Genomic DNA, 144,179 nt, shown 5'->3' with positions numbered 1-144,179 from the left:
TAAAAACAATAACACATCTTATTCCATGTTTGACCTTAGCATTGCCATGTGTTCTCTATAATAGTTTTGTAATATAATTGGTTCCACCTTCTATCTCACATCTTCAACTTTAAAACTTCGAAGACATTCATTCCATCTACGAAACCTACCAAAAGATCATGCAGTTACTGTCTCTCGTATTCAATTATACTTCATTCTCATCCTCAGAAAAATTAAACTTGCAAATCTATGCAAGTCAAACTATCGTAAAATAAAAACCTTAACCCCTATTCCTCCATAACCAAGACATTGCACTATCACAGTCTACAACCTTTTTCGTCTTAAAAACCAAGACATCCAACTTATAAATCGCAATTTAACACCAAATTCAAACTAATAATCGGGACAGATAACTACAAGCTAAATGAAATATACTCCATCATATATATCCAATCTCACTTTGAAACCCTATATTCACACACACACTATATTTAAAATTTCTTTATATCATACTAAATAGATTAAGCCCTGATCCTACATACCGAGTACATTGACTTATCACAGTCTCCTATCTTGTTCTGTCTCGAGAACCTCAGAATTTCAACTCGTAAACGGCATTTAGAACCTATATATTCAACTACTCCTATACAGATCTAGCTACAAGGCAAATGTAACATACATATATATATATATATATATAGTTTCAAAATTCTATCTAAAGTCAACTAACACCAAGCATAAATATAAACTAAAATTACAACATTTGAGAAACAAGATCTCGAAATCGACAACGAAAATTGATTTAGGGCTATAAAACGCAAACTAACCGCATCGGAAGTCGAATTATCAGCATCCATTTCATGACGGAGCTTATTATAAAGTTCAGGACTTCTATAAACCGATCCCGGAGCTCTTCTAGCTGCTCTAATTACATCAGGAACAACATCAAACGACACCGTTCCCATATAAAACAACATACCTGATATATATAGCAACGGAGCGAATAAAACACTCCTTGCCGCCTTAAAAGTACAGATAATACGATCCACGCAACACGTTGTGCAACTGAACGGTTAGATACGCTGCCGAGAGCGAATTTTCCGGTGGAACCTGATTTTCCGGCGCGGTTATGACGGAGACGTGTGATCGGAGTGGTGATGAAGGCGGTGACGGTGTGTTGTGTCCGCTGTTAGGGAGGCGTTTTTAGCGTGCATTGTTTGTGTACTATACGGTTTACTACATTCTATGATGGACGGAGATATAGATACAGATTTTTATGTATGTATAGGTCTTGTGTTAGTGAAAAAAAATGTGTGTGTTTGTTAGAGTGTGAAATGTAATGTGTGTGAAGTTGAAGGTGAGAGAGAGAGATTCGAAGAGTGAGTGTTTTGAATGGGATGAAAGCACGTGCACGGCGGAGGACGGTGGTGAATTTAGACGGCGTGGGGGACAAGCGTTGTTTGCTGGCTCCCGTGTTTTACTGCTTTATTTTTGATATAAAAATGAAACTAATAATGGAAGAGATTTTTTTTTAATGACTCAATTTAGTAAGTTATTGACATGATTTGAGGTCGTGTGTATTATTTTTGTTATGGATTTTGGATAAAAAGGTTAATGATAACATCTCCTTTAATTCCAGATCTTACTATTAGTTTATGAAATTTCAAATGCTACAAAATAGGCAAAAATCCCTAAGGCGAATTAATTAGTTATATACGATTAAGTTAGAGAGTAGATTTTTGATATGAAAAGTATAACCTTTTTATACACGTTAAGTTTCATTTAACATTTTCCCAAACTTTAAGACCATGAGTATTTGAGTACGAGTTTAGGAGGCAGGTACGGTTTATGGAGGGATCGACACCCCAGATTCAGAAGGCGTTCTACATCGACTTTGGGATGCTGTCTTGACGTTTAACAAATCTTTTACTCTTTGGCTTTCTTTAATTAATGTAAGTTCATTAAAATATATATAAAATGTTGTTAATTGTCTTATATGATACGAGTATATAGACACGCAAGTAATGAAGATGAAGTAATATAGACACGCAAATGATGAAGATGAAATTAGAAAATTGATACTAATATGACATGATTGATAAGGCAAAAGATATAAAATGCTAAAAGGTCTTTCTAACCATTTTTATGATTTTAGCACGAACAAACAGATTCTAATGGAATTAGGTGCTTAGATTGTTTTAAAGTAAAACCAACATCAATATAATATGTCTATTTTAGTCTATTGTATTTATCAAATTTCAAGTAGTATTATTGTATCATGTTATATGTGGTATACATATATATAAGTTGATATAGTCCTTGTCTATTTTGAAATTTTTGATTGGTTTATACATATTTATGATATGATGTCTTTACTTCTATGTAAAATAAACACTTTTTTCTTTTTCAGTTTTCTACCTTTAAAAGATCTAAAATCTCCTTAATTATTAAGGAATTAATTTACAAAGTTTATCCCTTAATTCATAAAATAGTTACATTCGCCTTTTATATCAATAACCAATACTATTTGCCACCACCACCATCACTATGTCACTACCACCATCGGCATTACATCACACAGATATTCGTCTAGTAGCCATAAACATATTTAAAGTTAGGTGTTAATTATTAGAAAGTGATATCCATACCACTATAACTGATACATCTACCACACATAAGCAATACTGACTTATACTATATGCTAAAAACTTATATTATATGGTAAGTTAATAAAGTTGCTGTTACTATTATCATTTCCCTTAATTATTACTGTATATAGTATAAATTTCATAATAGACTTACACAACGACCCCTTTGAAAAACAGGAAGAATCAGATGGGCCACTAAAAATTCAATTACTATGGGCCAAACAAATAAATACATGTTATAAAGGGTTGTCCAGATGGGCCCAAGTTTGCTCTTATTTCATTATTTGATAATACTTGCATTACAAGTAGAAATTTACACAAACACATATATACATCTACTTACATAGTGAGAAAAAAAGAAGATTTCGAAGAAGTACATGTAATTATGGCTTATAACAAATTAACTAGATTTTAGACCCGTGTCTAACACTGGACACGGGTTTTACGATATTATCAATATTAATCTTCGTACATTTAACTCATAAACACTTATAATTTTGAAGATATACGGTTCTAAGTGTTATACTTTGCAAGTTGTAGTACAATAATCACAGATTCGTCATTGTCATTATTAGCTGAGACATATTGATGGAATTGTTTGTCGTAATCATTTCACAAGGCACATGCTACAATTAAGAATTAATGTGATATTATTATGAAATATAATTAAGAATTAAATATAAACATATTGTGATCCCATACTTGACATTCAAGTATATGTATTTAATCATGATGCAGACCCATAACATGAATAAGTTAATTATCAATCACTTGTCCTATGATAATTAAATAACAATTATGATTGTTTTCATATTCTTTGATAACAATTAAAATTTTTGATTTGAGTGACAATTGTAACTTTAAAAGGTTAAATATAAATACTTCTTGTAACTTTTTATAAATAAAATAAAAAATTCTTCTCAAGTTGATGGCTAATAAATATAATTAAGTATAAATTGAACGATTTGATTGGTTAATAAGTCATTAATTCAACTGCCTTATAGTATATATTAAGATTAAGATAAAATTAAAATTAAGATAATAATATAATAATAAGATATATATTTGTATAGTTGATCGGTTGTAGCATGTCATTGTACAAATCTCATTTGTTCTTGGTTTATGTAGGTTTCTTTTTTTTCTTAGGAACACAAGTCTTGTTAAAGTCTTAATAGATTGAGGGGATATACATTATAAATACAGAATAAAGTTACCCAAAGTGGAAAACAAAAGCACGATTCATGCCAATGATGACTAGTCGAACTAGTCATAGGATGACAAGTTACTCAAGGTCTTGAGTTCGATCCTTAGGGATGACAAGTCTTGGGGTTTTACCTCCAAATACTTGTAACGCCCCATGGTCAACATCTCGTTGTTTAGGGTACGTGTAAGGCTTCACCATTATACGGTGAGGTTTTCCTGATATCGCAATACCGACTGAATGTTCAGGAAAAAAAACCCCATTCGGTTGCCGCATAGGTTCCTTTTAATCCATTAGGGTAGGGGAGAGCTTCCCCACTCCTACCCGATTTTTCTTCTCCTCCCCTCCCCTAATGCTAGGAGCACTTCGCCACCCTTCCACTCCTCTCCCCACCCTTTTCTATTTTATGGATTGAATGAAAAATAAAAGAAAAGAGAAAAAAGAAAGTCGAACAATGGCAGAGAAAGAAAGAAAAAAGAAGAAGAAAAGAAAAGAAGAGAAAGAGAAAGAGAGAGAAGAAGTCGTTTGTGGTGTGCCCCTGTGACTTTTTTTCTTTATTATTTTAACCTCGTAACGGTCGGATGGATAGGCATAGGAATAGGCACGGCGCTCCCCACTTTCCTCCCCACCCCACCGGTACCGGAAGGTCGGCGCGGTGTGCTAACCGGTACCGGTTCCCTCCCTACCCACTCTGTCCACCCTTATTAGGTTTTGTTAGGAGTATAATTAGTTGGTAATTTTGGTCGTCAAATATATTAAATTAACTTGTAGTTATCAAGAAAACATTGTTTTCAAATTCTTCAATCATTTATCAAGACAAAATTATTAGACCATATTAACTTTATAATTAGTTTATTTATCAAGTTCTAGTAGTACACATTTCGAACTTTTTTTTACGGTCCAAACACTTATAAAAGTTTTGATACATAATATTTTGTGATGATATTCGAGTATCTAACATGTCAAGATACTGTTAGGCCACCAAAGTCCATTGCGTAGTTTATATGATCGTAGCCATAGCCATAGCCGTTAAAGTTGAAGTCTACTTATAAAACCTAATCCAACCCTAATGTTTATTGTTTTAATTAAAGATCTTTATATGAAGGACAGTAATATGGTGATTTTATGACTGACATATACAAAACACATCCAAGAACAAAAAGTAAAGAACGATAAAAACTAATCTAAATAAAAATTTATATAAGAGAATGTTTGGGTATGGGTCACTTGAGGATTAACACATTACACATATGTTAGAAGACCAATATTAGGATTTGAAAATCAAAAGGGAGACTAGAAATTGAAATGTTCACCGTTTTCTACTTTTGAAATCCCATTGACATTCTTAGGTCCACTTCACCTTCAATCATCATCCTTTTTTTTTAATCACATGCATGAGGATCACTTAATAGAATTTTCATCCAGTGTCAAAAAGTGCTTCAAAGAAGATAACAAGAAAAGCTTAGAGATATGTCTTGCTAGCTAGTTGCTACAATGGGATCTTGAGTCTATAATTTGAATGTATATTAACTTATTAAGACAGACAAACCAAGTGAAAAGGTGTGTAACTTTCATTTTCTTAAAATTCTATTTGTTATAGTCAGGGGCATTCAATAAATAAAAAATAAATCATTGAAATTTTAAATTTTCCATTCAATTTGTTGAGGAATCTTGAATTCTTTCGGATGATGGTGTTTTAAGAACTTCAATTAACGGAATTTAATTTCACTATGAAGAAAACATAATATAAAATGAAATTCATATTTCAATTTTGTTTCCGAAAACATATAAGAATCAAATGACTTTTCTTGTACAAAATCTTGATGTGTGCATAACTAACAAGTTAAATGTGCACTTACAATAAGAAAGCTCTATAAAATAAGAACAGAAAATATTGATTTGAATGTAAGATAGTTAGGCTGGACGGAGCGCCCTGAGGACCGAACCGATACCCATCCGGTACCAGATTGAACACCGTTCCGACCCTTCGATACCAGTAGGGTGGGGAGGGATTTGGGGACAGTGGTGTCGATTTCCTTACCTATCTCTTTTGTCTTTTCTTCCTTCTTCTTTCTTTATTACTTTTTTTCTTATTTTATATATGTTTAAATTAAATAGAAAATGGGGGAGAGGAGGGGAGGGGAGGGTGGTGAGACATTCCTAGCATTAAACAACAGGCGAGCAGGAGGAGAAAAACCTGGGAGGGGAGGGGTGTTGAGGCGCTTCCCCCACCCTTATGTATACGCTAGCTAATGAGATTGTTGACTCATTGATAAGGTATTTGACATTGTGGTATTCTATCAAAGTACAAATCTCATTTTTTGCATTTGTTAGGGTGGATTATTGAAAATTTTAAAGAAAAAAAAAAAGTTATTCAGAATAAAACCTTTACATAAAAAAAATAAATTTATGTACACGTTATTACGATTTTTAATGATTAAAAAATATATATAATGCAGTCTTACATCACACATGAAATATTTAATAAATTAATATTAGTCAAAATTCATTAACCACGTTATTTAGGAATCAGGAGTCCCAACAAAGCAATAACTATGCCAATGACAACCAGTTAGAAATGGTAACTTTTTGGACCATATTTGGGTATGCTAAGAAATGAATGGTGTAGACGAGATTTGGTATATTCTAAAGGGATGGCCATTTCTAATTTGTGGGCCTAAATATTGATTCTTTCTTCATCCCACTTAAGCCTCATAAGTTGGATGACAAAGTGTGGTCTGTATTAAACTGTTAAACACAGCCATAAAAGCTTAGTGTGAGAAACCTTTTGCAGAATTAAATTTTCAAAGAGAACATTATTAGATAGATTCATAATTATCTGCATATCATTAATAGATGGGTAATCTATTCAGCATTTAATTCGTTAGACTTGTTAAAAGAGTAGATGTGTATTATAACTAATCTTCCTCGGGATTTAGCGTGGGCATTCCTGTAAGGGATTTAGCGTGGGCGTTCCTGGGGATTTATATGGGATTGCAGCCGTTGGGTGCGGGTTTTTCTTGTGTCTAGTTTTTGTAATTGGCACGAGTTTTTTGATCCTTTTTGTAATTCTCGCAGTTCAAGTCTCGGGAAGTATCTAAAATTGTGTTGATTGTTTAGTTCTAGATATGTTTTTTCTAATCGTATTCGTATTCTAATTGTCTCTTTTCGGGCATCTGGTACTTTGATAGTCGCCTTTATTTTTAATATAAAATGTTAGTTTTAAAAAATGAAAAACATATACTAATCTTCCAACTTAGGTAACTTTTTTTTTCCTAACATTAAAACTAGAACCTCTTTGATAAATTTTTTTTTAAGAGTTCAGTCATGAAATGTTGAAAATAAATGTTGAGTGAGTAACTCAATCGAAAAATGAGTATATGTTTGATGCTTTTTATACCATTTACATTGTCTTGACTCTTAAACCTATGTATTCATGTTTAGATTATGGAAAACCTGATCTAATGCACACAATTTATCTAGTATTCTGGTGCTATTGTATTTTATATTCTTTTTCTTCCCCTTCCGGGTCATCTTAATTAAAATCGAGACACTACTCAAAACGAAATTGCACCCTGGTCCCTCTTAAATCAGACGCTGTGGGAGTTTGGAAAGCTATCGCTAAGCTAAACTCCCACTTAATCTCTTTTGATGTTTCCTTGGAGAATTTTATTACAAGGCAACTTGGGAATGGAGCTTCAATCTGCTTCTGGATCGATACTTGGCTAGGCTCTAGAGCACTCTGCTATGAATTCCCTGATTTGTTCAAGCTCGAGAAGAATAAATGTTGCCTCATTAAGGAAAGATGTACGGGTGATGGCCTTTTCTCTCAATGGACATGGGACTGGACTCGACCTCCATCATCCCTAAGTGAATTATACCAACTCCAATTGTTGTTGTCCATGGTCGCTCATCTCAACCTCACTCACTCACCTGACTTATGGCGATGGACTAGGGACCCTTCTGGTCACTACACAGTTAAGTCGATGAGATCCACACTAGAACAAGCTCCTCTTGGCCCTAAAAACTGGGTCTTTCCCTGGAACAAACTCGCACCCACCAAAGTTAATGTTATGTGTTGGCGCCTGGAATTAAACAGACTTCCCACATCCGACATGTTGATCAGGTCTCCTCCCCTTCATGTCCCCTATGCAATGACCACGACGAGTGAACCCTTCATTTGTTCCTAAATTGCTCTCTTGCTGATCAACTGTGACTTTCTTCTTGTCGTGGACCAAACTCCCGGTGATGAAACCATCCACCATTCATGAACTGTTCGAACTCCACAATGACCTGAGCATCAACCACTACTTGAGGAAACCCATCAGCTTAATCATCCTCACATATGTATGGCTAATTTGGAAATCCAGAAATGATCGCATTTTCTCAAACAAATCACCATCTTTGTGTTTTTTGGTAAAGGAACTCAAGTCACTTAGGGCACGTTTGGTTGTAGAAAATGTTTTCTAGTTTTTCATTTTTAATTTTCTAGAAAATAAAAGGGGTTTTTGTTTTCTAGAAAACAAATAAAAATTTTGAAAACGCGTTCTAATTAGAAAACTAGAAAACATGTTAGAGTTGTGAGGGGAGGGGGTGGAATAAATTGAAAAATGAAAATGGAAAATAGAAAACAAGTAAAAGGTGTTTTCAAGTTTTCTATGGAAAAATAGAAAACCTTGTTTTTTGTTTTCTTAGAAACATTCTTAGAAATCTATGATTAGAACACGTTTTCTGTTTTCCATGTTTTCTTGGAAAACAAAAATAAAAAACAAGGGGTGTTTTCTATAACCAAACGCCCCCTTAGCTTCCTATGGTTATCGCATAGAGGCTCAAAACCTGGAATTGATTGGCAAAAATGGTGCAGCTTTAACTTTTGATCCTATATTTTTCCTAAGTGTATGCTTTTATTTCAATCTCTTGTATCCTAACTTCTCGCTAGTTTTTATCTTAATAAAGTTTTTGAGTGTTAAAAAAAAAATGTTTAACTAATGATATTGGAATTCGAGCTTTTTTATGAGACCTTAAACGTGTTACCAGTTACCACTATAGGCCACTTTATAGATTCTCAAACATATATGGAGTATTTTTTTTTTTTGATAAATGATTCTCAAACATAATTAATTTGAACTTAGATTACATACCATACAAAAAGAGCATCTTGTGCTATGCAAAAACTCACATTTTTTTTGATTGTGTGCTGCTAAACTTAACACTCTTTATCCTATTATTGCGTTTGGTGGATTTACATTCAAACACAAAAATAATTCGTGTAGGGTAATTCTTCTTAGAGAATACTTACAAAGATCGTACAACGTTCAATGTTGATAATACAAAGAAGACGAGTATGTCAAAAGAAGAAACCACTATAAAACGTACGCATGTTTGAAGAAAACTTTCATTTAGAAGTCGAATGCTATAAAGCCATTACACAATGATGACTATACATTCCATGGACGGCCACCACACCTTGTGTGGCTGCAAATAATCTTTTTGCCACATTCGTAAAATGTCTCCCTTCACCGGACCACCCTATCCAACATCGTCTTTAATTATTTCTTTTAAATAAACTTCAATTTGTACACGTTTCTAGATAAAAAAGGAAATAGAAAGCAAGTGCATAAAGCATCTAATAGACATGTTAGAAAACGGATTAGAAAACATTATGCATCCCGTATAATATTGGTTGTTTTTTAGTCTTTATATATATCTTGTAGGAAAAAACAAAAGAACCCAAATTAAGCCTAGTATAATTCAAGAATGGACATGTTTGGCACCCCCCATTAATTAAGTGGCGTGGGCTCAATGTTTTACAAAGTCAACTCGGATAGAATGTTTTATACTAATATCATGGTAGCGTGTTGGTGCATTTGGAAGGCAAAAAATGATAGAATGTTCTCGAACACCCAAATCAAGATTGAGAAAGTTGTATAAGATATTAAATCTTTGGCCTTTCTTTGGTATAGATATAGAAAGAAAAATGTAAATATTAGCTGGAATAGTTAGAGTAGATTTAGCTTGATGTAATTTTGTTTACTTGATGTATTGTTTGGTATCGTCACTTTGGTTGATACTTGGTTAATGAAGTTTACTTTTAAAAAAAAGATAAACTTGTAATCTTAATCACATGTCGTGCTAAAAACAATTGTGGAAATATATTTCTTGGTTATGTACGTAGTATGTGTTAAAAAGTCAACTTCAGGGCTATTTACTCCACATGATATTGCAATATTGCCTAATGATGGATTTTCAAGTCAACATGACATTTGTGATTTAACAATGAAAGCGATCCGAAGAAATGACTACAGGCTTAGAGCACGAAACGCAATGAATTTTTATATTTATTTTATTTTTTGCTACAAAATGTAGACTATCTAGCTAAATTCTAAACAATCCCTAAGGCGTATTTGGTAGAATGAATGAATTAATAATTTTTTTTTTCTTTTTGGTTTTTGTTGTAAAACCGAGACATGGAAGAATAATGAGTAAAGGAAGGTGATTTTTTTAAAGTGAATTTCGCTAGAAGCTTCGTGTCGCGATTTGATGGCGGGAGGTCTAACATACGTTGTCTTAACCGGGTTCGCGTTAGAGACTTCCCTCGAAGTAGAAATGCCTATTTCAATTTCAAATACCTGACGGGGATAAAACCCCTACTAATCTGCCCAAAGGCACGACGACTAATAGGGATAAACTCTGCCCCTCAGACTTGAAGCTAGGTATACCCAATCCAAACCCTAATAAGGGGACTTAATTCTTATGTCCTTCCCAAAGCTTGAATATAAGACATCATGTAAAAAAAATGATTTTTCAACCATTAAGCTAATGCTCAAGCACTAAAGAAAAGCGAATAATACATTATCTATTTTAGCTGTATTATCAAACATGTTTAAAGTACATTTAGTGATGTACCCATGTACCACAAGTAAAAAAAAAAAAATGTATGAAACTATGGTTCATCAACCAAAAAAAGAAAGATAAAAGAGGCACCAAGTCCTAAAAATTACTCGTACATTGGATCCCCATCTTCAAATAGTTAGTTTTCATTTTCTCATCTACAACGTTGATCACTTGAGATTTTGACTAATGTCCTTGAACAACATATGCTACACCAGTTTGAGTTTATTTTACTATGTAAAGTTTAATTCGTGTATATTATCGAGACTACTTCTATATAGTAAATATTGTGTAGTTAATGTGATTGATATTTACATTAAATACTAGGACAATTAGTATAGTTTCCAATTGTATCTCCTAATTCCTCTCCGTTAATTGAGGATTCCTCTTGTATATATATCATACACTTTATGTGAACATATAATACAAGTTTCAATCAACCTTTTATATATCAACCTTACAATTTCTAAGTATACTAGCTAGATATCAGGGTATTAAAGTATATTGATAGGGTCATGTACTTATACAAACACAAAACACATTCTTAATAAACGTTTATATTAGATAAAACATTAAACGTGTAAGAAACAAAATTATAATTATAGAATTATTTTCTATATTATAAATCTTTCATATATTTAAATACATAATAGACATGAATCATAGTTGTTAAACATCGATTTCAAATTAATCTTAGAGATGTCTACAGAGGTAACTAAACTACGGGAAAGGTTTTAGAATCGAAAAGTTAAAAGGAGAATTTAGCAACATAAACCAATTGGGCCAATTATGATTTGATTAAGTTAGGTAAGACTTAAGAGTTAATAATCGAAAAACCTCTTGAAAATATCTAAGTGGGTCTTGATCATTTGTATATCAAACAATAAAGTAGAAATGGGGTGGATTGCAAATAATCGGCATTTTTGTTATTGGCGATTGGTTATTATTCTATTACGCTAACAATCCATTAAAATTGAGAATCCATTTCTTTTTAGCTTTTTGCCAACTTTAGAAATAAAAATCTATTACGTGTCGATAGAACGAGACCTTTTATATCTTAGACGCATGATTTTCTTCCCATAAAATAGGCATATGCATATCATGAAATTAATTTATCAAACCTAAAGTACATTGATATTCTTTAAGTAGAAAAATCTTTACGATATGATCGAGCCACATTTCAACAATGTAATTTGAGGTGTATATAAACACAACGTCTAGATGATTTACTTCTTGTAACTTTTTTTTTTTTTGTCTTACATTTATTTTTTGAATGACAATTTCACCCTAATAGGCTACTATTAAACTATCTCAAATAATTCTAAATTCATCAATCCACCGAACTTCATACTGACAAAACCAATATTGGTTGTAGCTGCTTATATGAGATTAGAATGTACTATGTATCTTCATGAAACCTAGAACATGACCTATTTGATCTTTAATGTCGTATAATAGAAGCTCACATTACTATATATTCTTATTGACTTTCTTCTGACAATTTAATCCATGAGAACTTTCTCACAGATTACCAATAAAGTATCGGATTCAAAGTAATTACTCCCTCCGTCCCATTAAAGTTGTCCACTTTTAAATTTTCAAAGTCAAACTCTACGAACTTTGACCATATATATTTTTAGTTGTGTTATATAATAGTTGATGAAAGTTATACCAATGAAACACACATCTAAAACACAATCAATCCATATAATTTTCATCAAATATTACATAACACAAACAAAAATATTTATAGTCAAAGTTCGTAAAGTTTGACCTTGAAAATAATAAATTGGACAAGTTTAGTAGAACGGGGGAGTATAATTTTGTCATAATTTAACCGAAATCTTTTTCAAAATAAAAACTATTTGGTAATTAAAAATTAAAAAACAACATATTTATCATACATCTATTAGTAACCGTGTGATCATTTTTTGTTTTGAGACATAGAAATTTGCTACCCTAATATGAATACTCGTAGAACAATTGAATATGATTTATATAAACTATATATTCATACACTATCTACATTTAATATTCACATATATTGAATTTAATTCATGATGATGTATTGGACAGAGTGAATGTGCATCTCGTGGGATTTAGTGTATTACAATTACGAATAAAGATCCTCTAAAGTTTAAATAATTTTATAAGTAAATTTAAAAGAATCTTGACCATTATATTAAAATAAAGGGTTAAGAGTCAATGATGATTTTTTAATCTTAACCATTAATATTAATTCAATGTTTAAATTTTTATAACTTTACCTATAAGGTTTATTTCATCTTTAAAATATATATCCTACATTTACTGTGTTTCAATGTGTACAACAATGTCATTAAATTTTAACAAATTAAAATACTAAAGATAGTCAAATATTGGAAGCAACATGTCATGTACATATGTCATTGTAATGCGTCTTCAGTTCCATTACATACATGTATAGTATAATATAATTAAAGCCTAGTAAGTACAAATTATAAAAGTGGGATACAAATTTGAAATGACAGAAAGTTGTCATGCCAGAATGGTTATCGCATATATAGTTTTGATTTCCCAATCCTTTTTACAAACATATATATCTAATTTTTTTATTTTAGGTTTAATTATAGAAGGACGGTACTGTCTTGAAAATGAATTAGGTATCAATTACTCTATAAGTTTATAAATTACTTATATTCGAAACAAGATTACAAACGAACCTTGTTTGAACATTTTTTTTCTACTTTTATCTGGATTTCTCTATTTTTGTAGGATACTTCATAAGGGTAGGGTAGTCTTGGGGTCTAAACTCTAATGACATCATTCACCCATAGAAAATAATTATACTGTAGTACACTAATTTGTAATAAATGTAGTGAGTACGTTCAAATCTTGCAACATTGTAGTTTGCTATTGAGTTAGATCTAACTCCATAGAATGATATCCAATGATAAGAAACATTGTCTAGAACGAGTCCTTAGAAATGATGGTATAAAGGGTATATGAAGTCAACGGTTTCTCAACTGATTTAAACACTTTTGGAATAATTGTAGGAAATTATTTCCATTGAAGACGAATTTGGCATTACGTTAGTGTCGACCCATTGCTAATTATGCTCTAGTTTAAACAGTTAACCAACCGCCATCGCAACTAAAAGAGGGGAATAAGAATGATTGAAATGTGTAAAAGCAGTTAGACCCCAGTTTATTCAAACAAATTATATAACTCATACATGACATATATATTGTGTGGTGTTACAAGAATCTCATTATAATCAAGTACTTATTGTTTTAATTGATGACATATCTAATTAATCGTATGAAAATGATAGTTATACCAATACCAATCAACTTACATATCTATATAGTTTGATTGGGTATCTTTGTCCATTATCACACACTTATATACAATTAACATTTTAATCCTTATGTTGATTTCAAAGCATCTAATCCTCTTGTTTTTTCTATATAAGTTAGTATCGATAGTGTAAATCAGATCCCCATTACCCCTTAACCATGATTTGATTTAAGGGATAATAAGAGGCCCCTCCAACAACGATTTAAAGTAAGATACCAAATGAATATGATACCCTTCGAAAAGGTTTTAGAGATGCGGCAATATATTTATGAAAAATGAGAGGAAGTGAATCCACCAAATGTTACAACAGACAATCATATACATAGCTTATCCTTACATAGATTTTAAATAAACATTCGTGCTGATTAATAATATAGACACACATGATATGATAGAATGTTAACATATAAATGGAGCTTATTCGCCTTTGACCAATAACAATGATTATATTGTGATTGTAAGACTGGTAGAAGTGTTTTGATAAGAAAAATATTAATTTTCCTGATTTTTTTTTTTAAATCCTTTTAAAATCATCAAGATATAACATGTGTGTTGCTTTCCTAATTTCATACTGAGTATTTTTTTTTAACATGTCATGATCTTGTATTTATGATGATTTTTAGAAGGGTGAGTTAGAAAAATATATCATTATCTGACAATATATAAATAATAATTGGCTCGTTAATTCCTTTTAAACTCATGTGTATAGATGATAGAATTAGACTTTTGTACGTACGTAATGCACGGTGGTTAAGGAGTTTTTGATATTTTTATCGAGTATCAATTTAAATTGAATTAAAAATAAAAAATTTGTAAACTTCGATTAATACATGGGACAAAAAGTAATGAAAGCCGGCCAGCGGCTTCGAATCATGTAACGTATACCAAGATATGAAATTTTTTACTTTGTTAGTTTCAAACTTTCAACACAAAACGTTATTGTGTATAGCAAATTTGGAGTGGAAGGTAAAAGATTTCATCTTTTTACATTTTTGTAAAAAAGAAAACAAGAGACAAGACTTACTATAGTGACTTACTATATAGCATAGTCAAAGAGAAGACATGACCAACTATATATGCCTACTTCCCACATAGTGATACTTTCCGTCCTTTCGAATCCAGCCTATATAAATTCATTCAAAAGCACAACTTGCCCATAAAATCTCTACCTTTTTGCCAAAAATTTATATTTTGGTTAATTTTCTAGATAAAGGTCGGATTCTAATAGTGGGAATCCAAACCCATACGGTGGATGTAGATATTATAGACAACAATCTTAGCAGCACTTGAAATGGATAGCTTAATATACATACTTGAATTACTAAAGAAGTAAATGATATTAGAACCCATTGCAAAAGCATTCAAGATATAATTGGCACAAGCGATGATTTAATAAATTTATTGCTTGAATTGGCTCGAGTTTTTTCAACTTTTTTGCAAGCTTAGAAGTTATAAATCCGGGATGAATCTACATTGTGTAATTGTCGTATTTCTAAATTTTCTTTATTTTATCTATAAATTTCTTGTACATTCCAGAAATAAAAAAAAACACTATACCCTCTCAAATAGTCACTATCCCTACAATTTTTTCCAACAATTTTGTATTAAAATCAATTATTGTAATTTCAATTTCCATTTTAACGATTATAGTTGCAACTTGCAAGTATACACGCGCGTTTTTTTGTTTTGCAATAAAATAGATTGATATATTGACAATTGATACCATATACTCAGTTCTGTGTATCCATTTTTTTTTATGTACAAGATATGCTAGCTAGTTAATACTAGCATTAATATTATCCAAAACTCTAACAAGGACTAGTAGAAAAGAGACCAAAGAATAATAATGTACTCAAATCGCAAAAAGTTAAAAGAAACGATATTATAGGATATACGATTTAATTTAGCTAGTCCTTACGACAGTCTAACCGACTTAACTAGTAAGGTGAAGTCGAACGAAAAAGAATATACGATTGTTCGAATAGAATGTACCATTCTATGTTATATATAGACAACGTCATATATATACCGACCCAATGTAATGATCGAGAGACAATCAATATAGAGAGTATCTTTCTAGTATCTGTGCATACATCAGAAATGCATTTAAACCTTGTTCAACTGTCCACTATTGAAGTCATAACCAGCTTAGACAAGTGCACCATATATATAGCCATGGATAAATAGCATTAATCAAAAAATACCTAAATCCATAGTGTACGTCTTGCAATTGCCACCGGGAACAGAAATAAAGTCGATCGATTTGTGAATAAAGTTGTCCCAATTACTAATAAAGTCTTCGTGTTCCACCTGAAATCGACCCAATTAAGGAATGGCAATATAGGAACCCAAAACATTTTTTTATAAGAAGTGATATTAGTACCACTCACTTTGATACATTTAACACAATTATGCATTACTGGTTTATACAGTCATCTGTAAAACTTATACGTTATGATACATATATCAAAAATCGTGGTACGAATATCATTTCCTTTTTTTATTAATACTATAGCTAACTAGGTAGCCACTTTTACCAATATTGATCAAACTCCCTATGCAATTATTGATTCACTCATTAAACTTAACCACCTAAAGACCTTTTGTTTTATGTTCCTTTTGAGCTTACCATAGAATCCTAAAAAGTTGTTTACCCTCTCATCCATACACTATTTATAATTCATTACCACCTTTTCTTTATTGTAAAAAAGAAGAAGAAAATTCACTCATCTATATCCTTCTCTTACTTCCATATGAAAAGTTGATGGATGTGTGGGGATGCATGTCTCATAAGATGACATAAATAACACCAACCCATGATTCTTTATATAAGTGCACACTCTCCCTTATGTTGATTCCATCTTTTCCTTCTACTTCTTCTTCATCTTGTACACTCCTTTAGTTATCTATCAAAAAAGATTCAAAAACTTTCTAAAAAGCAAAAATAATGGAAGGAAAGTATGAAGAGAACTTGAATTCTCATCATCATAATCCATGTGTAGAGATAGCCATGGAAATTCATAAGGTTGAGACACCACCTAAGAGAAGTAGCTTACAAAAGCTAGGAAATAAGCTCAAAGAAACCTTCTTTCCTGATGACCCTCTTAGGCAGTTCAAAGGACAATCCACTAAGCAAAAATGGATTCTTGCTTTTCAATACATTTTTCCTATACTTCAATGGGGTCCTCATTACAACCTTAATCTACTCAAATCTGATATTGTGTCTGGTCTCACAATTGCTAGTTTAGCCATTCCTCAGGTAAATCTTTGTCTTTTGTTTTGGATTATATATGTTTTTTTCTCCCCAAAGATATATAAACACACGTGACAACTTTGACTCTTGGGCTATTATTAATTTGGTCAATAACCTCAATAAGGTGGTCACTAGCTAGTATTTATGCTATGCAAAAATTTAGACTAGTATTTCTTCTAGTTATGTGACATGAACTTTCTGTTGATTTTAATTATGGTTTTTTGTTTTTTAGGGAATAAGCTATGCAAAGCTTGCCAATCTCCCTCCTATTGTTGGTTTATGTAAGTATTTTTTTCTCTGATCATGATTAAAAGTTACCAATTTTGAAGGAGCAAATTATCTTAAAAGGCATAAGTGATCGACTTTTTGTACCATATTTTTTCATAAAAATGCCAAAAGACACTATACTTTACAAGGAAACAAATAGTATCTTACTATTGAAAAAAAAGAAATAAGTGCATCAAGAATCTTTTCACGATGATATTTTGTTTCAAAATTTGTCCAATGGATGATTCATGATGGAGTGTTCATTTTGCATTTCTATATGAATGAACCGTAAATCAAATTAAATCATGAACTAAACATGTACAACATCAAATTACTGTTAGGACTAGAGAAATAAAAAGTATCAAACATCTAAAATGAGCAATGTATAACATGAACCTAAAAATTTTTACCTATTTTTTTTTATGTTTAACACATGACATACTCTCACTACTCTTGTATTTTTTTTTTTTCGTTTTAGAGGGTGTTTGAGATTGCGTTATAAAATGATTCTGATTATTGAGTTTGTAAACGCAAATAATCTAAAAAAGTGTTTGTATGAAAAATTGATTATTTGCTATGAAAACGCAGTTTTGGAAAAACATGTGTACCAACATGCTTTTTTCAAAACGCAGATTTTGTTTTGTAATTGCAATACCAAAAACCCCCTTAATCTTTAACTTTGTTACATGTAACAATCATATTATTAGGTCTATTTCGAGGTCTATCTTTGAATCTTATCAATCATATATTCTTCATCTTAACTTCATGTATTTTTTTAACGCCATATTTGGGCTCAACGGCAGTAAAATGACATGTTTAAAACACTATTTAACTTATTGCAAATATTTATACATAACTTTGGATGTTAATTAATGTAGATTCAAGTTTTGTGCCACCACTAGTATATGCTGTACTAGGGAGCTCAAGAGATCTAGCAGTTGGACCAGTGTCAATAGCATCATTACTGATGGGGTCAATGCTAAGACAAGAAGTGTCACCAACCCAAGAACCTCTTTTGTATCTCCAATTGGCTTTCACTTCAACCTTCTTTGCTGGTCTCTTTCAAGCCTCTCTTGGATTTCTAAGGTCCATTCTCTTTCTCAAACCATTTACTAAAAAAAATACTCTAAAATCAAATGTGTTGTAATCCGACGGTTAATAGATAATAATCATCAAAAACTATCATCCAACGGCAGAAAATTTATCAAACTTGTGTTAATTTTAAGTTAAGTGGTCAAATGAAAGTCCACAGGTGTGTGATGTTGACCGCCAAAACATTCATTCAATGGGCCATGCTCAAAAAGGGACCCACTCTTTTTTTCATTATGCACAAAATAATTTGTGAGATTTAAATGCATATAGTGTCCAAAATCATTATAACATTATGGTTTTGGATTTTTTTTTTTTTTCTATATAGGCTTGGATTCATAATTGACTTCTTGTCAAAGGCAACGCTAATTGGATTCATGGCTGGAGCAGCAATTATCGTATCACTTCAACAATTAAAAGCCCTTCTTGGCATTACACATTTCACTAAAGAAATGGGCTTGGTTCCTGTTATGTCCTCTGTTTTTCACAATACTAAAGAGGTACCTAATACTACTTTCTTTTATTTTAGTTAACTATGGTAAAGTTTTTTTTTGTTATAAACTAGTAATTAAATCAATGCTTAGGATGTAATAAAAGACTTCCAAAAATACCAGCCCTTTAGTCCACTCAAAATAATATAAAATAATGTAAAAAATGAACTCAAACATTGTTAAAAATAATATAAAAAAAACCTTGTCAATGAATCACCAACTCATTGGTTATGACTTATGATATAATCTTGCAATTTTAAAAGAAATCTACATAAGACAAATGCAAAATGAATATTGCCATGATGATTTTTGGACCAATTACCTTGAAAAATTAAAATTATACGAAACGAGACAAAGAATAGTTATACGACATCGTATTTTGGATATGCATACTCCGTTCTTGTGTGTTTTCTTGATTCATATATCGAGTTACTTATTGTATATTAATTTCTGAATGCAGTGGTCATGGCAAACGATCTTGATGGGGTTTTGTTTTCTTGTATTCCTGCTTGTGGCAAGACACATTGTAAGTAACATTGCATGTATATATATATACACGTATACATGTTGATTGGTATAACATATTTTTTGAAAAGATTGGTATGACATATGAATAAAGAAAAGCTTGCAAATGATTTTTTACAAACTCGAAAAATAATGGGATTTTTTTTTTTTATCATAAATCAAGTACTTTTCAAGTGCTGAAATAATTTTCTCATTTCAAAAATATATAGCCGCAAACCAAAGGGGGCACATGTCACGAAGGTCCAAAAAACATGTCACGAGAAAGGGCGGTTCAAAAAAGTAAGGGGCATCCCTTACTACAGGACATATTTATCCTCATTATTTGTTTTGCCAAACAAAAATTCTTTTTCCCCCCTTTATTATATTATTTTCTATTTTATTCTTTGTAGTACTCGTTTATTTATTATATTTTGCGACTTTATGAGAAATTAGAAAGATGATATTGTAAGTTTGTAGCAATAATGTTTCAAGCAAATGTATCTCCACATATGAATCACAAGCATGAATTACGTTGGGAAGGAATCATAAGAAAAGTGTACCTTATCATAGAAATTGTATGATTATCAATAATCATTGGGGTAACAAGATATAAAAAAAATAAATTGTAATGACCCATCGACTTATAGATTATCGCCTTATCATTTTAAGTTCTATATGATTGATACTTTATAATAAGTAAGAATTATTGAGCTCTATTTCTACATAAACAAATGTGCAATAAGATTATAGTAATTAAAAGTGCATTAAGAAGTAAAAGATGCATAAAACCGAGACATTTACTTATTTGTAATACATGTTTAATTTTATGATAAAATAAAATTGCAGAGCATAAAGAAACCAAAGCTATTCTGGGTATCAGCAGGAGCACCTCTACTTTCAGTTATTGTGTCTACACTCTTTGTTTTTGGCTTCAAAGCTCAAAAACATGGCATTTTAGTGGTAAGTTTTACTAACCATCATTTTTTAACTATGAAGGTATTCTAGAAATATTGAAAGGATGTTCACATAGAAGTTCTTAAATTTCATTAAAAACCAAAAAAACTACTTTTTATAATTTTCAAGTATTTTTCATTTTAGAAGTAGAATAATTAACCCATTGGAGTGAATCATAACTAATATATGCTAACTGTTATAATATATTACTAGATTGGAAAGTTGGAACAAGGACTAAATCCACCTTCATGGAACATGTTACATTTTACTGGAAGTCACATAGCCTTAGTCATGAAAACTGGCCTTATCACTGGCATTATCTCACTCACTGTAAGTTACAACAAAGAATTTTTTATTGTACTATAATTTAACAATTTACAACTTATATAACTTATATATATATAGCCCATAATAATTCTCTTTAAGGACTTTTCTTTATGTATGTGTGTTTTGATAAAAACAGGAAGGGATAGCTGTAGGAAGAACATTTGCAGCCCTTAAGAATTACCAAGTTGATGGTAACAAAGAAATGATAGCCATTGGAGTCATGAATGTTGTTGGTTCCACCACTTCTTGCTATATTACTACAGGTATATATATAATAGGCGGTTTCAATATAATTTTTGTGAATATGTCAATATATGCTATGATTTCTTTCTAACTCAAACTAATTGACCATCTCATCGGTCCAGGTGCATTTTCACGTTCTGCTGTTAACCACAATGCTGGAGCCAAAACAGCCGTATCCAACATAATCATGGCGGTGACAGTTATGGTGACGCTTCTATTCCTGATGCCGTTGTTCCATTACACACCAAACCTTGTATTGGGCGCGATTATCATCACAGCAGTCATTGGCCTCATTGACGTCCCAGCCGCATACCAAATATGGAAAGTTGATAAATTTGACTTTGTGGTGATGTTATGTGCTTTCTTTGGTGTCATCTTTATATCGGTCCAAGAAGGACTTGCATTGGCTGTAAGTGATATCCACAAACAAAAAAAAAAAAAACCAGAAACCTTAAGAGACAGATGATTGAGGTTTTAAAGATTTGATTGGAATTTTGTAGGTTGGGATTTCGATATTTAGGATGGTGTTACAAATGACAAGACCGAAAACAGTGGTATTGGGTAACATACCTGGGACTGATATATTTAGGAATAAACATCAGTACAAGGATGCTGTTTCAATCCCCGGTTTCTTGATTTTGAGCATTCAGTCTCCAATCAACTTTGCCAACTCCAACTATCTCAATGACAGGTAATTCATTCCTTCATTCTTATATATATGTATGATTGCTTTGTGTACTATTGGAGAACAATGGTTTGAGAATTCATCTATTGTTGTTATTTATCGTTTTCTTGAAGGATTTTGAGATGGATACAAGATTATGAGGAAGAAGAACCCAAAGGACATTCAGACCTTAGATTCGTGCTGCTAGATCTCGCAGGTAACTTCTATATTTCACTAGTCTAATTAATGACATTGGAGGTGTCATTTTCAGATAGCTTTGTGGGTAAATGGGTTAATTTGCGCAATACCAGATAACGGTTCAAGTTGGATAAACAGGTCAAACTGAGTGAATCCTGAAAGTTACCCATAGTCTATACAATTAAACAGAAACTCCTAAATAGTTTGCACCAAAAACGGTAGCTTGTTATCAATATAGTTTGGTAAACATGATTTATAGAACTACAAGCTTTACCTGTTGCGACCATTTTGCCACCTCTAAAGACGTTAATATGATATAAATTCAGGCCATCATGGAAGCATTTGGGTTGATTTAATATGTTAATGTCTGATGAATTTGTTTCGATTTTGTCTGATTTTCAGCTGTAAGTGCCATTGATACAAATGGAGTGACATTTGTCCAAGAACTCAGAAGGGTATTGGAAAAGAGGAATGTTGAGGTAAGTTCTTATTACAACATTTTAATTACTTTCATACTAAACTAAGTTGTTTAGTCTTGAACAATTTCTAGTTTGTTATCATAAGTATAATGCTATGTTCATGCTTAAGGTTTTCAACAGTATAGAAATCTCATCTAATTGCAATGTCACAAAACAAAGATTTGTCCCTTTCATTCCACCAATTATATATTCCATTTTCTACAGCAATGAGTTGACATGTTGAATTGTTTGCAGCTTGTATTAGTGAATCCGGTGGGAGAAGTGATGGACAAGTTGCAAAAAGCAAACGCAGACGATGTCTTACAACCGAATACACTTTACTTGACGATAGGAGAAGCTGTTTCAACACTATTTTCATCAATGAAGAATGTTTCATCAAATCATGTGTGAAGGAACAAATGTGGGGTGTTGCAAGTATCAAAATAGCATGATGGGGAAGAAAGAAAATATGTAAGTATTGCAATCTAATCCAAGGATTTAGATCTTGTTTTCCAGGTTATAGGATTTTTAAATTACGCTTGGAAACAAATATTGTTAAGGTTCTTAGAAGGGGCTGGGGCACCCCTTGATATATGTTATGGAACACCCATGTAATGTTTTGACCATTAAAATTTCAATTGTTTTGCAAATTATTTGCATCTACAGTCTCTCCTTAGCATTAAAAACTCCTTTACATCGATTATCTATAATAATCGCATTATACACAAGTTATAGAAAGCAACAGACATAAAGATGACACAAACGCATTTACAAAAGCATTGAACATTTAGGGAATCATTGAAAAGCATGTAACACACATTAACCTTAACCAGTCTTCCAGTTATACAAGTGGCTTTTAAAACAAGGTTCAAACAAAGCCATGGTCTTATTATCACAAAAGGGTCGGTCGAAATTCTTCCCGTAATTCAAAAAGAATTACACCCCACTCCCCTTAAGACCCAAGTTCCAAATCACATCAAAATGACCTGCAGCTGCTGCTGGTGGAGCCACAGCAGTTCTTCTCCTTGGATTATAACGCACCTTTTTCAGCATACGTTTTTCCATATGCATCCTTACAACTTCGATAAGTTCATCCGTCTCTGTCTTTTGCCTTTCAGCCTCTGCATTTAAAATCCAAACAAAGCAGAAAATACAGTCAGCAAAATGGTTTACCCACACAACAAAGTGGCGACTTGGACAAATTTATTCATGAGAGTAACAGATACATCAAACTGTCAAAACAAAAAATAGTTTCCAAAAGAACTTAATTTATAGTCTACAAACACAGCTCATGTTAAATAATTTTTTTTTAACATGAGATGAAAATTATGACCTTCCCGCATATTACGCAACTTGTTGAGCATTTCTTCCTCCTCGTACGCTTTGTCCTTTCCCATCTGGAAACCATTTACATAACAGGAGTATACCATAAATTGACCTCATATAAGTTTTAAAGAAATCTGTAAATCCAGCTAGATATATTGACTTCATTTACCACCCTAAATAGTGCCCTATTTCACGAGTAATGATCAAAAATAAAACCAAGTGATTACACAAATAGGTTACTTGGGCAACTCTTAGCGTGCATGTGGTTATGTGTGTCACAGCCTAAAATCCAAGGCTCATGACTACTAGCAAAAAGAACTTCAAAAATATCTTAATGCTCTTGAGTAAATTCAAACTCAAATGCGATAGTCTTACAAATTCTTGAAACGTCATAAACAAACTAAAACATTGTCTAAAATAAATCAACCAAACTAAAATGATTTAAAATAAAATAAAGTATTGATCCCCTGTCTTTCCCTATACCATCTCTTTTACTTGCTACACCACATATATATACAAACCTACAAACTCACGATTACTTACAGGGTTACAGCATTAATTACCCCTCCGTCTCAATTTAAATGTCATAGTTTGACATTTTGGGTCTTTCTTGTTTAACTTTGACCGTCAAGATTTTTATTTGTGCTATGTAATATTTGATGTAATATATATGAATCAATTAAGTTTTAAATGTATTTAATAATGATATAACTTTCACCGAGTATTATAAAACACAAACAATAATATTAATGGTCAAAGTTGTGAATGATTGACTTAAACAGTCAAACGTGGACATTTAAATTGAGACTGAAGGGAGTAACTTTTTTTAAAGACATTTATATTGAATCTATCGATACTTTATAACATAAAACTTCTACATCGCATTACTGACCCATTGGTTTTGATTTTTTTTTTATAAAAAAACAACAACGTACATATTTTTTTTGAAAGGCGCAACTACGTACATATAGTTAAGTTACGAAACCTCATTAACTGTGTAGTATTAAGAACATATGCTACGGTATACAGCTCCACATAAAAACTTAGCTCAACCAAATCGACTGTAAGGTGTCCTAGCTAAACATTAACAGGACAAAAATTCTAGCTAGAAACCAGAAGGTGTTACATACCTTAACAAACCGGCCCGCAATCTAAGCGCTTATTTGTTTTCTTAAACTTACTGGATAAATAATATCTATATATATATTAAGTTAATATAATATTAAATAAAAAAAATTATGACTTAATGGATTAAGTATTTTAGATTAAGTCACAACTTTTTGTTAAAATTTTGACAGCCACATACTCACTTTTTTTTCTCTCTATATAAATACAAAGAGAGTGTGTCGTCTGAGGGAAGAAGTTGAAGAAATTTGTGTATTTGTTTTGTAAATGTTGATGAACAGTTAATGTGCTTATTTAAAACAAGACGCAACTTTATTTTTATGTTTAGATTTTTATTTCTATGTGACATAACTTTATTTTTATGTTTAGATTTTTATTTCTATATTTGTGGATGTATCAATTTTATTTATATCTATGTAACTTAAACTTGTGTATTTTGAAAGAAGATGAAAAAGGCAAAAGGAAATAAAAAACAATTTAGATAAAAATGACGAAAATGCTCTCATATGTGATGAAGATAAGGGGTCTAATGGAACTCAATTAACATATAAAGGGGTATATAATGATATAAAAGTCTCTATATGATAATGAAAAAAAATAAAAAATAAGAAGGGTAAAGTTTGAAAAAATGGCATACAGCATGCCCCAAAATATGTAATAAAATTAACCTTTATATTTTTAGCTCTTCTAACTTTTCATTGTATGTACATGGTTAAATGGAAATTTAAGATATAAAGTCATCTATAATATTTTTTTTTCCTCAACAACACAATTGTAATTTATAGACTTGTTATATTATAACAAACAAATCCACATATACGTTTCCTGTAACTTGTGAGCCATATTGGTACAAAACAATAGATTTAAGTTTTTCTTTTTCTTCTTACTGTGTATTACTTTCCATATTTTATAGAAATTAGTGCTCACTTTAAAGATATGTTTGACAAAACTAGCAAAAGAGTTAAGAGTGAGGTTAGAATTAGGGGTTAGAGTTTGTAAAACTGAAGCCTTTAGCTAGTTGTATAAAATTGTTTGACAAATAAGTTGCGAGATGTAGCTAAAAAATGTATAGTTACATTGCACCTTTGGTCTCTGTGAGTGTTTTCGGATTCTAACCTATAGCATTTTATCCGTTTAGGTATCACTTTTAGGGTTCGAATCACTAACCAATTAACACAAAGTTAAAAAAAAAGCCATATAATTTATATCTATAAAAAAAACATAGAAAATAAATAAAACTTAACCACTTGAATTGAAATAACCTCAAAATTATAAGTATAAGTATATGTGGGAGAGAGATCAAATAAGAAGGTGTGTTAAGGAGAGAAGGGAAAAAATGTTATATTAACCAATCAAAGTGTGACACGTCGTTTTTTTTAAAAATTGCGCGGTGACATTTTTGTAAATAAATCAAACTTTTGGTCAGCCTGAGTTCAAGGTCGGTTTGGGTTCTAGGTCAGCTTGGGTCAGTTTGGTCAGCCCAGGTTCTGGGTCAGCTTGTTCAACCCCAAGCTAACCCAACCCAACCCCAAGCTGATCTAACCCAACCCCAATCTGACCCAGAACCCAAGCTGATTCAACCTGACACAAACCCGAAGCTGACCCAACGTGTAGATTATGTGTAAATTGTGTCAATCTAACCCAACCCCAAGCTGACCCAACCTGACCAGACCCCAAGGTGACCCAACCTGACACAGACCCGAAGCTGACCCAACATGACCCAAGCTGACCCAAAACCCATAATCTACATTTGTGTAGATTATGTGTAAATTGTGCCAAGCTAACCCAACCCCAAGCTGATCCAACCTGACCCAACCCAAAACCTAAGTTGACCCAAAACCCATAATCTACATTTGTGTAGATTATGTATGAATTGTGTCAAGCTAACCCAACCCCAAGCTGACCCAACCTGACCAGACCCCAAGCTAACCGAACCTGACCCAAGCTATTCCAACCCAGAACCCAAGCTGACCCAACCCATAACCCAAGCTGACCCAAAACCCATAATCTACATTTGTGTAAATTGTGTGTCAAGCTGACCCAACCCTGACCCAGACCCTAAACTGACCCAACCCGAAGCTAACCTAACCTAACCTAACCTAACCCCAAGCTGACCCAAACTGACCTGGACCCAACCCCAAGCTGACCTAACCTCACCAGACCCCAAGCTGACCCAAACTCACCTAGACCATAAGCTGACCCAACCTGATCATGCTAACCCAAACTAAGCTGATCCAACTCAGGCTGACCCAACCCAAGCTGACCCAACCTACTGAGAGTTGAAGCTGACCAAGCTTCACAAAACTTTAAATTATTTACGAAATTGCCACTGCGCTTTTTTTTTAATTTAGACACATGTCGCATTCTGATTGGTCAATAGGACCTTCTCTCCCTTCTCTCCTTAACACCCATTCTTCTAGGATCCTCATCCAGTATATGTGAACATATTAACATACAAACATACGAACATGTACTTAATAATACCTATTACATGTGAATTGTTCATATGTGAATGCCTCATATGAAAAAACTTATATATGATCTATCTAAGTGGAAAAAAATCTCAAAACTCCCGCCCCCTCCCTCTAAATATTCAGAATCGGTCTGTGGGTTTAACCGTTTTTCACCCTCAAAATCCCTCCTTATCAGGCAAGCTCGTTTTAATCTTTATTATCCTTTTTAGATTTATATCTTCCATATATGACAAAGTTATGAATTTTAACATTTTTCCAACATTCTTGAAGGAAATATGTAGTTATTATGTATCTATAAGTTGCCCGAGGTCTTTTTGTAAGCAGTCTTAGTCTCTCTACATGTCGGGTCTGGGTATGGTTGTTTACGTCCCATTTCCCCGGCTATTACGGGATTGGGTATTGTCAGTTGTTGTATCTATAAAAAACCTTTTTGTAGTAGGAAGAAAAAGTATGAGTATTGCAATCGAATTTAAAGATGTGTATCTTGTTTTTTGGGTTATGAGATTTTTAAGTTATGCTTGAAACCAGATATCGTTGAGGTTCTTAAAAGGGAATGGGACACCCCTTAAAACATATTTATGAAACACCCATGTAATGTTTTGACCATTAAAGTTTCAATTGGTTTTGTAACTTATTCATCTTTGAGAATGTATCAATGTTATCTTACGGGCAAATGTAAACTATCAACGGAATAACGGATATGGGAAGATAGATAACATTCCTTTGCAGCGTTTGGTTGGACAAAACATGGAATATCAAAGTTGCAAGTAGGTTTAACTAGTTTAGCCGTTAGACTATAGAAGCAACATCAACATCAACATCAATAGTAGTACTCGATCTCGCCATGAGCAACATGAAATGTAGAGTCTTAACTTTCTCCGGTGGTGGTAGAGATGCTACTTCTAGAACATCAGTCTAATTAATACCCTGGATTTCCTATCCACTAACCAAATAATCTGGATTACTACAAATTTCCGAGCTGTCAATAGATTCTAATAAGCTTGATGCCAAGATAATCTTTGAATTGTTGAAAGCGTTTACTTGCGACTCATGCAACCTGTCATCTTAAAATGCATCTTTTTTCTGAACAACCTTGTGTACTTAAAAAATGAACTGTAGGATGAACTTGAAGCGTGAGAATGAGCAAAGATGTATCAAATTAATATATAATATTAGTTTGTATGCTTGTTTAAATACAGATAAAATAAAAAAGATTTTTTTCCAGAAGAATTGACCAAATGCAAAGTAATATACAGCTTTCAACAACCAGGATACAAGTCATCAATATGACCATTTTGTTAGAAAAAAGTTGCTGCTATGTGGTTAGTTGACGCTTCTAGGGGCTAACTTTAAATATCATTCTATGAGGTGAACAGAAATGTGTCTAAACTTCATATGTTCATGAAGAATAAGTGCCTGACCAGAAAACTAGTAACTACTGGTGCTTCCTCTGATAGAGTGAATATCCAACAAAAGCAGACATCAGAAACGTCCATAGCACCTGCAAAGAATGGTAACAAATTCTTCAGTTCTCACAGTAGACCCATAATATAAAAATGTCAAATGTCTGAAAAGAATAGAAGTGGTGAGAATTACTTACAGTATTAATTGCTTGCCACCGTTCAAGTCTCTTGATTCTTGATTGCATATCTTCAATCACACCTTCCACGGGTAAAACAGCCTCCCTACTTGGTGATGACTCTGAGGATGCACTACTACCCTATTTTCCCACAAACATATTACATAAAATTTTCAGCATTAACGAAATTTATCCAAATTGTAACTTTTAATTGAAGATTTGTAGACATTGATGAGGCGGAGATCCAAGAGTTGGCCAACTCTTTGGATAAGCAGGAAATGGGTAAACAGAGGGAATAAGAGGGCCTACTTATGAATCAAAAGCTCGTGACAGCCCAGACGTGTCTACAACCCCGGAGTCATCTTTCTTCATCCGGGTGCCCAATTGTAGGGTTAACATTTGTCCCCCAAAATGCGTCAGTTGTAAAATACAATCGGGAAGGTTGTTCGATTATGCATTTGAGCTGTCTAATGGCAATGTTATCATTTTTTAGAGGTTTTGTGATAACTGATAACTGCTAAAACTAGAAGCACCCCTCCTAATGGTATTGGATAATACATAACTTATCACGTGTTTGAACACTTAGGCGTTTTCATTTTGCGTCACATACTTTTAATGAAACTGTAAAAGATCCCGTGCGATGCAGAGGTTAAGGGTGGTGGCGAGAGTGCCAACGGGGTACTACCGGCTGCTTTTTGGTGGTGGTGGGTGGGGAAAGAGAGAAAGGGGGAGGGGGGGGGGGGGGGGATGTGTCACGTTATTATCAGGAACAAAAGGGGATGGTGTGGCACTTTTTGTAGGATTGAGAAAAAGAGTGATGTGGTGCTTTCCTACTGGTATTAGTCTTCAGATGGGGGTGGTCTTTGCTTAATATAAATAACGAAGAAGTGAAGCTATAATGCTATATAGAAGGCAGTTTGCACACCTAGGAATAGAAATGCTTTTATGAATGTAACAAGAGTAAGAACCTGAGATTGGATATTGTCTACAAGTTCTTGCAACCGAGCAGCTTGTTGAGCATACATCCCACTTGAACTTCTATCAGATGCTGGTAATTTCTCCAGCACTATTTCAAGGTAACTCTAAAATATTCGACCAAAAACACATGAACCGAAATAAAATAAAAAGAAAAAAATGGGTAAATGACTTGAAAACGCAGGAATATAAAGCTTAAGCACAAGATCAAACCTTTGTGGTGTATGAACCATCCAACTCAAGTCTTGAACCAGCAGCAACCACGACCGCTTTGTTTGCCCCTTTAATTTGTACATAGGGGCCAGGGACATCATTTAGATGATCAACCTCTATAAGAACCTAAAAATAGCAAAATTTATAATAAAATCACCACTTTGAAAGATGAATATGAAGATTAAAATATTAATAATCCGAATAATAATGACTTATGCAATTTTATGATATAACTATAGATAAATAAAAAAAAAATACACCATTTTACAACAAACATGAATACCTTTCCATCTTGGTAGATATATGCAGATGCTTCGATGTAAGCTACAGCTTGATACCTGAAAATCATTTGTTTTGAACAAATATAGAAGATTCATAAGCAATTACACATATCTTCCCACAAAGAATCTATATGGACATCTAAAGTCTAAAGCAATAAAATATGTTACATACCCAAGATTAAGAAGACCAGATACGGTACTGCTGCTGATGTCAAAGTCAACCTTGGGTTGAATTATGAAATCCCCTTCTTTGATAGGCTAACAAAAACAAACAAAAAAATAGTTCTCAACAGGTAAGGATAAAAGCACCAAAAATGATGCATGATTAAATATATTAATAAAAACAAATTTTGTAAAAGAAAAAAGACAACATAAAATTGTTACCACAGACCTCCCTTATCAGCAACGCAAACCTCCCCTCGCATATTCTCACCCTCATACAGTCGCTCTCAGTTAGCTGCCCATTAGGTGGCATTCCCGAAAGCCGTAAATATATATCAATAAAATTCTGAGCCGAGCTGCAGAGCTTTGCAGGATCAAGTAACTTCAAGATATCTTGATAAGCCACCTGTAATTAACTAGAATTTTAATAGAAAAGCACATCGAATATTAGTGTACTACATGATATCATGATGAGCTTACTTGCTTGTTGCTTTTTAGCACAAATAATGAGCTCTCGGGGGAAAACACTGGATCAAAATCGTTACGTATTTTCAACTGAAAGATAAAACATGATCAAAAATAAAGTATATGTATGATGTAACTGTAAGTTAGATAAAAATGCGTAAAAGAAAACCAACATGCGCATGGACAAGGTGTGGTTCAATGTGCAACTGAAACATAGGAAACACGGTTGTCATGATCTCGTTTTGGGACATAAAGCACCCTGCTTTACTTTTGTCTCTTTGCACTCGAGAAATGAGGTGCGAATGAACACCTCCAACCTGCAATTTTTACAATAATGGTTTAGTTGATATCTAGTAGTACCATACAAAGCCAAGAGAACATGTTAGTAAATAGAGTCAAAGTTAATCTTACTACGGCAACCCAGAGGTCAAGTGACTTCCTGATATCTGGGTGTAAAGCATAGACACCTTCAATTATCACCTACAGAAATAATGATAATTGTTATATATGCTTAAATATGTGATATATGACTAAATGATACATTAGTTGTGAAGAAAGATATACCACTCCACAATCCTCAGAAACTTCAAGTTCTTTAAAGCCACTACGAATACCACTCTCTAGATCAAATACAGGTACTTTCACTTTCCGACCTCTTCTCATATCACTAATATTCTACGGAAAGAAAGATTGTGATGGACGAAAAGTATTATTTTAATTATTTTAATGCAATTGATAAGCAGTGAGATTCTTATGCGTAATAAAAATAATCTACCTTTGTGAGTAGAGTTAGATCAAGTGATCTGAAATCGTCATACTTGAAGTCCTTTAATTGTTCAGGCTTATAATAGCTTTCAAGAGAAATTACTTCACAGCCAACGATATTTGCCATTTTATGAGCCAAACTAGTTTTTCCCGACCCACTTGGACCTCCTATAGGAATACAATATCAGATTAAATTCTGAATTTAAGTGTAGTGTGTAATTTTGGTGCAACAAACCTTGTATTACTTGAATTATTTTTCTATTTTGTCTCTTAACTTGTACTATGTTACTGCTAGCTTCTTGCTAGTTGGGTTTTTATTAATAATATTTCGCCTTTGCCGTTCAAAAAAAAAAGTGTAGTATGTAGAGAGAGAGAGAGAGAGAGAGTGAGGGAGGGAGAGACCAATGCCAACTATAACTGGTAGTCCTTTGTGCTCCAACAAAGCCTGTAAAATAGATATTATATGTCATAATTCATAAGAAAGTAAAGATAAGTGCTAAAGTTCCTAGAACCAACTGAAAAAAAATTATTACAGGTTTGGAAAAACTAGTTTCACCCCCAGTCTCACTACTGGAAGTGGGAATTCAGACATAATTACTAGTCATTGGGTTAATTCTGGTTATGTTTTATCTCTAACGGGTCACATGGGCTAATTTTAAAATATTAATAATAAGGAACAGATCAAATGCACAAAAGTTGCCAAAGTGGATATTTAATGTATAAAACCTCCTACATCTCTTTTATTCAAAAAATTAAAGCATTACCAATACTATAGTTTTTGTAACTATATTCTACACACTATTTACTTACATTCAGAAGAGTATTCAATGTCAGTCCAACACTACAACATGACTTGATTTGACCCATACAAGAATACCTGTTTTTAACCGTCATCCAATCCTCCCTCCCCGCCTTTTGCCACCATTATTCATAATGCTAACCTGGATTGCTTGTACAGCAAGAAGCAGTCCGCGGTCAAGATCAAAAGAATCAGGCATTGGGGCAAGCTGCAGTGTATCCCTGAAAGAGGAAGGATCTGTATATGCATGATGAGAGGAACCAAGATAGATGTCGTAACATATTAAGATAAAAATCATTTCATTTATTCTTTTAATAACATACACATACCAATGGATGTCCCATCTACAACTGAACCATCGGAAGAGATGAACCGCCATGGAGCTAAGACGGGATCCACTTTGGACTTGGTAGGCGATCGAGTCCATGGCTGAGATATATCATCATCCCGGTTGACCAACTCGGGACGAATACGAAGTGGCTTTGGAGCAATAATTGGTGGTTCTCTTTGTATGCCCGAAGAGAAGCTGGGCATAGGAGGTGGCGTATTGAGCCGTGGAACACCTGCAGGTAAAATAATTTAAAAAGCAGCAGCTTACATTTACTAATTAAAATATATATTGAGCAGAAGAAGTTACCTTGGCTGTCAAGAATCATTTCAAGATAAGACCTAGTGATCCATGGCCCAGTAATTCCCAGCCTTGATGCCTCTGCTTCAACCATCTACGTGAAAGGAAATATATATTGCATGAAATCAGTGTAAAAGGACATAAATTTTCTTCAACGGAAAAGCATGTGAATAATGAACATACTTTCCTATCTCTGCCCCTGAGAACTATGTATGTTTCTGAAAGAGTATCTATAGTCTCGAGGGAAATTGAAAGATTTTCATGAACGATTGATTTGGATGCCCGTTTATAACTGACAACAACTTTGTACCCCAAAGCCAGCAAACCACCAAGGGTCATTCTTCCAACCTGTTGGAATTTAATATAGGAAGTGTATGAAAAAGGAATAGATATTATAACAATGAAGCCCCATTTAAGTTGTTTATGCACCTCAAACTCAGCTTTTGGTCGGATAATGAAATGTTTGTCAACGATTCTTTGGTCACCAAGTGAAAGATAGTATCTGATGCCACTTTGGCGCACCTTAATCCATTCATTAACGTGTGCTTCTTCCCTTGCAGATGGAGGCCTTAAGTACATCTCAATGAAACTGACAGAATTATCAAGAAAGAGAAAAGATAAAGTTATTTCCTTATGTTTGTTTGACATAACATCATATAAAACTACCAAGAAAAATAGATACATATAATATAGATGACTCACTTATCAATATGTGCTTCCTTCTTGGAAAAGGAGTGAACTGATTGTTCACTTTCTGACTGATACAGCAGTTTGAGTTATTAATAAGATCAAGCAATAAAATTAACAAAATGAAGGTCAAATAAGAAACCAGACCTCAGTTTTACATTTTAATTTGTAGATTGAATCTCTAAAAGATGCACCAAAACTGTTATTAATTCTGATCTGTAGAAAGGCCAATGTTTATCAGGAAAAACGAGAACATGAAATGCGGTTGGAACCTTAAATGTTCTACCTGTGCATGGTGGAGGTCTGGCTCAATATGCATCCTAAATAAGGGAAAGATGCTATCAATTAGATTGTCTAACGAACAAGAATCTCCGATATCATATTGCACTTTAGAAAGTAGACTAAAATGAACACCGCCAACCTGAATTTCATATGAGAACGTCTTATGATCAATAAAAGCTAAACTCAAATTGTTTAAAGATATGCTACACCTACAAAAAATTTTCAAACTTGATTTTACCAACATATGTGACATCAATTATACTAACTTCTTTAACTGCTCTCTTCTTTCTCTCTTTCCTTTAATTGGATCATCTTACATGCCAATATGTTTGTAGAATTTAGGTTCTAAAATTTTTTTTAGGTGTAACCTTCCTCTTTTAGTTATTGAATAATGAAAATTCATATCAAAGGTGATTACCACTGCCACACGAATATCTAGCAGAGAGCGCAGTCTTGCATGAAGAGCATATGTACCATCAACTATCACCTGAAACAATTCAGGGCATATAAAAGCTATTGAATGTAAATTAATGTAAAACGTAACATGGAAAATATGTATGTTCTCACCACTCCATAAGAGGTACTCTTAATTTCTTGAGTCCCAATGCGTCTTTTTTGTTTGAAATCAAACAACGGTATCAATATATCTTTTCCCTTTAACAAATCCTATGTCAACAAAATAGTTTTTAGTAATGATAAGGTCACCTAAATGTTTTCAGAAGTCAGAATATTCTAGAAAAAGTTCTATATAAGAAAGACTTCCTCCATACCTGAAGATTCTGAACTAGAAGATCAAAATCTATTGAACTCAAATCATTCCCTTCATCGGCTCCGGTGCGGTAGTTTTCCATTGATATAACGATGCAGCCAATAACTGATGCCACCTTTTCTGCCAGACTGTAAACACCATTCAATATACATAATTATGTCCATTCAAATAGTTGACAACAGATTTAATAAGAAAAAAAAAAGTGGGTACATTGCACCTATAGGCATATCACAATTACCTTGATTTACCAGAACCACTAGGACCACCAATGCCAACAGCTACAATACCCTCTTTTTTTGATCGAAGTTCTTGAATCGATTTTACTAATAAGTAATACCCACGATCAAAAGACTACAAAAAGGTCGTAGAAACAAATTAATCACTAAAAAGTTATTAAGTTTCAAATTTCATAAATTTTCACAGATGTAAGACCTTCCATTTCCGAATAATATTAAAGTGAATCACATACCACACATTAAACAAAACATATGGATCCAATTTTACAATTAAACACAACCAGAACTTTAAATAATGAGAATCACTTGTTTTTAATTCCAGGAGGTAACGTTAACTAGCACCGCATGGTCGAGTAGCTAGCATTAACTCATCAATTATAACTCATAGTGTTGTAAACTTGTAACAATGTTTTCCATGGTCATCAACTACTATTGTTTCGGTGGTTTTTATAACAATCCCAAACAATATTCTGGAAACTGCTTGTCTGCCTAATTTGGAAAGGAATAATCACTTTCAATTAAGAAATCCAAAACACCACCTTAAAGCAACATTTTTCCTCATTAGGTACAACAACAATACAACTTCATTTTGACATTTCCTTCTTTGTAATCACAAAATCATGTCAGTTTTGCGAATCATATAACAAACGTCAATTACTAAAAACACAACATAGCACAACACAATGCAAGTGTCAAACTATCTTTAAAATACAAGAAACTTCACATTGATGACGATACGACTAAAAAACTAACCCTTTTTACATCAAGTGTTTTTCTAACTTGTGCCCTTGGGTTACATCTTAGTATACACCGGGTATTTAATTAACTTCGACTTTCCAAAAAGATGAAAATATGAATTAATAATTCATAACATAAATTCTAAATTGAATTAACGAGTAATATATATGCATTTCAAAATATTTCATGAAAACAACGACTTCATTGATTGCATACTAACATAAGCACAAAAATAAAATAAAGATTCAATCTTTCTCTTGAACAACCATTATTATGAAAACCCCATTAACTTAAACAACAATCTGATCAGTTAATGAACAAAACATACCAAAAAAAAGCAAAAAATTTCATTGGGGAATTTCGTCGAACACTTGGCATGCACAATATAACATCAAAAAAGGATGAAAATTTAACATACCGCATGAAGGGGAAGAGATTGAAGAATAGAAGGGGATGAAGAAGAAGTAGAAGGAGTGGTTTGTTGATAATAATCACGGCCACCTTCTTGTAAAACCCGATGAACAACATCATCATCCATGGCGGTTTTGTTGTATCTATACAATTGTATCTATATATTCCTTAGAAGTTCCCGGAAAATTGAAAGAAAAAGAAAGAGAGAAAAGGAATATTTAGAGTGTTTTAAACCAAAAAAAAAGGAAAAATTTAGTAAAGGTTTTGTTGTGTATACGCATACACAACCATGGTTTTTGATACACCCAACTGCCTTTTTTTTTTTTCCTGTTCTTAATAGTATTTTTTTCAGGCTTTTAACAGTTATCTTTTCCTTTCTAAAAATCGAGTATTTTATGTGCGATATAAAGTTTGAATTGAATTATACTAGACTTGTACCCGCAAGTTGCGACGATAAAACGATGATGACAATATAAAACTCGCAACACGCAAGGTGACCTAACGATGACTCAAGCCAAACACTTGTGTTAAAAAGTCTATATATATACTTTACTACATTGTATAATATGTATATACGGGTAAGCATATTTCCAAGTCCTGATCTCATCTCAGTACAGTCTCAATCTCGTTATCGAAAAGCGGTACCTAATGACACTTGAGATCGGGACTGGTACCCATTATTCTTGGTTCGTGGAGATTGAGACCGCGGTATCAAAAAATGGTACTAAAAGGGAAATAAAACTGACATCGATACTAAATTTTAAAAAAAATTGAGATCGGTAGTGTCGGTATCGAGACCGATATGGAACGGGACCGGTCTCATGCCCAATCTTATATGCATTCATAAACCTTTTATCCAATAAAATCTTAATCGTGAAGATAACAAGTCATGTGTTCTACACATATAATATGAAAAGTTTAATTATAATTGTAAGTTCCTTTGCCACCGGATCTAACAAGATTAAGTATCTAATGTATAAGTGCGGAAAATCTTATACAAAAGCAATCAACAACAATATATCAACACGAACACAAATATGAATAAACTGGAACCGTATATTACTTCAGTAAATGCAATTACAAGTAAATACCAAGTTCCTAAGTGCAAGAATATGAATGAAAACAAAAGCTAGAAGATTAATGAGTTGCAACTCAAACTCTCCCCCTCTCTCTCTCACTTGAAACCTAAACCTTACATCTATATATATAGGCTTAAACATGGACCGGGCCAAAGCCCTGACTTGACCTTGACCACGACCTGGTCAAAGGTCAAGCTCGACCTGGTCAAAGGTCGAGCTTGACTTGCTCAACAGTCAAGGTTGACTTTATTATACACGAAAACTTAACGTTTATTACAAGTACATATTCAATAGACTCAAGACAAACTTCTATAATGATGTTGTCACCCGGAAATGCACCAGCAGACTCCCCCTTGACATCAGCATTTAGAAGTTTTCATCGATCTTCAAAGTCTTCACTTGTAATGCATGGAAATAGTAACAGAAATGCCCAATCAAGCACTCATTGACTATTGCTATCACTTATGACAATCATTAGTTAAAAAATTTGCAATCAACAAATTTTCGTTAACTAATAATATTATGTCTTCTTTCGGTAAGACTTGATCTTTATGCGCTGCACACTTATCTTCAAACTGCAAAATCTCTGTATCCTTATGACAATTAACAAATCCAATACTCAGATTGTAATTCTCCCCCTGAACAATAACATCCAAATTAAGCTCCAAGCAATATTATCATGCCAAACATCATCACTTCAAAGTAATACAGACATCATTGTCTCCTCATGCAACTCGGATATCATCACTCCAGACATTATGCAAAATAACATCACTCAATCTATTTTGATCTTCAAGCTTAACCGGCATATGATAAAGAAGTTGAATCTTCAACAATCAGCATCGAATTTAATCAGCTCTCACAACAATAAGAAATTCCGTAACTTGAAATTCGAATATGCAGCACTCACAAGATCTATGTCTTCAACCAATAGTGTCTGACTTTGTCTTGTATCTTCATGAATCCACCAATCACCTGAAGTCTTTCAAATCAAATCTCCCCATCAAGGTAAGCATCTCCAAAATACATAGAGAACCACTTAATCTGCAACCTCTTCACTAGTCACCAGATTAATCATCTCTACATCATTGGCATTAAATAAAGGTTTGATTTTTAGTTACTCGGCTACAAATGATTAACTTTATCACCAAAGCTTTTCGACAAAATCCCAAACACATGTTAAGCAAAGATCATGAACAGTTTACTCGGATTTTCAATCACGGTATTCAATCTTCATCTGATTCATTTGAATCACCTAATCTTAAATCAGGCGCCTTTGATCCAAAAACTAGGTCGGACACATGTCACACAGATTCAAAACCAAAAAGATACCATGACTAAACCCTGTCGAAACACCATGATCTTCATTGCTACGAACATCCAAGAAATTTGCATAGAAAACATGGAAGCTTTAAATTTTTATTCCCCCTTTTCTCTACAAAATTCTTAAAACAGCCTATATGTTTGTTTTTGGTTTCAACACATCTCCCAATCTCATCTTCATCCCACGGTTGTTCACATATGCAATCCAGAGATAACATAATAGCTCATTGCCAAAACAACATCATGACACAATTGTTCACATATACAATCAAGAGATAACCAAGTAGCTCCTTGCCAAAACAACCTTTTTGGCCTGGTCTTGAATTCCTTCTAAGATTTCTCATAATCTTCTATAAAGGATCGAACTCTAGCCACTATTGATTCGAGTTGTCTAAATTTAGAACCTAAAGTTGATCAAGTTTTTAAGTCTAATGCTTTATTACATAAATTAAACCAAAACTCAAAGAGTTTACAAGTTCAATATTTCAACAAGCTTAGGCCAAACTAAATCAAGATTACCAGTTCTTAACAATTCAAAAAGTGATTAAATAGAATCCAAAGTTGATCAAGTTTACAAGTCCAAAACTGTCGATTAACAAATATCGAACCTAAACTCAAAAGAGTTTACAAGTTCAATATTTAGACAAGTTCAGAACCTAAACATAATCAAGATTGCAAATTGTAAAACACGTACTTTACTCGAACAAAAGATACGTATCTATATAGTGCACGAACCTTCGAACACAAAATACCAGAAGGTTGGTCGAGCTAGTAGGAGGTCGAGGTCGAGCTTGAGGTCGAGCTCGACATGGTCGAGGTCAAGTGATGTTCCCATAACCATTGGAAATTAGCTTCATTTACGAATTCGTGGCCGCTTGAATCGTTAAAAACGGAGTTACGGTTTGAAAGTTATGGTCAAAACAAAATCAGGTCGAGTTTGACTAGTATTGGTCGAGCTTGAGGTTGAGCTTGAGGTCGAGGTCGAGCTAGGAGGTCGAGTCTGCTGGAAGGAGCGTGGTCAAGCTAGGAGAATGGTCGTCGAGCTAGGAGGCCGAGCTCGAGCTAGGAGGGTGGTCGAGCTCGAGCTAGAAAAAAGGTCGAGGTCGAGCTTAGGAGGTCGAGGTCGAGCTTGGGAGGTCTAGGTCGAGCTTGGGAGGTCTAGCTAGTGTTTGGACGAGTTAGGGTTAGGTCGAGGTTGAGCTTGGAGAGAGGTCGAGCTCGACCTGGTCGAGCTTGGCTTGTTCTTGATCGAATGGAGCGTGTGAAGCTTTTCTTCACCAACAACCTTGAAGAATCGAATCTAAACACCTTAATAGTTGTTGAAACCTTAATCCTGAACCAACAGAATATCTCCGTTGGCTCTGATACCAATTGAAAGTCCCTCAGCCACCGGATCAACGAGATTAAGTGACTAATATATAAGCGCGGAAAATCTTATACAAAAGCAATCAACAACAATATATCAATACGAACACAAATATGAATAAACTGGAACCGTATATTACTTCAGTAAATGCAATTACAAGTAAATACCAAGTTCCTAAGTGCAAGAATATGAATGAAAACAAAAGCTAGAAGATTAATGAGTTGCAACTCAAACTCTCTCCCTCACTTGAAACCTAAACCTTACATCTATATATATAGGCTTAAACATGGACCGGGCCAAAGCCCTGACTTGACCTTGACCTCGACCTGGTCAAAGGTTGAGCTTGACTTGGTCAACAGTCAAGGTTGACTTTATTATACACGAAAACTTAACGTTTATTACAAGTACATATTCAATAGACTCAAGACAAACTTCTATAATGATGTTGTCACCCAGAAATGCACCAACAATAATCATATTGATAACCAGACATGGTCATACAAGGTAATTAGCATTCTTCTTATCTTATATCCTTTACCACGGCATTCTCAAATTCATAATGAGGCAAACGTTCATTTCATAATTCATATTAATGCATCTCTCCCATGAATGTGTTTAACTTGTTCATCTATCAATTTGTTGTCATGGCTTGTTGTTGTTAGAGTTTTTTTAATAATACAATTGAAGAAACTTCTTTTAGATTTTGTTGTGTATTTGTTTTTTATAAAAGTTTTGGATTATGTAAGGATATATTATTTTTCTTTATATAAAATAACTGATAATTGATAAGTTATCTTTATAGTTAGATGAAGACTAATTGTAAACAAAGTTATCTTGTTATTTGATAAGTTATAATTATAGTTGACAACGTATGTAACGCATGTTTTGTGGTTAGTGTTATATATAGAAGTTCTTGATATTTTTTTAATTATTTAATTAGTTAGATATTTGGGATAAACATGAGTTTTATGACTTATCTATTTTATTTTAATAAAATTATTATTTTAAGAAAAAGGTTTTGAAAGTGTAAAAATACCAAAAAGTATAAATTAATTCAGACATGTATATATTTAATTAATTTTGAAAAAATTGGGAACTGTGATTTTAAGTTTAAATTATAGTAACTTTTTAGATAACAAAATGTTTAAATTATAGTAATTTTTAGATATCAAAGTTTATTTGTTATAAACTAAAATTTTAGTTGATCAACAAAATAATTTAAATTATTAATTTATACCTAATAAAAAATTCTATCACCCTTTCCGTTTTGCAAATATTTTTTTTTTAAAAATGAAGCATTGGAAATGTCTTAATTTCCTTTAATTAATTCTCATTTTAATAAACTAGTCTTGTACCCGCGTGATGCGGCGGGGCATAGGAAAAAAACGTTGGTTAAGTAGCGGTATCGTGTTATTATATGAATGTATGATTCAACTTAATTGTTTCTTAGTCCGGTTGAAAGTGCAAACCGCCGTTGTTGTTTTAGAGTGAACGTTTTTTTCATGTTGATTGATTATTCAGTAACGCATGACCGCATGTGGGTTTTTTGGGTATACTATGTGAGCAACTTCAGAGAAGAGAAGGGACACGCATAAGGTTTTTCTTTTAAGGGTATTTTTGGAGTTTTAGTAATAAAGTATAGATTGATGGGGGTATATATTAAAAGGGTAAATTAGAAATTTTAAAGGTAGAGTGTTAAATTTTGGAGGGGTAGTTTGTTTATATAGATAGTATAGATACTTATACAAAGTTATCTAAGTTATCTTAATTTATAAATTAAACCCTTATTTTATGAATTTACATCTTAAATCCTTATTCTTTTAAAAGTATTTTTCATTGTCACCTTTACATTGGTTATATTTATATAAACCTACACCACTCGATGATGTCATCACCACCAATAATCGCTGGCTACCACTGCATTGCGCTGATAATCGAATTTTATTAAAATCGATTAATAATAAACTTATCACCGTACGTGAACTAGTGGGCCGGTAATGGACTAATGGAGCATTAGCAAAACCCATCTAGCAAATGCAAAGTACACATATTCGGAAGGAACGAGATTTAATAATTTATTCCAAATGTTAATTTTTATATTCTTAGGAAAAAGTTTGTTCCAAATTTCTCATTTATTCTATTAATAGTTATAATAATATATAAACTAAATTATTACCCGCGTATTACGCGGGTATATATTATTACGTTGTTACGACTATTGATATTTACTAATGTAGTGTTTGACACTAGTCTACTTTTTCTCATTTATTCTATTAATAGTTATAATAATGTAGTGTTTGACACTAGTCTACTTTTTCTTTGATATGGGTTGATAATATAATTTAATATAATAAGAATATAAACTAAAATTAGTAACTCATATTTTGGAGTGAGATATGACACTAAAAATTCCATTTAGTCTGAAACTCTGAATATCGTAAGGGGAAATCTTGTGCCTACTGGGGATTTCAAACTTGCAAACTTGCTTATCATGATGCGAAGTTGGTTTCGCATATATGATCATACATCAAAGTGATTCAATCATGACACACGATTTTCATCCATTCTATCCGTTTAATAAACATAAACATTTGTTTGTTTGGTTTATCTAGGTATTCAATCCGTTTTGTGAGACGATTAATTATAGAATGACTACATGTTTTGTGCATAATCCCAATTCGTCCAATGTCAACCTCAATGAACAAAAGTCTACTATATTATATAAATTTTATATCAAATCGAATATGATATGAATCATATGGTTACACAATTGGATATTTTATACTTTGTGCTTCTATAACCAACGGAGATCTAACCAAAAGTTTGTTCATGTTTCTTTCCAATAGATTATGTTTAAAATGGATAATATATAGTTAGTTAAAGTGGTAGAATTACAACCACAAAATATCATACAACTACTATTAAAAAATGATTAAAAGAAAACAAAAATAATAAAAACAGGTGCTTCCACTTATTAATGACTAAAAAAGTCAACGCTATTTCTTAGTCCCACTACCTTTTGTCCTTATCGCACTTTCTCCCCAACCTGTTTTGACCTCATTCTGCATCACGCTATCGTACGCCAACCCCCCACCACTTATTGGCTTCTTCACGTTACTTATCATGGACCTCCACCAAGTTCAGAGGCCAAAAACTTCGAATACGGTTTTAATAATCTTTTAATATTGAATCCGTAAGTATCATAAATTCTTTTTCGTGTATATATTACTCCGTACATTATTATAAATATTTGATAAAGCTAGAATATATGACATATGTTATTCCGTACTAAATAGATATCATGTGAGTTATATTATCGAGTTTCAAAGGATTAGAATATTTAATGAATGAAATCGATCATAAGTATTCGCAATGAGTTATAACATATAAGTCGAAAATGAGGCAGTGGTTTTCGATAGGGAGAGATTCCTTCAAGTTGTTTCCAACTTGATTGATCAAGTTGAAAACATCTCTCGTAAATACATGTCTATTATCATAATAATGAAGCATAAAAAAATCGTAATGTATAAATGCTATATTTGTAATGACAAGTTATCAATGTTGCTCTAATGAAAAGATAAGTTTCAACCTAAACTATATCATTAAAAAAAAAAAGAAAGTTAGTTATTATACATTATATTATTTTTATATTAGGATTGATAGTTTAAAATTTTTGAATAAAAGGATTAAAAATGAAGATTCAAAAGATGATGTTATAAATAAATTAGATAAAAATGAATAAATAAATAATAAGAAAAGTGTACTAATGCCAAATTAGATTTTTTCTTATAAAATATTGATGTCATCATAATTTTATTTTATTTATATAAAAAATATTTCCGATTTAAATTCCTTTTAAAATTGTAATAACTTACATGTAATTGTGCATTATTTCCCTTTCCATATTAGAGCATCTTTAATGGTTAAGTTTTTTGTTATAAGTTTTTTTAAAAAAAGCTTTTGATCAAATTGGTGCTCCAATGGTAAAAGTTATAAAAGTCTTTTAAGTATTATCTAATTGCAAAACAAAGAAGAAAGAGAGTGTTATATTCTTTCAAAAACTTGAGGATTCTCAAGCTATTAGTAAAAAGCCTTTAACTCCAATGGAAAAAAAAAAGTCATACAAAAGCTTTTTTGAATAGTAAAAAACTTTACAAAAAGCTTTAAAAAAAGCTTCATTGGATATGCTCTTAGAATCTCTATATATTGATATCTATATCTAATGGCTATCACAGCTTGTCGCATAGATCATATTAGATCATATGTGTTATCTTCATAAATTTTTTGTGTCACGTTTCTTTTTCATTACAATATTAAGTTAATTAAATATCAATTTAATTAAATACGCATATATTATAATTAAAATAATTAACTTTTTTTTTCTAAATAATAAATGTTATCAATTTTTATTTTTTATCTTCGTTAACTAAAACTTACTTATTATTTTCAATTTATTAAATTAATGTTTTCTATAATCTTTGTCAAACAAAACAAACATTTATTTTTTGCCATTTAACAATTTAAGCATACATAAAAGTAATGTTTTAAATTAACCATTCAAGTAATTAGGCATTAAGTTTTTGTTATGTCATTCGTTAAAATTTTAAGTGATTTCGTATAACCCATAATAAAAAAATCTAGCGTATAATAAAGTAATAAAAGTATTTCCAATACAAACACCTATATGCTACAACATGTTGTGTGGATCTAACATAAGTCTTTCCTCTTGTGGAGTTAAAGTGCAGACAGTCTGTTATGCTGCTTTTAAAGTTGTTTCATGTAAAGTAGTCAAACACGAGAACACGTGTTTATATAATTTGCATTTGAAACAATTGGTTTTATGCACTCAAGGTCGTTGAGTTACTTGGAACAATCCAACGGGTCATGTACGCGCAATAATGTTATAACTTCACGATTCATGAATTTAATTTTTAAGCGTATAAATTTTACTTACAAAAAGCAATAGCAACACATTTTATTGGTCACTTACCTTCTATATCTATGTATTGACTTAAAATCAAGATTTGACAAAACAAATTGAAACAAGAAATCCTTAAAATAAATTAACAAAAGAAAAATAAAAAAAAAATCAGCCAATCTTGAATCATACTGTAGCTCAAATCTAATGTCGTAACTCGTAAGTGAAGAAAACTTCTCTACCTGTTGACATTGACAAAAATGTATACGTATAGATGACGTGTAAATATCATCATTATAATTATTTAATTAATAAAAATAAATTTGTCAAAGTGGGATGATTTATCATTTTTCTTAACTTAGAGGTCGATCGAGGGTTGGTTTATACTGTAATAAAGAGAGTAGGGAAGCAAAGCATATACGATCCCCGTATTTTTTTTTATCAAATAATTACAAATGTACTTTCAACGGGGGTGCGCACGATAAGCTATACATATACAACATATTTTCCTTTATATAGATAGATATATCACTTTCTAGTATTTTACTCACTAGATGTCTATGCGTATATATATATATGCATACACACACGCTTACTGACATTACATTGACTTTCTGAAGGTGTTTTTTCACCAATCTTTTTTCTCTCTGTCTCTGTCTTCCTCTCTTACTTTATATTTCTCTCACTCTATTATATATCAAAAACAAACATCATGGATGATCTGCCGTCCGGTTACCGTCCTAACGTCGGTGTCTGCCTCATCAATTCCGATAATCTGGTATATATATATATATACATATAATTTTCATCTTCATATATTTTGCACTACTACTGTTCTGTTCTGTTTCTGTTTTTACTTTTTTTTTGTACGTTTTGACTTCTTATATCTTACGGAGTACATAAAAAAAAAAAAAAAAAAAAAAAAAAAAAAAAAAAAAAAAACTATTTAATTTACACATGTATACTTCTAACTTTAGATTTCTAGTATTTAAAAGCTATGAATATCACACGGTAAAATGTTGTGGTATATAAGAATAAGTGCAGCTTTAAATTAAAATTAAAATTAATTCCACTGCGTTACGTACAGTGATCAAAATTTACAAAATCGCATTTTAATTCACAGTTAAGTCAGTTCACATGTCAAAGTATGTAAGGTCAACAAAATTTAGCTCAATTGAAAATCACAAATACTGAAAAAAGTCTTTAAGTTCACAAGTGAAAGGTCAGCATGTGATATTGTGACGATGTGATGTTCGTATGTACGTGTCAACACATCAAATCACATTTGAATTAATAAAAAGGTAACTTTGTCTCTATTTTTGTTTTTTAACTTTATTTTTGTTTTCATATTAACGTCAGTGACTTTTTACATGTGAATAAACTTAATCGCATATGAATAACCACGTAGTTAATTTGGCTAGTTAAATTTGTGTATGATTCATTCAACATGATGTAAGTAGGAAGATAAAGAAAACTTGTAGCATTGGATATATGTTAATGGAAAGGAAATCGTTTATTATTAGGTGTATGATGCGTTGAAAATTTTTTTAAAATAATATTTGGTGAGAAATTTTATAATTTGTTGAAAAAGGTGTATGGCAGATGAGGCTTAAATTTTAAATTTGGCTAATTTGCCAGTCTTACTATTTATTAAATTATTCGAAATTCAACGATTATAAAAGTATCTTTATAATTGTGAGCATGTGAAAGCCTTTGTGGTTTTGTATTGGATCTGGAGAAAATTGTTAATTAGTACATGGAAATTTTGTCTGATTTCATTCATTGAATATTTTTTGTATGCTCTGACTTTTCAATGATTCAAACTTAGTTGGATATGGGCCAGATAAAACCGGTTCGGATATTTGGAAAATAAAAATAATAAATCAGGATCAACTTTTGATGCCCATGGCCGAAAATTTGTACGTTCCCCCTGGTGGGACAGACAGACGGTTAAAGAGTTAGGTTATTATTCTTTACTTGACAAATTATAATGACTTCATGACTAAATGATATGAACGTTGCATGAGAACATTTTTATTCGTGTTTGGAGGTAGATCGGCAGTTGTGACGACTTTAAAACATAGTTGAAGGTAACATGAATATGTTATGAAAGTAATGTTTACCGGTATGCAACTTATGTGGCTATATGCACTTGTGGTACACTCTCAAATAGGCTTCCTGACAAATATCTTTGTATGTTTCATTATTGATATGGTTAGGGTTATTATAATGATCATTTTGAAATTAGTATGTAATTATGTAAAGTTTCTCACTCTAGATGAGCATAGTAGGAGAATTTGCTAATTTCAGCTTCTAAATTTATTCCATTCACTTTTTCAAATTATATATTCTTTGGAACATTAAGGTTAGGACATTTTGCATAGTTAGTTTGGAATATAAGGAAGGAACATTCTAACCGGATTTGATTGCCTGCAGGTGTTTGTGGCTTCCAGATTAAATGTACCAGGAGCATGGCAAATGCCTCAGGTGAGGGTTCATAATTTTTTCTTTCGAGTAGTCAAAGATAAATAAATAAATTGCATACGCCCCGTATCTTGAGTCTTGAACTTACAACCATTAGGCCTACAAAATGATAATGATGCCCTTTCCTTTATTCAGAACATGCTCTTTTTATTACACCCAAGTCAGAGTTTTCACAGCTTTTCTTTTTTATGCAACGTACATGCAAAAGTGCTATAGCCAGCTAACCGAACTTGTAAAATGACCAAATGTGTGCAAAAAAAGAGTGTTGCATAATATTTTGACATTTGCAAAAGTATGTTGTGCTTATATATCGTTACCCCCATAGAAAGTTAGGCCAAAGCTAATTGTATCAACTCGAATTTACTATTGTTCATAGATTTGGACGATAATCTTGGTTGTCTTTTAAGTAAATGGTTTTCCTTTGATTTCCAAACTCGAAAATCATATGCCCTACTTTCTCATGACCAGGTCCTGTTAATAGCTTTTGTTTGTTCGACTTTATTTCATTTTGCGTCAAAATTTCATCTCATGATAATAGTTAATATTAATCTACAAGCTTTGTTGTTAGGGAGGGATAGAAGAGGGAGAAGAGCCTATTTCTGCTGCAGTTAGGGAGCTTCGAGAAGAAACTGGAGTGGTTTCTGCAGAAATAATTGCAGAGGTTAGTTTCAAATGAGAATACATCCATTATGCCTAATGTTTCTTGCATAAATATCATGATCTCATAAAATCTTAAACTGGTACCCACCAATTTGTCAAATACGTTTTCCAATTTGAGCGGTCTGCACAAGGTTTGACTTGTCAGTTTTTCTTCAACAAAATTTACATAGACTCCTGTAACAAACTTGAAGTTGAAACATAAGATAAATGACTACTGAAAATTCATCCTTTCCAATGGAATAGTATAAGTGTATCGGTATTTATTTAGTGAAATACTCTTTATTGTACAATTTTTTAATCTTTTCTTATTTGTGAAATATGATTGTTTTTCTTTGTTACTCGATGCATCCCTCAGTTAGTTATATAGCCATCCATGGATAGACCTGGCATGCATACTTGTTACTTTTTTACTCCAGGCTATTACTTGTTGAAACTTGTCGTCTAAGGCTATTTGAATATTCAATTACAAAAGGTGGCATTTGGGTGGGGCAGAGTCATTGGGTGCGAAGCTGAAATGAATGATCGTTTAAATGGGCAGTCCAAAAGAAAGCTCTGTTTAAAATAGTTGATGGGTTAAATTGGTCGGGTAGGTCTGGTTGACTCATTGATCCCTACGAGTCTAAGACCCTCTTCTCATTTCTTAATTGCAAAAGATGATTATAACCCGAATATCTAAATGATAAGAACAAGGCAACTAGAATATATCAATATGAAAGACAAAATCATCAAAATCTTGAATTCCTTTGTACGAAGGAACAATTAGAATTTCAAGCATCATAAAGATGATGTAGAGTAATTTTAAAAACTTTTAAACGCTTGAGTTTTGTTTTCTGATTTAGCCAGATAATTTAATTTCCAATTTCAAAGTACATTTTGCAGGGAGAGGTTCACAAAAACTTATTAATAAATGCATACCAGAAGAAAGTCAGTTCGTTATTTAAACTTTCTAACCACTTTATATTTCAATTTTGAAATGTACAAGTGTTATTTATTTACCATTATCTTTGTCAACGGGATGCTCAGGCTGGGTTGAAGCAGCTACACCATGACCTGTTTGGCATTTAATATTTTAAAGCGTTATCTAATATATCTTTTTACCTTATATTTTAAAAACATGATTGAATAAACTGAATTTGCCAGTATTAAACAATGCTAATGATACTTGTACTGCAAGAGAATTATTGCAGACAAGTTACCCCAAGCGTTTCATTTGTTCCTTCTGAAACTAATCACGATTTTTTTTTATTAGTATGAATCGCTTCTCGTTTTATTAACCAACTCTTATGGTTTGCCTGCACAGGTACCTAAATGGTTGACTTATGACTTCCCACCTGCCGTTAAGGCTAAAGTGAACCGTTTGTGGGGAGGTGGTGAATGGCATGGGCAAGCACAAAAATGGTAAAGAACATATTATCGCCATTTTCTTTTCCGTGTTCTCGATCTCCTTTCTTCATACACTGTAAAAACATCATATATTGCTCGAGGACCCGTGACCCTAAAGTATCCTTGTATAAATGAAGTGACTTAATAACCCTGAATTTCTAAGTTTTAAACTCAAACTCTTTTTATCAGCGAATAAATGGCATTAATAATCCTCATTAGAATCCGTATTCACAATCACTAGGTTCCTCATGAAACTGACAAAAGATGAAAGCGAAATCAATTTGGCGAGTGGTGAAGCTGACCCTGAATTTTCAGAGTGGAAATGGGCAAACCCTGAAGAGGTTATTGAACAGGTTAACCTTCTCTTAATCTCTTTCGTTTCTTCATGTTTTCCTTGTGAGTCCTATATGACATCTAGAGTAACAACAGGCAGTGGACTACAAAAGGCCGACATATGAGGAGGTTATAAGAACGTTCAGGTCTCACTTAAATGATGGTGGAAAAGCAGCTGCCAAGTGTAGGTCGACGAAATGGTAAACATGTCAAGTCAGGTTGGTGTATCTAACAAAAAACTATTAAAGTGTAAGCTTTAGAACCCAGAATGATTGCACTTGCTCTTTGTACATGATGTGACGATTAAAACCTTCTCATATAGGTTTCCATTTATTCGTAATAATAAGCTACTGCCTAGTTTACAGTTCATTGCTTTCAATCTTCAGATGCTATGTCATGCATTAATTTTGTAGATGAATATGATGTACAGTCAAGTCTAGTTATTCTTCATTTGTTATTCCTTTTTATCGGAGATGATATGTACACCCTGGAAATTTCTTGGCACACCACTAAGGGGCACAATATCGACATACCTATGGTGTGTGAAGTAATTCTTGTGGTGTCTAAATCAGCTTGATCTTGTAACCATGGTATTTGATACCGCTGGATATCTTTTTGTACCATATGATGTAATGACTAGTTTTTGAAATGGCGAGAAAACGATGAATTTAGCATCCTCTTTTACTATGTTCACACAATATGAAGCAATTGAGTCATACAGTTACTGATTGTATATACAACTAAGAAATTAGACAATGCTGATGAAGAAATTTTTTTATAATACGTGATGTAAAAGATTGGTTACACGAATCTAAAAAACTTTTTGGTTATACATAGACCTGGCAATTCATACCCAAATCAATTACATTGGGCTATATTGGGTAAATATATTAACTTAATGGGTATATATGGGCTTTTAAAACTGAACACGGGCGGGTATTTATTTAACCCTCTAAATTATTCATCAGCTTTAACAGGTCCAAGCGGGTAAGTGTGCCGGTCTGAACGGGTCTATATTTGCAACTCCTCCAAAAAGCGATGTCCACTGAATTTAGTAATTCTGTAAATGTGTTATTCACTTTGTCATCATTTAGACCTTAAATATCGCCATCTTCATCCTTAAAAACCTTCAATCTCGCCATCTTTTCTGGCTATTAAGAAACGATCTCATCAGAAGTCAACATCTCTGAGTTTGATTTTCTTGTATTTGAACGTCAGCTGTGGTTGATGGGTAGTGGTCACGGTGGTGGTTGGACCGTCGATCCACAGTAATGATGGTGGCTGGATCGTTGAAGCTTTTGCTTCAGAGGTCATCCGTGAAGTGGTTGGAGATGTCGATTCATGGTGAATGAGTGAATCAGGGAAGATGAAATCTATATATGCATATGTATTATATATATATATATATATATATATATTTATTATATAACTACAGACAATGCTACTAAGTTCCTATATACTTGTAATCTGCACTAATCAGAGGTGATTTGTACTTACCATAGACTTATTGACCCTCAGTAATCTTTTCGTTATAAACAAATAGCTCTTTTTGGATAACCCAATCGTCTTCAATTATTGCTTGAAATTTACCAACTGATCATCTGGTACAATATGTCCAGCCAAGAGGGCTAGTTATATACAATTTAAAGTACTATTGTCCGATTTTAAGAGCTCAACACATGCTTGAATATTAGATACAATCTTGAAGATTGCTTGGGAAAAGTTCAAAATCTGTCATGGTCCATACCCAGGTTAGGTTGATACATCTATCTGAGAGATATATACGTGTCTTTCCGAGTAAGCTGTATAGGGAAAACATGTTGAAGTTGGTGGTTATATAAGAGCAGCCCGGACCGCTTTGAAGAGTATTGAGAAGTGGGGTTTGGGATAGGAATAAGAGGTGTTGTGTGTTCCTAGTTTCGTAAAAGTCATAAAAAATGGCAAAACTGGTTGAGAAGTTGATCGGAAGATAGCCAGATTTTATAGGTCGGGCTCTTTTTTACACAAAAGTGGTTGTTTTGGAGGGAATGGCGGTTGGTTGCGGGTGAAGGTGGTTAAGAGTGGTCAAGAAGAAAAAAGATTAGGTTAACTATTAGTATGACAGTTTGGATCATGATAACATCTACTAGATGTTGCATTGTGATCTTATTTTAAAAAAAGTTATATAGTTCTCAGAATTATATTTAGTATAGCTAGACACGCAAATACATTAAAAATGGATGTAGTTCTAATGGTATTGTTGGAATATGATCATGTAAAATGAATGTATGTCCGAAAAGTATTTAAGCCTACGGGGTCACATCTCAACGTGAATATTAATATAAATTAATTAATATATTAAATGTAATTTATTGATTAATTTGATCACGAAAATTTAACGGGGATTCGTTAAAAGAGTTAAAAGTTAACGGTACTTAATTAACGGACTTAACGGAGAAGAGTTGGAATTAGGAAACAATTAGGAAACTCCTCTAGATTGTTCTAAAGGGGGCCGGTCGAAATAGGGCTTCAAAACCCTCCAAGACTTGGTCATTAAGTTTCCTAAACCTATAAATATAAACCTATGTTATTTGGTTTTTAACATAACTAAATCCATAGGGTTTTCTTCTCTCTTTTCCTCCCCTCTCTCTCGACCGAAACCAAGAACCCCAAGGGTTTTTGGTTTTCGGTTTTCATAGCTAGGAAAAGGAGTTTTCGGGTTAGCTAGGTTTTCGGGTTTAAGCAAAGGGTTGTTCGTGATCAAGTACTAGCATACATACTTTCCACCGTTGAGTGTGCAATCGTAGAGAGGTTAAGTTAAACCTTATTTTGTCTTCAATCTCTCCATATTAAGGTACAAATTCTATTCCTTGGTTAATTATTTAAACTACATAGATCTTGTCTTCCGTTGCGTACTTTGTGATTTGTTGTGATAATTAGTTATATAACCCAACAGATATTTCATTATCTCATCCTCAAAGACCTTAGACACCTCTTAGTTTTTTAATTGTGTGTAAAAATATGATGACTTTTGCTTTCACCCCGAACAGAGATTGTAAACCAAGACGATACCAAGCCCCATGTGGTACACTGTTTGACGCAGCCATGTCAAATGCTGACGGCAAGTCGGCAACGCTGCGTGTGACTCATATATACCCATACCACGAGCTAAACTAGATATACTAACAACCAACTATATGACCTTACATAATCAAATGTGTTCAAAGCAGCCAAGCAGGTGTGTTCTCTATACTTTTCTAACCCACTGACCTTTATAATATTGAAACTTTTGGTATTGATTGATATATGACAAGAAGATAGGATTATAGGAAAGACAGGGGCCAATGGGGTCGACTGATTCCTTAGAATTTTTCATGCTAGCGTATTGTTTTTTAAGGATAATTTTGATACTTTTACATGATATGACCCCTTTAATTTATGTTCTTTAAACATTATGTTTATGTTAATATATGGTATTTTCAAGAAAAAATTTCATATGGTTATTATTTTTAAGTTAGCCCTTTATACAAAATTGTTTTGGTACTCGCAGTCTCGCCTCATACATGTATTTATCTACTATCTACTTACCAATTTTCTCTTAATTTATATATGAGTATTAGACCACGAGTATATTTGGCAAAAATGATTGGAGTTGAGGATGTCGTTAGGGGCTGGTCTGTTAAGGCTTGGAGCTAGGGATGAGACTTTCTTTCTTATGAAATAAAATTAAGTAAAACTCTATATTGAATTGCGGACAATCTTTCTGGAGGAAAGAACCCAATGCGTCCAATCATCACATTAATTAAAAAAAAAAATGTCTAAGTCCAAGATGCAATACTAATTAATCATCATATAAATTAGCATAAGCTACCACCATACACATGAAGTTAAGAAAGGTATAATCAAAAAACAAATCATGTAACTAATTTATTGTTTTTGCCCAATTGTTTTAACTGCTTTATATAAAGTTTATGAAAATAGAGAATATTAGAAACCATACTTCTCGACATCCATCATGTCCCCAATCATCCAAAGTAGAATAATTGAGTCATACCAAGGAAAACAAGTCTTTGAGTTACATGTATGCGGCCTAACCAGAATATATCCACGACTGTTTTCAAATCTCTTCCTTGGTCACTCCTAAAGTCCTAAGATGATTATCTTTTTCTTTTCTTTTTTTCTTTTCTTTTTTTTAATGATTATCTAATGAGATGTTAACCTACGGCCTCCTGTGAGGAACTCAGAACAACTTAGGACTAGAGCACCTTATTGGTGGTTAATCGAGTCATGTAAGATTACCAAAGAATTTTACATGTTAATGAGTTTTTAATACTTGGCATAATAGTCTAAGTCGATTAAAACTAAAACGTATTATGTATTGTTTTTTGGAAAGAAAAAAACTTATGTTCTTTCTGTCCAATTAAAGATCTGAAGTTGTACACTACGACATGTAGGTATATACACACATATAGACATATATTATCATTTTTGACTGTTGTTATACCACTCTTCAAATATACCTAAAAATCATCTTATATACATATAAAATATATCTAAAAAAATCCTACTACTCATAGTGACATATGTGAATATGAGTATTATTAGAAATAACATGTTATGTTCTCTTATTTTATACAAAACTATATATATATATATATATCATATGAAAGAAACATTGGGAAAGTAATAAGTACTAATAGTTAAAACTAAAGTTTGATGTAACATGTGTAGCTAAAGGTATAGGGGACCAATAGCAAACATACAAATTTGTTGATGGGTGGTATGGAGGGTAGGTTCGATAATGGTCCGGGGAAAGTTGGCTTGGTATGGTTAGATGGGTTGAGTGACTGGACGTGGAAGTGGGAGAGCATGGCCATTAGGCCGACAACTCGCACCTCATTGGGCTCACTTGCCCCCCTACCCTAACTTCCATAAAAACTCACTTTAAACCACTAAATTTGGACCATTCTATCTTGACTTTTTTTGACTCATAATTTAATTCGTTTATATCTTTTCGCTCTTTTCTTTTGATCAAAAGTTGAACTGAAATGGTCATATTATTAAAGGCATTGTGTTTCGTTTGTATCATCTATTTTGTAATTCAGGATTTAAGTTTTAGTGATGTTATAATTTGATTTTATTTTCCCTGAAAAGCTAATTATTATTACAATAATAATATTCGGGATTTTTTTTTTATATGAATGCCATTATCAATACCCACTTGAACCCAAACTCATATCGAATAGACGTTATTACTTTATAATTATTGACTATGGGTCCGTTTTTTTGTTATTAAGTGTTGAATGTATTAAGTGACTAAATATATAAATAATGTCTGTATGTATTAAGTAACAAAATAAATAAATTGACGGTTGTTTTTGTTTATTAGGTAAAATAACATAAAATTTGAATGAATGCAATAAGTTTTTAATTATTAAGTATACTAAATAAAAAAAATCAAAATGAATATCTATCGTTCTACATTCTACCTTAGCTTATCCCAACATAAGTGTTTGCATCTAAACAAAATATATATTTACTTTATCATTCCATCCTCAATAGTCAATATAGTTTCCCAATATAGTTACCTTTTCTTACAAACTGATTATTAAAAGTTTGCAGGGATAAAAAATAACACAATGATTAAATATATATGTTTTTCTTTTTTTTTTTTGGTAATGGATGCATTATCCGGCAAAACACAATATGATATTCATGACCTAGTTTTACCAAATACATTACGGGGGAGGGAGTAGTCACCCCTCTCTCAAACTTTACCACCAATAAAAACCTTCCACTTCAATTTTCCCTAATTTTTCACAATATTCCCAAAATCATTAACGTCATTTTTCCCAAACTTCCTCCAATCTCCACCTTATCAATTATTTTTTCATTTATTTTTAATACTAAAAATAATAAAAGCCACTCTCTCCATCATCCAATCAAAAGTTAGAAAAATAATAATAATAATAAAAAAAATTTATAAATTCCGAACGATCATAGGACCACTAGTGGAGCCCCCCACATTCTCCACCATCCAATCAGAACAACTCTCTCTCCTCTCTCTTCTTTTCACCCCGCTGTAGTGACCTTTCCCGATTATTACTTTCTCTCTCCCTCGACAAATGTGGGGCCGCTACCGGCAAACCTTTTCCTCGATTCCACTCCCCCCTCTAAGAATCAAATATTATATATAGACCGCCAAACTGATGAAAAATATAGTTGCGAGCATGATCACTTATCGTAAAGTTCGTCTCTTTGCCAATGTTTGAAATCAGACAAACACCGGATTGGCCTCTCAATTTTCTTATTGGTTAAGCTGGAGATCAATACAAATATACATTTAATAAAATAATCCAAAAGAAATTATAAGTTGAACATAACATAAGTTTAATAAGTTTAAGTTTTAGCATCTATTATCCAAATTAACCAAATTTTACCATAATATTCCACAAGCTAAACAAGTTCTTACACCAAATCAAAAATTTAGCGCATTCAAATACTATCCAATATCAATACATAACATGCAAATCGTAATTATATATTTTGTTCACTACACACATTTGGTCTTATAATAAAATGAAATAAACACATTTAGCATAAAAACCTTACATCAATAGCAAGCCAAGTAACAGAAATCACAATGATAAGAAAGACTAGAAGTGCAAGAAAAAACCGATTAACCTAATCGAACCGATTTGTAACCAGTAACCGTAACCGGTTAGTAACTGGTAACCGAAACCGGTTGATAACCGGAATAGTAAAAATCGATTATAGGTTACCAGAAACCGTCGGCTACTAACCAATTATTCTTTTGCAAAACCAAAACCGATTATCCTATAACCGGTTAATCACATAGTATATACATATTATATACATATACACTGATATATAACCGAAAGATCGCACCATCAGATGATTTCGTAAGTTTTCAATATATTTATACTATATACAGATTAATGCTTCTTTCATCAGATCCAACATCAATTTTTGGTTGTTTTTGAGATTTTGTTTTGTGTTTAGAAAATAATGTTTATTTGGAATATGAGGTTTTTTGGAATATGGGTTTGTCACTCAAACTTGTCGGAAATGATTGTTTTTCCCCATTGTTCACCATTTTCTCAATATTATAATGAACGGTTAAAAAAAACCAAATAGGTTAACCGATATCGGTTAACCGGTTATTATTAATTGCAATCGCTTAGATAAGTTCCAGTTTTAATACCTAGAAGCCGGTTATTAACCAGTACAAATTAAACGTAACCGGTTATTACTGTTTCAAAAAATAACCGAAACCGATTATTAAAATTAATAACCGAAATTGATTAACCGCTTTTTCACCTCTAACAAAGACCCACATAAAAACCTTACATGACCTGTGAATACAAAAACACAAATATTTGCATGTGCAATAGTCACATCTCATTATATTCGTATTGGATTTTGGTTCATGTAAACCACAGTCCACATAAGTATCCAACGGGGGTATTAGGCCCGTATTTTGTTGTACTTGTAGGTTTAATATAAAACAAACATGTCGTAGCTTTATTACTTCCCTTAATGTAAAAGAAAGAGGAAAAAAATAAGTTATATAACAAATTTGTAAAGCATAAAATTGGAAGAATTTTTAATAATTTAAACTTGGAATGAAATAAAAATTTCAATTAAAAAAAGTTTATTATAATACGATGCATCATAGCGTGCAATAATAATATTACCACTTTATATAGTTTTATTTTTTGAACACTACCACCTTAATTATATACGATAAGAATTATGTAATCTTCAAGTTGCGAAATAAAAGTTATAATTAAAAATGATTCACTATAATACGATACACTATATATATCGGATGTTATAGTAATTGAATTAAACTCTCGTGATCATCAGAGGCGGTACCAGGAAAAAATTCTGAAGGGAGCAAACTTACAAAACTTATGAAAAATAAATCTAAAAGGGGGCAAAATGTTAAAAACCTATAGAAATTTTTTTTAAAATTTATGAAAAATTTAAAAATACATGACAAAATTTAAATTTGGAGGGGGAAATTGGACCCCCTTGCCCCCCTTTAGTACCGCCCCTGATGATCATTATATTTATCATTTTCCTTTCTATAGTTCTATGCTACGAGTACAACAAAAATATTCTAGTCCTTATCAATAAGTTAGAATTTTGGAATATATAAAATGATACTTTACCGTTAACGAATTAGTTTATATCGTCAGTCAATTGTCTTTTAAAAATATATTCATTATTTATTTTAAAGCAACCTTTACGTTAATTATCTATATCATTTAGCGCCGACAACACCACCACAACCCACTGCCGCCGCCACCACACTACCGCCACCACTTCATACCCGGGTGTACCCATAATAATAATTATAATATATATTAAGGCAAAACAGGAATAACGCTCTTTTGCTTGGAGTTCAGTTACTCTAGCAACACCTTTTGTAAGCGACTACGGCTTCGAGGACGCTATTCGATCTATCTTAGTTACGATCACAAACAGATCGGTACGAGCTGCATTAAGATTTAGATGTGGGCGGAAAGCTATCTCTTCTGTCCTTATCGTCTATATCGTAAAATAGATTTTTGACGGAGTGAAAAAGACATATGGTAGAATCGTAACCATAGAATATGATCCGAATCGAAATGCATACATTTGTCTTTATTCTCATGATTACGTATGAATCATCAGACCAAATCCATTCCTGCATTTCTAACCATTTGATCATGGCCATAATGCCATCATTGATCATACAAATGGTCAAAAATAACTTTAATACTCTTAAATAGTCAACATCTTATTGATACAAATTAAATATTATTTAATGACTCTAACTTGTAGATATCCAAAATGACATAGTTGAAAATTTATTTGTCAATGTGATGTTAATATAAAATATTTATACATGATGTATATTTAGGGCCAAGAGTGCAGTCGGCACCTTGTAGGCTTGTATCGACTCCTTCCATTGGCAAGAATCGGCTTGTCGGTTCCATTGTTCCACATCCTTTGGCTCCAATCTGCAACTTGCATCGGCTATAATATATATTGGCTCTAATCGGTCGATCCTTGTGAACACTAGAAGCGTGCTATGTGAGTATGTAACCCTTTTTTATTTTTGTTGTAGTGTCAATTTTGTCATTCTGCCGAAAACCTAATTTCTTAATTGATGGTTTTCGATTTTGAGGCTAATATTATCGATTTTTGGCTTCTATTGCCGGAATCGATGTTGGAACCGACTTGTCGATGCTCCTAACGTACTAAACCCTTTCCCCATGAGATATGAAACCCATTTTTGGGGTTTCTTTTCATCACCGACCATGGTTGTTCACTTTTTCGGCGTCCCCTTTTTTGGGGTTTCTGGTTACTATTGTTGTTGCTTACTTTTCCGGTGACTCCTTTTTGGTGTTTCTAGTTACCATTGCTGCTACTTACTTCCGGAGAGCCCTTTTTGGGGTTTCTGGTTTCAGTGGAGTTCCATGTTATTTCGGCGACCTCTTTTTGGGGTTTCTGGTTTGACTAGTGGTGTTGCTTATTCCAGCGACCCTTTTGGGGTTTTTTGGTTACTGTGGCACTTGTTTCCGGCAAGCCCTTTTTGGGTTTTTTGGTTAGTTGCTGCTTTTATGCTTAGGTGTTTATATATTTTTAATATTGTCGTTAATTGCATGTTTGTGATTAACTTGGTGGTATTAATTTAGCAGTAGCATTGCATAGAGTCTTTTCCCATGGTGGTGTTGTCGTGGTTTGTTCCATTAAAGCAACTAATGGCCGGAAATGTAGTATTATGTCGGTGATGATATCGTTGAATAATTTGGTTGCCGGTGTTACGTTAAATGGGCTATGATGATAAAAAAAAAGTTCGTAAAATGAGACTCGGATGATTCGGGACGAATCTTGGCAGGGTAAACCTTTGGGTTGGCAGTCAAAGTATCTTCGACTTCCGAATTCCCAATTTCTGAGCCCAAGTAGTTTACTTTTTTTTAATATATATAAAAAGGCCACTTTTACAAGTTCCGGCAACTGATTATTTTTTCGGTCATTGGCATTTTGATTAGTTAATTGGCTACTACACCCTTTGTTTTGGCATCTTTTGGCTAGACAACCAACAGGCCACGTGGGGTCTTCTTATTGGACGTTGAACTTTTCAAAACTTGTCAATTTGTCAAAATTTGACACCGCATCATTGACCCTCAGAAGCGAAACATTATAGGATTCTTCTTTTTAACAAGTAGATTATTTTAAACTTTATATGTTATTAATTATTTTTTTGAAAACAGGTGATGATAAATCCACAGATAATTTTTGTGGCATACAACAAGTACATGTTTAACACATAATACAATTATATATCTAAAACAATAATTGTTTTATATAACAAAAATTGTTGTAAATTTGTGCATCATATAGTTTTTCCCCCATATTTGTTCCATTCATTATTGTAAACTTGTATATACGTACAAACAAGATGCGACAAGATTTTACACAATATCAACATATTGTCATTCTATACTACACTTCTCGTTAAATCATAGTTGAGTTTTCACCCTACATTTTATATTTTATGTGACTATGAGTGCCAGCGACAATTAAGAAAACCCCAAAATCCCTAAATGAATGAAACCAAACAATGGCCCTCAAAGCACATGTAACATGTTCTTAGCAAAAAAGCTTCCTTCCTTCCATAGGAGTACACTTAACTTTATAAAAAATGGGCCTTCCCTTTCGATCCCCACTTTACTTTTCTTCTAGTGCAATATTCAATAGTTAGGAAGTCATAAAATGTCATAAAGAATATTGGTCCAAAAGTATTTCCAAATCAATATGATCATACGAATCAAGACATATATACACGTACATTTTGAACTTAGCTAGTTGCATTTATTCACTACTGTTTGTTGATCCGATTATCGACTTTTTGCTATTGTTCCGGGCTTGAAAGAATCTCATCAATTAAAAGGTATCAAAATTTCAACTCTAGGGTCTTAAAAGAAGCATGCCTTGAAAAGAATCAATATAGATGGGAATACTGGAATAGAAGGTTATTTAGACCAAATTTTGAAAAAGTGAGTAACGATATATTGAAAGAGTACGACACATAAACAATTGCATTACGTAATTGAAATTAATTTACTGTAGTAGAGTTGACCCAATGAATGAAGTAGGACATTCAAAGACGTATCAAGATTAATATAAATTTTGTTACATTTAACGATAAATATAAATATTTCAAAAGATCGAATATATGTGAAAATTTTGGTCATAGGTTAGTTTGACAGTTGTTTTTTAAGAGCTTAAATTAAGCTATTTGTTTTAATCTTATACATCATCCAATATATAATTAGCATTAATTGTCAAATTTTCAGATATCATTATCTATATTAGAATTTATTCTACTCTTCAAAACTTTGGTTAACCATGCAATGCCAAATAAAACTACTTAATATGTTAGGTGGTTGATGGTGACTTTAGTTTGTAGATGTCATTTAACAATTTCTATTTTCTATTGCACAATTGAATTTACATACTTATAACAGGGTAAGGATTGACAAAATGATCTCATCAAGTGAGTTTGGATTTCTTTTTTAAATTTTATTTACATAATCCAAATAAAACTGCCCCAATTGGGTCCTATCAACTCGAAGATAAGAGAATAAACATCAAGGTTATTTTTATTTTTATTTTTTGAACGACAAAAATAAACACCAAGGTTAATTATGTTGTATGATACTAGCTTGTACGATTATTAGTAACTTATTTATAATTACTATGTTATAAAAAGAATAGCCATGTTGAAAGTTACGTAGGAAAATATCCAATATCTCTTAATGATTGAATTACATTATCAGTTTTTTATCTTTTAAAATATCTCCATTAACCCTTTACATAAATTATTTTTGCATCAATTATCTACACCACTCGACGCCACCTCTATCACCAACAGTCGTCACCACCCGCCGTACCGTTACCGTCACGAACACCACCGCATTGCGCAGTTACAGTTTTTGTATCTCATTTATACTTTTGAAAGAATCTTAATTTTTTAGTTTTACAAGGGCCTTTGGTATATATTTGACATAGTTTTGCAACAAAAGACTTGCCATATTAAGTTTAAGATTTCGGTGATAACGGTTCAAATCATGTTGCCCAACTTTTAGCCAGTTGCGTCAATTCTAATAATTTTGCCAACCAAGAGGCCTATATCCGTTTATTAAAATCAAGTAAAAACTCTCATTGTCTTGAATAAGGCAAGTAATTTTTACTCCTAAAATCAAATAGTACAACAAGCTGCTAGGGTCTGTTTGGTTTATATATTTTTCAAAAATATACGATCGATGGGAAGGAATTCGAAATTTCACATGCTAACTTAACATGACAAAAAACAAAATTCCGATTCATTTAATTTCCACAAAAATTTTTTAAATTCGGTGAACCAAACAGCCCTAAAGGCATATTTGGTTTATGAGAATGAAAACGGAGGTCTTTCATTCACTCCATATTTAATTGGTCCATTGCTTTGGAACTAAAAAATATCAAACTCATCAATATATATATAATACCGATTCCAAAAAACGAAACAGCCTCTAAAAGATTTCATGTTAACCCGTATAACCATATGTGTATATGTTGATAAAAGTTCTCATTTCAAATTTGTAAAGCTATTTGCATTTTATAATCGAGAAGAGATATATATGTACTTGTGCTCTCTACTTAGTAATTAACGGAAAGGGGACGTCAGCCATAATGGTGACTACTGGTCACTAGATTGTTAGGTAGTTCAGTGACAACGATGCATGGCTTGTCGACATTGGGGATGGTCGTGGTCCGAGATGGTCACACGGTGGCGCGGCTACAATGGTCATCGGGATTGTACGGAGAGGGGAGTGTCAAGTGTGCGTGTGCTTGTATTCTAAGCAAGAATGATGCATGCATGGTATGTGTGTAGCATCGTGTGATGAAAAAAAACAAAAAGGAGTTACATACTATCTCGTGGCATATTGATTAGCAAAAGAATATTATTAATGAAATGGTCAACCTTAAATGTTATGTTTTATCAAATTGCGAGACCATTATATATATATATATACTCGTTAGATTCTAAATTCTAGCTAGTAATAAAAAAACAGATTTTGGTATTAAGTTTTTCTTTATGATTGATTGATCATTATTCAATACCAAATACATTGTGGGGTTTTTCCGACCACTATGACATCAATTGCCATGCAACTCCAGTCAAAAGACAACTAGAAATGAAAGCAACATTTTAATTTGATTAATATAGATTTGTGCCACTTAATGACGATTATGGGCTTATGTCTTCCCACTAGTTTTTCACTTGCATGATAATAAATGTGAAAGGGACTCTTCTTTAATCTTTATCTAGTTACACGACTTACATCACAATTAACAAAAAGGAATGCTACTTTTTTTTTTAATGTAGAAATCGAATATCACAACAAAACGTTTAAACTATGTTATTTTAATCGGGTCCATACTAGATAGTTCCTCACCCAATACTTAATAAGAAGAAAAACTCATATTCCACCCAAAGATACGACAACATATTAGAGGGAAACCTTGCTTTCTAAAGACTTGAACATGAATCTCCGGAAATTCAAACTCTTATAGAAAGACTTTCTTACCATTTAAATATTAACTAACAACTTACAAACAATCTTCACAAATGATGTGTTATTAATGAAATGAAAAGAGGGAATGAAGAAATAGAAAAATGTTTTACATATAGTAGGTACATTTAAGCTCTCATATCATTTTGTAAAATTGTGTTTGTAATTTGTTTGTGAATCTAGTATTTGCTTTTGACTAGGTTGTCCAACGAGATTAAATATATATATATATATATATATATTTAAGAGAACAATCTTAGATGTGTGCATTAAACCGAATTTTATGAAATGGAGCTGTGGTCGTTATGAACTTAAAAAACGTTGATTCATATACCTCGGCCTGGCACTTGTATATTTCTCGAGTAATTGGAACACAAAGTTAACCGAAAATCCAATACCGGCCTTTATAAGGTTCTCAAGTACAAAACACTAGATAAATAAGAGTTAAAGTTGAATAAGGTTTAGACTACATATATATACATTGGAACATGTGTAATGTATTACGAGTAAAACGGAATAAAGACGAAGGTAAAAAGGAAACATATATTCTTGATTCTTTACGTATACTTTTATTACTTTTTTTGACCAGAAGAAACACATCTGGCCCTATCGATGTACGATAGATGTGTTTAATTATGGAACGAGTATTTTGTAAGCTTTAAGTTTGACAAAGTTATCTTGTATTTGGATCTATCTTCAAAGATATTCGTCAATCAATGTTGAATTTTATCACTGCATAAAAAAATTTATTTTTTAAGTGCAATGTCAATTTGCTTAGTGTAAGAATTTCACATATTCTAAGAAAAACTAACCTTGATTAAGATAATTCAAAACAATGACATAAGGATAAAAATTTGTTTCTTACTCGAATTTCTGTAATTGGCATGAGCAACCACATGGGGAAAAGGGGCCAATGTCCCTCTTAGATTTTCTATATATTCTTAACATTTTGTTCTCTTTTAAATTTATTTATTTTTTTATTAATTTCTTAATTTTGCTCTCTCTATGAAATTTTTTCTAATACTGTATTTGGACATAAGTTCTTTTTGATCATTTTGCAATCTTTATAATTAAAGCCTCTAGACGAATCTAGTGTGCATAGATTGTTTGTAATTTTAGATTTTATATTTTAGGCCTCTAATATCTTGTTTGACGGTATCTATGTTAATATTGAATAAAACTTTTTGTGGTATGTTTGAAAAAGTATTCTAATATGTTGCTTATTTTCGCTACAAATATAATTTACTACTTTATGTAATCTTTATTTCAATTTCTATTTTATGTAAACTTTATTTTCAAGTAGTTCTCTAGATTAAATAATTCAACCCCATGAATAATGCCTTCTCTACTCAGATAGATTTTCGAGTTACCGAAGTCGATTTTTAGAAATACGATGATTCTAGCTAGATCACTTGGGTGTCTTGAGACTTTCACCTGCTAGATGTAAATTTGAGTTTCGGCTGATACGTTTAAGGGGTTTTTCTTGCAGATGTCATTCTGCGATAAGAAAGCTTGATTAAACTAACCAATTTAATAATTTCTTTAATCGTTTTGTTTAATTTCCTACAATATCGATACTAAATTCAACCCGACTTAGCCCGATCCAACTCGACCCAAGTTGTAGTCAAACAAAGTCAATTAATGTCTCAACCCACACTACACGTGCACTCAACACATCCTATCTTTCACATTTTTCACCTATATAAATATATATTCATTTCCTCCACATAACACTATCTTTCAATCACACCACTCACTCAATCTTTCTATCTCTATCTTTGTATCTCTAACTTCAAGACCATATATCCAATAATATATACTTTTCTTTCTTTCTTTTCTGTAGCCAAACAGTACCTTTCCGTTAACTAGTTCAATCACTCACTCATCAAATTCATAAAAACACTTAAAATTAAATTTCCACACCAATTAATATAACTAGTTCCATCCAATCCATATATAACAACTCTTAACCCACAATGATTAGTGGGCATGATTTCTACACTGTCATGGCAGCCATGGTCCCTTTATACGTTGCCATGATTCTTGCTTACGGTAGTGTAAGGTGGTGGAAAATCTTTTCACCCGATCAATGCTCCGGTATAAACCGTTTTGTCGCTATTTTCGCGGTCCCGTTACTCTCGTTTCACTTCATTTCATTAAACAATCCTTACGAAATGAACTTTCGGTTCATCGCGGCCGATACACTTCAAAAAATAATCATGTTAGTCGTACTCGGCTTTTGGGCAAAATTCGCGAAAAATGGTAGTCTTGAATGGATGATTACCATTTTTTCGCTTTCTACGCTACCCAATACTTTAGTTATGGGTATTCCTTTACTTATTGCTATGTACGGGGAATACTCCGGATCTTTGATGGTTCAGGTACGACAAATGTTGTAAATTAATTTATTTAAAAAGAAAAAAAGATTTACTCTGGTAAAATTAATGTAACAAATTATTTTGTGATTAGTATAAAAAATTTATATGATATGATGCTAAATATATGTTTGTAATTATATTATATTGTAGGTTGTGGTGCTTCAATGTATCATATGGTACACATTACTATTATTTTTGTTTGAGTTTCGTGGGGCGAAAATACTAATAATGGAACAATTCCCGGAAACAGCGGGGTCGATTGTGTCGTTTAAAGTAGAGTCGGATGTGGTGTCATTAGATGGACATGATTTTTTGGAAACGGATGCGGAAATTGGGGATGATGGGAAGCTTCATGTGAGGGTGAGGAAATCGAATGTTTCGAGAAGGTCGGTCGGGCTAAACGGAATGACTCCACGGCCGTCGAATTTAACCGGGGCGGAAATTTATAGTTTGAGTTCGTCTAGAAATCAGACTCCAAGAGGGTCGAATTTTAATCATTCGGATTTTTATTCTATGATGGGGTTTCCGGGTGGGAGGTTATCGAATTTTGGTCCAGCTGATATGTACTCTGTTCAGTCGTCGAGGGGTCCAACCCCTCGACCATCTAATTTCGAAGAGAGTACGGCTCCTGGACCGTTAAACTCTCCAAAATTTGGATCTTATCCTGCTCCAAATCCGGAGATAACTTCAATGGTTCCAAAGACCACAAAAGGAATGCAGATGCAACAAAATGGGCCACAAAATAAGGCCAAAAATGACGACAAAGAGCTTCATATGTTCGTGTGGAGCTCAAGTACTTCACCCGTTTCTGATGTGGGCGGGCTTCATGTTTTTGGTGGTACGGAACAATCGGGTCAACCCGATCACGATGATGCTAAAGAAATCCGAATGGTTGTCTCTTCCGATCAACATGAAACTAAAGGTATAAAACACAAATCATAATGTGTAATTAGTACACTTACTATGTCACACTAGCTACTTATTTTTCAATCGTATTGATTAATATAAGATATGTTACTAGACTTTCTTTACATTCATTCAAGTTGTATATAATATCGGGCTTTTTAGACTCGTGCATTTTGGTTGTTTGACCATTTGACAAACAATTTTTTTTCCCCTTTATTTCAAAACTTAACATCATTAATCTTGTTATGTTTTAATTAGGGCCCCGGGAATTCAAGCGAGATGAATTCAGTTTCGGCGGTGGAGATGACGATGAAGAGAGGGAAAAAGAGGGTTCGGTTGGGCTAACAAAACTCGGTTCAAGCTCAACCGCGGAGCTCGGTCCAAAAGAGGTTACGGTTCTTGGAGGGAATGCCGGAAAACAAATGCCACCAGCAAGTGTTATGACCCGATTGATACTAATCATGGTTTGGAGGAAACTTATTCGAAACCCGAATACATATTCTAGTCTCATTGGTCTAATTTGGTCACTTGTTTCATTCAGGTACCTAAATATATATTTTCTACACTTTGACTAGTTTATATAAAATATTTTATTTTATAATTTTTTTAACTTTTAAGTATAGTAGTGAATAAAGGAACATTTTTAAAGTCTGTTTCTGTAGTTATTATTGAAAGACGGCCGACATATTGTATTCTTTGACATGTGCTTTTCAATAGCAAGATAATGTTTTTAATTATTAATATAAATATAATAGTTTTTCTCAAAACTACGAATAAAATTAGTTGGTTAATAGGACAATACATATATGTTTTTTATTTTATGAGTTGAATTTAATGATGACAGGTGGCATGTGGCTATGCCAAAAATAATAGAGAAATCTATTTCTATACTTTCGGATGCTGGTCTTGGAATGGCTATGTTTAGTTTAGGTAACTTTTTTCTTATTGAATTATCTACATTTCTTATTTCGGAATTTTGCGTCGTACGGTTGATAATGAATTATAAAGATCATATCATCGTGAGTTGTTTAGTTAGCTCTATTTATCGATAATCTTTAGTTAACTTATTCAATGAGTATTTAATCATTCCCGGGTCACAGGTTGGTCCGGCCGTGTGATGCCTAAAACCAAGAAATTGTTAAGGAAACACTTGACCACCGGACCCTTCACGACCGGGTCATAGTTATGTTTTTCATGTTCTCATGGGTAACGGGTCAACCTAATTCGGACCGGGTTTCGACCCATTTACATCCCTAACTTGCAGTATTTGACTTATTAAAATGTTTATTGTTCAAAAGAAAATAATTTTATTTTGAGGGGAAAAAAATTATTGTTATGTTTTGGGGACCATAATGATTGAAAAATAGACATGTTCATGGTCCCTGTAGTGGGTCGTACGTCTTTAAATTCAATCTTTCAACATCAGTCTAATCAATTAGTTAATGACATTGAAGGATTATTCGATTTTTCTTCTACATTATTATATATATGTCCATTTTTATATAAATGTATTAAGAAAATATAGTAAGTTTTGGGTGTTATCTCTTAATGGTAGCAATATATCTGGTTAACTCGACGTCTTATATAGGTTTATAGTTTCTTGACATTAACAGGATCCCATTAGGGACATTTGTGTATTCTATTTAATTATTAAAATCATGATTTATTTGGTCTTGATGTTTACTCTATGAAGGTTTGTTTATGGCACTTCAACCAAAGATAATAGCGTGTGGAAATTCCGTTGCTGCCTTTTCAATGGCTATTAGATTTTTAACGGGACCAGCCGTGATGGCGGCTGCTTCCCTTATCGTTGGCCTCCGTGGTACCCTCCTCCATGTCGCCATCGTACAGGTAAACTTCAAATCATCACCTTATCATCGATCATATATTAATTCATGTTTTATACTTTTTGATAGAGTGTGTTAATTAGTTTTTTTACTACCAATAATTAATACATAACGTAAAGAGACGAGTATAACATTTTCTTTGCCTTGTGTATGAATTATGATAGGCCGCACTTCCACAAGGAATTGTACCATTTGTTTTCGCTAAGGAATACAATGTTCATCCAGCAATTCTCAGCACTGCGTAAGTACTAGCTAACGTACATTAATCACCTATTATGATTCTCATCTGATTTAAATCAAATGCCATAGGTAATTTAGATATATGAGAAGACACCAAAGTGTTATATCTGACCTAATTAAACAAGAAAGATTTAAAAAAATTGTATCTAGTTGCATGATACACAGATATGGATTTTTTCTACAGGGTGATATTTGGAATGTTGATTGCATTGCCCATAACTCTAGTGTACTACATTCTTCTTGGCTTGTGAGACATATATAGGATTTAACAAAGCATGGGGAAGCGAAAAAAAATCTTAAAAATCTAATGTCAAGACAAAAGTACATTGTTCAAGAAAATCGATAATCGCAAGTTCATTGAATGAGTTTGAGGTCCTATGAAGACTCCAAAACATTTGGAAGATGGAATTTTTGACTTGATTTGAAGCACATATCCTTGATATAAGGATCTTGCTCCCCAAACACTACAACTCACAAATTAGAGTGCTAAATTTCCAAGAAGGAATCAAGTGATATAATAGATTTTCTAAGAGGATAACAAGGAAAGATGACAAATTTGATGGACTAAAAAAAAGGTTATCTCAGTTGTATATTGGCTTGTTAGTATAATATAGACAATGTTGTTTGTTGTATCTGCATGTTTAATTGTATAGATTAGGGTCATTATGATTAATTAAGTAAATGTAGCATGATATGTTTATAGAAATATTCTTGTCTTCTTTGCGAGGAATTGACAAGCGATTCTTGTTTTGTATCTGAAACCACATCTGACTATGATATATTGATATTTATATTATTATTTAATAAAACAAATCACCCCTTTTTATTTTGTAAACTTTCTGTTTTGAAAAATCAAAAATATTTTTTTTTCTTTATTCACTAATTTAAACATCTCCATCTAATATCGTTATAATTTCCTTAATTAAATAATTTACAGTATAGATCCCTCAACACTAAAAATAACTACAATATCACATTTAACATCAATTACTTTCACATTCACCATCATCGTCACCCACATCACCGTCCCCACTGTCTTCCCCACTGCCGCCCCCGCCACCACCTCCGTCATCACTAACCCCCCCCCCCCCGGGCGCATTGCGTGAGCATAAATCTAGCATAATATAATAGGGATAAGTGCCCCGGAATGTAGTCAACTAATGCTCAAAAATTATTGTGTGCACGAACTCTAGGTCAGCTTTATTGTGTTCAAGAAACTTGAAATTATATTTATTGTGAACATAAAACGGGATTATGGCTATGTGAGACCGGTTACTTCACATTAAACTGTTTATTTTTAATTTGATATACATATATTTGTTTTTTCACTTCCCTTTGTGACAGCTCCTCCACTCCAACCAAAAATCACCCCATCGAACAAACCACCACCCCCATCGAACAACACCTCCGGCCATCACCAGTTCACCACTACCTTTCCTTCACCGGCCAACTCCTCCACCTTCACTCCCTGCCTCTTGCAGCCTTACTCAACCCGCCAGGAACACCATCACCACCACCAAACAAAGCATCTCACCCACTGTCCACACCATCTGCCATGAAGATGTGTTGTTGAGATCTGATCGAGATTGTTTTGAGTTACGATTTATGCGGACGTCAATTTTGAGCAGTTTAGTGTTGGTTTCAAGTCGAAACTCGAAGAAACAACAAAGTTATGATGATTTTATTTTTTTCGGCGAGATGGTGAATTTTCTGGCGAGTCTCAATCGGTTTAACTTTTGGTGAGAATTTCGTGGTCTAATTCGAAGAAACAAATGTTTAATTGGATTTTTAAGTTTTCCGGCAAGTATTTGCAGTTTCCGGCGAGTTTGAAAAAAAATAATATGTTTTTTTTTAATTATGTGCATAAATTAATCCCAAAAAGTTATTGTGTGCATGTCACGTAAGCAGTCAACGGGTCAATGTGAAAGTGGTGACCGACAAACTTTTGACCCGGTCACTTTTGCATACTGTAGGACTATTGAACAAGTTTCTTGAATACAATAAAGCTGACCTAAAGTTCATGTATACAATAACTTTTGAGCATTAGTTGACTGCATTTCGGGGCATTTATCCCTAATATAATATGGTATGGTTTTTTTTTTCTTAATTGTATTTCCGTGTCCAAGTTACAACACATAAAAGAAACGTTTATTTCAAACTGAACTTGATTAACAATTATATAAATAAGTATAAATTTTTTTTAGGATTATTCTAATGAAATCTATAAAAAAAAACTTATATATTGTATATCAAAAACTCACTTATTAAATTTTATGGTAAAAGTATAACTAATTCATTCATGTTAGCAAAACCCAAAATTAATATATATATATATATATGACATTTTCAAGTTTCTAGAATAGATCATACATGAAAATTGATAAGTTAATTTTGAAGCTCACAATCCATGTGCGAATTCATCATGTGTTTTGATATATATGTCATAAGTTGTACTTCCGATTGATGTTGTATGATGTTTCCTTTCTATAAAGGAATGAAGCAGTCAGAATTGTTTTGTGTATTTTTGGCAAAATTATTAAGAGTCGTGGGCTTTGATTTAAGTTTATATATGATTGGAGATTTTATAAGTAATTTGTAAAATAAATTGGCTGAAGTTGTGTCTTATAATTTGTATAAAAAAAACCGAGTATCAAAAAAAGTTACAAAAAAGAATTTTACATTGCAACCACTGTAAATTTGAAGTAAATTAACTTTGGCCATCTCCAATTGTTGTGGGGACCCCATTCAAAAATTTGTTGGATGGAATGGAACCAAAACAGATCCAGTCAAATTTTAATATGAAAGGTAAATACTCGTTTTAAAAATAAAATAAAAATATATATATATATATATATATATATAATTAGAAAAAGTGATATAATCACCTTTTTCGTAGCTTTTGATTCATATTCATGCATATGCTCAAAACTAAAGAATTGAATATATACCTTGTGGCAACCCTCATAAAAATAAATTCTACAAAGCATTTGAGTTGGCTTTGAAAGCACATTATCTTTACTTTTGTGGCACAACAAAAAGTACTTTTTTGTGGACTTTTGTAAGCAAGTGTGAGACCAAAAGCAAATTTATCACTTTATTTCATTGTTCATTGTCAATTGGGGCCGTCGTATCGATCGACGATCATATACTGATCATTCATCTGATAATCAATAACGCTTTTTCCCTTAACAAATACAATACTTAAATTGGCATGCCAAGTAATAATGCTAACAATAATTTGAATAATGAAAACTGAAATAATCATACACATAAAAAAGTAGTCCAACATTGTTTCAAAGTGGTTAAGGTTTTTGTATGTGAATAAGTATAATGTATGCAACACATGTTTCGAATTTATGATATATAACTTACGTACTTTCAAAAGAAAAAAGTATTGATAATATTACTTGGTCTATCATTCTTCATTTTTGCATAAATTTTCTTTTTTTCCTTGCTACCTATAATCTTTGGTAGTTCAAAATACTTCTTTATAAAGATATACTATACTATATGAAAATTAATAAGTGTTAATGTATATCTGAAAATTGGAAAAACATTAAAGTTAGATGTGAAAAGAATCAAGCACAAAATCATTATAAAGTTTCGAAGCATGGGGATTGAGTGATGGGTTGAAAGCCACATCAATCAATTTTCACTCATGAAGGCTTTACTTTTGAAAATGGAAATTATGGCTGCAATATGTCCAAGTATCTTTCGCGACGTGCTTTTTTCATATTCAAACATTCGAGCCTTTCCTCTCCACACTCATGGAGAGCTAATAATTAGAGAGTCATATGTTAGTATTAGGATGTATCTAAGATTACGAAGAGTGGAGGCAATGCCCCTTCTCCCAAACTAATTAATTAGTTGACAAGTGAATTTTTAGAAGGAAATGCCCTTGCCAAATGGAAGGGGCAAGGAAAGTTTATGGTCGGGCACTTCCTCGGGGATGTTCAGGGCCATTTTGGGGGCGTTTCCGTACACTTTTGGGCGTGAAAATGCCTGATAACGAGCTACTCGATCTGTATAGTTGTGTAGTTTAAGAATAATCATAGGGTAGATATTATTAGAATTTAAATAAATAAATAATTAAAAATAAAGATATATGTTTCTAAATATAAAAATACATATATCCTTTTTTTTTAATTTAGGTTTACTATGAAACTTTAAAAATATACTAGCTAATCAACCCGCATATTATGCGGGTAGCTAAATAGAATTTGGTGTTAAAATTACAGTTTGTTTAAAAGTCATAATATATAAATCACATTTGTTATATTAAAAATCCGTTGATAAATTGATTATGCAATTTTCATACTTCTAACTTTGAAATAATGTTAAAATAATAAAATTTTAATCTACAAATTTGTTTTATATTTCAATATCAACCCTTTGGATAACACTTAACATTTCACTTAAGTTACAATGAAATCGAAAAAAAAAATAATTATATAATTTAAAAAAGATACTATGAAAAATTTAATTATTTATACGAGTTTTGACTTTTAGTTTCTATTCCTCCTAAATAATTAAGTAAAACAAAAATTTTCCGTATACTAAAATTAAGTTAAAATCATTATATCTTGAAATAAGTTTGAAATTGTTTTATTTTATTTATTTTTTTGGATGATGTTATAAAAACGTTAAGTTAACATATTATGGAAAATTATTTTAAAAGAAAATGACATCATCACAATGTCGTTGTAGTGGGGGGTCGAGTGTTGGTGGTGGAGACGGCGTTGAGTGATGTGGATAATTGATGTAAATGGTTAATGAAAATATATTAAAGAATAAAGGATTAGTAATGTAAATTAATCATTAATGTTATGGGATGGTATATGTTGAAATATTTTAAGGGGTGCTAAGTGAAATATTATATATTTTTAACATTTTCATAAATAAAAGGTGCTATTTCTTTTATAATATATTATAGATAAGAGATAAGAGATGTAGCTACGGGGTGATAGTAATTGGTGGGTAGCCTCAACAATGTCGTGTTCAGGGTATTTAAATTTAGTTTTTTATTTATTGTTTTCGAAATAAATCTAATTTGTAATAGTACTAACTAGCATCTGGAAGATGTAAAGTCGGTCGCATTATATATCGTAATCAAGTTATCGCAATATAACAGTTAGTATTTGATGGCACGGAGAAATGACAACAACACCAACAACAAGGTACTCAATCCCGACACAAGTCGGGCTACGAGGGAGGTATGATGTAAACAGACCTTACCCCTACACAAAGGTAGGGAGGCTACTTCCAGATCCACGAGGTGGAAGGGACCTCCGGCCCAAGGATGAAAAAAATAGGGTTGAATCCACCGGAGTGGAAGATATTCTCGATCTCAAGCTCTCGATCTCAAAACTCAATCTGGATCTTAAAACCATATGCTGACATCTCTGATTTAAAAATCAAGAGAAATAGCCGTTTGGAGACAGAGAGTAGAGAGAAAGAGAGAGAGAGAGAATCCATCATTTTCCCAATTGATTATGTTTTGCATAGATATCGATTTGAAGCCGGAAACTAATCGTATACTAATATGGTTTGGGAAGATTCGAAAATGACATATAGTTGCCTGATATGAGAAAAGACATATCAAAATTGACATGAATCGTTGGGTTCGCGAGGATTAAACTTATATTTATAATAATCAATCAATATTTGAATCTCATAAGTTAAAATAGACATCATAATTTTTAATTAGCTCTATACAATTTTATTACTTATTCAAATTTTCATTTTCATATATATAACTTAAAAATAAATTAATTAATTAAAAATACACAGATCAAAAAGATTTGTAGCAAATGTAATAAAATCCGTGCTGCATACGTGTTGGGCCAATCAAAGTGGCCTGAGAAAACTTATGTACTATTGTTGGCCCATTTCACAGAAAAAGCGGTACTATTCTTGTTGGCCCATTTCAATGCCATTGACAATTGACAAGTAAACAAACCATACGAGTGCTTACGAACCAACTCATAATAATATAATATGAAGTAATAATAATATATATACGGTATGTTTGGGAGGAAGCTTTTTAGAGCGTTTAAGAGCTTCAAGCTTTAAGTTTTTAATAAAAAAACTCATATTTGATTAAAAGTTTTGTTTGGTTAAAAGAACTTGAAACAGTTAGGATTTGGTAGAAAGCTCCAACACTAAACGGTGCTTTTGCTAGCGTTTCATGAAAAGCCCCTAGCTTTTGGCATTATTTTTACTAAAATAGCCTTTACTTTATTATTGGTGAGTAAGCATGGGTAACAGGCTATGACACTCTGCAATTATGCATATCTATATATGTTCTTATCACTTATAAAATATGTCTAACACACTGCACTATATGTTTGTCTACTGTACGTTTTCTATATGTAAGTTAAAATGGGTTACTCTTATAAATTGGAAATACATTCTTTTTTAATGTATTTAATTGATAAATAACTATGTTAAAAAAGAAATTGATAAATAACTTATCTATCAATAAACTAAAACAAGTCCAAGACTTTCTTTATCGACATGTGACACTTTATTTAAGTGATACGTGTCATTTAAAATCTAAATTTATCCTATTTTTCAGAATAATTAAAATTTTAATTAATTATATATAGATAAGTTTATTTAAATGACACGTGTCTTTTTAAATTTATTTATACATATATACATAAGTTTAATATTAAATAATTTTTATGTTTGTCCATTTTTGTCATTTTACACATTTTATCAAAAGCTTCAGCTACCCAACCAAACACCCAAATATATTTCAAAAGCTCCCGCTAACAACCTTCAGCAACAACTAATAGTTACCAGCTATTTTTACCAAACATACCCATAATGTAGAGAATTATATTGTAAGAAATGAAGGGTTCTTTTCCATTTCTTTCCTATATTTGTTGATACAAATATTAATTATAATCATATATCTGGTAAAAATCACACAAAAAAATATGAGTTACTTTGAGGAAGTTTCAATTTGTGATTCATTTTTCAATTAAATTTTTAAACATGTACAAGAGTAATCCTATAACTCTATAAGCACATTGAATACATGCATATGGGCAAAGCGTGTATTCTTTCGTGCAATTTGGTATTATATAAGATCTTGTATCCGGCTAGTTTAACACTATTAACAGTTTAACATTATTAGTTTAACACTTTAACACTACTCGAAGGAGGGCATAACTTTTTCTTTTACTGTTTGTTATGGTCATCATAATTACTTTTGCTTATGCCGCAGTTAAAGGGGCAATTTAACATAATTTGCCCCAATTGCCCAAAAGTGTAGTCCCATTTGTTCAATTACATCATTCATTTATTTGAATTATGTGATGTTTGGCAAAATGGGTGACATTTTTTGATCTAATGGCAATAACAAAATTCCCGTTGGCAATAAAATGGGGCTTTGTTAAATACTTTTTGCAAATGTATACGAGGTTTTACTTACTATATATATACGGAAACCCAATATATTATCCGCAAAAATCTCAAAATTAGCCAAACCACCATTTTTTCTAGCAAATTTTTATGCAATCATGATCAATGTTTTCAATTATTTTTTGTTCTGTTTTTAATTTTATCACTCACATATTGTGAACATGTTCATGATTTAAACCTCTAATTACATTAATCATAAATGTCAACTAAAGAAAACCGAGGTCTTGAAGAAGGAAGAAATCCTAAAGGTCAATATTCACCAAGGCGACATGAAGGTTCAGGCCTTTGTTCTTCGCCGGAGGTGGTTGTACTCACCCAAAAAGTCTTTGCAGAAACCGTGGGAACGTATTTTTTAATATTCATAGGTTGTGGTACATTTGTTGTGGACAAAAGATATGGTTCGATAATAACATTTCCTGGAATGTGTGTGGCTTGGGGTTTGATTATCATGGTCATGGTGTACTCCGTTGGACATATATCCGGGGCGCATCTTAATCCTTCTGTCACCATTACTTTTGCCATTTTTAGACAATTTCCATATAAACAGGCATGATGATTATTGTTAATGAGTAATGACTACTTCATAAGTTTTCAAACTAATTATGAAAAATATGTATAGGTACCTTTATACATAGCAGCGCAATTGCTAGGATCAATTCTGGCAAGCGTGACATTATACATGTTATTTGAAGTCGAACAAGATAATTTTTTTGGGACGGTACCTAAGGGATCAAATGTTCGTTCGCTTGTTCTTGAGATGATAATATCCTTCCTCTTGATGTTTGTGATATCCGGTGTTGCCACAGATAATCGATCAGTTTAGTAAATTTATTTATTTCTCAATATAACTTTATATGTTTTCGTTTTATGACCTAGATTCACCGTTCTCATGTTTTCATAGACAGGAGAATTGGCTGGAATCGCTATTGGAATGACCATACTTATAAATGTACTTCTCGCCGGGTAAGTATTCTCTCCTTAAAAAACAAACATGTTACTTGTTTTGATAGTTTGAGACATATGTGACCCCTATAATATTTAAGTTAAATATTTTTGTAGGCCGGTATCAGGGGCTTCAATGAACCCGGCAAGGAGCCTTGGTCCAGCGATAGTAATGAACCAATACAAAGGAATATGGATTTACTTGGTTGGCCCAACGGTAGGCACAATTCTAGGAGGTTTTGCTTACAACTTAATTAGGTTCACCGATAAACCGCTTCTTGAGTTGACACAATCATCAATGCTTTTAAGAAGTCTTACAAGACAACGTTAGCATAGTACTAAGTGCTTGATTTCTAGTCACTAATTCAAATATTTCGAATCTTGGATTTGCTCTCGCACTCTTGATTATTTTGTTGGGTTGATCGATGATCATTAGGAGCCCATAACGATAAATGGTTCAAACATATTTCATTGGAGCTTAATTTAGGGTCCGTGTAGGATAAAGTCATATACATAGGTGGCAGTTTCAACAACATGATATGATACTAGCGGAGTGAATTAGTTCTTTTTGTATGACTATTTTGTAAGTATTATATATACATACTCATAAATGTGTATAGATCAACGAGAGATATATATGATATGAGCTAGCTAGGGTGAAGAGTAACATGATGTGAACTAGTTTAGTATTTTACTTTTGAAACTTACTCCCAAGTTTTGGTTATAAACATATTTATCTTATATTAACCCCACTTCTGTCTTCTATGGTTATGAGAATCATTACCGTCGAGCAGTGTATGTGGCGTGACATCCTTGTTCGGTTTTTATATTTGCTTATTTTCGTTAGTAAAATAAAGGAAGATCGACATCATATCCTTGTTCGGTTTACTAATTTGTGAAGGTCGAGTATTTAATCAAAATAACCCAGTTTAACTAGGTTATTTGTACGTACATGTGACTATTTCCAAATCATTTAATTTCTTACAACTAACCTTAAAATATGGGGAAAGGTTAGTTAAAATATGCAGTACCTATCTTAGATAAAGCAGGAGGGGATTATGTAAAATTCAGGGAGAGATTATGTAAAATTCAGGGGGACTATGTATGTTTATCAAATTCAAAGGTTTAATTTATAAGTTTTTTTAAAGTGACAGTACCTAATCTTAGGTAAAGTCTTCAGTACGGATCATTTTTCCTTCAAATATTTACTAACAAAAGTAAAATTTTATAAGTTACAGTACTAAATTAACACCAGCACGCCAACGTTGGTCACTTACTGTATATTCAGTTCACTGCTAGAAAACTCTGTGTTCACTGACGGTCAAATCCGTTCCTAACGACTATCCGTCGCTAATTCGCGCTTATTTGCTACTATATATTTATGCATATATATTTCAATTAAAGTAGTTAATTTATTTGAAAGAGATCTATCTCTATTCTATGATGGCATTAATTGCTCCATATGTACTTCTTGGATCTTGTTCACATTTGATCGATCCAAGGAACTTCAATCCTTACACAACATTAATTATTTTTTGGGTTCACATGCATACAATGCGAGCACAAATTAATCGTAAATAGGTTTATATATATAATTATATAAAGTTATAAAACCATATTTGTAGCTGCTAATTGTAACAGCTACATAGATATCACACGTATAAACGTTGCTTTGAAGAAAAGAAAGAAACATAAAATGAACAAAAGCATCACTAAATTTTGGGTATCCTTCATTTAACTTATTTTCAATTAAGTACACATAAACAAAAATAACAAGATCATTATTAATTAGAGTTAAAACATATCTTAATTAACTCTATCAAACTTACAATTAACGTAAACTAAAAATTGATACAACACTAACTAATAATCCAAATATCATCAGAAGCGGTGGCCCAGCCCATAAGTTACGGTGGGCACCGGAGAAATACGGATTAGTAGGATAAACATTTCCCGGTGGACCAGTGGTGTAGATATATTCCGGAGGTGAGAATGCATATCCACCTCCGGTGGTGGTTGTTGGTGGGGGTGGACAGTTTAGTCCGGGGGTTGGAGTCGGCAATTTGGGTGCTGGTGGTGGCGACGGTGGTGGTGGTGATGGTGGCGGTGGGCTAGCAGTAGTAGGGTAACATGGATTGTTACATGGACAACCACCACATTTTATTTGGTCGTCTTTGGTGACAGTAGTGGTGGCGTCGTTGAGTTTTCGATTGATCATTCCTTCGATAGGAGTTGTAGTTAATAATGCTAGTATGACCAAGACAAAAACCCGTGAATCCATTATTGGCAATATATCAAGGCTAATTTGATTGACGGTGGACTCAGAACTCGCGGATTAATTAGTTGGATACAATTCGAGAAATTATATGTACCGAAAATTAAATGAAAAGTAAAAAAAAAAAAAAGATTTTTTTGGGGGTATTTCAAAGAGAAAATGTACAAATAGGAGATGGATTTATGAGGTGGTGGTGCATGAAGGAGTACACTATATGATATGTACATATAGCATGATATATTGCTGGCCTATTTAAAGGGGTGCACCTAGTGAAGGCCAGGTTGCTATTGTTGCTTTTGTATAATAAAGTCCAAATTTACATATACGGAGGACGGAGGATGTAATATAGTTTTTCTTTTGAATGTTTTTCTTTTTTTGAAAACTAAATTACACATATATACGGAGTCTCAATTTTAATGAATTGAGTTTATTAAATACCTATTAATCAATGTCTTTGGGTATAGTTGTTAACAAAAGAGAGTACAACATAAATTAGTTATCTACAACAATTTATATTTTATAAAACTAAAATATGTGTGAAAATTAGAAAATATCACTACCAAAGTATAAGTTAACAAATCCCTTATTTGAAACAAACATAAATAGTTAGGTGAACAATTAAAATAAAATAGAAGAAGTATATATAGTTTATAAGATGTTGCATTTCTTCTTAAAAGAAGACATACTGAGACTGGTATAGATTAAGAAATCATATTACAGGTGAAACATTTTTATCTCAAAAATTAGAGTATACCATATCTTTCTGGGCCTAAACATGTAAAAAGAAGTCTATAATTTCTACTATCAATCATGGTTTTTTGTTATATTTAATGTGGACACTCTATTTACTTATTAAGATTATTATTTACAAATTTATTCTTCTATTAATTAATTAATTATGTAAAGTACAATTATAAAGTGTACCTAGTGAAGGGCATGTGCCCAAGGTTGGCACAAACGTAAAGTTAGGCCTTGAAAGAAAAGGGTGTTGGCCTTATAGTAACATATGATCATATGAAATGTCCTATATGTCTAATCATAGTTGAATCAGCAAATGATTTGTTTTAAAAGATCAATAATGAGCACAATGTAAGATCTTATATATTTGGAATTCATGTAGCAGATAAGATAAGTCCAAAATTCTCAGTTGTCATAACTTTCACCGTTTAATCTATGTTTCCATCTGTTTTGTTATGTTGGAAATTAAAAAATGGACATAAAAAAGATGTGCAAAATAGGTTCAAAAATACATTTTTTATTTCTTTTCCAAAGATATACTAGTGAAGGTGGTAGCTAAATTCATTCAAAATGATAAATGGATAATCTCTTTATTATTGGATTTTTATTGATTGATTCCACAAACAATATATTCAAGATTAAAATAGCTGAGTATATTAATGAACATGTAAAAGAAACTGAACGGATGATTAAAGGAAAAGGAAGAAGTAATAACGAACATACAATGAAAAATGAAAGGAAAATAAAGGGCTGAGATTTAGTTAATATGAGATAATAAATAAATAAATTTAATAATGAAAAAGTCATCCAATAAAGGATAGGTTTTAGTCTTTTGTTAGATCGTGTAAATTAGTAAATATATCTATCCTATACTAATAACAATAATACTAATTATATATCTATCTAACTATAACTCTTATATAAAAGTAGTTAACCAAGCTTTTTAAAGCCCTCTTGCAATCTAAAACTATATTAAAAAAATGCCACATAGGATTTTATCCTATGTGTCAACTCCATATTTTTTTCAAAAATAAACTATATATTCAAAAAAAAAATGAACTTATATATATATATTAGTTAATTAATAAATAAATAAATATATTGTAGAAATCTAAGATCTTCTCATTAAATAAAATGATATCTTCTCTTTAACTAAAAAATCACGTCTATACCTAATGATATTTAATTATCTTTTTTATTCAACATTACATAAAGTTCTTTTCCTTTTTTTTTATGATGATTATATGAAAATTTTCAAAACTATATGAAAATACAAAAATAAAACAAATAAATAAAACAAATTAAGTGTAAAAAATAGATTTAATTAGTTAAAAGATAACATCGAAACTCATAAATCTTAACATTATATTAACTACACCTTGAATATATATTCCAAATTTAAATCTTTTATTTTAATAAACAATATCCTCTTTTAAGTATAAAAACTACCTTGGTGTATACGTTCTTCTTTGTCAATAGCCGGTAAGTACAAATAAGATGGGTTTTATGGTAAACGTACAACTAATTAATACACTTTAACAAAAACCCTTAGGGTTTCGTCTAACAAAACCCAAAAAAAAATTGAGTCATAAATTCAAGTAATTGTAAATCACCCGGAGTCCGAGACCTACCCCACCCTTAAACCAAATTCTACATCCTAATTTTCTTTTTCTTTCTCTTTTGGAACGGCACATTCTACCTCTTCTGGATTAGTCAATTAGATTAAACAAAAATTAAAACTACCATGGTGTTGATAATCCATTTCTAAAAATCACAGCAACACCTTCAAATGAATATAACTGTTTTACTTTTTGGATGTTAAGAAGAACATTCAACACATAAGGCATAGTCAAATTATCCTCTTTGAATTATATATCCAGCCAATTGTAATTTTTCATGTAACTTTTAACTTTTTTGGAGAGAAATGTAATGGAATTGTCACTTTACATTAAGGATCAAATTGTATGTCTTTGAGTTCTGTTGTAACAAGACGACTACATGATACATGTTCTAGATGTAGATCATTTAGTGGCAATAAAAAACAAATTACTAAAATTACTAGAAGAAAAACATATATATAAATTCTTAATGATAATTTAAAGTATAGCTTAATAGCTTAAGTCCTTCTATCTCTTTAAGTTCATATTTTGTCAAGCTTTCGGTTGAATCTATTTCTGTTCAACCATATGTTTATATGTTACTAAACTATTTATATAGTTCACATCACGTAATTCTAATGAAATATTATGTTCGCTATCGTTTCTTCATATATAAAGTGTATTATATAGTTTTTTATACAGCTCGCGCATCGCGCGGGTCAAAAACCTAGTATAAATATATATATATATAATAAAAACAAATCTCGTAAGTCGTGCAAAGAATAATAACTTTGTTTTTTTTTCTCATTTTATTTTGGTGGGGTCTACATGTTCATTATTTTTTATACTATTATTTTTTACTTTTTTCTATTAAAACGGTAAATTTTTATCACCACAAATTTATGTAACTTTATTCATTGGTTTTTATACTATTATTTTTTACCTTTTTCTATTAAAACAGTAAATTTTTATCACCACAAATTTATGTAACTTTATTCATTGGTTTTTATACTATTATTTTTTACCTTTTTCTATTAAAACGGTTAAATTTTTATCACCACAAATTTATGTAACTTTTTCAAAGCTTTTTATTTTATTTTATTTCTTTTAAAATTATTTTACACCAAAAGCTTTGATCTCTTACAATTTTACACTAAAGATTTCATTTAAACTGTATGGGTTTTATTTTCACACAAAAGTAATTTTTACCTTTTTTTTTAAAAAATGGTTAAGTTTTTTTCGCTATAAATTTATTTAACTTTTTTTAACGTTTTTTATTTTTATTTTCTTTTAAAATCATTTTATACGAAAAGATTTAATCTATTACAATTATATAGTAAGGATTTCATTTTAAACTGTACAGGTTTTACTTTCACACAGAAGTTTTAATATTCCTTTTTTCACATGGGCATGCCACCTTCATTTATTTTTACCATTTGTTTTTTTTTTAACCACCAGATAATAACTACATGTTCCCCTTAAAAAATTTGTGTCTTTTAACTCCCGGCTCATGAACCCATAATTATTTGTAAAACATAAACTCATCGTATAATATTAAATATATTTTTGTTGTCATTTTTTTCTATTATTGTTTTTAATATTATACCAATCTTTAAAGAACGTCGTTATCGGTATTAATATAGTTATCGTTAATGGGCTTTGCTATTCTATATTCAAACTTTTGGGCTACTTATTTATATTTAATTTTGGGCCTTGTGCTGACATTTTAGTATGTTAGGTTAATTCAAAACTTTGGATTCATATGTAAAAAATGTCATATTTTTCTATTATTGTTTGTATTATGTTCGTAACACATTTTGCTATTTTTTTAAGAGCGTCGTCTCGGTATTAATATAAGTATTTATAGACGTATTTCGTTATTTCGCCTAATACCAGTATTTTAATAAATTTAAGTAATTTTTTTTTTAAAACATCCACATACGTAATGTCTTCCGTGCCAACGCCCGGGAGTATTGGGATTTGTGCAAAGAATAATAACTTTTTTCTTTTATTTTTTTGTAGGCCCCACATGTCCATTATTTTTTAATTATTACTTTTAACATACATTTTTTACATGCTTAACTTTTTTTTCATTATACATTTATTATCTTTGTAAAATTTTTTAATTTTATTTCTTTAAAATACATTTACACCAAAAACTTTGATCTCTTACATTTTGTACTAAGGATTTCATTTTAAATTGTAGGCATCCATTAAACCCTTTTTATTTCCACACAAACTTTTTAAGGGAATATGTAATACTTTGGTTAGAAAATGGTATAAAGAAATTAATATATCAAAGTCATCTTTTTTCTATTATTATTTGTATTATGATCGCAACACATTTTGTCATTCTTATAAAAGCGTCGTTTATGTATTATATTTCGTCATTTCTCCTAATACCATTTTCTTAATAAATTTAGATAGTTTTTCTTAAAACGAAAGACATCCACAAACGTCATGTCTTCTGGACAACAACCGGATGACATATCTTGTTTAAATTATATCCAAAGGTTGTAGCTGCAAGCCTGAATATTTGATACCGTGTGTCATCTCTAGCATAGTCCCATGTGTCTCTCCACTTCAACATTCATTAATTCGCCTTTCCAGAAGAAGAAAACTTTAAATTAAAACAAATTTGGGACAACGAAAGAGAAATATGTCGGTGTATATTATAATTTATCGTTAGAATTATCTACAGAAAAGGTACTTTAAGACTATTGTATATCTATTTCGACTGACGTTAGTGATGTGTGTGGATGGCTATTTGATACGTACAAAGGAATTCAAAAATGTTTCCACGTATATTAACTTGAAACTTTCTCACTGAAGTCGATTGGTTTTCGATATTTAAGTCTCTTTAGATTGATTGAAACTTGGGTGTGTCATTTATCTTGTAATTATAATAAGTTTAAAACTTGTCACATGTACTGATTTTAAGATAATTATATAGAAATTTTATGAAGAAAAAAAAAAGAATGAGCATGCCAAACCAGAATCGGTAATTAGGTCCAAACTAATTCAACAGAAACAAAGAAGGCCCAAGAAGCCAGACTTGGGCCTACCCAGCCGGCCAGCCCAACCATGTAACAGTACAAAGATTTATTCAAACCCTGGCTCAAAAGTCTTGGCCCTGCTAAACGGGCTTTAGCCCAGTAGAGCCCGAAATGGCCTGGTCAATAGAATGCCCCATTTAACGTTGGCCTTAAGTCCTATGTACATGCCGAATATAAATGATATTGTTATGTAGAAATTGTGAAAGTAGCAGGCAATGACGATTGTCCCCAAATTTCTGATAAAGACCCATTAACCCATTTCGAGTAATGAAGTATTTTCGTTGTATTCACCTTAACCAAGCCCGTTTATATAATATTTTTCTCACTTGCCATCCTCTAAGCACCCCGAAACCAAAATTACCATATTAGTACATAATAATTGTTGTACAGCTTAAAGCCCTGGATATCATAATTAATGAGAACATGACATCTATATGCGAAACACGGAATCCACATACATCTTATTCCATAAAAAGAAATTTCCTAAAATGGTAAAGTATCAAAATTACAATCTACGCAACCAAAACCCTTTCTATTTTTAGCTAGAAACTAACCCCCATCAAATTACAAACAACCCACGTTTATAACCATTCACAATCACCATTTGGGTGATTGGGTCATCTCATCACCACATCAAGCAAAATTTTCATGTCGTTTATTAAGCAATTTTCAAGCTTAATGGCAAACCAACATGACATTCCTTCAGTTGTCATAATGTCATCAGCTACAGGTCGCAAGTTCATACGGCAACGACTTTTCAAATTATCTATACACATTTTGTCTCTCGCCTGCTCATGCCTGGATCATGAAACTGCGGCAATGGACACGTGTTGGCTCGAGCTCTCTTTGAACTTCTAGAATAATCATCCCAACCAAACATTCCTTGTGACCAAAGTGGCTCTTCATACGAACCAACATTGTCATCAAAACCAAAAGTATCGGAACAATTAAAACTCCGCGCCATGTCCCAAAACATATCTTGAATCTCCCCAAAGCTATACTTTTTCTCCTATCAAACACAAATTTTGACTCGATTATTTTAGCTAGTCCAATATGGTACCTTCAATAGGTAATATCTTGAAATAAGGACTAAATATTTTTATTTACCTCTTTCTTTACATTTTCCATTAAAGATGACATCTCTTGTAGAAAATCAGCAAAGCCCTGTTACAAAAACAAAATAATTATAACACGTATGTAATAATTACCAAAAACTTAATTGGAAGAAATCAAGAATAATGTAATCAACAAGTGATGAACAGAGAATAAATATTATAGAAGACAATTATCGAACAGAGGAAATTAATTACTTACCTCATCAACCTCATCTTGAGGATCATACAATCCAACATCATATATTGACCTCTTCTTTTTATCCGATAACACTGTTTCATTATTCCCAAATTAAGATTAAAACATCAATAATTATCAATGTCAGGAGATATTCATATACATACGATAGAATCATAACAAAAAAAAAAATTAATTTTATTAATGAAAAATTACCTGAATAAGCTTCTTGAATTTGTTGAAATTTATGTTTAGCTTTTCCTAAATGTGACGGATTCTTTGTCCATTTATCAGGATGCCATTGCTACACATAACCATACCAAATTTCATAATCAGAAATCCGTCCGTCAAAATAGTTAACAATACATTTAAATATAACATCAAATAGTAAAGCTACCATTTTAGATATAAATAATTAATCATCAAAAATCATAGTTTTCCTCATATATACTTGTAGTAAAAACCAAATGCAAAATATATATATATATATAGGTTGTTAATTACACATATATTTACTAATTATTATTATGAATCAAGCAAGCAATTAATTAAGGAGGTAACATTATTATGTACGTACCATAGCAAGTTTACGGTAAGCACGCCGAATTTGGTCGTCGGAGGAATCCATAGACACGCCGAGGATATTGTAGTACGACAGATTATTAGATCCTTGACTCGAATCCATTTCCATAATATCTTTACTACTGGTTTCAACAAAATATATATATATAACAATGTAGTAGTACGTTTTACAGAAAACACATGTGTTGTGGCCGCCGATTATGTTGTGTTAATTAATTTGTTGAAGTTTATGTATAGAGAAAATGCGGAAGTTATGTACGGTAAGTTATAAAGGCGGTTGGAGGATGTGGACCCATGCCTTTATGCGATATAAAAATATCGCGCATCAACATCCTTTACAAAAAGAAAATAATATATCGTTCTGTTAGATATTTTTGTGTATATGTGGTTATGGAATGTGTAGAAAGTTCATGAAGACGGAGAAATATCTTTACTTTGGTATTGAAGGGCACGTGTTTGTGCGTTGGTTTTTGGATTTTTTTGGATATGGTGATATGTAGAATAGAAGAAGTTTCCAGAATTCATGAGACGTTCTTCTTTTCTTCGGTGAACAAGTTTGTGAGATATTTTAATTTATTGGCTAGCTAGGGAATAATTTCAATCCAATATGACATGGACTCGACACCTAAAGAAAGTGATGGTTGGAAAAGCATGTTATAGGTAAAGTGAAATAAGTAAAAATAACAAATAAAACAAAAGTTTTTTTTTTTTTTTATTGAAATTCACTATGCATCAGAATAATTATCGTGTATCAATTGCTTCGTGAATTTACATGCATCAATTTAACCATGATTTAAAGGTCAAGATCTTGTCTTATTTGTTTTATTTTAATACTTGTTTTACAATACCCAACCCTTATAATAAAGTTATTGGGTAACAATATTTTACTAGTAAATGGCCGGTAATATTGTTAGCGTGGATGTACGCTAAAGTTCAGAAGAAGATAAAGCTTCAAATAATATAACAATCAGAAATATCATGGCGTCAAGAAAAATATATTTTTAATAATTGTTTCAGATTGCGTTTTGAACCGTTTCAAACGTTTACAACTTCAAATTAATAATATAACAATCAAACATGGCGATGACGATGTCGTTACCACTGTAAAAGTCATTGAAGTAAAAAGAGGTGGTATTAGACATATATTTAGGTTCATAGTTTAGGTTTATCATAGTTAGAGCAGGTTCAGGCTTTTTTTTAATCCGTATCTTTGGATTTTCAAGTACATGATTATTATTTTTCTAGATAATGATTAATACGCCTAATTGATATGTCTAAAGATAGACCTAACAATAAGATGATAACACCAATAAATATTATGGTAGAGAAAATTCATGTGACATGTGTCAAACATCAAAAGTAATAGATATATATTTAGGTTCATAGTTTAGATTTATCAATCATTTTTTTTATTTTATTTATGAGTTAATTGTACAAATCATCCTTGTGGTTTACACATTTTAGTGGTTTTCATCCCTTAAAGTTATTTTTAGTGGATTTTGTCCTTCATTTTTAAGTTTTTAGCACCTTACATCCTTTTGAGGGATGAAAAACACGAAATGTGTGTAAACTTATTTAGCAGCTTACATCCTTAAAAGGATGTTATCCACTAAAAAATTATAGATGAAGGACGAAATCCATAAAAATTAACTTGGAGGGACAAAAACCACGAAAATATGTAAACCACAAGGGATGATTTAGGCAATTAATTCTTTTTTTATTGTTTAAGAATGAATTTAAAACTGAGAAGACATACAAGGTAATAAAGTGAAAGAAAGAAAAAGTAATGGGGCAAAAACTGGAAACACCAAAGTATAGACGGCTGCAACTGAAACTTTTTAAAAGTCAATTATCCCAGATGTAGATGAAAAACACAAACAAGCCCATGATCAACAACAAATTCCCACTTATATAATAATTAATAATCTTATATCTATATTAAGCTCTGTCAAATTAATATATTGTATGTATCGACATCATATGTATATATTTTTGTTATCTAAATCAGCTGTAGCAAATCATTCATCGATTCACCCTTCCAATTCGTCTCCATGTGCTAAATCTTCATTCACTCCCAGTAAGATTTATATATTTTCTTGTTATCTTATGATTATTTATTTATTTTTATCAATTTTGTAAATGTTATTTTACCGTTTTGATTTGTAGAATTTAAATTTAAATTGCTTCTGTTTTTAGGGTGAGTTCTGTAATCATGTACTTTTAATTATGTACTTACCGGAAGTAACTGCTCAGTGCCGGCTTCCGCGGGTTTTGAGCCCCACTGGGGGAGGTTAAGATGTAGGCAGACCTTACCTCTACCTAAGTAGAGAGGCTGCTTTCAGTTTCTACCTAAATGGTAAAAAAGACCCTCCAACCTTTGCATGGGATGAGGATCGAACCGTTTAAATTAATATACTTGTATCTATAGTTGTTATTGTTAGGTTGTTACAAAGTGATTTGATGTTAGACATAAATGAACACCCTTGTGTAAGTACACTGCATTAGGCCATATAAAATGAAAAAGTCTGAAAATGATTAAGGGTGCGTTTAGTTCAAGAAAACTCCCTTGTTTTCCATTTTCATTTTCCAAGAAAACATGGAAAACAGGAAACACGTTTAAATTGTAACTTTTTAGAAAGGTTTTCCTAGAAAATGAAAATTTCCTTTTTCAACTTTTGCACTAAAATTAGAAAACTATTTTTTTCAGTTTTTGTTTTCACTTTTCTATTTTCTAAACCTTTTATAAACCTAAAATTAGAAAACAAGTGAATTTGAACATGTTTTCTAGTTTTCTAAAATGAAAAAATGAAAACTCCATCTTTTATTTTGAACGCGTTTTCAAAATTTTCAAGAGTTTTTTAGAAATGAAAAACCTTTTCATTTTCTAGAAAACTAAAAATGGAAAACTTAAAAACATTTTCTCCAACTAAACGCGCCCTAAGCTTTTAGATTTCATAGCGCCCTCGTATCATTCATAACTGATATACGAACTTTAGAGTTTAGAATCACTTACTAACAGAGAGCACATTTGTTCATCATTCATCCTTGTAATTGATGTGGAAATTAGAACAATATAGCATTTGGTCTCTGTATATATGCCTGCCTTATCTTGAGAAATTTTTTTTTGCTTTTTTATTCTTTTGTTAGTTTGACTATGACTTAGTATTATTAACTTCTTTTACAAGAGAAGTTAGCATATTATCTATGTAAAAGCGCTAATCTTTAATCTTTGTTTTCAGGTAAAGATTCATATCCCAGTTTGGACTAAATCATAATCATGTCTGTTAACATATCCAAAACTATACTCGTATTAACCACAATTTTTAGCCTTTTTCAAGGATTAGTATATGCAAGCTCTCCACATGTAATCAGTTTCCGTTCACCCAACCTTTACCCAGAGTCTGTAACATATGACCGAATAAGCCAGCACTTCATTGTAGGGTCCCTGCGTCACCCGACCATCCTATCTGTATCTGATGCCGGTGTAGTAAGCACCCTAGTTTTTGACGAATCCCTCCCTGCCAACTCATCTTTCCTTGGTGTCACTGTAGATGTCACTTATAACCGTATGCTAGCAGTGGTCTACCGCCATTCAGAACCTTCCAACTGTGCCCTTGCCGCTTATGACTTACGTGCCCCCCATAAACGCCTCTTTCTTGCCACTCTCTATGACTCTGCATCCTCCATTTCAGGAGCTGGAGCCAATGACGTTGCTGTTGATTTCTCAGGCAATGCGTTTGTGACCAACTCTGCCAGCAATTTGATATGGAAGGTGGATCTTGAAGGCAAAGCTTCTGTATTATCTAAATCTAAAGCCTTTACGAAAACACCTGTCCCTGACACACCCTACAGTGGATGTGGCCTCAATGGTATTGGTTATGTTAGCAAAGGGTACCTTCTTGTTACACAATCAAACACAGGAAAGTTATATAAAGTTGACTCCGAAGATGGAACCGCAAGAATAGTTCAATTAAACCGTGAATTGATAGCACCCGATGGCCTTGCCATTAGACGTGATGGTGTTCTATTGGTGGTGTCACAACATAAACTATATTTTATCAAGAGTGATGATAGTTGGAGTGAAGGTGTGGTCTATGACGAGACTGCCCTTGACACGGAGAGTTTCCCAACCTCAGTGACTGTAGGAGCAGAGAACAGGGCGTATGTGTTATATGGTCATGTGAAAGAGGGTATTTCGGGGAATTCACAAAGAGATCGGTTTAGTATATTGGAGGTAAGGTCGGAGGACGAGAGTGGAGTTGAGGCCGTTTGGGTGTATGTATTGATTGGGTTTGGTTTGCTCTATTTCTTTGTCTGGAGGTTTCAAATGCGTCAACTTTTCACAAACATGAACAAGAAAGTCGCGTAAAGAGTAAAGCATTCTCGCCAGGCTTAAGAAATTCTTATATAAGTTTTGTTTCTGTCAAGTTTGTTTCTTTTGTAGATTCCTATACGAATGCTCTTTTTTGGCCACTTTCTACAGCAGAAATTGCTAGAATACTTGTTCAGTGTAGGTTCAGATATCCCTTTTCTTGTGATATTTCAAGTAACTAGATGCAAGCAGTTTATATTCAGTGGAATGATTCTGTAATAAATTGTGTATTCCATACAGTAAAAGCTGTAACATGTTTTCTAGGAAGAACAAATATAGATTAATCTAAACATGTGATGATCTTCATGATATTGGCTCTGCGCGTCCTTTGTCATGACCATAAATATATGCATACATGTGTACATACATACTGAAAGCCAAACAGTTTGGATGATATTGAAGGGGTAAGTTTACAATGTACCTCAATACTTATAGATAACAAAGATAGCATAATGCCCTTACAGGCTTACACAGCCTTGTTTTAGCACACTCAATATCCAAAGTCACAGCAGTATTCAAGATTGACCCGATCAACCGATAGGTTATGGATTTTAATCTTGTCAGGAGCAAATTGTGAATATGCGTGACGTATACAAGTATTGCGTCTAAAAAGAAGTTTGTATTACATATCAAATGGCCTTTATGTGTGTACTTTGTTCACAGGTTAGTAGCACAGGCACAACAGATAAACAGTTGAATGTACACCAAAACCCATCAACGGTTCAACACTCATTTATGGGCCTTTGTTAAAGATGTCAATATGGGTCAATGGGCGAAGAAACATAGCCCATTTATTTACACATGTGGTTATTTATTTGGTTTCGAGTAATAAAATTTTCCCGGCTGCTAAGCCTGTTGTATTGAAAAAATATATAAAAGTCTTGTAATCAAATCATACACGATATACAATATTGGTACTTTATGTCGATTTCATTACCTTATTAATAGTTTAATATAGCAAAGTTATTTATTTCCACATCAGAAAACGAACAAATGAAATGAGTCAAAAAGGTAAAGTGCATTTTGTACATAATTATACATTTCAGTAAGTATACTGGAGCAGAAGATTAACAATGCAACCGAGAACTAGAAACTATCATTGTGATTTCGTGTGGTCATTCAAAAACGCAAACGCCATTTGAGTCGCATTGGGCTAGACTGTGGATACTTGACAAAATGTACTCTCCAAATGTCAAAAACATTATCATTATCAAGTATTTACAAATTAAGTGAAACAAAATCAATCTAGTACAAATGAAATAAACCTAGCATTATTATACTAGCTAACCATGTTACATAGTCCAATCACTATCCTAGACACAATTACCTTCAATTGAAATCAATTCAAGGCAATTAAGATAAGAAGAAAAGAAATCTTGAATTTTGATGTTTAAAGAAGAAAGAAATTAATCTGCAGATTGCTATTTAATTATATCAAGAACAACTGAAGTACAGATAGGTAAAAGAATTTGTCACCAATTCTTATTTTGGGACAGAGCTAGCTAGAGTGATACTTTACCAGCAAAATTAAAGTACTCTTGTTTGTGACTTGATTTTGGTGTAGGAATGGTTATGATGATCACTCCGGCGTAATAAAGATCCAAACAGAGAATCTTGAAGCTATATATTCCATGCAACGAATTGAGGCGTGAAAAAAACATATACTGGTATAATATTATGGACAAACGACTTGATCTTCAGGCGGGGGAGGAGGAGGAGGATCAAATGGAAAAGGAGATGAAGTGTATAAGGGAGGTGTAAGTGGAGGAGTAAATGGAGGAACATATGGGGAGGCAAATGGAGGTGGACCAAAATGGGTTCGTTTTCGATCAAACATGTTATGGCATGGTGATGGACCCGAAGGCGGCACTATACCTCTTGGTAGCATACTTAACAACTCCTTAGGACCACTATCTCCGCCATCTCCCTCAATAAGTAGTAATCTCCTAGCCCCAATTCCCATCAAAGAAATCAAGCCAAGAAAAACAACATACAATACTCGTCTTGAAACCATTTTCATCGTCATATCATCTATATATTCTTTTATCGTTTCTCGCTCTCCTCCTTCCTGTCCTGTGTAGCTAAAATCTTACACTAGATTTTCTGTCTTTGAAATATATATAACGACATGCATGAATCTTATATATGATATAGTACACTGAGAAAGAAGGTTAAGTTGGATTTGAACTGTCGTGCAATCTTTTTTGGTATGCTAGCTCGCTTTTCATAAAAGTTTATAATATGAACAAGTCTAGATGCATGTTGTATAACTTATTATAACTATATAACTATGTATATACAATTTTGATTCTAAGAGAAGAGTTACATTATGACAAATATGATCAACTTTTTTGATTGTTTATGGTGCCATATTTTATTTGACTATGTAATCATGGCAAATATAGGGTCAAATAAAATTTAACGTCAACAACCATCCAAATATACAAGTCACATTTTAGGGATTTGAATAATTTATCTACGTTTGCTAGAGTATAATGGAACTAGTATTTTAGTTTACCATATGCATGGTTATATGTGTATATTAATAGACCTCGTGATTCAAATATATATATATGTCACGTGAAATTGCATTTAAAACTTAAAAGTGTATAGCATTGTGATTAACTAATCGGTTTTAAATGAAGCATACTTAATTACATCATATCGTAGCTATTTATATGTTTATTGTTTGGTCATTTACTCATTATCTTATATTCTTACACATGTGGAATATAGAAATAAGTCCCGTATCTATGTTATTTTCCAACGTGCTTACTATATGAGATTATAATTGATGTTAACAACGAACAACGAAGACAAGTTTTGTTTGGGACTAACTTCTTAATTTGACCATTGTTTTATTAGCTTATGTTTCAGTCATTTATGTCTCTAAACCTTCAAGTTTCAGTTTAAACTTTAAATTAACACAATTACTTCTAGAAGAAGAGGATTATATTGATTTAATATAATTAATTACACACATATATTAGTTTCTTGAGTATATAAATTATTCAACATCAAGCTTGAATGCTTAATTACTTACCTGGATGAATGCTTAATATTTTAGGTACGTATATTTAGGTTATGAGGTTATATAGTCAAAATTGGATTCGGAGCCGGGTTTTATATGATTTAAAGATATGAATTTTTTAATAACCTTAGATGTTGTTTGTATAGTGTGATTAGAGGATGAACTTTTGGTTACAATCAAACAATTTTATGAGTTTTATAGTGAAAATGGCTTATCAATGAATTGAACTATGATTATGCCAAAACTTATACTGATGTTTCGTTGGAAAACTACTAAAATGAGTTAGTAAAAATGCGCGAAAACGTAGAAATGTAGTTGTAGAAAAGTTGAGATCATTGGTCATTTGTCATTTATTGGATGCACGCGTTAAATTACGGGCCAAGTTTGACCCAAACGGGTCGTTATTATTTTTTTAACATTCAAAAGTAATATTATTAATCAGAAGAAGCCTAGCGAGAAGCTAGAGATACATCCGAGTTCGGGTTTTAAAATAGAAAACAACAGGAGATAAACTCAAATAAGATTAAAACTACTCCAATTCTGTCATTCGATCCGGGAATTTTGAGATCTGTTTGAGAGCCATAAGAAGCTCGTTGACTTTACTTCTTTTATAACGAAACGCTAGGAGGGAGTTTTGTTGGAAAATAGACACTCATTCGGGGTCTTCCATACCGTCCAGACGTAGGCAAGGACGACTAAGCTGATATACTTTTTCTTTACTGGTGCAACAAGCTGCTCATTGTGAAAACAAAAGAGGTCTCGTAAGGTGGTAGGTTTCAAAGTGGACGGGAGGTGAAGCCATTGTGAGACATGCGACCAGAGAGTATTTGCAAAGGAGCAGTCAAGGAATAGGTGTGAGGATGATTCTTCGAATCTGTTACAAATAGGGCAAGTAGTAGAGGCTATAGAGACGTTTCTAAGTGCCAGCTGATCTTTGGTTGCAATCCTGTTCTTTTCAAGCCGCCAAGCAAACACATTGACTTTCAGAGGTGCATGTTGATTCCAGGGAAATATCCATTGATGCGGCCCGAAAGATGCATTTTGTGTTGGATCAGGGATTCGCTGAGGGACTCAGCGAGTGGCTCATTCAGAGAGCTGTCAGCGAGCTCACTTATCTGCAAGCATATTCGATCTTCAAAGTCTAAAGGATATGGTCAATGACTCACCGTCCAGTATTTGTTAGTCAAATATGAGCGGGAATTTGAAGATTAGAAGAATGGTCCCAAGGACACGTGTTGAAAGATCAAGATGAAGACATGTGACCTTGTACTACTTCGTGGCAGTGAAGTTTCTCTTTCATACCGTTTTTGGAAACAAACAAGATGAAGGAAAGAGGCTTCTGCAAATCTGAATGATCCACCAATAGATAGTTGACAACCTTTATGTGTCAACATCTACTAGAGTAGTCATGTGATTCCTTATCTGCCTATAAAAGGAATCACTTGACCTAGCCACCATGTGGGTTGGTGTGTTCCACTGTTTTTACTTTATTCTCTCTAAGTAAATTTGTTAAGTTTTTGTGTGTTCAAAAACTTAACATATATTTTCTGATTATTGCTTATTGTTGTTGTAAAACAACCATCCATGTTTTCATCGTTTAGTTTGATATACATATAACTAAACAAAGTTCTTTACTTCTCATCTCTATTCTTGTTATTTTGTATTTACTTTACAAGTTAGTTAATTGAAACACAAGTAGTGCATTCCAGGACCATCATTTTGTAATCTGAATCTCAATGATCGGGTAGTGAATTGTCCCGAGGGGTCACAAAGCCAAGTCCATTTGTCAGGAGAGTTTGAGAGGTTGACTCATATGACTTGTGAGAGCATATCCTGAAGTTGTGTGAGCTCGTTGTTGGTGCCACGTGGGCGTGTCCAGTTCCAGACCCATTGAGAGAAGTTGCCTCTGCCAATTAATCGGTCTCTGATGAAGCAATCCTTTTGCTTTTCCAAGTAGAATAAATTGGGGAACCTTAAATAGAAAGGCCATTCTCCATTCCAAGTGTCCATCCAAAACCTAATGGATGATCCATTACCAACTTTACCTGTAATCAAACACTCCAAATGAATGTCAAAAGGGTCGAGGTGGGAGCTTAATTTGGAGATGGACCTCCAAGCTCCCACCAGGTCAGTCTTATAGGGTAACGGAAAGCAGTTTCGTCGAGAGGAATGTAAGGAGGTGACAACACGAGCCCAAAGGCTGTTAGGCTCAGAACGGAACCGCCACCACCACTTTGCTAATAAAGAGAGATTTTTTATGTAAAGATTACCCAACCCGAGCCCGACCGATTCAACAGGAGAGGTAACAAGATCCCAGGACACCCAAGGAATCTTTTTCCCATAAGTCGGACCCCCCCAAAAAAATGATCGTCGAATTGACTCAAGTTTGGAAATAACACATACCGGGGCTTTATGTATGATTTGACCACGACGTATATAAATGAGCTTTTAAATGAATTAGTCATAATAAGAATGTAATGATGGATGGATAAAATGACCTATATTGCATTTTGGTTGAAGAAATAAATCGTATGTGGAATTTTTGGCTTGTGCTTGTTGCGACTAAAATGGCTAGCTAAAATCACCAAAACGAGTAAAAGCGAATGTTTGAGTTAAATCATTAATGGAATGGGTAAATGGAAAGCAATTACGAGCCTAAACGAGCTCGAATCAAGCTATGCCTAGATAAGGTCGATCCGAGTGCGGGTATAATCTTGAGATCATTTAAGATTCAAGCTCACATTCGAGGTTTGAAGACTAAACTTATTGAGTTTGACTTTCTAAACGACCTTAAATGGATATCTTTTTTCATACATATTGAAAAAACTAATATATGTTATTTAGTAAATATTACTAGATTTTAGACCCGTGTCCAACACTGTACATGGGGTTTACGATATTATCAATATTACATCTTCATACATTTAATTTATAAAATCTTATAATTTTGAAGATATACGGTTCTAAGTGTTATAATGTGCAAGTTGTAATACAATAGTCACATGTTCGTCATTGTCACTATTAGCTGAGACATATTGATGGAATTGTTTGTCGTAGTCATTCCACAAGGCACATGTTACAATAATTTACCTATTATATAAGCTTTTGAAACCAGTTATACTCATAATGTAATATTATTATGAAAATACTAATTGTTGATGGAAAACAAAAAAGTGTAAATTAATGAGACGTTTTCTACAGATTAATATAAATATTAATATAACAATATATTTGGATAATTATTATTAGGATTTTTATTTTATACTTTATCTAAATGATGACATAAGCAATAGTCAATTTGATAAAATTAAGAGATTTGATTGGTTAATAAGTCATTAGTTCAACTGTCTTATAGTATATATTAAGATTATATAGAATTTTTATTTATAACTAATAGTATTCAAAATAGATATTTTTACATATAATTCTAATTGTATTTGTCTAAAAATCAAAAAGATACAAAAATAAAAACAAGTAAATAAAATTATACATGTATATATATATAGGAAAATGTTTATGGGAAAACTATTTGAATTGGAAAAACCAAAGAAACTTTATAATATAACTTGATGTTCATACGTGAAAATATTCGTATACATATGAACATATAAAGTTATACTTAATATTTATTTATGTTCATATGTGTATAATGAGTTGAGCTCGAGTCAAACACGAACCTCTAACTCACCAGCAGAGTTTAAGCTTTACTCATAAAGTTATAAAAATCAAAACGAGCTCGAGTTTAGCTCGGTTCGGCTCATTTACAACCCTGTTAGAAACATAAAAACAAATTCCTCGGTGTTCACCGAGTATACCACCTCACCTAAATTTAGTGTACCTTGTCTCCGTTTCATTAATCATTAAGAATTTGAGTAAATTAAAACCTTTTCACAAAATCATGTGATATATATGTTGTCATATTCTTTATATAATTTATTTGACCAGCGATAAAACGCGAAAGTTTACTACCATGGACTAGTTAATTTCATTCGCCACCATATCTATTAAAAATGAAGGAATACAGCACGAGATTTTTGTTTAAATAATAAGAATAGTTTCTTAAATAAATAAATAGAATAAGAAAGAATTGAAGCTATGGCAATGATTGATTATAGCCTCAACTAATAAAGTAACTCTCAATGCCGTCTTTCACGGGTTTTTGGTCTCAATATCGTCTTCAATGGTGTATGGAGAAGGTTGATATGTAGACAGCCTTACCCCTACCAAAGGTAGAGAGGCTGCTTCCAGGTTCTATCATAGAGGATCGAACCCATGACCTCTGTTTCTAGAGGCATGAGCTCCAACCACTGATCCAACCCAGTTGGTTTTTGATTATATAGCCTCAACTAAAGATAGATAGAATTTTGCCCCTTCGTCAAAACAAGATCACAAAGAGAAAGCAGATGATGTCGAGCAGTCGATATGTTAATCTTTCATTTCAAGTTTGATTTAAGTAGCTTAAATTTTAATTTGTTATCACACGAAGTTTGTAATATGAAAGGAAAAAAATTATATAATATATTTATATTTATATATATTTATATTTATATACTAGTATTTTATATTAAAAGATACTAGTAGTTATTTATATAATAAATTATTAAAATATTAACTTCTAAAAGGTTATAATATTATATCAATAGATGATTCTATGCAATGCTTTTTCGAATCTTCATTTTGGTAAAACACGGAACGGTTTTAGAACATTCATAATACTTAAAGGTTAAATTTGTAATTATTTTTTAAATTTTCTTCTTAGTTATACATATTTGTGTACTGTTTTAACAGTACATATCATTTCCCCTTAAAATATTTATAACTTCAATCAAAGAAAATATAATTGTACACATATAACTATCTCGCTAAGATGGCATGAATGATAGGCAAAATATTAGCTAACTTGGTGATTTTCGTTTGTATTCTGCATGGATACGTAACCTCCGCAACCCAACCTTTCAAAGCAGGTTTCGAAAGACTGGGTTTGAATTAGGATGGTTTTGTTCGAGGGTAGTAATAGTGTGATGGTCTGTGATGTGTATCTTAGGCAAGGGAGGCCCGGAGGAAAGGCAAACCCGATTCCCGATTTGAGCATATTTTCGAAGGGGCACAAAATTTTAAAGCTTTTAAATATATGTATTATATAAATATAAGTGTAGTGTGTTATATATGTATTTGATTCCGTTTAACTAATTAATATTATGATTTTGTTATATATGTACATTTATAAAGAAAATTGTTTATATAGAGTATTTTTCTCCCGACTCGACCTTGATATTCTAATTTTCAAAGTAGCCACTAATATTTGGAAAGCTTTATGATTTATGAGCATACAATGTCTTGATTACGTTCTTTATCTACAAGCCTCAAATGTTTAAATTGAAGTTTGCACTTTGAAGTCACTTATCGCAAAACTATAGTCAGAGTAGGAGTTCCCATCCGTCAAGGCCTCGTTTTACCTGCCCTTGGGACTGGAACTGATTGGTTGCTTACGAAAGAGCGAAGAAAAAATGAATGTTTCCATCAGCCGGCCGGTGGGAGCGAGAAGTTTGGGATGGGTGGAATCCAACCCCTTCTTTGCCCCTTTCCTTCGCTACCGAAGAAAGGAGAGATTGGCTTCATGCCTATTCCCAAGAAGGCCATCAATGAAACTCTTCTTTCAGAAGGCTTCCTCAGTAAGAAACCATAAGTCTAAGCAAGAGACTTGCAGGGCTTCATTCATAGGATCAGACCAAGTGCGAGATTGGATCAAAAATAACGTATAGAAAGGATTTGCAACAAGAACAGAATCACGCTCTGTAGGATTTGAACCTACGACATTAGGTTTTGGAGACCCACGTTCTGATTTTAAAACTGTATACAAACACGTACAACTAAGAAGAAAATTTAAAAAATAATTACAAATTTAACCTTCAAGTATTATGAATATTTTAAAACCACCACGTGATAATACCCTTGCAGTACCCATAAATATGTACAGCTGCAGTACATATATTAACCCCATATTTTAAAATATTTACAAACCATAAATAATGGATATAAATATAAAGTAAATTAAAATATGATGGTATAACAATTAAATGTCGTGTCTTCAGGCGGTTTAGTTTGGGGTTTTTCCTTCTACTAGGTATTGAGAGTGAAGGGGCTCTCTAGCACGGACCCGGTTAAGACAACGTAAGCTAGATCCCCTGTTGAGAGCAAATGATCTACACCTTTAAAAAAAAAGTTTGGTTCAGTTATCACGATTGGGTTTTCTCATATGAAATCAAAAACCGAATCTATTCATCCGGTTTTTAGAAAACCATCGGTTCGGTGAATTTTTTAAAAAGTTTTTGGTTTGGCCTTTTAATTTTTTTGGTTTTCGGTTTTGGTTTGGTTATATCATTATTCATTACTCGTGAAATATATAGCCATATGAGCAACAATTACTGGGCCATTAACTGGGCTTTCATTCTTTCTGTGCGTTGTAGGTTTGTTAGACGCTTATGGCAGTACTCATTTAGCCCAAATACAATTTACATCTTTAATCCCGCAACAAAGTACTATATGCTACTAAAACAAAAAGGGGAAGTGAATGTAGTGCTGTTATGCACTCAAATTGGCTGAAATCCCTCTCGCTACTTTTTTTAAACCATAAAATACATGGGGGGCCAATTATTTATAAGACTTATATATACTCAAAAAAGCCTTTTAAGACTATATATACTCAAAAGGAACTTTGACACTGTCTTACATGATCGAGCGTTTGGTCTAACAGCTGAGTTTTATCATTCATCCATACAATGTTTTCAAGATAGAAGACAATTCAGAGTGACACATTTTCAAAAAAATTAAATTGGTCAAAAGTGTCATCCAAACATGTCATATCCAACATTCAACAACATAGAGTAGAGGTGCTCTAACCAAACATGGGCCAAAAAGTTTGGTAATTTGGAAGTGAATCGTCTATTTTATGCAAATTACCATATCAGAAATTACAATATAGATTATTAAAAGTCCAGCCATAATCTTCTATGAGAGGTTGTGGGTTCAACTAGTACTTGAGACACTTGATTTATATTATAAGTGGATGTAGCGTGTAATCTTTACTTCAAAAAAAAAAAAAAAAAAAAAAAAAAAGACATACGGTTTGTAAACTCAAATCAAATTTCTAACTTGTATGACATGAGTTGTTGTATCATCGTGCCTTTTTATTATACTACTTAAGAGTTTTTATCATAGCTTAATGAGTTTGCCTTTTCATGCAAATGTTCATTCAACTTAGGCTCCTTTCGATAGCTCATTTGTTTGATTCTTAAATTAGGTCCTCTAGCCTAAAATTTCTTAACCGATCTCAACTTAATTAGTCTAGCAAGCGCATAAAACATTGACTATTCCATTTTTGGAGTTGTATAACTTAAATGGCAGTCTACTAATTTTAGCTTTGAAAATTTCATTTTCTTGTCATCAATTTATAGATTGTATCATTACTTATTGCAACTTATCGATAACATCGATTTATAAAATTTCATTTTTCTTGTCATGATGGGCATCACTAGATAGTCATTCTATCGATGTTAATCACACAAGTGGTGGATGAGACTAGAATTTGCTAAAATGTACACAAGATTCAAGTGACCTAATTTGGTAAAGTGGGTATGAAGCCATTATCATTTGAGCAAGAAATGTTGAAACTTCCCAAATGGTCATCATTGAAAAGAGTTGAAAAAGTGGGTTATATTTGACTCTACTCAAAAGTATTCTCACGATCCAATACCCCCCATTCCCCATTTGGGGTCTTGGTTCGCAAGCCAAGCATAGTGCTTCAATATTGACTCAAATAGAGATGCCATCATCTCATTGGTTATTCCAATTCTTACATTAAAGTTGCTACCTTTATATCTAAATAATCACTATTTTATTATCTCTTTTCTAAAAGTAATCATTATTCGATGTTGAGTTAAATTTGTCCATTTGGTAAAAATTAGCTGGGACTTGTACCTTTAGGTTGTAACAACAAAAAGGAAGTATATAATTATTTAAAAAGGTTTGCTAAATACAGCCCTTAGGGCTGTGTTTAAAGTGCATAAATTATTTGTACATTTATCATGAAAATCAGGAGCGGACTTTTAATATGGAAGGTATAAATTTTTTTATGCACGTTAAATACAGCCCTTAAGCTGTATTTAGCATTCCCTTGTTTAAAAAATGATGATTCAATTCTAATGTGGCATCACAATTTTTCGGTTCAAACTGCATGATTATAGACTCGAGTCTCACGAAGTAGTCGGTCAAAAACACGATAAGAGTCTTATTTCCATTATGATATATTAAATAAAAAAGAAGGTAATTACCTAACACTATGATTAAAGACTAAATGAAATAATAAAATTTAGATATGTGAGCAAATTATAACCAACCAAAGGAAATCTTGCGATCTTATTTTTTTTATTCATTCTAAGATAAGATTTCTTTCCAAAACAATCAAAATCGCAAAAGTTATGGTATTGCCAAATTACAAAACATTTTGCTATATATTTGGCAAAAATCGTAAGTTATGTCTTGCGATTTTGACAGTTATGACAAATGTTTTGCGATTAATTGGTAGCCGTGTCTTGAGATGTTTCACAATTTTACAATTTGTTGGATATTTTGTGAAAAGGAGAAAAGAGTTGATTAATATAATATTCTTAGACTTTTTTAATACTCGAATTATTTCTCAAAATTAAAGTATATTTGTATTAAGGAGAGTAGGAGACAAAAGTCCCCACAACACTAGTATTCATTTTCTATGCTTTCCAAAAAGATTTTAGTATCGAGACGGGATAAATTGTCCCCAGCTTTTTCCCGAGTTTAAATTGTTATGTCTACGAGGCCCATTGCATTGTTCTATGATTTCCAAAAAGATTTTAGACTTTCAGCCTTGGATTGAGATCCTCTAAAGTTTAAATGAACTTTATAAGTAAAGTTAAGGAATTTTAATTATTAGATTAAAATCAATGGTGAAGATTAAAAAATCAATTTTAAATTTTAATCCAAATGTCAAGATTCCCCTAACTTTACCTATAAAGTTACTCTAACTTTAGAGGATCTCTATACGTTAGCCTTAATACTCATGACTACTGGTGGCACTTTCACTTGTAAGTCTCCGTGACTTAAGTTCGAAACCGAAGGTTGATATTAATTTATTTAATATCATGAAATATATTGATTTATTATTATTATTATTAAACGTTAATAACTTACTGTTCAAAATAGTGAGTCATCAAAGTTTTACAAAAAAGATAGGAGTTTGATTCTTGATAAACATTAAAAACTAAAAAGGTGCACACCTCTAGTCTTCTTTTGGAACGTCTATTCAGTGACGGCCCTGAGAATTCAAGTGTCTAGTCCGAAACGAGAAAAAAAGTGTCTCCAACTCTTAGGAATCCTATATAAGAATTTTTTTTATATATAATTGAGACATTATAACAATAACAAAATGATAGTATTAGAAATACATATCAAAGTAGTTAACCAAGGATTCGAGAAGCTCGTCTAGCATTCTTCATAGCAAATTGGTTGTTCTATTTTACCTAAAACCTTTACATATATAATATACATAGAAATCTTTTAAAACTTTTGTGCCCCCTTAATATTGTGCTCTGACTGGATGTCTTGCTTGCCCCACCTCCGGGCCTTCCATGCGTCTACTGAACATTGGATGTAACAAAGCTCGGTTAAGATAATCGAATATCCTGACCTGAATAAGTCTCACCCTTGAATGTGGGCAGCAAGTCTCAATTCGAACATTGTCATTCAAAAAAAAAAATTTGTTTCTTTAGTTTATAAGCAGATAACTTTTAATTTTTTTTTATACATTATTCATTTAGTACATATATAAAAGATACAAAATGCCTGTTTAATTTATCAAAACACAAATAAAACCAACACAGTTATCAGAATGAATATTATTTTTTAGATTAAGAGTCATAAATACTCTATATTTCTAGAAATTCATCAATAATCAATGAAGATATTGCCATTTTAAAATCTTTTAAAAAAGCTTGTTCACTTAGACTTAAACATACCCAATTAATCCCATGTGCTACGTGTTCTGTTGTTAATTTGATACTTCTTTCTTCTTCTTAAAGCAGTTGTAACTAACTTTTTGCTAACAATAGCTTTATTTTTATTACCGACTGGTTTAAGAACTTATATAGCAACAAGATGGACAATAAATTAACAGGCTTTAAAAAAAGATTTTTATGAAAAACGAATAAACTAAAAAGCACTTTTGTCTTTTTACTATATTCTATGTAAAAAATAAAAATAAAAAATTCTAGTTGAGTTACTATGAGAAAAGCAAAATTTTGACTTGCAGATTTTAAGTTGTGCTAAATTCCTTAAAGGGAGGATGACCAATTTTGTTATTTCATTTCTCGTAAAAGTTTATGGGTTATGGCTTATCGGTAAAGAGAATAGAATTACATCCTTAATGGTGTCATTCTAAAAGAATATTCTCAATAATCTATGACAAGCACATCTTTTATTAAAAACATAAACACACAAATGTTTGAATACATTTAAAAATTTGAACATAGTTGCTTTTTTTAAAAGCAGTTTTATTAAAATTAATCTAGCAAGACGCTAGCAACATAATTACAATGTACTAAGCATAGGACTTCGTAATCAATCTATTCAACTATAATTCATTTTACTTTTAGCATTAAAAACATAGTTGTTTTAATGTTGGAGAGAGTTAAGTTTCTACTTGCTAAATTCCACAAAATGTTACAGTGGTATTATTGTAATTTTACAATTAAGTGTTACCAGTACATCTCTACTCTTTTATCCATTATAAAAATTATCTCACCTTTTATTTTTCGAAAGTATTACGCAATAGTTACGAAATTGTCCTTAATGAACAATCCTTATGAAAAGATTTATTAAAAATTAAAAAATTTGCCTTAAATGAACCAATTTACACACTAAATTCATATCTTACTAATTTACATTTTAAGTCCCTATCTATTAAAATATTTTCATTGTCACCTTTACATCAACTTATACTATTCGACGACACCACCATCATCTCTGTCACATTGTGCGTAACAACGTTAATGTGTTTTAATATAAATTCTAATCTAAATTTCTAGGTGTATCAAATACTCCTTTTCAACAAGTAACAAAACTAGGTGGGAACTCATATATATAACGTTCAACTTTACCTACCCCAAACATATGTTCGGTCCCTTATATACACACATTCTCACATGTTGTAATTGCTTTTAATAAGTAAGTAGAGTTATATTTCATGGTTAGATATTTTATTTTTATTTTTTTTAAAGATAAATTTCATTTAAATTTTCGTATCATACTTCGATACTTAGATGTTAAATTTAGTTATCTATGTATAATAACTTGTGATTATAATAATACTTTTAGCATAAAAAAATTTTAACTGTAAATTTATTCTAATCATATACTACCACATAATCCTAACTAAAATCATTTGATTTCTTAAAAAAAAAAACACTATAAATATGACGTTTCTTTCGCCGACTTGATTAGTTATTTTCAAAATAAAAATCACTCTTAGTTATAGATTTTCATATTATTTTTATTTTATCGGTTAGAAATGGAATCATATTTCTTTGGGTTAATTACAAAAATGGTACCTGAACTATCCATCATATTCCACAAATCATACCCAGGGTTTATTAATTACGTCCGTCATAACCAAACTTACCATTTTTCCACTTGGACCATACCTAGACCCGTTAATTGTGTTGTTTAGTGCCCATATGAAATCTATAATTTTCATTATATTTCAAGTACTATTTTTGTAATTTACCCTTATTAGTAATATTTTAGTTTATAAAATTATATTTTATCAATTAGTATTATTTAATAAAAATTAATATTATTACTGAATGTTACAATTTTATATAAATTTATTAATATTTTATAAATATTTATTTTTTAAAAAATATTTACTTTATTCTATGAAATAATATTTAATTTTTTATAATAGATTATTTTTATTCTATAAAATTTATTAATATTTTATAAATATTTATTAAAATATAACATATTTTTATAAAAAAGAATTTATTACTTTATAAATGATATTATTTTTCTATTATTTTTATTCTTTTAAAAGCTATTACATATTAAATTATATATCTATAATGATTTATTGATATTGTTAGATATGTATTTCAAGATTTATTTTCTTCTTTTAAAAAAATATAAATTAAAAGAATATCTTAATATCTTGTATCACATTAGTATCTAAACAACCACCATGCAATATTTTTTTTAAAGAAATAAATAAATATGAAAATACGCATTTATCAAAATAATCATGGATATATGATTTAACACCACAACTAACAGAAGTTTGGTCCAAGTATGGTCCGGGTGGAAAAATGATAAGTTTAGGTATGACTGGCGTAATTAATAAATTCTGAGTATGATTTGTGTAAATATGATGAATAGTTCAGGTACAATTTTTGTAATTAACCTTATTTCTTTTCTTTAAACACTATAAGTCTATAACTAAAATAGTAAAACCCGCAAATACAAAATTCTGTATTCAAAAATTGAAACCAAATCAATTGTTGAAACGCAAAGTTTATACTCTCTATAGATATTATAATTGACAATGGAGGTATTCATCTATATGATTATCACATTTTCTTGTAGGTATCTCATATTCTCATTAATTAAAGGGGAAAGGTTAGATAAAGCATGCAGTACCTATCTTAGGTAAAGCAGAGGTGATTATGTAAAATTCAGGGGGAGTTTATGTAAAATTCAGGGGGTTATGTATGTTTATTAAATTCAAAGGTTTAATATGTAACTTTTTTTAATGTGGCAGTACATAAGCTTAGGTAAAGTCTACAGTACGGATCATTTTCCCTTAATTAAATATATATGTTGCATATTGCACAAATACTTTTCATGTGATATACAAGTATACAACCCCCGTGTATTTACGACATTCACACACCATTGCTGATCCTGATCATTAAGTTGGATAAATATTTGTTTTCAAAAGTTTGTTTGCTATAAATTCGTGCTCAAACAAGTGAGATTAAATCTATAAAATTAGTTAAAAGAACAAATACTCGTAGTATTTATTATGTTACCAATGGTTAATATATTGATATTAATTACGAAATAATTGAAATGAACGAATCTTCAAAAAGCACCCAACATCCAAAGGTAACATTCCAACATGAAAGAATAGGCTTTTGGGACAATCATATCATGCTTCTATACTTGACACCAAAGGCATCTTTGATCTCAAATCTCTCAAAGTATTAAAAAGTAATGTTTCTACAATAAAAATTCAAATATATATAACCCATCTTTTTAGAAGTTTATAGAACAACCGATATTGTGAAACATTTTTTTAAGAATCAAAATGTACTCGATCTCTCCACAACTTCTGAATTGGGCAACAAATAAACGCAAAGATGCATGGATTCATCATATCATTCATCGCTTCAAAACACGAATTGTAAAAGTCTTCTTAATCATTAATTTACTAATAGATATACTTAATAGAGTTGTATTCATGTAAAACCACCAAAATTGGTGAAACCTAAGGGCTCAATCTCAGTCTTTGGACTAAATCTAATGAATATTCAAGATTAAAGGGAAATCTTCATCTCCGGTCGTTTTTCATCGTCATCTCCGGCGATCCCTTAATCTCCGACGAAATTACGACGAATTATTCCGGTCACCACCGCCGTTTAATAACTCCGGCGAACCAGTTCCAATCAAATTTGATTGGTAATCATCACCGTCGTCGAAAAACTTCGACGACGTTTTCGATCGATACGGTACAGGCTAGTGACCCTTATCCATTCTAAGTTGACCATTAAGGGACTCATATGAGAATCGTATGAATTTGATGGACGACGATCCAAGAGATGGTGGCGGTAAGATACGGTATAGGCTCCGCCATTTATGTCGGCGCCGTGGTTTTCTCGCCGGAGAAGGAGGTGGTGGCAGCGGCTGTATCGGCGGAGAAGAAGAAGCAGGTGGTGACCGGCGGCTGTATCGTCGGAAGAAAAGAAGAAGGCGGTGGCCGAAAAAAAAAAAAAAAGAGGGGAGAAAGAGGATTTAATCTCATCCATTGATGAAGATAAATCAAAGCCAAGATTTGATCCTTGGGTTTCACCAAAAATTAAGTGTTCATGTGAACAATCCTCATACTTAATAATATACCACATTTTTAAATAAATGACAATCAATTGTTAGGATATATGATTTACTAAAGGCTTAGATAGCGAATAAGTAAGTCCGTAAAGGAAGTGATGACATGATACAAATGATTATTGCTTATTTTCGTTCTTGCAAGTTTAACTGTACTGTTGAACTACTATCATATATAGATTTAACAAACAAATTTTGATTTTTGTGTTTTTCTTTTTCCTGAGCAAATAGATATGTGAGTATATGTGTCCCTGGTATAATGTTACACGATCACTAAACGAACACCAAAAACGGGACATATAAACCAATGAAAAATCATCAAGTTAAGCTACGCAATCAAAAAAAATTGGTGCCGGTAGATGTGTATATTTGGATGTCTTTGGGCTAAAATCATTCTGTTTTTCACCAAAAAAGGGGGGAAAAATAAATTTCAAACTTGAGAATGTCCATAAGACATCCAAAGTTTTTTTTTAGTCAATTTACAACTCTATAACCTTGCTGATAAGACGTCCAACCATTTTTTACAATATGTTAAAAATTGATCGGTTGAAAAAATGTTTCAAGAAATTGAACCAAGTTTAGATTATTAGTTTTTCCCCATTTAATACTATCTTATAAAGCATTTTACCTTTTTTTTTTAAAGAAAATATGATTTTAAGTACCCAAAATACCTTTATTCCTTATTAATTAACTTAAACATCTCTACCTAATATACTTATAATAACATTGAATCTCAATCACTGGTTTTTTTTTCTCTGCTCAAATCTCAACCACTCATTTTTTTCTCTCCTTCATAAATCATTTTATTCATCCAATTCATTCAAAATCTTTTATCTCAAAAACCGTATATCAATAAATTATAATTGTATGAATGTTCTTAAAATTTCATCCTCTTTCATCAAATAAGTCATTCGATATACTTTCGACGAATTTTTAAATCCGATGTCGGAGCCCGTATGGCTAAAACATTTGGCTATCACACTCTATGAATTGGCCTATCACCCCCATCATTTCACCGTCGTAACACACGAGTACTATCTCTCATAATAATTTAACATACATATAGTATCATAATCCACTGGAATGGTAGCGATTTTCGTTTGGGTACGAATTGTACCAAATTAGGTACAATTCATGAGTTTTAACCAAAAAATGACGTTCTGTTGGTTTAGTGAATTTCAAGATGACAAAATGCGTATAGATTAATTATATCAGTGAACTCAATGACGTCACTTCAATTTGCCATTATATTTGAAACTAGTATTAATACACGTACAATGTACGGATTAACTATGTATATGTACATTGTACGATTGATTATAAAAATTAACTATAGATATTGTAAATTATCACTTTTATCAACTTTTAAATTTAAATTATTTATTTATCAAATTATTATAATTTCATGTAAAATATGTCATAGGTTTTTATATGCATGTCACATGTAGCCATATAGGTTTAATATACTCTCAGCGGCACTTTCAATTATATTGATGAACAAATTGATAGGTTTTCATAACATAGAAAACAATAACAATTTAATTCATATATACTCGACTCAATTTAAGAAAAATACGATTTTTTAAAATTTGTACAGGCCGTAAAAAGTGGCCGTAAATTTATGGTTGATGGCCGTAAATTTATGACTTAATTACAACTGACCGTAAAAATTTAACTGTAAAATTATGGCTTAAATTATAACTAGCCGTAAAAATGGGCCGTAATTCGCTCTTGGATTTTTTTTCTTCCCTGTTTGAAAACAACTCGAAATTACAAGGGCCGTAAATTTAGGGCCTAGGGCCGTAAATTTACGGTCCGACCTGCACTTTTCCATCTTAACCAAAAATCCATATTTAACATTTCATGCTTCAAATTCTTTAAACCAAAACACCAAAATGAGTAAAATCATATATTACAACATAATGGATAAATTCAAAACCTTAACTATTGAAATATACATTAAAACGACTAAACGGGTCAATTATCCAACATGTAACCCTATTTTGCAAAAACATTTACAAATGGACATTTCCAAGACTCAAGTAACATATTTGCGGATTTTACATCAATAAAAACACATTTATCTCAAAACCAAAGTATCATTGAGCCATGAATTGCAAAGGGACATTCCTACCCAAAATTATCCAAGTTGATAACCCTATAATGGCAATCCTCAAAATCTTCAAGCTTTACCCTAACTTCATCAAGTCATTTTCTTTGTTACTTGCTTCTCCTATGAAAAGAGTAAACAACTAAAAACATAAGTTTCATGCTAAGTGAATGTATACATATATGATCATAATCTAGCTATATAATTTTAAAAGCATACAAGCAACTTTGAGTCGTTCTTTCAATAGTCAAAACAACAACAAAACAAATCATGATCATGCTAATTCTACTTGGCCAAGAATATATGCTAGCAGGTAACTCATTATCTACTAGTCTTACACGTTATATATGTTAGTAGGTATTTCATCATCTACTAGTTTTACAATAATATATGCTAGTAGGTGTCTCATCATCTACTAGTCTTATACACAATATATGCTAGTAGTATCTCATTATCTACTAGTCTTACACACACAATTTATGCTAGTAGGTATCTACACATCTACTAGTCTTACACAAAATCAACATACAATTGAGTCATAGGAATTTACTCACCTATGACCTCTATATAACATAACTATGATCATATACATATACATTCACCTTGGTTCTTGACAAAAAGGCACACTTGACTATTTGGCTCACTAGAACAATCTTCTCTACCTATACATTAAGTAAGTCACTATGAGTTTTTCTTAACTCAATTCATTCACAAAACTAACCAAACTCAAAATTCAACCATCATATATGGTGATTGGCTTTCAAGATCATTTTCCATAAAAAAAATTTCCCATAATTTTTACAATATAAAAATTTGGCCAAGCACTCTAAAACAATACTTTCACCAATATGGGTTCACCATCAAAACACCATTTTCATCTTCCCAAATTTTCTCATAACAATCTCATTAGGATTCTAACAAATTCCCAAACTTACAAAAATCCCAATTTATTCAAATTCCCAATTTCAAATAGGAAGAACTCTAATTTCAAAAATCAAGAACCCTAATTTTATAATTGAGCAATTAGGGAGAATTCTTACCTCAAGGTACAATAAAATTAACAATATAAAATCTCTAATTTTTTTCTTCCTTTCTTCTTGTAAAATTTCAGCCACCACCTATTCACTATAAACCCTCAATTTGCTTCTTTATTATTTGAATTAACTAAGGGAATTTAGATGGAAGAATTTCATATATCACTTTATGTAAATGGAAGATTGTAGAAGAAATTGTGAGAAAATGATTGAGAGGGAGTTAATAGTGAAAACATGATTCATCACAAAATATGGCTGGACTATCTCCCCCCTTGCCACGTTTTCTTTTTAATTAAGTGGGTATTATACCCGCTAGTCACTAAAGTTCCAACTAAAGTAACCCCTTATCTCAAAACAAAATACTAGTAATTTAATTTAATGTCAAAACTATGATAAAGGTAATTTTTTATTACCTTAAAATATTGGGGTGTTACAACATAGAATTGAATAACTTCAAAAGATTAAATTAACAAAAGTTTCCAACAATAATGATTATGATTAGATATTGTTTTCACGATATGCAATTATGCATAAATAATCTAATTAATATTATAAATATTATAGGAAAATAATATTAAATAAGATTACTTGCTAAATATAATACAATTAGATTTTTAAAAAACTCCATGGGAAATGCTAAATACAGCCCTAAGGGCAATATTTAACGTGCATAAAACAATTTGTACTTTCCATATTAAAAACCCACCCCCTGATTTTCATGGTAAATGTACAAATAATTTATGCACCTTAAACACAACCCTAAGGGCTGTATTTAGCAAACCCCAAACTCTATTATAGATCAAAAAGACACGTGTCGGTTAAAAAGTGTGTCAAATATCAAACCAATAATATCTCAATCATATTTTAGTTAATTGGTAGATATTCATTTACTATCAAAATTAGTGATAGTCATGTCTTATAATTATTCTTTCTCCATACTCTAATCACTAATTTAGTATTAGAAAAATATAATATACTTATAGTGATTTTTTTCCAATCTATTATTGCATTTTAACTTCGGGAATTTCGAACCGAATGAGCGTACTCTCCTTCGAACCAAATTTTTAGGACCTAGCGAATTGTGAATACGTACCGCAAATTCATACCGGTACGAACCGCGACTCATATTTGCTATTTATACTACTACATAAAATTTGTAATCCCCCCACTTTTGGAAATAATTTTAAAAAATAACATGTAAAATGGTTATTTTATCTTTAATGAAACCCTTTTTGCAAAGAGTTATAAGAAATTATCAAACTGTTCTTAATAAACAAATTTATGATTTAAATTCTTATCTTTTTTACATCAAATCTACATCATTCGACACTCCCACCACCATCAATAATCACTGCTACCATTAAACCACCGTCATTGGTATTGGTGACTTATTGTGTGGGTACTCTTCTCTTCTTTTATGCATAGTTTAGGTCATGCATTTAGTTATGAAGGAAAAATTAAAGAGAAATATAGATGTGAAGCATGTATATTGTCATAATACTTCTTTCTATATAAAGAAAATGACATTGCATTGACCAATTTGTCCGAATTAAAATGTCTTTTAGGTGTCGTGAATGAAAATGAAATCATTTTTTACTTTCCAATGTTCTATTAATATTTTTTAATTATCTATAATCTTACTATCTTATAAAATATTTTGGATTTTATTTATGGTATGTCTTAAGAAATTAAACATATTTTTTTCGCCAAAAAGCCTCTTTCAATATATTTATTGTTCCCAAAATGTCTCTCCGCACACTACAATACTAAATTACCATATCTAACCTTATAACAAATTGTCACTATTAAAACGAATTTGCGCCACAATGCGCGGGTATTATGCTCATCCGTTATAAAGCATATTGACCTCTCTTATTTTAGGAAATTCAACACTTTTTATACCCAAAATACCCTTATTTCTTAATCTTAATTACCCTATACACATAATCTATACTTTTATGTTATTAAATAAATAAAACAACCTTCTCTTTAAAAGTTATGGATGAATTATCTAAAATATCATTAATGATTAAATTACAATATCAGTCAGTTATCCAAAATATATACATTAATCTTTTACATCAATTATCTACACCACTCGTCGCCGCCTCCACCACTAACAATCGTCCCCACCACCACACCATTGCCGTCAAAACCACCGTCGCATTGTGCGGTTACCATGCTAGTAATTTATAAAGAGTTTATGGCTTACATTTACTTCCGTATACCATAACATAACTCAAAAGTTGATTTTGTGCCCATTAAAGTTGCTTTTGGAAGTAATTTCAGCCCTTTACAAAAAGCAAAATAGATAATGAAAAAGTATTGAAAATGGTAGAGTACTAGAATTACCAGCGAGGGTTGAAATTTTGGCTAAAATCACCGTAAATTCAACGATAAAAATCAAAACTAATGATCATAAATACACGTCAAATGTCATTGGTCTTTATCATATTATAATTCATAGTACCTAAATAGGTGTAACTACAATATAAGATGGCAACCCTTTATATGCGAATCTATGAATATTTCGATCAACACATTCAATTCAAAATATAATAAATGTCAATGAAAAATAACATATTTCATAAATTTTAAGTGTTTTTGTTAACTTAAAATTAAAAACTACTCCTTTTATGTTTGTAATTTGCTTGATTATTTATTTATTTGAAAGAAAGCTTGTTTTGAATGGACACTGGTTCAAAATTCAAACAATTTAATATTACTTGATAAAAAGGAGTTTGTGATTTCTTATGTTAATTATTTAATATATAAGACATGCAAAAAAGAAAATCCAATTTATTCTAAATCAAATTTCATTGAAATATTTAAGCCAAATTGAATTTTATTTTTTTATTGTAAAAATGTATATCATGTGTAAATAGTTTGGCTCATGATTTTAAATTTTATTGTGCGTATATACTAGACTAAATCTGGTAATCAGAAAAACGACTCTTCATTTTTTTTATTTTTTTTTTTTTATCACAATACGGTACCAATCGAAGATGCTATTTTCTTACCAAACCGAAAGCTCAACCAAAGCTATCATGTATTGTTTATACACACAATAATTCAGAAAACAAAAAACAACAAACATGTCGTTATTAATAATAATGGTATTAATAGAATATATAATTTAATAACCTAACATCTTACGTACTACGAGTATTCCTTATTGAAAAAAACACAACAAATTTTCTTTTTGTATTGGTAGGTTGCGAGTTGCAACTTCTGTTAATTAATCTGCACTATGTGACCACCCAATTAAACCGCTGTGACTCCGCTTCCGTCTCATGTAATCTCTTTTGCCAGTTTGGTGAAACAAACCTTCGGAAATACGTAGCTATAGATTATATACTCGTATATGATACATGGATTTTTCATATTTTCTAACAGCTAGTTAGTAATTAACATTCCAGACACCACAATATTCAATTGCGCAATATCCAGATCTCGAACCACGTATATCTGAAATGAAATTCAGGACTCTCGAATTCCCTCTACCCACCCCACCATAATCCACCCTACAAATGTAAATGTGAGAAATTTAAGGTCTAAGACCTTACCAATGGATCAAGTTTAATGGTAAAGAAATCTCTCTGTAAGCGTTTGGATTTGAGAGACTCGGGTTCGAGTCTAAAATTGGAAATGTTTTTCCCTAAAAACCGTGCTTTTGGGCAAACTATTAGAGAAATTTTTCTTCTACAAGCTATTGAGTGAGAAGACTCTTTAACACGGACCATATAGATATCTAAATCATTCATTGTGATATTATTTAATCTCTACACCTTTCAAAATAAAAATAAATAGGTCATAGACGATTCATGAAATGATTGGTCTATTTACACCACTATTTGCGAATAGCCTAACATAGATGTCAAATCTTATGGTATAATCATTTAAAATTTTATTCTTTTAACGTAAAATTTGGATTCAAGACTTTTTTTCATATATCCAATTTTAATTTCAGTGAAGACTCATTTAGAAATACATTTATCTAACATTTTGCTTATATCATAATCTGAATTTAAAATTTATTTAATTAAGTCGCAAGTCCTCCTATAATCATCTTAATTTGAAATGATTAGCCGTTTTTTTTCTTTCTTTTTTAATACATTTAATTTCGATATCAAACAGATTTAGTTTGGCGGTGTCTTTTATCTAATGACTTCTCCGTGTTCCAATTGGCCAAGACAACATTATAATATATCGTATTTGTGAAGGACATTGTTTTCTAACACAAAGATATATATTATATATACACGCACACGCTTGCGTATACATACATGATACAGTGGCTTTTCCATTTTCTTAAGTATTAAAATTGGTTGATAATATATTATTAATTAATAGAAAATGGTTAATTCTCCTAAGCAAATAACCTAATAATCCTTTTAACTATTAGATGATGACATGTGAAAAAATCAAAAAGCAAATTTAGGAAAGAGAATTAGTAGATATCACATGTCACCTTCTTGCCTTAATTATTATATATATATTAATCATTTTTAAATGCATATGGATATACTGTTACACACATATATCTACTTAAAACCAATTTAAATTATCAAAATTTTGTGGGATTTAGATAAGGATAAACCCTGTCTGTACGTGTTATGGTTGTCTTTTTTTTTCTGGTTAGTTGTGGGCATATATGTTGTTAATTGCTTATTTTTTTAATGTCTAATAAATTGTATTAAAACGTACAATATATATGGAGAAATGGAGATGACCTTTTCTTTTCTTCTTATTCTTATTGATGATTATATATATAAAAATATCTTATAAATAAAAATGAAAGATGGTGTCATCACTTAGCTGGATTATATAAATTATTGGATGACTTTCGGTTTTTATTTCTTTGAATTATGTATGGAGTTCATGATTTTATAATTGACTAATCCATGTATCTTATCTTGGTCTTGGATTTTTCTCCACATTTTCAACAACACAATAGCATAATGATTTTGATTAACTTCCAATTCCATTTTCAATTCTACATTCACTAATATCATAATTGAAATTGGGGAAGAAAATAAAATTCGATTATCTTTCTATTCTCCAACACCATCGATATCGAGTACAAATTAAACCTCATATTTTTTTAAACGATCAAAATATAGTTGTACAAACCTTATGGAATATAAGTAGGTTGATATTGAATGCATGGATTTAGTCTATACACTATAGATCATATCATTTTTTGTAAGTTGTTAGTTGAATCCTAATCATCCAATATTAAGATAATAGTGGCACCTAAATTCTATATAGTATGGCCAGTTTGTGAGAAAATGACTCCTCCTAATAAACAATGAATAGTGCAAGAAAGGTGTTGAAATAAATTAAAACATCCATTTGTTTAATTAATATGGTCAAATACACACAATTACAATGTATGCAACCAATCTTTTTCTTGGAATATATATGTTTTATACAAAGAATTTTATATTTTACTTTTTGACCATTGATTATCTTGTATAGAAATTGATGTAAGGCATATAACTTGATGATCAAGCTTAAATAATTATAAACTTGGTCTTAACTTAGCCGCAGTTTAAACAATATCTATATTATCTTATAAAGTATTTTGTTCTTTTTGAAAATCTCAATTCATGATTTGAACTACCTAAAATACTCATATCCTTTATTTACTAATTTAAACATCTCTATCTAATATACCTATTATAACCTTAAATCTCAACCACTAATTTTTTTTTCTCTCTTCTCAAATTTTAACCACTCATTTTTTTCTCTCTCTTCCATAAATCATTTTATTCCTTTAATTCATTCATTATCTTTTATCTAAAAAACCGTATATCGATAAATTATAAAAATTGTATGGGTGTTCTTAAAATTTTATGCTCTTTCATTAGAGATGTCATTCGATATACTTTCGACGAAATGCGAGGGCAAAACCCGTACGGATAAAGCATTTGGTCATCACACTCTATGACTTATCACCTTCTATGACCTATCACCCTTATCATCTCACCGCTGCAATATGCGGACACTTTCCCTCGTTGTCAATAATGTATATCACATATTGTCATGATTCTAGAATAACAACTAATTGAATTTGTTTATAAGTTGATTTACAAATATTTTAAAATGTGAAAAATTTATATATTTTTCTAATTGCGAATCAAGTAATTTCACATTGGTAATATGAATACATATTTTTAAATATCACCAATTTAATTGATTTCTCCATTTTACTTAAAAATATGAAAACACGAGTATAAACAAGTGGCATTGTTAATGTAGTGATAAATGGTACTAATTTTCCTAATTACCAAAATTTTCAACAGGAAAAAAAGTTTCTCCATGTGCATTACACGTGGGCTTTCTCAATAAATCATCAACATTTTCATGTTGATGGGAACCTAGTTATGCGGTTAGATTTCTGTAATTATTATTTAATTTTAGAAGTAATTGATACTTTATAGTATGAGACTATGAGTAATTCTAATTTGATGAACTTTTACAAACACAACCTCTACCAAAATCAAATCATTTCTATGTTTTTTATTTTTATTTTTTTTCCCTTCTTGATTGATCACCTTATATGTCACATATGTTTGTAAAATATTAATTTGTAAAATATTAGTCACTCTAGCATAACTCAGATAGTGTAACATGACTTGCATTATTAAAACATTGCAATACATGCTTCATGTGAACAAAGTATAAAATTGATAAATTAACTCATATACACGAACAAAGCAATTTTTACCGTTCGGACCACTCCCTTCCAAGATACTTAGCTTAAGAGGTTAACTTATCGATAGAATAGCTCATGATATTCTTACATTAATTATTGTTGTTATTACTATTCTTGGCGTAAAAATTTTACAAAGGCACGAATTGAAGGGATGGCCATATACATTCAATATATTTCGTTAAAAATGGGCTTATTCAATTTGAACATTAACCATCTATTAATGAGTTAAATCCAACTCTAGTGTATTTATGAACATCAATGCGGTTTATGTAAATGCATATGCATGTTATGCTTTTAAAGCAAAAATTCTATTTTCCCATTGGGAAGAAAATAATTACAGACAGTCCTTCAATTTGAGGTCCAGCATTGCATTTTACACCAACATAAGTACATGCATTTGGGTCGGGTTAACTTATCGAGAGAACCTCGTATTTTTTAGAGAGAAATTTAAAGTTAATTTAATCCAAGACATATATAGGTGCATTCAAAAATATTTGAGATGATATAAAAGCATATATGATATAATGTTTAACTGTTTAAAAATCATAACCTGTAGGAGCAAGGGTGCAGTTGGCAAGTTTGGTCGGCTCTTTTCTTTGGCTAGTATCAGCTATTTGGTAACATTGTAGCATGTGTATCGGGCTATCGGCAAGCATTGGCAAGGTGCATCGGCAAGTTCAATAATGTCACGTGGCTAGTGACTGTTTATTTTTGAACGTTGGGAGCGGTTGTGATGTTTTTTTTTTGTTTTATCTTTTTTTCCAACTTCTATATATACCATATCATACACAAACGTTTTAATCAAACAACCAAAAAACAAACATACTAATAATATTATCAAATTTCATCAGCTAAAATGTCTAACGACGAACAACTACCCGTAGCAATAACCCCTGAATTCGGAAATTCCAATTTCTCTTCGTTGTCATCGTCTTCTGGCGACTTTGATTTCCTGGCTTCCGTTGCTCTTGCAGCCTTAGAAGAAGACACTGCATCTTTTTCTTCGACGAAGATTGATTTGGAGAAATCGGTACACGGCTCATGAGAAATTGATGGCCATGTACTTTGTAGATGATCCGATGTTTGAGGACGATGTTTTCCGTACGAGATATCGTATGTTGAAGCGGTTGTTTCTGAAAATCGTAGAAGACACTGCATCATTTCCATGGTTTCGGGATTTAATGAATGCAGCGGGTACTAGAGGGTTCTCGCCAATAACTATGATGAAGGGTTGTCGTTCTCTACTAAAACTGCACATGAGTGTCTAGACAACTTTTGCATCGCCATAAAACATCTTTATGGTGAAGAGTATTTGCGTTCTCCGATTAGGCACGATGTTGCGCGTTTATATGAGGCGCACGAAACTAGACATCATTTTCCTGGCATGATCGGTAGCATCGATTGTACCCACTGGACTTGGAGAAATTGCCTACATAGTTTGCGTGAGCAATACCATAGGGGTGATCATGAACGCCCGACTATCATACTTGAGGCTGTTGTTTCTTATGATTTATGGTTTTGGCATGCGTATTTCGGTGTTGCAGCTTCAAACAATGACATCAATGTTTTGAAGCAATCCCCATTGTTTATTCCCGAAGTGAATGGGAAGTCTTCTGAGTCCAGGTTTACTGTAAACAGTCACCGTTACAGTAGATGATACTATCTAAGGGATGATAATTATCCACCTTGGCCTGGTTTTGTGAAAACGTATACGTATCCGATCGCTCATAAAAAGAAGGTAATGAAGAAACTCCAAGATCCGCGAGAAAAGACGTTGAGCGAGCATCCAGGCTTCTGAAGAACAAGTGGGCTATCATAATTTGTGTTGCTGACCCTAATTTTCATTTTCAGTTACGTAACAAAGAGACACGTTACATGTACGTCGTGGTATTATGGAGCACGTGGGAAAGCTAGACATAGACATCCATGTTTAGTAATCTTTTTCTTTATTTATAAGTATTTTTGTGTTTTATGTTTTAAACTAGATTATTTTCCCGCGTAATACGCGAGATAAATTTATTAAGTTATTGTAATAATATAATTAATATTTATAGATTAAACAATTTGAGAATGGTATTAGTATATGTATGTTATATTTTTGTATAATGATTGTGTAAAGTTAAATATAAATAATAATGCCTAAAACCGATGATACTATTATTTGAATATGGTTTTATCCTATGTAATTTGTATATTGTTTGTTAAGTCTTTGCATAATGACGATATAAATTAAATTTGTTTATTTAGTGTAATAATAAAAGTTTTTTAAAAAATAATATCTCCATTATAATATAAAAAAACTGATCAGGTTTCTAAATTTAAATTACTGTATATATAAAGATGAGTTATTCAAGAGAAATGTTAGGTCCAGTTTTAACTAAACTGGAGCTCTCCAGTGACAATTGGAGAGCATGAGGAATTGTCCGAAATATTAGAAGTCCAGTTGCATTGTACAGGTTTAGCAACTGATGACTTCCTCCAGTTGAGATCAGACGACTAGAATCTGAAGACCTTCCAGTTGAAGTCAAAGACAACAAATGGAAGATAGAGATTGGCAATGGCAGCGAAGCCCAGTTGACAATCTACCAGATCAATCAACTGGAGAATCCTCCAGTGTAAATGCTCTTACAAAGCTTTACACTGATTACGAGGAGGACCTTTTTACTCTACATCCTTTTAACCGGACAATGATATTGTCTTTGGATAAAGATACAAAGATGTAGAGTGGTTGAATAAAGTAACCTTTTGTCTTACTTTATTTAACACACACAAAGGATTATTTAAACAATACTTTTGTGTGCTGTCAACCATATTTGTACATCGAAGTTGAGATCCCCATGCTCAATCTTCGACTATAAATAGAGGTCCTTGCACAAGCTGTTTCAATAACTTTGCAAATACATATATTCTGCAATATTGGTGAACTTGTGCAATATTCTCTCAATCGCAAAAAGAAACATTTCACAACTCTAAGTGTTTCGATTGTTTAGGAGAATTTCCAAGTTTAGATCAATTGTAATTCATGGGTTGTTAGGATATTTACATTCTTGTATTATCTTGGTTCCGCAACAACCTTGTATTTTATTTAAACAAGTAATAAATAAAATACACTTGAAAATTACATATTGTCTCACCAGTTTATATACTCGTCATTTATATTATTGCATGTATTAATATTCTGTCACTTTAATACTTAATTCCAGTTAACCTGGTACACGATCAAACTAAACTGGTCACATCCAGATTAATTGATCGTGTTGCAAAGTTCACTCACCATCGACATAGAGGTGTCTTCAGCACCCATCTAGTGATAGTTGGGACTAAAAAGTGGTATCAGAGCAGGCAGGTTGAATTGTTTCAATTCTATAACCTAGGTCTGCTTCGATGGCTGCTGAAGGTGAGAATGGTTCTGGTCCAAATGAATCTAATCCTAATATTGCTACTCCTTTAAATACTAACCCTCCTCCTCCTCCTCCTACTCCTGGAGCTAACCACGTTCATGTACATTACTCCAACTCTCCTGTTCCAAATTCGATGGGAATGGTGAGACATTTGGTACATGGAAGGCTAGAATGCTCTTGCATTTTGGTGGGATAGAGAGGTATATGTTGAAAATCCTTAAGGATGGGCCATATACACCCATGTCCAGTGGTGTTAGCCCTCTTCTCGACCCCACTGGGAGAAGAGGCACCAGGGAAAAATCTGAGGAACATTGGTCAGATGAGGATCGCAGATTGGTTGATCTTGATACCAAACTGAAAAACATGATTCTTTCTGCTATACCTGAGGAACTAATTCCTACTCTTGTGCTATTTCCAAGTGCAAAATCTATGTGGGATGAATTAGTTCTCCAGTTTGAAGGAGGAAATGACACCATTGTCACTAGAAAGGTTGCTCTCAACAAGAAGTATGAATCCTTCTTTGCTCTTCCCAATGAAAGTTTAACTGGTACTTATACCAGATTTACTGGCCTAATTAATCAACTTAGAGGCTTGGGAGTGGAGAAGGATAAGGATATTCTTCTTGAAAAATTCTGTGATGTTTTGCCATCCAAATGGGCACACATGGTTCTTGTCTTAAGACAAGGAAAGACCTTGCATAGCCATACTCTTGCCTCTCTTTATGGAGCCTTCAGATTTACTGAAGATAATGATGCAGCAAGATTACTCGCTGAACAAGATGCTTTAAACCATGCTCAGAGTTCCAAGGCTGCCAACTTTTCTGGGCAACCTTGTGCTGCTTTAATATCTACTGAGAATGTCCAGTCACATTCTATGAAGGAAATGTTAAACAACTTTTTGAACTCTGGTCTAACCACTAATCTCAGTGATGGTTGTGAGGAAACTGACGATGATGATCTGGTTGCCATGATTGCTAAAACCTTTAATAGGTTTAAGCATAAATCTAATCGATTTAATGGGTCCAATAATGCTTCCAATTCAATCTCAATGGATAAGGCTAATCTTACCTGCTATAAATGTGGTAAGAAAGGCCATTTCATGAAGGAATGCAGATCTAGTCAGATGAACTACCAAACTGGTCCTATTGTCCCAAACTTTGTTAAAACTGATGATTATAAGGCCAAATACAAGAAACTTAAGGCCCAGATTGCTCTCATGTCTCTTGAACAAAATAATGAGAAAGAAAAGAACAAGTGCATGATGGCTCAAACTGAAGGGAAATGGGAACTCTCTGATGATTCATCTGATGATGAAGAAGAGATTAGAGATATGTGTTTCATGGCATTGGAGAGTCAACAACCAGTGGTGAAGGATGATGTTGTATCTGGAAGATGGGTTGATATCATTTTAAAGAAGGTAAGGGATTATGATATCGAAATTGATTCAGAACTGAAATTGGATATTGCTGAATCATTGAATGATGACTTGTTATTTGTTGAAACCATGAGAACTGACTGTGAAAGATATTTAGAAACAGTTTTGGTTGAATTAAACAACATGAAAAGTCAAGTAAATGATTTGCAAAGTGTCCAGTTGGCTCTTAAAGAGTCAGATTTGAAAAACGAGGCATTGGAAAGAGATAACCAAAAACTGAAATTTGATCTTGAAAAAGAACATATGGTTATTAATTCTTGGGTTCAAGCATCTGGTAAAAATTATGACGCTTTTTCTAAAACCATTGATGCTCAAAAAACTGCCTGGAAATCTGGTGATCTTCAGATGGCAGCTGTTTTACCCACAATTCACCAATTGCCAGAATCTGTTAAAATTGAAACACCTTATGATTCCTCTGGCACAATCAAATCTGAATCCACTAAGACCAACCCTGTTGAGGTCAAAACTGGAGCCAAGAAGGCTAAAGCTCCAGTTAAAAAGGAATATGGTGACAATCCTTTACCTCATAAGTCAAGTGAGTCCTCAACTCTAAAGACTAAAACCCCCGCTGAGCCAAAGTCCAAAGGCCAGCAGCCTGAAGAAAAAAACATTTTGGTAAGAATGGAAAATCAAATCCAAAATTTGTCAAGGCAGGTACAAAGTTGTACTGCCAGAATTAAGAATTTGGAAGGAGGTGCATCCTCTTCTGTTGAAAAACAAATTGTCAAAACTCCTCCTCAAAACAAAAGATAAAACAATCTGCTCAGAAAGGAGCATACATCGAAAAGAAAAAGGAGGTCAATGTTCCACTGAAACCAATTGTTTTTATTCCAGAAACTGGAGAGAACCCTCCAGTTTCCTCATCCAGTTCAACACCTAGTCAAGCACATGGGACTTCTCAGAAGAAGTCCAGTGGACCCATCAAGAAAAGATGGGTTCACAAAAATAACTGATCACTAACTTGGGTGTGCAGGGCGATCGAAACAAAAATATTTGGTATCTGGACAGCGCAGCTGGCCGGACTATGACCGGATGTAAGCCCCTGCTGGAAGAGTTCACTGCATGTGATGGACCTGCAGTGACATTTGGTAATGATGGAAGTGGGAAAACTGAAGGATATGGTGTTGTTGACAATGGGCAGATTCAATTCACTAAGGTTGCATTTGTAAATGGTTTGAAATATAACCTGATAAGTGTCAGTCAACTTTGTGATGATGGATATAGGGTACTGTTCGACATTGCTCAAGGCACTGTTTTTAACAAGGATTGGAAGGTAGTAATGATTGCACCAAGAAAAGGGAATGTGTACATCATGAACATGGAGCCTACTCCAAAAGAGCATTGTTTCTATGTCAAGGCTGATGAGGACACCAACTGGCTGTGGCATAAACGGTTATCCCATCTTAACTTCAAAAACATTAACAAGTTGTCAAGAAAGCAACTAGTTGATGGGATACCTTTGTTTTCCTTTAAAAGGGAGAAGCCATGTCCAGGGTGTGAAATGGGCAAAAAGAAAAGAGCCAGTTTCAAGACCAAACAGAATTTCAGCATCACTGAACCTCTTCACATGCTTCATATGGACCTTTTTGGTCCAGTGAATGTTCAAACTAAAGCTGGTAAAAGGTACACTTTGGTTGTGGTCGATGAATACACCAGATTTTGTTGGGTGATATTTATCAGATCAAAGAGTGATGCATCTGGTGAAATTATCTCTCTCATCAAGCGAATTGAGCTCAAGTTTACCAAGAAAGTTTGTCAGTTGCGAAGTGATAACGGTACAGAATTCATGAATAAAGAATTGGAGACATTTTGCACTGACACTGGCGTTTCTCAAAACTTCTCGTCAGCTCGTTCTCCAGAACAAAATGGTGTGGTTGAAAGGAAGAATCGCACATTGATTGAAGCTGCCAGAAGTATGTTATCTGAATCTGGTCTTCCCACCTGTTTTTGGGCTGAAGCTGTAGCAACTGCGTGTCACACCCAAAACCGGTCAGTTTATGTCAAGAGACATAGGAAGACTGCCTATGAAGTCCTCAGGAATCGTAAGCCAAATGTTGGATATTTCCATGTATTTGGCTGTCCAGTTTACATTTTAAACGATTCCAGTCAGTTGGGAAAATTTGATGCAAAAGCTGACGAAGGTGTCTTTGTGGGGTATTCAAATATTAGAAAAGCCTATAGAGTTTATAATTATAGACTCCAAAAGGTACATGAGACAATTCATGTCACGTTCGATGAATCAAATGAAGCAATCAACAAAAGACCAACCCTTGATTTATCTTCAGTTGTCCCAGTTGATTTTGGTGTATCTGATCAGGTTCATCAATCAGTTAGTACACCAGAAAATGTTTCCAAACACCAAGTCTTGGAACCAGTTAAGGTAAAGAAGAACTTCTGTGACACCTCATTCTATCCTTCTATCAGTTTTAACCTACCTGAAAAACTGGTAATTGGATCTGATGTGCGTGCCACAACAACATCAGAACCAGTTCAAGCTTCTCCAGTTCTTCAAGAGATACCTTTGTTTGAAGATAATCATGTTAACTCTTCAGTTGACAATAATGATGAAGTTGAAGTAGTTTGGACTGATTCTCCTCCTGTTGCTGCAACAGTTGGAGATCGTCAGGTGTCTTGCACTGATGTTGTATTACACCAACCTAGTCAATACACTAAATGGACTGCTGCTCATCCCATTGAGCAGATTATTGGCAATCCAGATAGTGGGGTTCAGACTAGAAGAGCCACAAGTGATCAATGCTTGAACGTCACCTTCTTATCACTAATTGAACCGAAGAAGATTGACGAGGCTATGGCAGATCCAAGCTGGGTTGAAGCTATGCAAGAAGAACTCAACCAGTTCGAAAGGAACAATGTTTGGGAGCTTGTTCCTTGTCCTCCAGGGTTAAAGAGAGAACCCATTGGAACGAGGTGGGTCTACCGGAACAAGATGGATGAAGATGGCAACGTTGTCAGAAACAAAGCTAGATTAGTTGCCAAGGGTTATTGTCAAGCAGAAGGTGTTGATTTCGATGAAACTTTTGCTCCAGTTGCAAGACTTGAAGCCATCAGAATTTTCTTGGCTTATGCTGCTCACTTGCAATTCAAGGTTTTCCAGATGGATGTAAAAAGTGCGTTTCTGAATGGCACATTGGAAGAAGAAGTGTATGTTACGCAGACTCCAGGCTTCATAAATGAAAAGCATCCACATTGGGTATATAGACTGAACAAAGCTTTATATGGTCTTCGACAAGCCCCAAGAGCCTGGTATGATACTCTAACTAAACATCTTCTCAAAAATGGTTTTCAAAGAGGTGCAATAGATAATACCTTGTTCATCTTGAAAGAAAAAGGTGATATCTTGCTGGTACAAATTTATGTTGATGATATTATATTTGGGTCAACTGATGATGGAATGTGTAAAAGGTTTTCAAAAATTATGTCTCAAGAATATGAGATGAGTTTAATGGGTGAATTAACATTTTTCTTAGGTTTACAAATTAAACAAACCATGGATGGTATTTTTATTAACCAAGAAAAATATGTCAGAGATTTGTTGAGAAAATACAAATTTGATTCAATCCCATCAAAAACCACACCTATTTCAGCTCCATTAAATTTGGACTCTGACCCAAATGGAAAACCAGTGGACCAAAAAGAATATCGTGGAATGGTTGGTTCACTGATGTATCTAACTGCCAGTCGACCAGATATAATGTTTGCAACATGTTTATGTGCCAGATTTCAGGCAAATCCAAAAGAATCACACTTGCATGCTGTTAAACGCATTTTCAGGTACCTGAAAGGGTGCCCTAGCCTTGGTCTTTGGTATCCCAAAGGCTCAGGGTTAGATCTAATGGGTTATTCAGATTCAGATCATGCAGGTTGTAAGATTGATAGAAAATCCACAACTGGTGGATGTCATTTCCTAGGGGGAAAACTGGTGAGTTGGACAAGTAAGAAGCAGACTTCAGTCTCAATGTCTACTGCTGAGGCAGAATACATTTCTGCGGCCAGTTGCTGTGCCCAGATTCTCTGGATCAAAAACCAGTTACTTGATTATGGCATGAAATTTACAAGAACCCCAATCTTTTGTGACAACACCAGTGCTATTGCTATATCTCACAACCCAGTGATGCACTCAAAGACAAAGCATATTGATATCAGGTATCACTTCATTCGTGATCATGTTATGAAAGGAGATATTGAAATACATTTCATCCCCACTGATAAACAGTTAGCTGATGTTTTTACAAAACCTCTTGATGAAAAGACTTTTAAACATCTCATCAGTGAACTGGGTATGTTAAATCCTCATTAAACTGAAGAGGCCCTTCAGTTGAGGATGGTCCAGGTGATCCTTGATTGGTTGAGATTGAACGCCTTGATGTACTCAAAGACTAGTCATTGATCAAATGGATCACATTTTTAGGGGGAAAAAGACTCAAAATATTTTTCAAATAAATTATTGAAAAATGCAACTGAAGGTCATCAGTTGAAACTGGCATCTAAATTTTCTTTTGGTTGCTAGTTTGGTCTTGTCTCAAAATGGTGGTCAGCCAGATTTCATAACGTTGTGTTTTACTTGGTGGATACTTGTGACACGTGATGTTACTCGAGTACTAACCTCGCACTCACGAACGTCACCTGACATGTCTTACGTGTCAAGACTTTTGCTGAAATGTACTGCACTTTTTATGGGTATTGGTGAAGTTAGTGGGTAAGTGGGAATACCAGCCGTCGTAGCATTAAATGCTTGATGGGAAGTATTAAATATTTTTGAATTCTCAAAATTTTGGAAAATAACTTTTTACAAATTATTTCAAACTTTTGGAGACTAAAATATCTTTTCGTATATATTTTGGCAATATTTTTACTGCCTATATATACCCCCCACCAATATATCCGTCTCATTTACTTCTCTCAAAATTCCTTCATTTACTCTTTCAATCATTCACAATTCGAGATCCTTTTCTCTCTTTCTTCTTTAAGTCCAAAACCCTAAATCTAAATTCACAAATGGCTCCTAAATCTTCTTCTTCTTCATCTCGTTCTCGTGATGTGAATCTACTCACTGCTGAGTACATTCCATCACAAAATGTTATTCGTGCCACTGGTGCTCCCATAAGCTCTAAGCTTATTAAACTAAATCCAAATAATCCAATGGCATCTCTTCAAGGGCTCCAGGCCGCTGACTCTCTTATCGGGAGAATCCAATCCTTTCTTCGGATTTCTCCCCTCAGCGATGCCTTCTCTTTGAATCCACACAAGCTATTCCATGATTACTTGTGTGAGTTCTGGTACACTGCCTCTCTTTCTGAGGACTGCTCATCCATCTCCTTTTCTCTAAAGGATGGGTCAGTCCCGTGTACCATCACCACTGGAACGTTGAGGGAAGCCCTTAACCTCAACTACTGGAGACATAATGAAACTCCAGTGGTGATTTCCTCCAATATCAATTTCCGCCAGGTCTTCCTTGATATGGGAAATAAGGAGATGGTGGAGGGGGATGTGTTGAAGACCAAGGGGTCCATTACAATGAAGGGGCTTTCACCATCCTGGAAGTTCTTTATGGTCCACTTGGTGGAAAGTTTGGGAGGGAGTTCTGGTGGATTGGACCAGATAAACTCCTTCCAGGCAGAAATGGCGTACTGCCTTTGGAATGGGCTGAGGGTGGATTTTGCAGGCATTTTGTTCAGAAGCCTGGTATTCAAGTTGAAGGGTAACAGGGGTCCTTGTGTTCCCTTTTCAAGGTTTCTGTCCCTTTGTTTTATTCAGATTCTGGGCAGAGACGAGTACAACAACACGCAATCCTCGTTCTCTGTGCCAGAACTGTTGAGGAATCTGGACAACCTGGTGTCCACTTCTGATGAAGTCCAGATGTCCCCGAGAATGATTTTTGCATTCTCTAAAACTGATGCACCACAATCTGGTGAATCAGAAAGGCAACTGGGCGGGCCTCAAAATAATGAGGGACCCACCGGTTCGTCTACTGAAGTAGTAACTGTGGCAGAAGCAGGAGTCCAGGCAGTTCCTAAAGCAAGAAGATCCTCTAAAAGCAGGAGATCAAGATCTGGACTTGCTGCACCTGACCAGTCACAATCTGTGATAGTGGTCTCTGAAGCCGCTGCCGATGATATTGCAACTGAGGATAGAGCAGTTGTGGTTGAGGCACCAGTCACCTCTGTCCAGGGAGAAGATGCTTCGGCAACGGATCCTCAAACTGATGATACCATTGAGGCAACTCAAACTGGTCATCAGGAGTCTGAACAACTTGTTCAGCCACCCCCAACATTTATGGATCTTGGCATAAATGAGGGTGTGTTTCAGCTTGAGTCTTCGGACTCATCTGAGACAGAATCTGACCAGGAGATGGCTGATGCAACTATACTTGATCAGCTCCCTTCTCTCCTTGGTCAACCCCAAGAACCACATGTTTCAGTTTCCCCAACTCATGTACAAAGCTTAGAAATACCTCCAATATTCACCTCTCGCCAATCACCTTCTTCTATGGGTGTGCCTAGAAATAGACACATCCTAACCCCACCGTCGCCGTCGTTCACACCTGAGCATTCTCAGCATGAACGACACATTGAATCTCTTCCTTTCATTTCTACAACCCCTCCTCTTCTATCTACTGATGCTACTGCAACTGGAGAACCAGATATTGTCATACCTCGTCCAGTTGCACCTGTAGCTTTTTCAGCTGGTCCAGTGACACCTTCTCCTCCGTCATTGGACAGCCAGTTCGTGTCTTTTCAAACCGATCTCTCGAACCTTCTTGCGAGGGTGGAAGAGATTCAAAAGACACTGGAGAAGAACACCAAGTCCCTCTCCAGGTACCACAAGGATCATCTGCAAAATATTAAAGTGGTTGACCTGGGGATTAACAAGTTCTCTGCTAATGAGGACTTGGTGTTTGGCAAGCTGAACGAGTTAGTGGAATCCTCCAATCAATTGGCAATATCTTTAAGGGAGGCATTCGCACTGACTCAATCTGGAGTCACATCCTCAATATCCAACCTGCTGAACAATACTGTCAGATCTTCAGAGGTTGATATTAAGAATCTGGAAAGGCAGGTGCAAGAGCTGTGTAGCAAACCTGGCCTAGATGTGACAGAGCTTGGGAGTCGGTTGGCCTCTTCAGTGGGTCTCAAGATCGAAGAAACTTTGGCTGCCAGTGAGAGTAACTTGATAGAAAAGGTGATATCTGAGATCACCAAGATTGCAGTGCCCCAGGTCGATCTCACTCCAATTACATCTGAGATTGATCGGTTGAGGTGCAGTCTGGATACGCTGGCTAGCAAAGTGTCTGAACATTCAACTGCCATATCTGATCTGACCACTGAAGTTGGCAAAGGAAGGGCGGTTGAGCCTGACAGTGCTCAGGAAGTCCCTGCAACTGGGCTCTCTTCAGATGATCTCTCCATTCTCAAACAAATTTTAAAGAGTCAAGAGCAGACAAGTGGAAATGTAATGACTCAGTCTCAAGAGATAAATCATCTTTGGAGGACAGTTCGCATGCTTTGTGGAGTCTTCAAAGAGTGTAAGACAATGCAATCATGGCAGCCTCTAGATCGCCTGCCCTCTAGTCATGCTGATTTTGAAGCCATCAGGCAGGGACTAGATGCTGCCAAGGGGGAAAGGTCGGTACATGCCCCTCACACTCTTGTGAAGACTTCAAGTAAAGGGAAGGAGATTGTGATGGCTACCAGTACTGAGGCTGGTGAGCAAGGGTTTGAGGTGTTTGATGATGTGGTGGTAGGGAGTGTTGACAAGGGAAAGGCCATTGCTGATGAATCTTTGGAACCAGCCACCGATGCACCAATGTTGGAAACTGGCAATGTCGATTTGTTGCCTCCAGTTACTGAAAGCGAGAGCCAGAAGTTAGCAAGAGTGGGATACCTGGTCAAGGAAAGGAAGAAACAAATGAAGGCAAACCAGTTTGAATCAAGAAAAAATCTTCCAACCCCTCTTGTTGATATCACTGATGCTCAACTCCTTGGCTTGACACTTGTTGAATACAAGAAGATCAAAGAAGATCCAAGAATAGTCAATGCACTGAAGGAGATGCTTGAAGTGGAACTGGACAAACACTACCAGGATGATGAGGCTGAACTGGATGCAAAGTGTTTGAATGTATCGGTGGAAAAGGCCAGAGAGATCAGATCTGAAGGGATTCTCAAGAGAACTGAGCAGGTCAAGAAGGCGGTCACCAAAGTGTTGAATCCATCCAAGTCCAAAGGAAGAAAACAAAAGGCCTTACCAAGAGATGCAAATCTGAGGACTTGGGTAGAACCATCTGAACCCACAACTGATGATATTCGAGCTGCTATACAAAAGCTGAGCACGAGCAAAATCAAACTGACAAATGAATCTGAAGCTCGCACATATTTGTCAGATGTACAGCGTCGAAGGCACAATAGAGGCAGGATTACTGATGTTAAGGTTTCAATTAAGCCTGGTGCCAAGCATTTTGTTGTTGAGGTACAATACTTTGGTGGACCTAAAAGGACTACTGAGAACCCGGATGTCAATCAGTATGGTCATTCCGAGCATGTTGAGATGTTGAGGCTGTTGGAGGGGAGGCAGAGGAAGAATAAAGTTGAAAGAGACTGGGAGTATGTATTGCAAAATCTCATCAAGTTCAAGGAAAACATTGAAGAAAGATTAGGCCTTGATCCTGAGGATACTCAGCCAATTTCATCAGTCTCAAAGAGAAGGAAAACTGGCGAAGGGCCATCTGTTTAAGTTTTCCTTCTAACTATTATCTGCTTGTAATTTTGTGTACTCTCTTGTAATTTATTTGAAATTGTATGTATATACAAGTTGCCAGATTGTAACCTACAAGTAAGATATCTGATAAGATCTACAAACACTTAAAACAAAATCCAAGACATTTGATGATCTATAAAAATGTCTTGGAAACTTAATAGGTTTTATCAAATTCAAGTATTTCAAACTTAAACTTGTATAGAAACAAGTTTGAAAATACTTGACAATATTTCAGGACAATTAGGGGGAATTTGTTAGGTCCAGTTTTAACTAAACTGGAGCTCTCCAGTGACATCTGGAGAGCATGAGGAATTGTCCGAAATATTAGAAGTCCAGTTGCATTGTACAGGTTTAGCAACTGATGACTTCCTCCAGTTGAGATCAGACGACTAGAATCTGAAGACCTTCCAGTTGAAGTCAAAGACAACAAATGGAAGATAGAGATTGGCAATGGCAGCGAAGCCCAGTTGACAATCTACCAGATCAATCAACTGGAGAATCCTCCAGTGTAAATGCTCTTACAAAGCTTTACACTGATTACGAGGAGGACCTTTTTACTCTACATCCTTTTAACCGGACAATGATATTGTCTTTGGATAAAGATACAAAGATGTAGAGTGGTTGAATAAAGTAACCTTTTGTCTTACTTTATTTAACACACACAAAGGATTATTTAAACAATACTTTTGTGTGCTGTCAACCATATTTGTACATCGAAGTTGAGATCCCCATGCTCAATCTTCGACTATAAATAGAGGTCCTTGCACAAGCTATTTCAATAACTTTGCAAATACATATATTCTGCAATATTGGTGAACTTGTGCAATATTCTCTCAATCGCAAAAAGAAACATTTCACAACTCTAAGTGTTTCGATTGTTTAGGAGAATTTCCAAGTTTAGATCAATTGTAATTCATGGGTTGTTAGGATATTTACATTCTTGTATTATCTTGGTTCCGCAACAACCTTGTATTTTATTTAAACAAGTAATAAATAAAATACACTTGAAAATTACATATTGTCTCACCAGTTTATATACTCGTCATTTATATTATTGCATGTATTAATATTCTGTCACTTTAATACTTAATTCCAGTTAACCTGGTACACGATCAAACTAAACTGGTCACATCCAGATTAATTGATCGTGTTGCAAAGTTCACTCACCATCGACATAGAGGTGTCTTCAGCACCCATCTAGTGATAGTTGGGACTAAAAAGAAATTAGTTCAAAAGGACGCAAGGGAAATGTGAAACACATGGTTTCTCCTTTCTTTCTTTCCTTTCTGGTATGATTTTTATTTTTTGAAATTATATATTTTTTATTAAAAACCTATTAAAATTAAAACAATTTTTTAAAATGTTTTTTCTATTGGCAACTTACTGAAAATGGGCCGATATAATACGGATATGGTACGAGTGTAGCCCTTAGCCGAACAGGCGTTGGCCATTCAAGGAAATATATGAAAAGGTTGAAAGTTGAACGTATTTGAAAATGGTTTGCATTTGATGTACGAGGATCCAAAGGTAGTGGAGATTGGATACGGTACTTCCTTCGTTATGGTGGTGGTGAGGGTGGCGGAGAAGAAGGCCGGTAGTGGTGGCGGTGGGAGAGGCAGTAAAATGATGGTGCTGGTGGTGTGGGTGAAAGAAGTAGAAGATGAAGAAGAAGAAGAAGGTGGCTCGTAATTGTTTTCGCATCCCTTTGAAAATAGAATTACTCAAATTATCTTTTTCTGTATGTTAATAGGTGTATATATGTGTGTTTCTATTGGAGTGCCTAACAAAAAAAAATATGTGTAATAATTTATATAGCATTTATCATTTTCAATACCATATAACATTGAAATATAACAAATAATAGTTATAATTTTTCTTTACGTCAAAACAATGACAAAGTTTGACACATAACATAAAAGTTATTGCTTGAGATTTTATATTTTTTATAAATATTTATAATTACATTATAATTTAAAGTTTGTTACATCTAATATTCGTGCAGCTTCATTCATATGCAAATGTGATTAAAATCTTATGTATTTCGGTGGTCAATGTAATATTTCTTGTCATTTTACTATTTAGTAATATTAATATTAATAGTTAGTAATACGCTTAATTAAAATTTTAAAACCAAAAAATATATAGATATATGCACGTAATTTGGTGGTCAATACATTATAATTTGATACGGAGATAACAACATACTTGTAAAGATGAACATTAATATATAAAACCGATTAGGGTGATGAAAAACTATAAAATAACTATCATAAATCAATAGTAAATATGAAACTAAAACTAAAGAGTTAGGATACAGTCGACCAATAGGGCTGGTGGTCCATTGGTAAGGTCTTGGACCTTCGGAAGATCCATCTGGGTTCGAGCTCCACTTTTCAAATTTGTGGGGTTGGATAGGGGTTTTTTGATAGTCCTGGTTTCTAGGCATACGTATAATTTAGGAATAGGAATAGAATAAAATACTGTTTAAATAAAAAAAGGATACAATCGATTATTTTTCATATTAATAAAAAAAATTAAATAAAATATTTACTTCATTTATATTCATCTATTTATTTATGATCATCAATGGTGAATGTAATTAATTCAATTGTTGTCTAATGGTAACAAAAATTAAAACTCTTAATTTTTCTTTGTTTTTGGTGGTCTCTTTATAGACTTTGAATTTGATCAAGTCCATCGATAGCTAACCCAAAATCTAAATATGTAATAACACATATAATCCATACATTGAATCTTACGAAAGAATTAAACTTTTTTAAAACTATTTCCAAATCATATTGTTATATTTGATTAATTATATAAAATGGAAGGACTAATGTTGTGTTTTTTAAATTATAAAATTGGAAATAACAATTTAAGGGTTGTGATTAAAAGTTTGAATTCATCTAAGGATCTTTGTTTCAACATAAAATAATTTAGGACCTTGTTATATATATATATTGGTAGATTGGTAGATAGATGTAATGTTTTATTTAGTTGTATTGTTGTTTTTAAGTTTCATGAATGTTTTTAATTTTTATTTATATTGTATTCTTAAAGTTAATGAAAGTTTTGGTTTTATTTGGTAAAATTTTTTTGCCAAGAATTGGCAAGCTTTGGCACTACGCTTCAATCGACAACTTTTGGCTCCAAATTGTAAAAAAAAAAACTTGGCAACTTCTCATTGCTTGAAAACTAGCCAAAGAACCGATGCTTGGTTATGCATCCTTGCCCTATATAGATGAGTTTTTTCTTTCTAAGAGAATAATTTAATCATAAAAAGAAGATTATTTTGAACGGATCATAAAAAGAAATTAATTGCAGCCTTAAAACCAATGGAGAGGTAATAAAAATCAAATCAGAATATTTGTTGTTACTAATTCGACAACCTGATGAACTTTAAATTCTCTATTGTCCAAAGAACCAACCAAGTGTATAATTGGTCATTTTAGAAAAGTAGGGTCTCAAGTATTTCAAATTTAATTAAAAATCCCTACTTTTTAAATCTCAAATTGCTTGCCGAAATATTAAGTTGTAAACAGAAAAGAAAGTAAGGGGGTGCTTGGTTCACATGGAGGAATGACAAAGAGAAAAGAAAAAGGAATATAAAGGAATGCTAAGAAATACTTTTATTGCATTAACGTTGCTTGGTTATATTCAGGAATCAATACTTGATATATAATAATAATAATAATAATAATAATAATAATAATAATAATAATAATGATTATTATTATTATATACAATATATATAATACACATACAAAACAAAATTCTAAAACGCATCACCCATGATGATTCAAGAATATGAATATGAATAAAGTGCTTTTCTTTTTCAGATTGTCATAAACAAATTCAAGAATACAACATACGTGTATACAGTATATAACTTTATGCCATAGATCTAACTTCCCTATTTCTCTTGTTTTCCTTTAAACGGTCCCCTCTCTCTCTAATAATACACATCTCCAACACCACCACCCACCCACCGTGGTGACTGTTGGAGATGATGTCGGATGGTGAACTCGGAGGTGATATGTGAAAAGTGGGTTAGTTGTATTTGTTCAGAGGATGTGTGGCGGCGGTTGTGGAGGTGACTTCATGTGGCGGAAGTTGGAGGTGATTTTGGGTGGCGGCAGTTGGAAGGTGGCAGTGGTGGCCGGATTCCAACCGTCATGGGTAGAGAAAAGAGAAGAAAGAAGAAAAAGAAGAAGAGATTAGTGGGTAATGATTACCTTAACCCCCAGTTTATTGGGTAATACTCCAATACCCACTTTTAGGTATTAAATACCTTTCCTTACTACTACCAAGCATGTGTATTCATTATCTTTCCCATTCCCCACCCCCAAAACCCCCCAACCAGGCACCCCTAAAAGTAGTACAAATTTCTATTTTTGCGCTTCATTTATAAATAGTTTTTGAGATCAACATGTGGTTAAATGAGGGATAGTCAACTAAGGTGTAACACCCCGACAGCGGCGGAAAACTCGGGATGTAAGATAAAGCACACGCGCACATGGATGTTACATAGGAATACTAAATGAGTGCTTAGAATAAACATAAATAGTCAATTTCATAACCAAACAAGCATAGTAGTAGTTATTACACACAAGTTCAACAAAGATGATCAAATCAAGTACGAAAAGTCCCACGCAGGGGATACGATTGGGCATATTGCCACCAACCACAAAGTACAAGCATGCAAACTCCAACCCTAAATCCTGAAGTCTGCTAATAGTCCCATGCTACCACTCCTAGCCACGATTAGCCTGATTACCTGAAAGGAATACTTAAAAGAGTCAACACAAAGGTTGGTGAGTTCGTAGGTTTGAGTATAAACAAGTAGTATAAAAGCATTTTATGCCGTAAATAGATCTCAAGTGTAAAGTAGTATGTAGTGGCTAGTGACCAACTTGCACATAAGTAAGCGAGCACACACAATCCTCGATAGGACCGGCTAATAGTACCAATAGAGCACACACAATCCTCAATAGGACTGGCTAGTAGTATCAATAGAGCACACACAATCCTCAATAGGACCGGCTAATAGTATCAATAGAGCACACACAATCCTCAATAGGACCGGCTAGTAGTATCAAGTAGTTAAATAGCCGAAGAGTAGTAAAAGTAGTTACGGCATGTATAAAAGCATGAGTAGTATTCCTTTCACCCCGAAATAAGTAAAGAAAAAGGGGCTACGAAGACTCACAGTGATCTGCTACAACGTAGTTCTGCGAGCACAGAGTATAAGCACAGATATAGTAAAATATATCTACTCGAATCCAAGTATGTCTTGATGTCCACCTAATCACAAACCATTGAGCATAGATGGATACATGTATTAGTTCTCGTGATTATTTATTCACTAAGTGTCCTTGATGTACTGATGATTTGGTTCACTAAAGATCTTTAAACGTTTGACTCAACAGTGTTTTTCATACACTAGACTCGTAATGAACGTCTTTGAACTCGCACTTTGATAAACAAGATCGAATATGTCTTGATTATACCTTAATTAGGGTTTCCTTGTACATGATAGACTTGGATTACAACTAAGTATAAAATCTGATTTCTACAACTAACGAAAATAGACTTTAAATTCGTAAGGTGTATCTGAACGAAGATAGACCTTAAATTCGTAAGGTGTATCTGAACGAAGATAGACCTTAAATTCGTAAGGTGTATCTGAACGAAAATAGACCTTAAATTCGTAAGGTGTATCTGAACGAAGATAGACCTTAAATTCGTTTGAGGACTTAAGTTTGTTTGGAGCTTAAGTTCGTTTGCTAAGTTCGTTTTGAAGCTTAACTTCGTTTTGGAAGACTTAAATTCGTTTCTAGGATACTAAATTCGTTTCAAGTGTTTTTAGGACGAATTTGGGACTGTTCAAACAAAAACGAGGGTTTTGAAGATTAAGACATGTTTACGACCCAAGTTTGATCACGAAAAGGTTACTAACCACTTTTTAGACACAAACCCCACTAACTTTTAACACGATTTTTACACCAAAAATGGACCAAATCATCAAGAACATACACTTGAAAAGTAAACTTTTATTTTGATGAAAATCTCAAAATTTGTTGTGGTTACCTGAAAATCGATGCTAGAAATATGTTTTGATTATCACAAGGAAGCTAAAAATGCAAGAAATCTTGGTTTAACAACTCAAAATCAAATGATGAATTTTTGTGGGTGAAGATGGTGAATGTATGTGTGTGTTTTTAGAGAGAGAGAGAGAGAGAGGTGAGATGGGGAGAAAATGGTAAAGAAGTGGAAAAATGGGGTTTTCTAACCCTTTTATAGATTTCCCTTAATTAATGATTCTAATAAATGTAGGGTCTAAATGAAACATTTTCGGACTAGAATTTCTTGAATACAATCGCTTACGTCTTGAAACCTAATATTCTTATCACAATAGATCATAGACTCGTCTTATAATTCAAGATTTAAGATTGAATAGACCTTCATGTGAGCACATATTCAAAACTAGAACATATCATAGATTTATTTAAATTATTTCTAAGGCGGTTGTTACATAAGGTGATCGAATCTTAAGTCAATTCCTCGTCACAAATGCTTCGAGTACTTATTGTTGTAATTTGGACACCCTACTTGTTAGTAACACTAAATAATAAACCAGTTCAAGTGCAAATTAATTCCCTTTATTTTCAATAAATTACAATACAAAATTGCTAATAATAATGCAAATTGCATGTCTTAAGTAAAAGAAATTGTCTACTATGTAACACTAAATGTTACAAAAAGTTTCCACACCGGCAAAACATCAAAGTTGGACTATTTAATTAATAAACTTTTGACTTCACGTTTTAGAGGTGTAGATTTTTAATTCTAATATCACAAAATTGTGTGATCACATAGTAGATTGTCTCCAAATAAATGAAAGTTATCATTTATCTTATTACATTCAAGTAGTGTATACGTACATATACATTGTACATTCTTCTTATATGAGGACTTGTCCAAATTAAACAAGATTATTAAACTTCCATGCACTTTATATGAAAAAAGTATTCCTTATTTCCATATTAGCAGATATATTTTGAGAATTGATATTAGTACCACAAATAATGATTTATTTACTATATTTTACAAATTTTATAACATATTGTACAAGTCAGTAAAACACATGTGCGGTAAATATATCAACCATCGTGGTACGAATATCACTTTCCATATAATTTTAGCATAAATATAAAGATTGTAAATTTATGGTTATGTATATCATAGACCATTTATTCACTTAATGTCAATTCAGCATATGACCAAGTAGCAATACTTTAAGGAAAGTTAGTGCTCGAGTACTCATTTTTAAAAAGTATAGATCATTTGCTCACAACAAAGAATAATGAAGCTATAACGTAGCGATTATAGTTCATAAAGACTAAATCTTCTAACACAAGTATTTATATACTTTTGCAATCTTATATAAGGACGATACTTATATGGCATACAAAATCAATCGACTATTAAGCCGCCTCTGGTCACGATCATGTTAATTAAGAGGATATTTAGGCTAAATAATTAGAAAGATTGATCATTAGCCTTTTTGAAAAGTGTAGATCATTTGCTCACAACAGGGGATAATGAAGCTATAAAGTAGCGATTATAGTTTATAAAGACTAAATCTTCAACACAAGTATTTATATGCTTTTGCAATCTTATACAAGGACGATACTTATATGGCATACAAAATCAATCGACGAACTCAGAATAATTTTTATGTTTTTTCTACATTTCGTTACTAAATGATTTAAAGCTCAAAGTGGAACTCATCAAAAGATAAAATGGTGATATATATAACTTGCTAACAACTTAAAGGGCACAACTGAAAATAAACAAAAAGAGAAAGTTATCGCTTTCCAATCGGGGTCATTAAAAACCATTGTAATAAAGATTCTATTGGATTAGATATATAGATATAGATAGCTACAGATTATGACAGTCATCATAAAACAAAAGAGAGAAAAGCTAGGGTTAGAACACACAATAGACTTCTTCTCCAATAGTATACAATATACAAATACAATATTTATTTATATATATAAATTAACTAATATAAAGATTTTATATTATATACTCATTACACATTTACTTGCATACAATGTGTATGTATATGCTATTATTATATATATCTAGTTGAGTAGTGAAAATGAAAGCATTGCCGCTAAATTCGGAAAAGCAAGAAGAAAAAGTGTTGAAATTGAAACAAGAAATTACTCAATTTCTTCATATGGAGCTAAGAGCCTTCATTTCTTCTTCTTCTTTCATTAAATTTGGAACTAATTCTACACTCCATATGTTCCTTCTTTTCATTTTAGTCCTCTGTGTTCTTTAAATTTCACACCTTTTTATTTTACACATATAGTTTCTTGAAATTGAAGTCTTTTATTGTGTGTGTGTGTGTGTGTTTAGTGTGTGAAAAATGAGATTTTTCTTGTTGAATTTGATATGGGGTTTCTTGGTTTTAATCAAATGATATAAAGTTAATTGCTTTTTTGTGTTTTAGGGTGTGAAACATCAGGATTTTGGTTAAGTTTGATATGGGATTTCTTGAATTTAACCAAATGATATAAAGTTGATTGCTTTTTTGGTGATTAAGGTCTAAAAGTCTGGATCTTAGGTGTTTGATGTTCCAATTGAATTTGGTGCTTTCTGATCTTGATGATTCTGGGATTGGCTAGCTAGAAGTTGAAATTGAAAAAAAAAGAGAGACTTGTTCTGTGTTGTATGGTTGGTTATAGATACAAGATCTGTATGTATATATACATTTTCTAATCATGGATGTTTTGTGATTTCAAGGAAGCCTTTTTAGTCCCTTTTCTTGAATGTTTCTGCAGTATTAACAAAAGAAGAAAAAAAAACATCATTTAACTTGTTAGGCTTGTTTGATAGTCTAACAAAGTTGAGAAACAAACCCAAGTTGCTTTTTTCAGTTTTTGGGTTTTTTTAGTTTTTCAGATTATTAGTTTTTTGACTTTAGGATATAACAAGAATTGTGGGAATTCTGATATGATTTTAACCGAGGGAGGATTCGATATTTGATGGGAGTTTCTGATAATTCACTATTAGATTTGATTGGAAAGGTTAGATCTTGGATATATTGGGGAACTAGTGATATAGATTCTATCTCTGGTGAAGTTAAAATGGCTGATGATTGTCAAACCGTGTGTTGTGAATGCGAAACGAGAGTGTCCGAGTCTTGTCTTGGTTACCGGTGTGGGAGGTGTAGCAGATTGTTTTGTGAGAGTTGTGTGCAAGGTTATGGTTCTTTTGTTGTTGTTGAATCTAAAAGTGGTACACAAGCTGGACTTGATATTCGATCGTGCAAGTTTTGTGTCAATTCTGATTTTAAAATGAAGTTTGGTGGAAAGTTTAGTCATAAGATACATCCTTCTGATTCACCTCAACAAAGCCCAGAACAGAGATTTGATGGGTCATCTCTAAAAGCAGTTTCTGTTCGCCACTCCACGGGCAGGTACAGTTTCTGCTTTTCATTTAACTTTCTCATGTGTGATGCTTGAGCAGATATTTTATGTATTAGTAATTTGATTATGTTTTCTAACTTTAGACAATTTGATGGTGTTTCTTAATTATCAAAAATCAATTCTGTAAGTTAAACAAAAAATGTCTGTGTTCTAATGTTTTTGTTTGCCCAGAGAAGGGAAGAAAGTGCTTTGAATGATAATCTGGATTCATTTATTTCTATTTTACAATATACTCAACAACTAGAGTTATTGTCTGAATATTGTTTTTTTGGGTGAATTGTAGGAGTGATGAAGACGAGGGAGAGGATTCTTCAAAAAACACTGTGAGCCCGTATAGTCTTGACATTTCAGATGTAGATTCGAGTAGTGGCAATACCAGACATGATTTTTACAGCTTCATGTCTCTCGGTTCAAGTCCTTCTGACAGCCCTTCTACTAGGGCCCCCTTTACTTCCACTAGACTTAGGTATTCTTTACAGCCCGATGATCAGGGAACACCCAGGTCTCTAACTGATGGTTCTTTCGACAATGAACCCATGGTGGCTGTTTTAAAAAGCCACCAACATGGGACGGATGAAACCCAAAATACAACTAACAATGATCTGTCAATATCTAGGGACCAATATGAGCCATTAGATCTTGAGAACAATGGTCTTATTTGGTTCCCTCTGCCACCAGACGATGAAGAAACCAATTTTTTCTCATATGCTGAAGATGATGATGAAATGGGTCCAGCAGGTGATGTTTTTTCATCTAGTGATACCCTTATGAGCGTTATTTCTGAATATGGCAAAAATGTGGAGAACAAGAAACCGTTGGAAACTGTAGTTCAGGGCCATTTTAGAGCTCTTGTATCACAACTATTGCAATCTGAGTTCATGGAAGCCGATGAGTGGCTTGACATAATAACATCGTTAGCATGGCAAGCTGCCAACTTTGTTAAACCGGATACCAGCCGAGGCGGCAGTATGGATCCTGGGGATTATGTAAAGATTAAATGTATAGCATCAGGAAGTCCTAATGAAAGGTAATGTATTAATTAGCTTCTACTTAGACTTGAAATGGAAATCTTGTTTCTTTTCTCAAATAGATAGACTTCTTGGCACTTACATATATTTCTCCTTGCAGCACATTCGTGAAAGGGGTAGTTTGTACAAAAAATATAAAGCACAAACGCATGACTTCACAGTACAAGAACCCTAGGTTGCTTATTTTAGGAGGAGCACTTGAGTATCAACGTGCTCACAATCAGCTTGCTTCTATTGAGACACTACTGCAGCAGGTGTGTGATTATGGGGGTGTTTGGATATCCTTTTAAGAATGATTATGTGGTGTTACATAGTAAGTATCAGACAAGGAGCTGTACAATGGGCTGTAGGGAATCAGATTTTGTAGTGTTTGAGGTTAACTATTAATTTTTACCATTGCAGGTCATATTAATAAGATAATCAGTTCTAGAAAGTTAATTGAATACCCTCTATGCCTGATTCTCTGCATCCCATGAATTTTAGGATCTTATCAATGTTGAATTACCTATTTGCATGCTTTACTAAATACAAAATTTCAGTTAACATTAGTTAATAAGCTCCATGCTAAAGCAGGAAATTGATCATCTGAAGACAATTGTTTCAAGAATAGAGGCCCGACGTCCAAATGTGCTACTCGTAGAAAAGAGTGTATCTTCATATGCACAAGAGTATCTTTTGGCCAAAGAGATTTCTTTAGTTTCAAATGTCAAACGGCCTTTATTGGAACGTATAGCCAGGTGCACTGGTGCTCCTATAACTTCATCTGTTGATAAGATCTCTACCACACGATTAGGTCAATGTGAGCTATTCCAGTTGGAAAAGTTCTCTGAAGAGCATGAAGCCGTCAATCAATCCACCAAGAAACCATCTAAGACCTTGATGTTTTTTGATGGTTGCCCGAGGCGGTTGGGTTGCACGGTAATAGTTCCATTTTCAGTTATTTTTTGGAATTTACAAATTGCTTTATATTCTTTGTTTTTGAATTTTTCATTAATCATTTGTGTATGTAGGTCTTGCTTAAAGGTGCGTGTCGGGAAGACTTAAAGAAAGTCAAACATGTTGTCCAGTATGCCGTGTTTGCTGCTTATCATTTATCCCTGGAAACTTCTTTCTTGGCTGATGAGGGTGCTAGTTTACCTAAAATGATGACAACGGCGTCTATGTCAGAGCCGGAAATCTCAAATACAGATAGCTCTATGCTGCCCATCTCAGAAGTTATGAACGCCCCCAGACCTGATGGACATGATGCATCTGTTGACCATCAAAACTTGATAAAGGATAGAAGTGTCACTACATACTCTGATCCATCAGACGTTTCTTTTGAGTGCTCAGCCCCTGCTGTGGATGAAATCATATCCGCTGAATCAATTGAACAGGAGGTAATCGATGGCTCAAATGAATATTATTCATCAACAGACAGCAATCAGAGCATACTAGTATCATTTTCTAGCCGATGCGTGTTAAATGGTAACATATGTGAACGGTCAAGACTCTTGCGAATAAAGTTTTATGGCTGCTTCGATAAGCCACTTGGAAGGTACTTACAAGATGACCTCTTTAATCAGGTAAAAGTTAATAAAATTAGTAATCCATCTTTCATGCATAAATAAGAGTTAATAAACCTTTAACCGGATCATGTAATTTGGGTTTTTGGTTAGACTTCCTCGTGTCGTTCGTGTACCGAACCTGCAGAAGCCCATGTGATCTGCTACACTCA

General features: G+C 32.8%; 9 protein-coding genes across 10 annotated transcripts in view; 6 read left to right on the top strand and 3 right to left on the bottom strand.

Annotated features, from left to right (window-relative positions):
* Positions 1–16,925: 16,925 nt before the first annotated feature.
* On the top strand, positions 16,926–23,156 carry LOC122595125 (probable sulfate transporter 3.3). Its single transcript, XM_043767441.1, has 13 exons — positions 16,926–17,317; positions 17,544–17,592; positions 18,457–18,664; positions 18,996–19,167; positions 19,619–19,684; positions 20,509–20,622; positions 20,830–20,946; positions 21,080–21,206; positions 21,309–21,595; positions 21,687–21,877; positions 21,985–22,067; positions 22,451–22,527; positions 22,762–23,156. Exons 1-13 carry the CDS (start codon positions 17,006–17,008, stop codon positions 22,915–22,917), a joined length of 1,959 nt encoding a protein of 652 aa, XP_043623376.1. The 5' UTR covers positions 16,926–17,005; the 3' UTR covers positions 22,918–23,156.
* Positions 23,157–28,571: 5,415 nt separating this feature from the next.
* On the bottom strand, positions 28,572–36,738 carry LOC122597748. Of its 2 annotated transcripts, XM_043770318.1 has the most exons (26): positions 36,429–36,723; positions 35,275–35,387; positions 35,038–35,164; positions 34,835–34,933; positions 34,686–34,754; positions 34,272–34,406; positions 34,133–34,201; positions 34,001–34,056; positions 33,728–33,887; positions 33,482–33,646; positions 33,308–33,392; positions 33,000–33,233; positions 32,813–32,907; positions 32,274–32,316; positions 31,882–32,039; positions 31,671–31,781; positions 31,518–31,586; positions 31,280–31,423; positions 31,122–31,196; positions 30,871–31,047; positions 30,652–30,737; positions 30,482–30,536; positions 30,199–30,324; positions 29,979–30,092; positions 29,032–29,151; positions 28,572–28,932 (listed from the first exon to the last, which is right to left on the bottom strand). In XM_043770318.1, the coding sequence occupies exons 1-26, from the start codon at positions 36,546–36,548 to the stop codon at positions 28,867–28,869; spliced, it is 2,871 nt and encodes a 956-aa protein (XP_043626253.1). In that variant the 5' UTR covers positions 36,549–36,723; the 3' UTR covers positions 28,572–28,866. The 2 variants fall into 2 exon arrangements, 1 of the variants encoding a protein (XP_043626253.1); XR_006323453.1 differs by lacking the exons at positions 28,572–28,932; positions 29,032–29,151; positions 29,979–30,092 and having other exon boundaries at positions 30,864–31,047; positions 36,429–36,738.
* Positions 36,739–45,717: 8,979 nt separating this feature from the next.
* LOC122598454 (nudix hydrolase 25) lies at positions 45,718–50,336 on the top strand. Its single transcript, XM_043771050.1, has 6 exons — positions 45,718–45,885; positions 47,544–47,594; positions 48,160–48,252; positions 49,552–49,649; positions 49,876–49,987; positions 50,064–50,336. The coding sequence occupies exons 1-6, from the start codon at positions 45,820–45,822 to the stop codon at positions 50,169–50,171; spliced, it is 528 nt and encodes a 175-aa protein (XP_043626985.1). The 5' UTR covers positions 45,718–45,819; the 3' UTR covers positions 50,172–50,336.
* Positions 50,337–65,330: 14,994 nt separating this feature from the next.
* On the top strand, positions 65,331–69,715 carry LOC122598222 (auxin efflux carrier component 3-like). The gene is made up of 7 exons (XM_043770825.1): positions 65,331–65,964; positions 66,112–66,883; positions 67,126–67,408; positions 67,712–67,797; positions 68,561–68,718; positions 68,879–68,955; positions 69,139–69,715. Exons 1-7 carry the CDS (start codon positions 65,560–65,562, stop codon positions 69,203–69,205), a joined length of 1,848 nt encoding a protein of 615 aa, XP_043626760.1. The 5' UTR covers positions 65,331–65,559; the 3' UTR covers positions 69,206–69,715.
* A 6,832-nt stretch (positions 69,716–76,547) lies between these two features.
* Positions 76,548–77,696, top strand: LOC122598385 (probable aquaporin NIP4-2). The gene is made up of 4 exons (XM_043770980.1): positions 76,548–76,932; positions 77,005–77,202; positions 77,287–77,348; positions 77,445–77,696. The coding sequence occupies exons 1-4, from the start codon at positions 76,585–76,587 to the stop codon at positions 77,656–77,658; spliced, it is 822 nt and encodes a 273-aa protein (XP_043626915.1). The 5' UTR covers positions 76,548–76,584; the 3' UTR covers positions 77,659–77,696.
* Positions 77,697–79,158: 1,462 nt separating this feature from the next.
* On the bottom strand, positions 79,159–79,608 carry LOC122597383 (pollen-specific leucine-rich repeat extensin-like protein 3). The gene has a single exon (XM_043769982.1). The coding sequence runs from the start codon at positions 79,606–79,608 to the stop codon at positions 79,159–79,161; it is 450 nt and encodes a 149-aa protein (XP_043625917.1).
* A 5,819-nt stretch (positions 79,609–85,427) lies between these two features.
* Positions 85,428–87,106, bottom strand: LOC122597917 (dnaJ homolog subfamily B member 6-A). Its single transcript, XM_043770505.1, has 5 exons — positions 86,862–87,106; positions 86,501–86,588; positions 86,309–86,379; positions 86,102–86,158; positions 85,428–86,003 (listed from the first exon to the last, which is right to left on the bottom strand). Exons 1-5 carry the CDS (start codon positions 86,973–86,975, stop codon positions 85,761–85,763), a joined length of 573 nt encoding a protein of 190 aa, XP_043626440.1. The 5' UTR covers positions 86,976–87,106; the 3' UTR covers positions 85,428–85,760.
* Positions 87,107–88,733: 1,627 nt separating this feature from the next.
* Positions 88,734–91,549, top strand: LOC122595958. Its single transcript, XM_043768446.1, has 2 exons — positions 88,734–88,943; positions 90,106–91,549. Exon 2 carries the CDS (start codon positions 90,144–90,146, stop codon positions 91,233–91,235), a length of 1,092 nt encoding a protein of 363 aa, XP_043624381.1. The 5' UTR covers positions 88,734–88,943; positions 90,106–90,143; the 3' UTR covers positions 91,236–91,549.
* A 48,453-nt stretch (positions 91,550–140,002) lies between these two features.
* LOC122595030 (putative 1-phosphatidylinositol-3-phosphate 5-kinase FAB1C) overlaps positions 140,003–144,179 on the top strand; it is a 7,720-nt gene continuing 3,543 nt past the window's right edge. The window contains exons 1-6 of the mRNA XM_043767307.1: positions 140,003–141,424; positions 141,718–142,461; positions 142,563–142,716; positions 143,036–143,380; positions 143,473–144,027; positions 144,121–144,179. The exon at positions 144,121–144,179 is cut by the window's right edge and continues 273 nt beyond it. Of these exons, the coding sequence (XP_043623242.1) occupies positions 140,991–141,424; positions 141,718–142,461; positions 142,563–142,716; positions 143,036–143,380; positions 143,473–144,027; positions 144,121–144,179 (2,291 nt within the window). The 5' untranslated portion in view covers positions 140,003–140,990. The remainder of the gene's footprint in view (positions 141,425–141,717; positions 142,462–142,562; positions 142,717–143,035; positions 143,381–143,472; positions 144,028–144,120) is intronic.

This window comes from Erigeron canadensis, chromosome 4 (genome assembly GCF_010389155.1).
Source record: "Erigeron canadensis isolate Cc75 chromosome 4, C_canadensis_v1, whole genome shotgun sequence".
In the NCBI taxonomy this organism is placed as follows: Eukaryota; Viridiplantae; Streptophyta; class Magnoliopsida; order Asterales; family Asteraceae; genus Erigeron; species Erigeron canadensis.
This window is presented reverse-complemented; position numbering and strand designations above follow the sequence as displayed.

Excerpts from the sequence above, each read along its gene's own strand:
- LOC122595125 (XM_043767441.1), top strand. The coding sequence starts at position 17,006 with ATGGAAGGAAAGTATGAAGAGAACTTGAATTCTCATCATCATAATCCA. Across the intron at positions 20,947-21,079 it reads CTGGCATTATCTCACTCACT|GAAGGGATAGCTGTAGGAAG; the intron begins GTAAGTTACAAC and ends TGATAAAAACAG. Across the intron at positions 22,068-22,450 it reads CGTGCTGCTAGATCTCGCAG|CTGTAAGTGCCATTGATACA; the intron begins GTAACTTCTATA and ends TCTGATTTTCAG.
- LOC122597748 (XM_043770318.1), bottom strand. The coding sequence starts at position 36,548 with ATGGATGATGATGTTGTTCATCGGGTTTTACAAGAAGGTGGCCGTGAT. Across the intron at positions 33,393-33,481 it reads TCAGGGGCAGAGATAGGAAA|ATGGTTGAAGCAGAGGCATC; the intron begins GTATGTTCATTA and ends CCTTTCACGTAG. Across the intron at positions 33,234-33,307 it reads AATGATTCTTGACAGCCAAG|GTGTTCCACGGCTCAATACG; the intron begins GTAACTTCTTCT and ends TTTTACCTGCAG.
- LOC122598454 (XM_043771050.1), top strand. The coding sequence starts at position 45,820 with ATGGATGATCTGCCGTCCGGTTACCGTCCTAACGTCGGTGTCTGCCTC. Across the intron at positions 48,253-49,551 it reads CTGCAGAAATAATTGCAGAG|GTACCTAAATGGTTGACTTA; the intron begins GTTAGTTTCAAA and ends TTGCCTGCACAG. Across the intron at positions 49,650-49,875 it reads CATGGGCAAGCACAAAAATG|GTTCCTCATGAAACTGACAA; the intron begins GTAAAGAACATA and ends CACAATCACTAG.
- LOC122598222 (XM_043770825.1), top strand. The coding sequence starts at position 65,560 with ATGATTAGTGGGCATGATTTCTACACTGTCATGGCAGCCATGGTCCCT. Across the intron at positions 67,409-67,711 it reads TGGTCACTTGTTTCATTCAG|GTGGCATGTGGCTATGCCAA; the intron begins GTACCTAAATAT and ends TAATGATGACAG. Across the intron at positions 68,719-68,878 it reads TCCATGTCGCCATCGTACAG|GCCGCACTTCCACAAGGAAT; the intron begins GTAAACTTCAAA and ends GAATTATGATAG.
- LOC122598385 (XM_043770980.1), top strand. The coding sequence starts at position 76,585 with ATGTCAACTAAAGAAAACCGAGGTCTTGAAGAAGGAAGAAATCCTAAA. Across the intron at positions 77,203-77,286 it reads TTGCCACAGATAATCGATCA|ACAGGAGAATTGGCTGGAAT; the intron begins GTTTAGTAAATT and ends ATGTTTTCATAG. Across the intron at positions 77,349-77,444 it reads ATAAATGTACTTCTCGCCGG|GCCGGTATCAGGGGCTTCAA; the intron begins GTAAGTATTCTC and ends ATATTTTTGTAG.
- LOC122597383 (XM_043769982.1), bottom strand. The coding sequence starts at position 79,608 with ATGGATTCACGGGTTTTTGTCTTGGTCATACTAGCATTATTAACTACA.
- LOC122597917 (XM_043770505.1), bottom strand. The coding sequence starts at position 86,975 with ATGGAAATGGATTCGAGTCAAGGATCTAATAATCTGTCGTACTACAAT. Across the intron at positions 86,380-86,500 it reads AATTCAAGAAGCTTATTCAG|TGTTATCGGATAAAAAGAAG; the intron begins GTAATTTTTCAT and ends ATAATGAAACAG. Across the intron at positions 86,159-86,308 it reads CTCAAGATGAGGTTGATGAG|GGCTTTGCTGATTTTCTACA; the intron begins GTAAGTAATTAA and ends TTTTTGTAACAG.
- LOC122595958 (XM_043768446.1), top strand. The coding sequence starts at position 90,144 with ATGTCTGTTAACATATCCAAAACTATACTCGTATTAACCACAATTTTT.